A 144179-nucleotide genomic window follows, 5' to 3' on the forward strand; every position below is an offset into this window, starting at 1 on the left:
ACCATGCTACCAGCTTCACTCTGTCAGAAATAACCTAAACTCGCACCGTCTCTGCGATCTATAAAGCCTAATAAGCTACATACATAGAAAAGGTTCTAGAGGCGCATCTGCCCTAAAATAACTTGCCAAATAAATTCGTTGGCACTTCCAGTTTTAGATCGATTTTTTAACCAAATTAAGCCAAATTGATGCCACTGCTGCATATACTGCTTGAGTTGGCTCTTTGCCGCAGCAAAATATGGTAATTCTTAGTTAATTTGGATGGAATCAAGCACACACCTAATTCTAACTTGTTATTATAGTAACAGGATCATTCATTACTACTCCATTCGTGGAAGGTTTGTACGAATGAAGAACCTGCAAAGCTGAAAGAAGCATTTTACATATTGCAGTTAGGGAGGCAACACTTGATATTTGATGAAATCGGGCGGGTTTACAGAATGCGCTATCCTGAATTCTGGCCAATAAGCCTATAGGTTGAAACCTACGGAACTCTGTACCATGAAGGAGATGATGGCAAGAATTGTATATAGCTATTGTATATAGCAACTAATAAGAAGCGTCTGTAAAGAAGGAAGAGGAGGAGAAGGAGGAGAAGGAGAAGGAAATGCAGCGAGGTTAATCGGAAGCAGACACCTGTATTGTACTCTGCACTGTAGGAAGGGGGTGTGTGGATATTAAGGTGAAGATTAAATGGATGTCACAGGCCAGGAACATGAACACAGTATTGTATGAGGCAAAAGCAGAGCCTATCATGCAGGCCTGTGTTTCTTATGAAGCGAAGCAGTGCCTGTCAGGCCTTTACCGCCGACAATCACCGCGGCCAGAGGCCTATAGAATCTTGATTTCTGTCTGCTGGCGCCCATCTAGACGATCTAGCGCAGGGCTGAGAGACAGTCTTTGGGCACTGCATTGTGGGGAACGTACAAAGAATGTGGTCTATCGTCTAGTCGCGCCACAAGAGTTGCATTTAGCGCAATTATTCATATCTATCAAACATAAATAATAGTTGGTGAATGCTACACCAACTCGGAATAAAAATTATTAATGGGAAAAGTAAACAAAATCAGTATACTGTACTGAATGGTATGTTAAATGCAGAGGTAGGCAAGAAGCATGCTGTAACCGGGGAAAGAAAGTAAAATACAGTTTTCAAATTCCCCTTAAATTCAGGTTCATTAGGGTTTACGTTAAAGCAAAACGAATTGCACTTACATTGAAAAATACAATTCAGTGCATCAGGTGCAATCTAAATTTCCAGATATTTGAAGACCGATGACACCTAGTGCAATGTCTTGCTTTTCCATAAAACTCGGAGTTTGACATTCCTTACTTATGTGGAGTAACTAACATCCCCGCTACCAAGGTTTTTCCCAAGTCTGTGTGACAGTGTCTCAACCTGTCATTTTGTGCTATGTCCTTCTCTGTGTGTTCGTTCGTTGTTTGCGCTTTTTTATTTCATATGGCAGCCTGATGCTGGGGATAGGCGAATAAAGATGGTGCCGTCTCAAGACATCGACCTGTACAATGTTATGACACTGAGTGCAATGTCTGTTTTTTTTTCATAAAAACTGCAACGCGGCATTTTGGGTTAATGTGGAGTGCGTGATGCTTCCTCACTCCTTCCTAATACCTTTCAATAGTGATCACGTCATTGTTATAATCAATATCATGTTATTGTGCGGGGTAGTGAATAAAGTTCGCATCAGGTGCTGGAAAAGATGGTCATTAGAAAGCCGGTGAGAAAAAAAAATACTTATATATTGCTATGCTGCAGAATATCAGAAAAGTAGAGGTCAATTTGTAGAAGAGAAAATAAGTTATCTACATTATCTAAGAAAAGAAGTTTTACCTCGTTGAACAGTTCGGTGTAAAGGAAATCTGCAGGGAGGGAAGAGAAGTGAAATGAAGAGAATGCGGTGTCAACGAAACACAGCTTTTGTCCCAAGCGAAAACTAAGAGTGGGCTACGTTTTGCAGTTATTCTTTACATCTGCGTTTTCTTTTAGCTTTGCCCAACCAGCACTCTCTGGATAGGACGAGAACTGCATGTCAGGAAATCACTCCTTGCTAAAATGCCGTCGGAGCAATACGCCATCGCTACGGGCGAAAGTCAAACACAAAATGAAGGACTATGAAACGATGAAGGTAAGTCTTCATTTGCTGTATTGTTTTTTCAGTCTTGCAAACTGCCGGAAGTTGTCGGGAGCGCTCAACAATGAATGCCGGTGAAAAAAGAAAAGCTCGAATGGAAGGCTCTTCAAAACTTACAGGCATGCCACTTGCTCGGCACTCAGTACCTGGTCACGACAGAGAGGCTGACTAAGCGATAAGTAAATGCCTTTGGACGATAAAAGCTTAAGGCGCAGCAGGAAAATCAGGAAATTTTAAAGTGAGCTCCGAGGACTGCAGTAATGCGAATTCGTGGCAGTGAAACGTGCTTTTTTAATGGACCCTTGCTAGAAAGTGCGTGAACCTCCGTTCACATCAAACAGATGATTTTGCGCAGCGAACAAAAGCAAGGTGCAAATGTTATGCACCGGCACTTTAGGACATCTGCGGCCTGACAGACTCCTTTTTGCGTCTGCTTAAAAAAAAAGGGAGACCAAAATATTTATGACTGTCATAAGCAAATGAATCCTGAAGAAGATGTCGAAAGACTGCCGGCTCAAGGTGAGTTACAGCATACTCATGTTGTCACAGCTATTTGATGCGCTCAAATGCACGAGCTGGGCTTTACGCTTCAGTCGTGTGTATTTCCTTATTTTAAAAACGTATTTTGTACTCGTCGGAAAAAAGGGCACTCTTCATTCGCTGTAAGAGCAGTAGAATAAAAAAAGCAAGCAATCGTTGAAGAGAATGGCTGTGTGAGCTATGCTACACTTAGAATAACACACTGCAGCAGTCTGTGCGTGCTTTTCGAAGGGATGATCCCCACAACAACTGTTCATCGCGACATTTGTACGCATTCCCATGGCATCAGCATTAACGTAACATGAACCATATAGAATCCTCGCCACTTGTAGGCGTTTAAGTGGAACCATTGCGTTTTCATTTCATTTGCTTTTTAATTTTGTACTTGTTCTATAAGGGCAGAATTGGCAGGCACGAGCAATGTTGTTCCTATTGCGCTGACACAGGTGCACGCACAATCGTTTTGTGGACGCGATGTACCGTTCCACCACACAGAAACAATCGCTCACATAAAAAAAAAACACGGTTTTGCAAGCGGGCGTAAAAGTGGACAAAGCAGGCACGGGAAAGATTACTACAAACATTTGCTCAAACCTAACACAGTGCATTATCGAAAACTACACCCTTAACTCTTCAAAATGGTGAAATGCAGTGCTTTCAATTCGCTTCTCCCTAGTATTGTCGCAATCATTTGGCATCAGTTTGAGCATTTGTATCTCTGTTTACTTGACAAAGTTTCATTATCTTGCTGGGCGCACGAAGGAGCAAAAAAAAAAAAGCTGAAATGTGTGGGGGCCCACGCTACATATCTCTAGCGCCCGTGGCGCGCCGCGCTTCCAACGGCCGCACCACCTTCCCAAGGCTCCTTGCGCGCTGCCGGTTTCCCTCTCCCCGCTCGTTCGGGGATAACCGGTCCCGCGCGAGGGGTCTATAAAGGAAGGCTCGTGCCGCCGTCTGGCCTTCTTGGTTCCTGGCTCGTCACTCCCGCTTCTCCCCTGGCTCTCTCCACGAGCACGACCCGCAGCCACCCGGACGACGACCCCGGACGGCCTCGACGACCCCCGCGCGTAACGTGAGATAAAGAATGTTTGTTACACGGCCCACTGTGTGTTTTGTCGTGCGCATGCCTGTGGCAGAGGAATCGCCCACAACTGGCGCCCAACGTGGGGCTGAATTAGCACCCATGTGGACGATTTTTCTGCCAACGTGGCAGCGCACGGCAACACGACGGGCCGGTCCTTTGTGTGTTAGGTACGACGCCATTTTGAGTTTAGGGCTAGCGTGTGTGCATATGAGGCGGAGTGTAGTATAGTAGTGTTTGTACAGTGTTTTATTTTGTTTTCGGTTATGTGCGTGTTTGTTAGTGTCGGGCGGTTTGTGTTTTAATTTTTTTTTGTGCATATGTTAGTTTTATGAAGTGTTTAGCCTTTGTGACTAGCCTCTTGATGCGGGCTAGGTGGTAGTCGTGCGCGTTTAGGCTCCCGACCGGCCTTAGTTGTTGAGTGAAATGCCTCCGAGAAAAGACGTGCCAGATAGGGCCGCCGCTTCGGACGCCAGTGCGTCCGGAAGTGAGGTAAAGGACGCGGTAGAGTCTGTGCAGGTTACCGATGCGGCCGCCTTGATGAGGCAGATGAACGAGGTGTTGTCGGTGTTCGCCCTTCAGCTCGGTTCGGTGGCTAGCGCCAACCAAGCCACAGCTGCGGCGGCAGTCTCGCGTCCGCGGATAAATGTAGAGGTTCCCTCCTTTTCCGGTTACACGGACGTAAAGTCAGTCCACGAGTTCCTGCAAGAACTCGAGGATTATCAGACGGCACTGGGTTCCCCAGACGACGTGGTGCTAGCGCAGGTAATCCCCGTGGCACTTGTTGAGAGCGCGGCGCGGTGGAGACGCTGCCAGCCGGCCTTCCAGTCGATGGCAGACTTCACAGATCGCTTCCGCGCCGAGTTCTTGCCGCCCGATTACGAACGCCGGATGCTTGAGGAGCTAGCGTTGCGCACACAGCACCCAGAGGAGAGTCTCCTCGAATATGTACGCGCAATGCAGGAGCTCTACAAGAGGGCAGATCCCACGGCAACCGATCTTGAACAGGTCGCGCGCGTGATGAGGCAATGCCATCCGCGCTTCAAGCCGTATTTGCGGGGACGTGGTTTTGCAAACCTCGAGGCCCTAGCACAGGAAGCGAAGGTAGTACAGGCGGATTTACTCGCTGAATTGCGCTACCAGCCACCCCCCAGGCCAGCCGAATCGCTAGAGCCGCGATGCGCCTGGGCCGGAGGCCAGGACTCCGCGCCGCGCGCCAGGGGCGCAGACGTAATGACGATTGGGCAGGAAAGGCCAGCGGAAGGCTCCGATATTCCTCGCGCTCTTGACCCGTACGCGTTCGAGCAGCGGCGTCGAGCTGGGCTCGCCAGCGACGTCCGCACAGGCGCGGAGAGAGGGGAAAGACGTCCCCAACCGCTTCGTGGAACGCGGCATCCCCCGACCGCGCGGCAGGTGAACGATCGGCTTTGCTGGAATTGCAACCAGCCGGGCCACGTGGCACGAGAGTGTCAAGCAAGGCGTACGCAGGGAAACGCGGACCGCCGGCGGCCATAATTGGTGACACCAGCCTGTCGCCGTCGGCGGGAGAATTTCGTGGTAACCACGGCGGACAATGGGAAATGTACTCCCACGCCGCGTCACCGGGCGACCGCCCCGGGGGCGCAGAGGCTTTTGTCCCCCTTGCCTGTAGAGCGCAAGGAATGTTGTCGCGCTCGAGCCCTTTTATGCTAGTGCGGTTAGTTGGTCAAAGCTACTCGGCACTCGTTGACACGGGCTCAACTCTGTCATTGGTCGGTGATGATGTTTTCGAGGCCTGCCGTAGATGTAACATCCGTGTAAGGCCAGCAGAAACCCCTTTGAGCTTAGCAGCAGGGACAACAAAAGCAGAGGGAGCGGTGCGTCTGGTCCTGCGTTTTGACGGCAGGAAGCGGAGGCATCGTTTCGTCTATCTGCCCGGCTTAGCCATACCAGTTATTCTGGGAAGAGATTTTCTTTCGAGTGAAGGCATTGTGCTTGACATGGGGGAGAACGGCTATCGCTACAGCCCCTTCACCCCTCTCATTCCCTTTGTTAGCGCGCCCAAACAGGAATGCGTCGCTGAGCGAGCGAGCGTTCACGCTTTTGTGGCAGAGGGCTCCCCCGCGACACTAAATGGTAGCCCATTAGAAGCAATTATCGCGTCCTTCTCAGGAACCGGTAGTCAGCGCCGAAGGCTTGTGGAAACTTTACTCCCGTTTTCGGATTGCTTCACAGAGAAACCCGGCAGAACCGACTTGCTTCAGCACGAGATCGAAACGGGTGATGCGCGTCCTTTCAGATGTAACCCGCGGCCGTTAAGCGCGCATAAGAGACAGCTTCTCGACAGCGCCCTTGACGAGATGATAGATACCGGCGCGGTGAGACCCTCACAAAGTCCCTGGGCGTCCCCAGTGGTTCTAGGGCCAAAGAAAGATGGTTCGGTCAGGCTGTGTGTCGATTATCGAAAGCTCAACTCACTGACGCCTACGGTTGCGTACCCTTTCCAGTCGATCGAGGCTGTGATGTACGCGTTAGGGAACGCAAGGTTCTTCACAGTCCTGGATGCAAGCAGAGGGTACCTGCAGATTGAGGTGGCGGAAGGTGACATTCAGAAAACCGCATTCACCTGTCACCGCGGGCTCTTCGAATTTACTCGACTCCCGTTTGGTTTGTCTAATGCACCGAGCACGTTCATGCGATTGATGGACATCGTGCTGGGCGATGCAAGGTTCAACTACGCGATGGCGTACCTCGACGACGTCGTGATATTCTCACAGTCGTTCGAAGAGCATCTCATTCACTTGAATTCCGTTCTTGAAAGAATGAGACGTGCGGGTATAACGATCAACCCAAAGAAAGTGCAGTTGGCATCGAAGAGAGTGAACCTCTTGGGATTTGTGGTTGATGATGGCACTTTGAGACCGAACGATGACAAACTGCAGGCAATTTTGAACTACCCCTGCCCGACGGACGTGAAAAGCTTGCAGAGGTTTTTGGGAATGGTTGCCTTCTACAGACAATTCATCCCTAGTTGTTCAGAGCTCGCTAGGCCGTTGAACCAGCTGTTGCGAAAAGGCTCGAAGTGGGTCTGGGGCAAGGAACAGAACGACGCTTTTGTTGCCTTGGCTCGCGCGATAGCGAACACCGCTAGTTTGCGCCTCCCCGACCTGAACAAGCCGTTTGTCTTGCAGACAGATGCTAGTGATGCCGGTGTAGGAGCTGTTTTGTTGCAGGAACACGAGGGCAAGCTGCGCCCTGTCGCGTTCGCTAGCCGCACGCTCACATCAGCGGAGCGGAATTACTCCGTGACCGAAAAGGAATGCCTGGCGATAATGTTCGCATTGTCAAAGTTCGACATGTACCTAGACGGAGCGGTTTTCACCGTGCAGACAGATCACCAGGCACTTTCGTGGTTAAAGAGGCTGAAAAACCCCGCAGGCAGACTCGCGAGATGGGCGCTGACGTTGCAACGTTACGCGTACGCCATTGAGTACCGCCGGGGCAGCATGAATAAGGTGGCCGATGCGTTATCGCGCGCACCGTTGAAGGCTGGCAGAAGCGCAGAAGAGGCGCAGACCAGCATTACTGGAAGCGGCGTCGCCGCTAGTGGAGAGGAGGAGAGGGCGGACGCGAGTGTCGCGCCCTGCGTAGTTAAAGAGAGAAAGGAGGTGGACAGAGTTGCCGCGCTGTGCTGCGAGAGAGAGAAGGCGCAGCAGCTGGTGGCGGCGACTACTCGCCTGCCAAGAAGCGAGGCAGAGAGAAATCTGTCATGGGGAGTAGCGGTCAGTAGGGAAGAGCTAATTGAGGCCCAGAAAGCAGACGGTCTATGCCAGCGGGTGCTGAAAGAGCTAGCGAGTAGTGCAGCTTGCACCGGGAACGCTGAGGGCAAGTACGACGCGTATCTGCTGGGCGATGACGGCTTACTGCTCCGCTACATCCCCCAACTTGACGAGGAAGAGGCGATTGCATCCCCCTTCCGAGTCGTGGTCCCGAGGAAGTTGCGGAAACGATTCCTCCAGTACTTCCATGACTCAGCGCTGGCAGGCCATGGCAGCGGCAGTAAGACTTATGACAAGTTATGCCGTGTCGCGACCTGGCCAGGTATGAGAAAGGATGTGCTGGGTTACGCCCGTACATGTCCTGTTTGCCAGGTAGCCAAGCCTCGGGCGGGGAAACCCGCTGGCATGATGAAGCCGGTAGTTAGCAACTATCCGTGGCAAGTGGTCGCGTGCGATATCATGGGACCCCTCCCTCGCTCCGCGCGCGGACACCAATATATCCTGGTAATAACGGACCACTATTCCAAGTGGGTTGAGGTTTTCCCCCTTAGGAAGCTGGTGTCAGAACGGATTTGGGAGAAACTGTTGGAGACATTCACTCGTTTCGGTTTCCCTTCCGACTTGATTACAGACAATGCTTCGTATTTCACAAGCAAAGTCTTTGTTGATTCCTGTCGGGCGCTTCAAATCCGCCACAGGAAAACGAGTCCCTACCACGCTCAGAGCAACATAACCGAGAGAGTGAATCGGAATGTTAAGAGTATGCTGGTTGCGACGACCGAGCAGCACAGAGATTGGGACGCACGGCTGTCCGAACTGGCTTTCGCCACTAGAACAACCGTGAACAGGTCGGTGGGTATGACACCTGCTTACTTGAATTTTGGGAAAGAGATCGCTTTTCCGCTAGAGAACGCCCTACTTGACGCGGCGGGGCCCGCGCCCCCTCCGCTTACGCAGTACGCGGCAAAGCTTCGCGAGCGCCTTGAGGCAGCGCAGCGCGCGGCTCGTGAAAACCTCGATGTCGCGCGCATGGAGCAAGCGGATCAGTACAACAAAGGTCGTCGTCACGTCGTTTTCAACACGGGCGACTTGGTACTCAAAAGAACGCACCCGCTTAGTAACGCAGCGCGTGGTTTCGCCGCGTCGCTAGCGCACAAGTGGGTTGGACCGTTCGAAGTTACGGCACGGACTACGCCACTCACCTACCAGCTGCGGTTGTTGGCGAGCGGTGAAACCGCTGGTCCGGTGCACGTCGCAGACTTGAAAGCTTACCACCTTCGCAAGGACGATAACTGCGAAACGGTGGAAGCTCAAGGCGATTCAGCGATCTCTCCCCCGGGAAGGCGAGCACGTAGTGGCACGGTTTGCAACCGACGCTACAACCTGAGGACCAGGTAAAACCCGTGCTTCTCGTCTAACCCCTCTCTGCCCCTCACAGCATGCCACCCAGGCGGTATCCCGGCGCCCGGATCGAGGGCACCCACCAGGTGCACAAGCAACAGAGGCTGCGCCAGCGGCCTGGAACGAGTGGGCGCGGTGCCCATCGTCACCGGCCTACCGGCCCGGAGAAGCACTGGAGAAGCCCCCCCAGTGATTTGGGACACGGAAAGCGTTCGGGGGGCCCACCCCCAGGCCTGGAGCCGCAATCCAAGCGGCACAGGACTGTGCGGCACACCGCCACCTGGACCACGGTCGCCGACGGGGCGGCGGTCTCCTACTGCGCGGGGTCCAGGTGGCGAGACCAGGCCCGGCCTCTCCGCGGAGAGGCCGCGCAGTCGGTGCCCCTGCCGTTCCGGGGCCTTACCTTAGAGGACCGGGACAACGAGCCCCCGGCCCACTATACAGAAGAGGAGCGCGCAGGCCTGTGCGGTCTCTGCGGCACCCTGCTTGTGTGCCGCGCCGTCCACGAGGCCGGGGCGCTGCATAGGAGCCGTGCAGAGGCGGCGGAGCGGCTGCACCGGGCAGTGGTCGCAGCGACCGCTTTGGCAGCCGGACGGCCCGTCCAGAGGGGCAGCCCGGAGGAGGCAGCCTTACGCCTCCTTCAATCGAGCCGGCCTGAGCTGTTGTCTCCGGCGGCGGAGGCCATCATCGCCCAGGCGCGGGCAGGGTCCCCAGCGCCCCCTTCGGTCTCCACGGACGTCAGCCCGGACCCGGACGATTTGGATCGCCTGCTGGCGGACTCCGGGTCGGACGCTGAGGGGGGGGGAAGATGTGGGGGCCCACGCTACATATCTCTAGCGCCCGTGGCGCGCCGCGCTTCCAACGGCCGCACCACCTTCCCAAGGCTCCTTGCGCGCTGCCGGTTTCCCTCTCCCCGCTCGTTCGGGGATAACCGGTCCCGCGCGAGGGGTCTATAAAGGAAGGCTCGTGCCGCCGTCTGGCCTTCTTGGTTCCTGGCTCGTCACTCCCGCTTCTCCCCTGGCTCTCTCCACGAGCACGACCCGCAGCCACCCGGACGACGACCCCGGACGGCCTCGACGACCCCCGCGCGTAACGTGAGATAAAGAATGTTTGTTACACGGCCCACTGTGTGTTTTGTCGTGCGCATGCCTGTGGCAGAGGAATCGCCCACAAATGTTGCAGTCAAATTTATCACGGCGTTACAGTTTATCTAAAGTAATGCGCGAACTGACTGCTCCTGTCTCCCTGTTGCCACGATCATGTCACCGATTCACAGGAACAGGAAACGTGTACTTGTTGCAACATTTCATAGTGTGCTGTGCTTTGTTTATCATTTGTTTTCCTCACGAATTCACTATCGCTGTGCAAAGAGATAAGCGTGCTGAGGTTGCGGGAAATATTTGCTCGGAGTTGGCACCAACACACATATTACTTGTCCGAAAGCCGTCAATCTATGAAATTAAATGTATGTTGTATTTATCACTAAATCGATTGAGCGATAGGGCGGAGCTACAAAAAGCGATTTTGTGACAGCTCGCGTCCTGTAAACTATTAAATACAACAACATCTAATAGACGTGAGAAACTAATATACTTTCATCAAAGCCGTTCCTGCCGCCTGAGGAATCGCTTATATCCTATCAGCAGAACACGAAATCGAAGAATAAAAGGCAGTGGAAATAGACGATGTTACACGACTACCTATGGGGAGCAAACTATAGTAATATTATTACTCTATTAAAATAATATTCGGTACTATGTAATACTCTTGAACGGGAAGAGATGGAATAAAACAGCATATATAGCAGAGCGTAGGCATGAAATTATTTATTAGTAAGAAAAGACAAAGGAATCTTATGCGAAAATATAAAAAAATAAACATCGTGGAGCCGTTTTTTGAGGCGCCGCCATGATCATTGTCTCCCAAGATTGCATTCAGACCGCCATGAAAGATATTTTTTGGAACTTCGAAAAGTACAAATATTCGCTTTCAATTGATTACGACAGCTCCGAATACCAAGGCGGAAATGCAGATGTAAACAACCCAGAAACGGGTGTGGTGCCAGTGAAACTCCGCTATGTTATCACTAATAAATCTCACATTACATGTGCTCCGTCGGGGCGGCGAAGCGGTTACGGGGCTCGTCTACTGTGCCCTAGGATGCGGAATCAAATCCCGTCCTCGGCGCAGGTTTCCGAGTGAGCGAAAAGCAGGGCACCCGTCCGCTGTGCGATGTCAGTACAGGTTAGAGAACCCTAGGTGGTCGAAATTTCCGGAGTCCTCCACTACGGTGTCTCTCATAGCACGAGTCTCCTTGGGACGCTAAACCACTCAAAGGGAACCAAATCACATTATATTTAAGCGGCTACGTTCTTCCTTGCGTAATTTGAACCCCTGGTAGAAAGAATACGTTTGCGGCAATTTTGCGCACGGCCTTAAAATGCTGTTGAGGTAGAGATTAAGAAATTGTAATTTCTTCTGAAGAAAAGATGCTCAAACTATCGCCTATATTGTGATAAAATCCAAATTATTACGCTTCACAGGACAATCAGTGCTCTTACGCAAGCTTCGCGGCAGAAAGCCATCTCATAGATTTGAGTGTAAAATGTTTTGCTTTCCCGCTTCAAAATCAAGAATATTTTTTAACTTACACGTGCTATTAGCAAATATATCTCCACAAAACTAAGGTTTCGGCGTTTCCGTCATCATCCAGTCACACATTTTTCTCCAATATCGCTAGCCTCAACAAATTTCATGCTGCATACTAACGCGTGTGGGTGTTAAACCGTTTTTTTTGATCCGGTACCAGATAGTGTTTCCAGAGTTTCGCACCGTGGTGCACGGGTCTGAGGGTGTTTGAAGCTTTTCCTCTTTTTTGTTTTTCCAAACCTATTCCGGCCGACGTTACAGAGGACCTAACAGCGGCGAAAACGGAGGAGCGAAATTCTATTTCCGAAACTTCGTGTCTCCATACAAACTTACCAAAACCAAGTAACAACCGAAGGAAAAATAAAAAAAAAATTAATATGACCCCCGTGAACAGAACCAGCCGTCGTCGCTGTCTCTAAAATCGAAGTGAGAGCTTAGGCTACGGCTGATGCAGACCTAGAGCGCGGAGAAGGGGGAGGGGGGGGGGGGTGAGGGACGTGTCGTGGGACGGAGAATCTCCAGTCTTTAATTATATCACCGCGAGCGCTGACGCATGTATAAGAGCGCAGGAAAAAAAAAAAATATTCGATGAGCGGAGGCGGAGGCTGGCCACCAATGAATGGGAAGGCCGCAGGAAGAAGAGGGTGGCACCACAGGTCCGAAAGGGAAAAAAGGAACAGCGCAGTCGCGAAGGTGTAAAGAGGAGGAAAGCTGAACGCAAGCCAAGAGCAAACCGTTTCCAGCGAACGGAGGGATCCCTAAAAAAGGAAACAACGTCGCGTGCGAGAACTAGTCCGAGAAGAATTACAACACATATGCAGAAAACCAATTAATTGTGAAGTAAGATTCTGAAAAAGAAAAGTATAAAATAAGCGGTTCCAGAATGCATGCTTTTCTCCGAAATGAAGCATAGCTAGAGAATGGAATAAAGATAAAATGTTAGTGGCTAGAATAACGAAAACATAAGAGAAATGCTTATACCCCTTACATAAAGTGAACGATGAATAGGTATGAAGAGAAGAAGAATGTTTCTGGCCTTCTAGATGAAAGAGCTTCGTCCTTTAACGGACGTTTCACAAGGCGCAGTAATCCTTTAGAAAAGGCAGGTCGCATTATTCCTGCGAGTGCCTTCTATTGCTTTGCTTCGTTTCTTTTGTGCCCTCTAACTTCTTTCCTCTGGGATGCATCGTCTCATTGGCTGGTTCAAACAGTAACTCCTCTTCATTTTGGCGCATTTCATTCATCTGAGTATTTGTTGTTTCTCCATTTACTCCTCCCGCAAGCCTTCCTGCTACACACACCCTGCTCCATCTCCCGCTGACCCTTTTGCATTTATAATCTCCTTTCTACTATTCCACTCGTGGAATGTAGTCCCCTTGCCCGTAGGCAGCCTTATATTCCATCCACGCACGCACCATTTCCCACCCCTTCTTTCCCACCATCCCTTCAATGTCCCGCAGCCTCCGCCATTTTGAGCTAAAAGCTTTGCTATCTCCGAGTCCATACCCGAATGCTTGCCCCTTTGGATGCTGACGTTCTTGTTTTCTTATTGCGGGAAGAAGAGAACCGCACAGTGACGACGGCGAAATGAAAGGCGCGAGAGCGCCGCAAATCATCGCTGCGGGGTGTTTCCTGAAGCCAAGGGCAAAAACGAAAAGAAAGAAAAAAGTGTTGTCAGGACTCAGTAGGAAAGAATGGCGCTTCTTTCACACATGAGCGGCCGTTAACACGAGGGCAATGGTGCGTGAAATTGCAGCTTTCTTCCCTTATAAGGAAGTTAAAATGACTAAAGACAACATTTTCCTCTGCAGCCTCCTTAGGCAATAAGTGTTGTTCACACAATTCTCCCAATGCGCTTCTTAATTTTGACAACGCCGCTCTGCGTTTGCGTACCCTCTCGCTGCAGGCGCTTAAGCGTGTGAACTTTGTGCGCCTATGTATATTTCAAAGAGTTCAGCTAATCTTTTTAACGCCATGCTGCAGCAAACATTTCCACCTTTCGTAGGGCAAAATTAAGATCTTCGGCTTTGTCCACTTCGATAATCGACAGACTGCATTCGCTTCGAGAATACATTAATACTGTGAAAAGAACTAAATGCATTTTGTATTTTTTAGTGCCTTCCTTTCGGCTCCTACTCTGAAAAAAAAAACAACAGAAAGAAAACACATTTCCGTCAAGGTGTACGCAGCATGGCGTAGGGATAAAATTATATCGCTTACTGAAGCAGAAATATTGTTTGTCTGCATGATATTTACACTTGCATAATAAGGATGAACAGATAAGTGTTTGCCAGATGGGGATCTTGAATTTGTTGAGAAATATGTCTACATGTGGACCTTATATCGTCGCACCGAAAGTACATCACCACGACTTCCATTTGAAGAATATGTCTTTGATGTAGTCTCAGGCGTTTAACGTTATCGGGGAGGATGCGATGCGGTTATCCTTAACCTTGAACTATGTTCTTATATCGGCGCTCCTGCCTTCTTTATGTGTAGACCAAAATGACAAGTTGCCACCAAGAAACCTCAAACATGGCTGTGAAAGGCAGTGGTCATAAATAAATACGTAATCCCCTATTATCGTGTTTACTCAACAAAATGGTAGGGGTAACATTAAGAGATAGGAAACGTAGAGATTGGGTCAGAGAAATAACTCAATTTACTGACATTCTAGTGGAAATCAAGAAGAAGAATTGGGCATGAGCGGGACACGTAGTGCGAAGATAGAATAACCGATGGTCGCTTAGGATAACAAACTGTATTCCAAAGGATAGGAAGCGTAACAGGGGGCGGAAGAAAGTTAGGTGGGCGTATGAGGTTAAGAAGTTTGCAGAGGTCAAGTGGTTGCAGCCAGCACAGAACCAAGTTATTTGGAGAAATATGGGAGAGGCCTTCGCCCTGCAGTGGGTATAGTCAGGCTGATGATGATGATGATAGTGGCCCCAATTTTTTTTTCTTTGTATTTCACTGATGCTTTACCTAGAAATGCGCCCCTACGATCCGCCAACCTTAAAACGAGGGTAAAGCATTGCTGGCAGCGCAAAGATGGGAACATGACACAAACTACAAAAATGGGGAAGGGCGACAGGAAGGGGACATCGGGCGCCATCTAACGGTTGTGCCGAAAACTGCAGAGAGCTGCGAGCGGCTTTTTTTTCTCTCTCTTTCACTCTCATTTCCTCATTTCTTCTTTCTCGCTTTTGTTCTCTTCCCTGTTTGCTCCCGCTCTCTCTATCTCGCCCTTTCCCGAGCGGAGGGGAGCGCTCGGGGGAAGCTCTTTGCCTCCTGACCGGCCGCTCAGTGGGAGCAGTGCGGTGAAGCCATTCGCACGGTTCACACGCGCCACGCTAGTTCACCGTTTCATCGGAGTCTGCCGGAGCACTCTTGCCTTTGTTGCTCAGCGGCAAACGTTGCGGCTGTACCGTGTTTGCCATCCTTGCTCCCTCTTTCGACCACGGTCTCTTTTCGTCCTTTTTTTTTTCTTCATCCAAGCGGAAGTTATCGACGCTGAGAAGCCTCGCCCGAACTTCGAGAGTGACGACGCGTCGCCGCCGCCAATGCCGCCTCCGTGACGGCGACACTTGAAGCGATCTTGGCTTCATCGCTGCTGCCCGTCGTTGCCTTCTTTGCACTTCTGCGTGGTCTTCGCAGAAGCTCCGTTTCTCCTGTTCCGGTCTAGCAGGCAACGCGAAGCAGCGGGACAACTTCAAAGGGAAAGAGGGGCCCTTGTCACCGTGCCCTCGCACTCTCCTCTGCGCGTTCTGAGGAGGCGTCTCTTCATCTTTGCACGTCTACCCAGGAAGGAAAGGCGCCAAGAGGACCCCTTTCGTGAAACTCGCATTTCTGTGTACTGTACAGTGTGTTTGAGACCGGGAACTGACTAGGTGCTCTTGGCGGCGGAAGTGCAGAGCTGCTTTTCTGGAAGAACAACTTAACTTCCCCTGCGAGCAATTACCTTTTAAACCTGTGAAGTGTCTGTTGTGCAGTCGCAGTGATTGCAAGTTTATGCTTTAATCACCGGTGCTCTTCATCGCATTGGAACTATTTTCTTGAATGCCTTTCCGTTCTGTCACGCCTGGCTTTCTGCAGCTTGTTCTTGTGCTTCATGATGTGAGGACAGGGGAAGGAAAACGCCGAATTTCTTCGTCTCCCTTTGCTGCGCCTAACTGAAAACTCCTTTGGATAAATTCTCAAGCTGGTGTTTTCACAGATTGCTCCGAGGACAAATTTGCAGCACTAATATTCCCTAGCATATCCGGTGCAAAACTAAGACGGAGAAAAGGACTGCCTTCCTAATTTACAGTGGTGGCGGCATTTGCTGATAAGAAGGCAGCGATTCAATGGCAGAGTGATTGGCTATAACCGAAGGATTAAATAACTCTGGAAAAAAAACGCTTGGGCTGTTACCTTTGATCCTTATCTAATTTTGTGGTAGACGTGTTTGTGCAGTTGTTCCTTCGTCGTCGATGCGTTGGCTTGCAACGGACGCTGCAAGGAACGTGACAATGCGATAAGCGGGACGAAAGGATACACCTGGGGCTGAAGTTGATGCTTGTGACGAGATTGTTTCTAAAACAGTGAGAATTTGTACGTTCCACCGATTATAATAGAGCAAACGAAAGCAAAGGTAGGACTGCGGATCTCAGTGACTCCAACTAGGAGCGTGGCTATCCGTGGAGTACGCTAGGATTTGAAGGCCTTCTTGATTCCTCCAACTGGATACTCACAGAGGTAAGTGTGGACACTTATCTGTCATCTCTGATCTATAAAGTGTTAGCGTGTTGCTTTACGACCAATGTGAGCCCATCTTCTGACACTTTGCGCGAGGCATTTTCTAAAAGAAAGTTTCTAACAACACAGCTTCTTGAATGTTGAAAGATATCAACTAACAAGTCAATATTATCGCTTGATTGATAATAAGGACGCCAATTTTTGTCCTTAACAGGGTGAAAATACCACTCACCGAATTTCTATGACAGCCCTTAGCATCACTCTGGGCGTAGGCCAACGTTTAGAGGCAAGGTTTTGGCATGCGCCGGAACGTTAAACCATTCCACTTGCTAGAGACTTTCACAGTTGACACAAATATTATGAAGTTCGCAACAAAACTGAATTTGAATAAAAACAAATATTCGGAGATAGTTGTAAATACTTTGCTTGTAAATTTGCTTATGCAAAAATCGTGCAAATATATTTACAAACTAACTAGAAATAAAACGCTCTTTTGAATAAATCTGCAGTCAATATTCGAAGTGTGCATTGCTGAAGTATTACTATATTAAGGATGATTGCATCTAAATCGTAGCGCTTACAATTATTTTACCCTTATGGCATGAACCTAAACGAAAAATTATTTTCCGTTAAATAGCCGTTTATATTAATGAAATGTTGAACACGTAAATACGAGAGCAAATTTACTGGAGGAAATGCATTCCCAGAGTGAAGCAGTGTTAAAAAGTGTGATCAACTGTGTAAGTGTACAATTAAGCAGAAATTTAGTGTAGTAAGGCAGATATTGTTGGGGAAAGAGGTGTATTTGGTGAAGGCTCTTGCTGCCAATAAGCTGTGCGCACAGATGCACCAGACGCAGAACAGGAAGGAAACATCACGGAGACAACAGGAAACACGCAGGTGGAAGTTCACTCCATCTTCAGTACACTTTTTTCAGCAGTGCTGAAAAAAGTAAATGCAGCATCGACTTCTTACACTGTGATGATATACAGAATTCATGACGATAACAAAAATTGACGTCTCAAAGTGAGCAGTTGAATTTCGAGAAACCAAAAACGGCTAGAGTTTCGACATGTACGAGCGTACACCTGCGTACATTCTCAGATATACATATTGCTAGACAGAAGGAAGCTAGGAAGAAATGGCATGATGCTCTTTATTAATGAAATCAGTACACCACAGAGAAGCAGAAGCCCGAAATATGTTATTCTGAAAAACAAAAATCACAAATTTCCCTCTCTAAAAGAGCTATTGACATATTTTGAAAATCTGGGGTTTGCTACGCAGGGATACTTTATTGTCTAACGGCACCTTTAATATCAGTCACCTGACGTACCTCGCAGCACGTGAATGATACCTGGGCTGACTGGCCTGTGCAATCCTAACACATCGAAGTATCTGTATAATGTGTTAAGGTGTGGATATAAGAAGACGCATTTTTTTTTTAAATTTGATCAAGGTAGAATATCTTTGAAATAGGTGAAACATAGTATTCGGTGCATACTTAGTACCTTCTAATGTAGCCCTTCTGTTATTTTATCTTTCGTTAACGCATCAATTACCCCCAACTGAATCGCTGAGGGGCAACTTATTCCGATGTGAATAAAGCATTGAAAACAATTTTTATTCACTCGACTTTTAACAATTCAATCAACCCGCAATGAGATACTCTTTTTTGCAGTGCGCTCGCTTTCTGCTGGAAAGCGCACTTCACAGAAATGGTAAGAGAAGAAAAAGAGAAAGTTATTATATGGTGGTATATTTTCAGAACCCATTCTAGGAATTGTTATATTTGGAGCGGAACCAAAATAAAATTGAATTTTGTTTTTTCGAGGGAAAGAGTGAAATTACTTTATTATAAAATGCGTAGAGGTTCGAAACCCTAAAGTGATGCTCCTCTTCTTTTTGTTTCGACTGGAAAAATGCTGAGACAGATAATTATTAGCGACACAATATTCGTTTTTTAGCTTGCCTCAAAAATAACTGGGGTGCAGTCATTAGCTCCTTTATTGATTATTATGCAAAAGCATCTTAGTACGACAAATATTGAAACATACGCGGCACCATATTTAACCACCATCTGTTGCTAAAACTTCCGCATATCTGCCCCTCCTCTACCCTTTCACCGTTAGAACTATAACGAAGACCGCTTTTCGTTACTCTCACGTAACTTGATATTGCCAGCCTTCTTAAAGAGTGCAACTATGATGCTAAGGGCACGTGAACGTTTATAGTCGGGCTCTGAAGCGCCGCTGTTTGTACGACCTCTCATCGAATCGCAAGCGCATTGAGCTCGTAGCATATTTTGTCAATTGCAAAAGTTTCGTTTCAACTGATTTAGGCAACTGAAGGCTTGATGTTCGAAGCGTTGTAAAGAGGTTGTTCGAAATCCTTTTGATCATGAGGATGCATGCAGTTGAAGAATACCTGCGAAGTGCGGGAAAGTGATGCATCTTTTAGTCTGCAGGTGGCGGCTGTGCTCTAATACTACGGAGACTAATACTTAAATAGTTTGTTTATAAGGTTTTGTGTAGCACATTTAGTACAACATAATTTGGGAGAATATGCGTTTCTTTTTATTGCAAGTTTTGTAGTGGAATGTGCAATGTTGGTCACATTATTGCTTCTGTTTTGCGGTATTTTCTGTGTAGACCGCATCATTTGCCTAATTTATTGTGTACTAGAGGTTTGTTCTTATTTATGATGTTTCTCCCCTACAATAATGCCCCAGTGAGGGCGCTGTAGGTACTGTGTAAAAATAAATAAATACAGACTCCAAGGATATTAGTCTAGATACTTGCTATCAATCGGGGTCCATATTTTGTTGTTTTCCACTGTCTTTTGTCTCCAGTGCATAGTTTAGTGCGGCGGACTCTCTTCACGCTTAAACCTGTGTTCTCGCATTGCGGAGCAGTTTAACCGCCAATATTGTGTTTTTTTAATAGCTCCTCTTGTGTTTATTCACTTTGATTCTTTCTTATAAAGACCGAATTTCAGGTGAAAACATATCGAGGCTGAAATGTTTGTCCTTAAATCGTTATAGAACTCTTGTAAGGCACTGCTGTGAAGGTTCACGCTGTGTGCACTCCATACTGCAGTGGCTAAAGTATTGAAAGCTTTTAGCCTAAGAAAGCAGTGTGTAGAAATTGTTTTTCCTTAGCATATGGCAAAAACCCCTGATCTATTTTACTTTCATATCATAGACCGACAGACAACCTCGACGACTGGAATATGGTTTAGCTTTGTCTGTCGGTCCTATCAGACAGTTTCTGCTCAGTATGAAGTATGTAATCGTTTTTATTATTTACTGAAAGTAATTAGTAAAATATCAGCATTCAATGTTTTTCAGAAGATAATTTTCAGTTGATATTGCAGAATTTTCTTTTCCTTTCACTTCAATTCTCTGTAAACCCTGCAAAGCATTTCGTGATTTGCCCATTGGTACGCTGTCTGCCATTGCAACTGTGCAGACAAAGATAACTTAGTATTTTTAGCTATGCGCTCCCAAAAAAAGAAACATTACCATTGACGATCGATGCTATTGATGACCCAAAGTGTGCTTAAGCATTTATAGAAAGCTATAACATAGCACTTAGTCCGCTGGCATGCTCAGTTTCAAGGGAGTGCTAGGGCACATGTGCATATCGCATTTAAAAAACAAGATGGCGCCACGTACTATGTGGCAGCACATGCATCTACCACATAGGAACTAACAAGCGGGTGCGCTAGAGTTGTACGAAAGGAAATCGTTGTTGCAGTTCATCGATCGCGCAGTGGTACAAGCCTTTATTGCTCCCCACGAAATATGGAGCAGGTGCCGCTGACATGTTCAGGCCTAGGCAAGCGTGGTCATTGCTTGAGTCCATAAGTCATCATGTTAAACTCGCACCCCTACTCCGCTCTCTCGATTTAATACAGTATTCACCGAGCAACTTTCCGGATTCCTAGACATGAAATCTGATTGGCGACTAATATTTTGCACATAGCCTCCCGTCGATTCCCAAACTCTCGTGCTCTCTCTCTCTCTCTCGTTTGTCTCCGGAAAAAGAAGAGAGGCATTTTTCTTTTTATTCTTTAGCTTCATCATATCTTGCTATCAATGCCGGATATTTCCTGTGATAATAGGCTTTGAGCGGCTAACTCGCTGAAAAGCGCTCCAGACAACAAATCAAGTGGTCCAACGTATAACCCGTTAATATCAATAATGAATCATACATCCTCACAAGTTTACCTGTCCGCTATTTGTGCTCAAGCTTAAAGGAAATCATGTTGTTGAGATGTGCAGCGTTCTCCGAATTGTTTTCATTTTTGTGTGACGGAGAATATGACTAATGTATTTGCATGCTTTTTTCTTGCACATCAAACCTCTCTCCGCTTCAGCATTTTGCGCGCGGGCATATTGCTTTTTTTTTTTTTACTTCTTGCAACATAGATGAGTTGGTGCCGACAAGATCGTGTCATAAATGCTACGGAAGCACAGTTCTCCAACTTTACAGAGAGTACCTTCACGAAAAAAACACCAACCTGCTTACCTAAGTTGGCAAATGCAAAGTACCCGCGCTACTACTTCCAATTTCAATTCGCTTTCGCTTCGAGGCTAGGTCCACATTTATAGAGTTATCGCAAAGATAGCGAAAATCGATGAGTGTGAACCCCAATGGTAGCGCAATGTCAAAGTTTCTGAACGCATGACACACCTTAAAAGTAAACGCTATAAAGTGGTGCGTTGCGTATCCATCGCGCACGGCTGGAAGTTGAGGAACTCGACGCCACACAATGTGCAGCGTGAGAGAGTGGTCGTTTAACACATACGGTTATTGTATGCAGCGTTAGCATATTGCTCTTGTTCAGTCGAAAAATAGTCCAGTTGGTTTGTACTTATATATAAACCAGCGCATGAGAAAAACATACTAGCAAGAAGGAGGGACAACCGCTTAACTTACAACAAATTTTTGTTTAGGAGCGCGTCAGAATACCTATGGTGAAACGGCACAACAAGCACAATCAAGGTCGGATAAGATACGGACCCACAGGCACTCTTATTATTCACAGGTTACCTGCAATTTTGTAGCTTTTTGAAAAATAGCCCGAATTTCTTGATGAGCAAAGTTAACTTAAATGAACGAAGGTACGGCAAAGGGAAAACGTGAAGATTATGTTGCCGGCAAGCAAATAACGAGCAAGCGATACCATCCCCAATATCCTCGCGATGATGGTCCATAAAATTTATTATTGATTTGACGAACGCATAAACCTCTAGAATTTTAGACGTTGTCAGGGGAGTATTTGAACATTTGTTTTTCAGGTATTGCACACATCAAACATAAGGATCAATGTATCTACCAATTTGCATAGTGAGAGTTTTAATGTTTGCTCTCATATTCCACATATTGCCGCACAGCTTTTCGATGACAGGCTGAACTTTTGTATTGCCGCCGGGGAAACTAGAGAAGTTAAAATAACGGCCTGGGGGGCGAGTTGATGCATGATGGAATTGAACGGCGGCGCAACACGGAAACGGACACAGACAAGAAGGGGACACCACATGCGCATGTGGTGTCCCCTTCTTGTCTGTCCGTTTCCGTGTTGCGCCGCCGTTCAATTCCATTATAGAAGTCAAATTTTGCTAAGCAGTGGAAGCTTAAGCTATTCCCCTAAACACCTGAATAACATAGTTCTAAAGCTTTAAAAAGTTGGCTCAAAATTCAATGTCCAAGATATAAGATTCACAGCCGTGTGCATCCTACACTGATTCGGAGGAAGTGCCGTGACTTGATGTTGTATTCTATATATGGTTCACTCCAGCTGCAGCTTGAACCCAAATGGAGAGAAGCACCTCCATATAATTTGAGTCAGCAAAGTTCTCAAGTGATATTACGGCTTCACTGCAACCTCCTAGAGTCCGGTATACTTTTTCGTTTATTAGCGACACATTATATAATTGCTCCTGCCTCAAAAGTAATAAAATATAGACCAAAAGGTCGCCCGTTAACATGGCAGTTTAAGGTATACCCATTATTGTGATAAAGAAAAATCTAGTGCCACTAAAGGCAACCTTTTCCCACTTCTCTGGTATTCACGTTCACTACTATATTACCTGCCTGCTGATGACTAGAGAAAAAATTTTTTTTGAGGATGGCACCTTCATCGCACACCAAGTGCTGCCCATATGATTCCCTTCCATTGCTGTCAAAAAAGAAAAGCATTACGCCTTCACCTGGGGGCGAATCTTTATCTTCAATATGATCACTAAATGCAACTACTGGGAAACAAAGTGTACACGTATTATATGAAACTTTGATTTTGTCGGTAAAATAAAGATTGTTACACCGAAAGCAGTGAAAACAAAAGAAAAATTGCCTGTGTCTTAGTGCGCCTCGCTCGTTAGCCTGGTATTGCGGAATTGGCACCGCGCACATGATATCCGTACAATGAAAAAAATTTACTGCATGAATGGTGGCCCCACTACGACCATCCCTCAAGAAATGCATAGCTTTCCATTCTCTAAAGTTGCCGTGCTCGCCAGACAGCCCGTGAGAGGAGAGCGTGGTTTAGTCATCGATCATTTACCTTCACTCGCCTTCAATACCCTCTTGTTCTCCATTGCCTTTGATTATGGTTCAAGGGAAGCAGTTGTGAATAATCTATAAACACCCCCGAAATTTTTCTTTTTTTTCTTAGATTTAATCCGGAGTCATCAATTCTCCGTTAGCGCTATCCTAACTGGGATATACTCGTCTCGCATTCTCTCGCTTATACGTTATATAATTATGTTACGTTTCAGATGATCGTTCTTTCCATTCCTGCACACTGTCGATTCTTTACGGGGAGCACTTGGTGCTTGTCTCGGGCTATAAATTGTTTACTATCTAATAAGCATGCCAGAAAACTGGAACAGCCAACGTTTAAGATTCAGAGAGGGCATATCGAGATTTTGGAAAAAAATTTAATGCCAGTCATCTGTTTGCACAGCTTTGTCTTAGATGAATGGCATGAAACTGGGTTCCGAATATCATTTTTTTTTTCTCTTTTCGTATTCATTTTACCCTGCAGCGGGTTTTTTTACCAAGATACATCCCACCTGATTTAATGCAATAAAGTTCACAGTCGTATACATGAAATACTAAACATGCTTAGGCAATATCAGGATGTCTAATATATGCCAATATTCCAATATCGTGCTTCTTCAAAATTTTGAGCAGCCTATAGCGGCGAATTCGCTGCAGTTCTACTCATAGCGCGCGATGCTTGGATTTCAACAAAGCAGCACATCACCGCCACAGACCGCAAACAGCCAAGTGTTAGTAGGCCCTCTTCAGAGCCACGTGCCCAAGTATCCGCACGAGCATACGGAAACCAATTTATTCTGCACTTGAATGGGCACTTTACGAATTTCGAAACGTATGCCCCGCGCAGAACGCCGGCAGCTGATGCAAGAGCTGACTGGATGGCAGACTGCATTACCCAGCGCGCCACTCTTTAGGATCTTCCATAATCTCTCTGCAGAGCTTTTCGCATTCAGAAGAAGGTTTGAGAGGCACTAGCTTTGCTGGATTGCGACTCGAGATAAAAATATGCTCAATGACTACGGTGGGAAAAAAAATCCCATTTTTCAAAACTGTTATAGCCTCCGGTTAGTATCTTTTTTACCTTCAGCTTTGCGGCAGTGGGCTGAATTTTGTTTGCAGGTTTTTGTTCGCTTTAAATATGCCACGGAGTCGCAAGGCTAGATATCCCTTTCATTTATTTCTCGGTCGCATCAGCGATCCGCTATCTTGTGGTGTCCGGAAAATTCTATCCAGTCTTTATTCTCGAGGTATCGGAAATTACATCTCGCGAAATCGAGTTAGAACTGGAAAACGTCTCGGGCTTTGGAGAAGATGCATCATGCAAAAATGCAACATCCTTTCAGAAAGCTTTTGCGGCAACTGCGGCGCCTTAGCAGCAATTCAAAGTTCTCTTTGAGTTTCATGTTCCAAATATTTGTATTTTGAGCTTGCTTCAGTTCAGCTTGACAAGTAAGGAAATGAATTAGAAGGTGCGAAAACTTAGTGTGGTTGCTGTTGAGAAGAATTGAAGCTGAGCGTTTCAAGACGCGAAGCATATGACGTCATGAATTGTCCCCCATCTTCTGAGAAACATAGAATCTTCTAGACTCAGAAATGTAAATTTTTATTCGTAGTTTCGTAGTCAAAATAAGAAAGAAAACAGGGTTTTTCTGCTGGCCAATCTTCGCATGCAATGCAACGTTAGACGAAAGAAGAGTTTGAGTTTGCTTAACGAAAATGAAAACGCTTGCTTCAATAACTCGGGAATAAAGCGAGATGCATTTACATAAAATAGGGATGATTTTGAAAAATGACCTCATGCAACGCAGAGGTAATGATCCAGTCATTAATGCAAAGTGGTCTAATTACTGAGAGGAAACTAAATCTCCTACAGCAGAGTTAAATATTACTATTCTCTGATCCATTTGAGCACTAAGATGTAGCCTTCCTCGCCCATCTTCGTCGTAAAGAGTTCGCTAGCACGGTGAATATACAACGAAATAGACCCATAAAACAAGGATGGATAAAAGTGGCAGCCTGATAAGCTTACTAGGAACGAGACTACAGTATCCATGCTCTTTATATGCAAGTATTTTTTGCTTTCAACGAATACATTAGTGGACTAATAGGATGTGGAATCTAACTGACCTGGGGTTCCTTTTTGTTGGAAGGGGGGGGGGGGGGGGGGGGGAATTAATCTAGATACAGCGAAGAGCGCCCGTTTTATATTTAGTCTGGCATTGTCCCTTTTTGTACTTATTGTCTTTTTTTGAGGGTAGGGGTTAGCGGTCATTGTGCTCCGAACTACAGTGTTCATATTCAGGCATACCGAGAAATGTAATATCAAAATTTTTAATTGTGAAGGAGAGAACACGCTTAACAAAGGCCAAAATAGTGGTGAAGAAACTGGATAATATTGCAAAAGCTCAGAGATTAGGCTGAAAAGAAATCGGAAGTTTTTCCAAGAGGTTTTATCTTAAATGGGAGTTCCTACCGCCCCATGCACCAAAAAAAAAAATAGTACTTCTTAGACAGAAGTAAGTTTTTTGTGGAAATATTTTGCAAGCCCTTGTATCTAAAAATCGCGGGTCGCGTTTGTAGCGTTCTGCGGGAAAATTTATTCGCACACCTCAGGCAGCTTGCAGTGGGCCAGTACCATATGACAAGGGTTTTCTTAATCGGTGGGTTGTGTCAAGGCTCAAGGTCGTTTGAAACAGCTGAAAAGCTTTGTTTAAAAGAATGACTTTAAACGACGTTCTAAAGACGTACAAGACGTACTCTGTTTAACAGGGGCTATATATCTGTGTAGAGATGCATTTAAAATAGCGTGGTAGCTTGCTAAAGTTTTCAGATTAATATTTGTAAGACAATCAAGCATGTTTTAGTGTTTTGAAATAATAGAGGTAGTAATAATTAAAAATTTAAAGAACATACGAATATCAAAAATGCACATGACCTGTTACTAGGATCAGCAACCTTGATGAAAATTCTGTGAGGCAATAATTTCGCAAAAGTTTCTCAAACTCGTACAAATCGCCAAAATATAATCAAATCTCAGAAATTATAAATCACGGAATATATTATAAGAATTATTAAAGAATATTACACATTATGATCAATTATAAAATATATTTTACGATAATTATCCGAAGTAGCACACATTACGTGGCCCACGTGCCTCGGACCCGTATGGGAAAATTGGGCTTGGGCAACCACAATAACACCTATGAGGGCCCCCTTTGGGATAAAGCGAGCAAGCCCAAATTGGGCTTGCCCCTGCTTGTTAAATCTGGGCATCATATAGGCGTGGAAAGGGCTAACGGAGTACATATTCCCACATCTTGCCCTCAAGGGTCCCGCTTGGGGAAATTTAGGGCCGATGCAAAGAAAATTTGGGCTAGTGTAGAAAAAGCCTGGGCTAATCTAAATGGGGTTGCCCACTCAAAAGCCGAATAGGTCCCGCATGGGCCGCGGCGGGGCTAAATACGGGTATGCCCGCACATTGCCTACACGGGACCCTTGAGGGGTACTTGAGGGAAGGTCAGAGGAAAATGTGGGATTCATGCAGAAAATTTCTGGCCTGCCCTAAATAGGGCTGCCCACCAAAACCTTGATAATTTCCGCATGGCCGTTAGCGGGGCAGGAAAGTGCTCTTTCCCGCTTCTGCCCGCATCGGTCTCTTGCGGGGCAATTTAGTGCAGATCCGATGCAAATGTGGGCCTAAAGCAAATAGATGACGGGCTAGTTCAATTGGGGCTGCCCACGCAAAAGCCGTATAGGTCCCGCATGGTTTGCAGCCTACTGAAAAGCGAGCACGCCCCCACGCGGCGTACACGGGTATTTCTTGGGGTACTTGCGGGAAAATGCAACATATAATCGTAGTCCATGCGGAAAAAATAAGATCAGCTCAATTGGGGCGGCCCATGAAAGGCCGCAGTGGGCCCCAAATTGGCCGTAGGCGGGCTTACCGCCCTGAAACGTCTCCCCCCTATCTTTAAGGCACCATTTTATTTATGTAAATGATGTTATACCAGTTTCTAGTTGCCTCTTCTTGAGGTTTTACGTAACTGTCCTAAGCATATTCATGCCATGAATAAAGACTATCTATTTTTATTCTGAAAACTACATTAGTTATGCAGTATTGACAGAAAATATGCAACAATAACTGTATCGCTTTACGAGTACGTACTGAACGACCTCCAAATGCTTCCTTTGGCATTACTATTCTACACACACCACCGAAATATTCAGACCAACATTTTGGGGGTGATGTAGGCTAGCCCACATTATTGCAGTGTTGGGAATAATTTCTCTCATGTTACTGAGTGTCGCATACAATGCCAAAAAATTGTGCTGAATGTTTCACACTTGCTTATTGGAACGAGGGCAGCCCCGAAAAGGCCAGATTAAACCCATGAGGGCAGAACGTGGGTCAGCGCGAAACGGACTGGCCTCCGCAAATCCCGCGCTTGTAGAATTCATGTATTGGAGGGATTAATCTGCTTAAAAATTAAAACCTCGATCAATGGGACAGCACTGCCTGCAAAAACGTGGGACCCATTCATGATTTTGGTGTGCTGCCCACATTCGTCTACCTGGACTGAATGCGGGCAGACCTATTTGGGCTGCCCACACGGATACAGATTGGGACCAATCGCGGCAAAATTGGGCAGCCCACGCGGGGCCCCTCCGGGTATGCGTTGAAAATCCTGCATGGGGCCCGTATGGGCTGCCCCCACGGGCCCAACGCGGGTCTCCACGTCATAGCCCACTTTGTGCTACTTGGGATGGCACCGTATTAGATTTTATGCAGTTTGCATGAGATATAAGTGAGGAAATTATCTGAGGTTTTCGCATCAAAAAACGTTTTTATATACGGAAGGCAAGCCGCATACTGGAATCATTTACGTTCTTAAGTCGTGCCCTCAACGGCGCAGGTTGAGTGTTGCCAAAGTTTTAGCTTTTGTTTTTACCCCTTCAGTTTTGAGTAACAGCATGAGAAAATGCTTTAGACTAGGCAGTTTGCAACATAAGCACATGACCGCGTTGGTTGGATATCGTTGAAATGCCGAGTGTATACTCTAAAGCCAGACTGCTACTTACGACGATGACCTTACCACATTCCTACTAAGGGACCAAATGACTGTTAGTGTTCTCAACACTTAATGTTTTGCAGTAGAAAACCACGCCAACAAAGAGATAAGACTTGCTCTCTTAAGCACATGATGAAATAGCCTACTGCTGCAGTTGCTTTAGTACACTGTAATGAGCAGGTGGGCTGCCTTTTTTGTGACCAGTACTATAAACGCGTTAAATTAATATGTTCAGAATTCGATTCGGCATACAACGATGTATGTTAAATGTAGACAAAATACCCTTGTGGACACTTGGTGAGAACCTTAAGGCTTGGTGAAAGCATGCAGCCGACAGTGTGCCCAGTGGCAGCGTTTACAATTGTGAACATTGCTATTGTCACTCAGAGCTACGTTAGGAGGCCGTGATGGGTCCTGTCGTGGAAACCAAAATGTGTGTACCTCGTTGCTAAAACTCTCTCAGTGATCTCGAGCGCTGATGCCGTGCTGCATCTTTAGCACTAGCTTTTGCATGCTTGTAAGTGCTACAATACGGTATTGATACATCGTTATACGAGATACACAAGTGATTCAAAACAAAATGTCCCGAAGTTATTCTGTGATGCGTAGAAAATACAACCGCTAAATGAGCATAGCTTCCCAGTCGGAAAAAACTACAGAAACTTTTCTGTTGTTACGACAGAATTTCTACGCGCTTTTTTGACGGGAGACCTGTTGTGACAACAGAACGCTCTGTAGTTACATCAGAGCTTTCTGTAGTTACAACAAAAAATGCTGCAGAAATACAGACAACAGAAATATATACTACAGGAAAACTACAGAACTACAAAAAAATTTGACGTTTACGACAGAACTACAGAATATTTTGTCGTATTTTTGACATGGTTCTGTAGTTTTTTTCGACTGGATTTTTACTATGTATTTTACTGGGGCAACAAAAACAACAACTAAATATTATACAAAATTCTGTGCTATGTGCCTATAAGCGCATAGCGGAACTAAACTATCCAGGACAGAGAAAGAGTAGCAATGTATTTTAACGTTCCGCTCCTCAGTAAAGTTAACCTGTTCTTTGTGACTCTTCCCAGATAATATTTATTTATGCATTAAACTTAAACCTGCGTTAATAATGTTTAAAATGTGATGCATTTTGGGAAACGCGCAAGCTTGAAAACGCATGATTGCATGAGATCGTCACCTACTAACTTCATTAGTTTACTGTGCCTGCATTTGGCAGGAAATTAGTAACATTGCCCCGCGCGGAAGCGTTGAAAAGTACTTGTATTCTTTGCCGACACGTGTCGTCAACATGGCTATCCTCTGTGCATCCACGAGCAAAGACAGACTGAATTGTAGCTGTGTTGCACAATGACCACGGTGCAGCAAAGTATGAAGAAATACCTTACTGCAGATCCTATAAAATAAATCAAATGTAAACTTCCGTTGTAGGTATTGAATCACATTACCTGAAACTCGGTGTGTTCCTAATTATTCCCCTGCTGCTTCAATTTTGAGCATTTGACAATGAGGTTTCCGCTCTCTTTACAAGACTACTAAATTATCAATTTATTACAACTGACATCCTCTTGCTTATAAACTTTTTTCCCCACACTGAGTAGGACACTGAATAAGTGTGGTCCGGAAGACTGCTTTATTCTAAATTTACGAGGCGACGTCCGAAGACCCTCCAGCGTGACGGCCTGTCTTGCTTTATTCACGAGCTTGCTTGGTGCTACGGCATTGAAATGACCGGGGAGACACTGGAACTGATTCGCCGTCAGCTCCTGCGAAATCTTCCTGTGATTAGGAAGCGCCAGTGGGTGCCCGAAATTTCCAGCCTAAGGGCGACGTCGTCGCCAGCGAAGAACGCGCACGGTGACATCGTTAAATATGTAGTGACGTGCAGCCTGGCCGAGGTTCGCACATGCGCACTCGGACGGAGAGAGAGCACAGATAAATGAGTCGGTTGGCACAGAATAACTTGATTTTTTTTTTGTTTTGCTGGGCGCGTACGGAAGATTTGGTGCCGGCACCACAATGGTGACAACTAACGCAGACACGCTGAAATGTCAGGTAATAAATCTGAATTAACTTGCAGGAACTGTAGGTGGAAATTCTTCACAGTTGCGTTATTAAGTTATGGCTCTATAATTTGTCGTCGCTCGCGCATTTCTCGGAGAAACTTTGTTGGCAATATTAGGAAAGTCAGGAAATGGAACGAATTTACACTTCGCTCATCGAAGTGCATGTGTCGCAAACTGCCCATTTCTTTCAAAAGATTTAAGCATCAAAGAGGGCTTCCTCACGATATTGAACAACCAATAGACAAATTGGCATACGTGGAAAAGAAAAAAAACATAAATGTTTCAGGAGTTTCTTTACAGAATAAATGATGAAACGTTCCCATTGATAATAAGGATGACAGTAATCTGTATTATATTTGTATTTCCTTACTTCTTCAAAAAATTTAAAGCATCAAAGAGGGCCCGCCACGAAATTGAATAACCGATAGACAAATTGACATAGGTGGAAAAGAGGAAATCATGGAATCTTTGAGGAGTTTCTTTAGAAAACGAAATGATGAAACGTTCTCATTAATAATACGGAAGGCCGTAATCTGTAATATTTTTGTATCTGCTTACTTTCTCTTCAAAAGGTTAAAGCATGAAAGAGGGCCTCGCAACAGAATTGAATAACTGATATACGTGGAAAAGAGAAAAACATTAAAATTTTCAGGAGTTTCTTTACAAAAGGAAGGGATGAAACGCTCCTATTGATAATAAAAAAAGACTGTAATCTGTAATATAATTGAATGTGCTTACTCTCTCTAGTGCTCACTTTCCTGTACTTGTGCGAGTAAAAAAGCTGGAGCTGGAGTTTCTTTGATGAGAGTTCGCCAAATTATATCTTAAGAGCAAAGTCTGGGAAAGACGTTACACAGACGTTGCTGGGTGCATTACGGTTTCATTTACATAATGATGTTATCAAAGCCTTGGCACGCTCTCGCACATTAGCATATTTGCGATGAAGTCACACGCTCCCGGGGCGTATCGGAAGCTTTTTTTAGAACGCACAAACTCGCCCTTAGACTAATGAATCTTCGGTTGGTACCAAAATATAGAAAAATAAGGAACTGTCGCGGCTGGTAAAAAAAACATAATTGAATATCCTGGTGAACATAAAAATTCGTCATATGGCGCTAAGGGTAACATAAAACGTTGAAATTCAATTGCAGCCAGTGTGAAATACTACCTAATAAGGGCAGTCGGGTTCATTAATCTAGCTGAGCTTGACATTAACGCGACGATGAATTCGGTCGTAAGCTGCCTGACATTAGAGAATATTAACGCATGCAAGAGTAATTTCGAGAATGAAATAAAAATTTAAAAGCAAATCGGATGGACACCGGAAACCGGGAGGGAGATAAAATGCCCTTTCATTAATCTCCGGGGTGCAATAAGCGTTTCCTCATTACCTGAGTGAGTCGCTAATGAACGTGTGATTTTGCCGCGTGATCTTTACCGGGGCAGCTGCCGTCGCCGTTAAGCTCTTGTCGAAGCGAAGCAGCTGAAGTGTATTAGAATCTATAAGAGCTTAAGCGAGAAAGTACCCTCTGATTGAAATACGCTTCATTTATTGGCAATAATGAAACACTGACCTTCTCTCATTTATTTTGAAATGTTTAGTCCCTTCATTTCGCATACCAGCCAGTCAATCTAGACAAAGTATATGTTTAGTAATCGTTAATCTTAAGGAGTTTGAAGAACACTTTTGTACTGCGTCACTGCAAAGGAATCCTTTATGTACAGTTCTCAGTAATTGTTTCTCGAAGGAAAGTGCTCACCCGTTTGCGTCATAATAAAAGACAGCCCCAGTGTGTCGTCAGAACCATACCTCAAGTAAAGGCAAGGGCTGAGCTGTCATGGACAAGGCCAAGAGAAACTAGATTTTTGGACGATGCGCCGTTCTAAGAGACGCGACTAAATAAAAATGTTTATGTGAATAATAGTTTACAGCACCTGGGGATCAAGAAACGCTGCCTAGTTTTGCCCCTAGGTTTTTTATTGACCCTAAAGGATCATTAACCGAAAGAAAGAAATTGTTTTGACTAAATTATAATGAAGACTGAAATGTTTTTCAAGTGAGTCTCAAGGATTAGTGCCTTTCATATGTATTCCTTATCTGCCCCACTAAATTTACGATATTCATAATTTTTCCACAATATGCTTCTGGACTACCTGAATCTGAGCTTCAGGTAGAACGAAAGGAAGAAGATGGTTTGCACGGTATAAAAAAGAACAGAACAGGGTAAATGGGGTACGCCTCAGGTCGCAGATGAGCCAACGTTTCGACAAGTGGACAAGTGTCTTCGTCTGGACATAGCGATCATCACTGGCAGGGGTTTAAATACGCTTTTGCTTCCGAAGAAGAAAAGCTAGGGAGGGGAAAGTGGGTGCGAAAGAGAGGGGAGGAGAGGATGGGTGAGAAGAAAGTGGGTCATAAAGTTGAAAAAAAAAGCATCTTGAGTATGTACTTATCAGCCATGGAACCAGGGATTCTGTAGCCTGCAAAAGAAGTAAAAGCGGCAGTACCAGGAAAAACTACAATGCCGGTTAGGTGATTAATCACAACTAAAGACGGTTTGGTGAAGATACACCTTCAAAGGGAGGCTATGCAAAGGGCCCTGATAAGGCATATATCTAGGGGGACAATTCTTAAAAGGAGGGGGTAGGGCGGGGAGTACATAGTCACAGGATAATAACCGTATAGTGAAAAATAATAATAACCTTATGTATGTATCTCAACCTGGAACCGGAGATCCTGTGGCCTACAAAAGAAGTAAAAATGGCAGTACCAGGAAAAAAAAAATCACAGTACCCGGTAGATGATTAGTCACCACTTAGGCGGGTTTGGTGCAGATACACCATACAAAGGGAGGGTTTGCGAAGGGCCCTGATAAGGCATATATCTAAGGGGGACAATTCTTAAAACTTTCTGCAAAGGGGGGGAAATACAAAGTCACAGGATAATAAGCGCACAGGGAACCACAACTGACATGAGAAAAAAAAAAATGTTTGAGGACAAATTCAAGCAACAAGTGATAAGGAGGAAATGTGTTTGAGGAACGTGTAGGGTTATGCTATTGCGGAAGGGAATAGGGTGTACATGCGTTGTGAATAAACTGTACAATTAGGGCTATGTGAGATTGTTTTCCCGAATAGTTATGATGGAGAGGGAAAATACCTAAGGGATTCTAACGCTCCCTTAGATATATTTATTCCTGCTGGTTCCAATGTTCTAAATTTATGAATTAGGTACGCCTCTCTATATTTTCTGTCCCTTGAGCTAGTTATCTGAGCTAGTTATATCAGAGGTGAATCTGCACTCTAACAGAAAAGCACACTTCCTCTGGAGCAGTTCACATGGTTCTTAATTGAAGAAGTAGTGAATCATTTTGTGTTGCTTATTTCGAAGAAGTCTGTTTCTGTTTTTATTTCTGCTCGGTGTCATAGACTTCTGTCGGTTTTGTAATTCAGAGATTTGTTCTGCGCACCCAGCATACCTTTCCTGTGCTGCTTTCAAGGGGTGACAAAACGAATTTTATTCGTCATTTTCGTGCTATTGCAAAATTATTTATCCGCAATTAGAACATTTTCTCGGACGGAGAGCAATTTATGGGTTCTTCTCGCATTCAACAAGCCTTTCGGCAGAAATCGAGAAACTTGGATGGTTTAAGTGCGTCATGGTTAGAGACGGTGCAAAAGTACATTTGAATTGAAGGGAAGCAGTTGAAGGTACCCGTATAGTGATTAAAACCAACCGCTTGATTAGTTCAAGATCAGTCAAAACGAATAAAGCTCTATACCATCGTACGAATCGCAAGGCTCGATACTTCATCCTCAACTCGTAATTAGCGATGTTCAACAACTCGCTCGTGCGTGCATAAGTTACATCAGGCCACTGGAAAATGCTATCCCGAAAAGCAAATATAAACGAAGGAGAGCTAAAGTGTGAATAAATTATAATCTTCCGATGATGCATAAAATCATGTGAGGGCGTCCGCTAAAAGAGCCAGTAAAAATCACCTCAGTGAGCACCTATTCTTCATAAATGATGTTTTTGGCTTTGCATAAGATAGCCCTAAGAGAGAACAATAACAAAATCCCCGTAACTATACATGCTATATGCCATGATTATAGCTACCATAGCATTATAATGAGAAGCACAGGTGGATGCATGTTTTTCTGTTTCATAATAAAGTGAAAAATTTAATATATGCGCAACCATAAGCACAGCTTTGCACAGCATTCCTCCGGGCTTTTTAAAGAACAATCCAGGGAAACCAAATGGCTGCATTTCCTGAGGACCGAAATGAGCAGTTAAATACCTTATTGAAAGGAAAACTGACTTGCTCGTTTGCATTCCTAAAACGAGCAACCCAAGGTGATAAAATTTCTGGATAAAAGGCAGAGCAAAATAACTATTTGCCTAAGGTCAACTGCAGTATATTGAGATTGTTGAACGAAATGAAGGTGTCGACATTTGCGCACGCAGCTCTTGAGAGCTGTATAGTACTGATATTTTTCTTTTTTCCAGCATTTTTTTGGAGAAATAACATACAAATAAAATAATAAAATAGAAACTAAGATACCACTGGGTGCAGATTTATTTATCCTTGATTGCTCAGACGTAAACGCCATAAACCATGGCAGATAATGAACATCCTCTATATTTGACTTCTGCATGGCAGTCTCATGGTTATATGTTGTTTTTTTTTTTTGTCGGGTGTTCTTAAAATACTTCAGACGAGTCATCATCGAGCGGGAGCATCGAGCTCAAAGGTCTTCTCCCTCGGCGTACACACGTTTCCCAACTGCTCTGATCAGCAGCTTCAAATTTTCTTCTCGAAATCAGGGACGCGAACATTCGTGCCATCTGCTCCCGCCCATAGCGACCTAAACCGCGTCCCTGTCGGCACTACATCAGAGAATTCCCCCTCTCAATTCGAAAAATAAACTAAAAACGAAAGATGGGCCTCGGACTTCGCAATTGATCTCGTCTCGTCTCGGAAGGGCCGCCAGATGGAAAAGTCATAAATACGTTTCGGCTTTCCCTTTCCGCTGCCGCTGCACTGAGGCGTGCCGATTTTCCAGCTCTCTCTCTCTCTCTCTCTCTCTCTATATATATATATATATATATGCCTTCTGACTTCTCATGCGGCGTACTTCTTACTTTGAAATATATATATATATATATATATATATATATATATATATATATATATATATATATATATATATATATATTTGTATATATATATATATACTACACACACACATGAAAGTTGCGCAGAGAAGCGAGAATGATCACTGCAGGTTGGCAAACATCCATACGAAACGTGGGACGTCGACTGCTGCCAATGCGTTTTCTGCTGGTGGATGATTTTCTTGCACTTGTGTGCCTTTTGGTGAGGCGTGCTGCTTGTATTGATTAATACGGGTTTACTTATTCATAGCAATTATTGGTTGCTCGTGGTGGATATCGCTGCCAGTTTTTATGAACTAGTCTGTGCACGTCCATGGCAGCAATATCTGAGCGAACTAGTGTAATTAGCCTACTATAAGTTAATATGCACGAGCAGTAGCATGCAATCTCCTCTGCTGACGTGCGCTGCAAGTTAAAGGTCTTTATTCTTTCCTTGTCGTTACGCTCCAAAATTCTGCAGGGGGACAAGTTCTGTCGGAGCTGTGGTTATTTCAAACCAGAATTTCTCTGCAACAACCACGAATGCTCAGAAATTGGAGGAAAACGAGATTCTGGTTCTGTGAAGGAAATTATGTGCAATTATCCCTGCGCCTTTCCTTGTGAGACAGGTTGCGGGAGGTCCTACCCTAGACGCAAAAATGAAATTGACAGAAAAAGTTGTTTGTTTACACAATGTCGGAGAAGGGGAGTGCCGACTTCACAACCCCTAAAAGGGCGATGTAATAGAATCTACAGATATATTTCAATGCAGACGCATCAGCACAGAATCGTTCTCTGATGTCACTGCGTTGCTGTTGCCTATCCACTGGACTTCCAGCTCTTGTTTCACGATCTGTGCTGGTAACGTGTTAGTCCAGTTACCTTGCTCATGCGTTGCCTACCAAATGATGCATTTGCCCAAATCTTCCGATAAACCGGTAGGGCAAAGGTCTCTCCCATATTTACCCAATTAACCCGGTTCTGTGCTAGCTGCATCCCCTTGACCCTTGCGAACTTCTTAACCTCATCCACCCCCCTCACGTTTTGCCGCCCCCTACTACGCTTTCCTTCCCTTGGAATCCAGTTTGTTACCCTAAGCGACCATCGGTTATCCTCTCTTCGCACTACATGTCCTGCCCATGCCCATTTCGTCTTAAATTCCACTACAATGTCGGTAACTTTATGGCTATTTTATCAGCCTCCATATTCAAGGCTTTCGGACAGTGCCTTTCGCTTGCATGGTGACACCGGCTCTCATCGGTAACACAAAAGGCTAGCAAAAATGATATTTTTAAGCTTTTAGTAAAACTTCAAATGGAATGGCAGTGCGTTTTCTCAGTTGAAACTGCAGTATATGCAGTTTCATTTGGACAAATAAAACTAGATTCATTCATTCATCGTATTCTTTTGATATCAGCATATCATCCTTAAAATCACAGTCCAACCTATCTACCCTTGCTCATCGTCGCTACATTGCTAGTTTATGTTTGTTTCACAAGTTTTTTTACTCCGAGCTACGACAGGAACCTTACATCTGCGCACCCCCACCATGTATCTCCCTCCGCACCGGTCATCAGCAGCAAGTGTTCCGACATCGCGCCCGCACCACTACATTTTCTTCATCATTCTTCCCCCGGACTGCCAACGACTGGAACGGCCTTCCCCGAGAACTTGCTGCTATCACATGTCCATCTTTATTTCTTGAACAAATCACACGTGTACTTGCGCAGTGAAAATCTTGTATTGTTATAACTTACTTACGCATATATGTTACCAATTCTGTTTTTCATTTCTGTGCGCCCCGCCCCTTATGTAATACCCTCTAATGAGGGTCTTTAAGGTATTAAAGTGATGGTGATGGTGATGGTCAGGTATTGTGCCTGGATTTTTGGAGACTGGTCTGAATGCTGTGGCGGCATATTTAAGCAATGTGTAACCAATTGGGCTGGCATTAATGCTTGCGAAAAGCTGCTGGTAATGAAAATGATAACTCTTCTTTCTAGTCCCGCTTCACTGTGCGGCAAAATACTCGCTTGTCAAGCAGAATTAGGTTTTAAGGCATGCCAATTAACCTATCAGACCAGAAAGACCGCCTCAAAAGCAATCAATGGTTTGAAGTTGGGAATTTTATGTAATATTGTGTACTGTGTGCAATGCGTGTCTTGTACGTTGCAGTTGCAATTTTTATAGTTCAAATCTCTGAGCCATTGAACTTTGGTGTTTACGGCGGCAAGCAGCAGTGCCCCTCCGGCTGAAGCAGTTTTCTTGGGGGGCTAACTGACGTATAAAGCGACCTCAAATTTATGCTTCTCGGTGGTACTGAAAGCACTTAAACATCCGCGGTACCTCCGTGTGACTGAGTAGCTGTAGGAGCTCAGCTTTTAGACGTGACGTAACTCTTCTTCCACCGACGTCGAAGTGTGTGTAATATACCCTAGTCCAGAGCAAGATCAGCAATGCATTTTGCCCAGACCGGCCTAGGATGACGTGAATGTGAACAGGAATTAGTACACGAAGGTTTGGTTTGGTTTATGACATGTAACGTCCCAAAGCGACTTAGGATATGAGAGATGCCGTAGGGGGGGCTCCGGAAATTTCGACCACCGCAGGCTCTTTAACATGCACTGAAAACGCACACCACACAGGCGCCTTGCTTTTTACTTCCATCGAAAAGTGGCCGCTGCAGCCGGCATTCGATTCTGCATCCTTGGGAACAACAGCAGAGTGCCGTAACCACAGCAGCACCACGGCTGGTAGACAAAGGAGTGGACACATTTGCTTCATTAAAGTGTTCAACAAATTGACTTATGTCACCGTGGGTCGTCAGACAAGACTGTTTAAATCCCCCCGTTGGTATTCCCAGTAAAGCATGCCGTTTCGGTGATATCTTTCACTTCGCTACCAGACCGGACAAATTAACTTCTAGCCTGAAAAACAGCTTCCAGGACCTAATGCTTTGGCAGCAAGGAAGAATTTCTGTTTACTCGCCTAACTAAGCAGGCCTGCAGAGAAGCAGCAGCAGAAAACTCGCATCAGAGAGAATAATTTTGCGTATGCAAATTTGGCTACGCTTGCCTTCCCGATAGGGGAGAAAACCTGGGCCAGGGGGCGCTGCGCCGCTCTGTGCGTCAGCGCCCTCCATGGAGATCCCGTCAAAACCTACGCGCAGTGCGGCCGCGTCGTCTGCTCCCCGCCGCATAGAAAAGCATGCTGTCGTCTGCTCCGCGCTGCTCTCCAGCACGTGTTTGCGCGCGCGCGCTCGGTTGTTTCTCTCCTCCTCCGGCCGCATTCTGGCCGCCGTCGCGCTCCAACAAAGGGGGCAAGAAAAAAAAACTGGAATAAAAAAGTGACGGCGCGCTTTTTCGCAAAACTCGTGAAAGTGTTTTTCTCTCCTCTCTTTCGTGTTAAAACGATGGTCGTCGGTTTTTTTTTTTTTTTTAGGTATCTCGTACTGCTCGTATCTCGCACCTCTGTTTGTAACTGGCGGTGCCGCAGCAGCCATCGCAGAACTAAGTCGGCCTCAAGAAACAGATATATGTCATTAATGCCATCACTCGGCGCTTATAAAGGGAAAACACATACGTTAATCGTCCTATCCTCATACGCGATCCTGCTTCGGGAGCTCAAAACTGCGCATTCGCTAGAGGAGATAACTGAACTAGAGATTGCACAGCGTAGCTGTGGAATTAAGAAGACAAAGGTTTACTTGGAGAGATGTCCCCGCCTGCATGAAAAGTCGTCAGGCATTTCCTCGCTCTTCGTCTCACGGAAAGAGGAAACAGCCGAAAGAATGGCATGCCTCGACTTCTCGTCAGTGATCCAGGTCGTTAAGAAACCTCTCATCGTTAAAGGTAGATAAGTCATTGATTTCGGATGGCAGCGCCACAGCAGCGAACTCCCCCTGACCGCTGTCAGCAGGAACCAAATGGTAAGGCGGCATGCTTTGTGCCTTTGTAGGGAACGCGTCCTAAACGCGCCGAAAGCAGGCACCACGGCTCCGGCAGCATCGCCTAAAACGTCTGTCCCCAAAGAGTTGAATAGGCCCCTTTCAAGTGAGCAGTCACAAATGGAAAGGAAGCTCCCCAACCAGCGCCCGGAGCACTCGTCGCTGTGTACACGCGTATCAATTCTCAACGAGAAGGCTGGACCCTTCATTCTCTGAACAACATGGAAGAGACATCAAGAGGTGCCGCCTCAAGTCCTTCAAAATACCTGTCGCTTGCCTCTGCCTTCGAGTACCGAATTCGCGTTTGTTTTTTTGTTTTTTTTTTTTTGTCTGAGCCTGCCAACAGGCTCTCTTTGAAAACAATGTCCGCGGCGAACAATTAATCATAATTTCTCACATTCGAAAGCACCGATAAAAAGCGTGCCTCCAGCCAGCCTCTATGTCAGCCGGGGCACAGAAAAAAGCAAAAATAAGAAACACCACTGGCAAAGAGCGCCGGCTTTGCGCGCACAGACGCACGACCATCCCCCCTCGTCCCACTCTCCTTCTCCCGTTCCGCTTGCACGTGCGGCTGCCTGTAGCACGCGCTTCCGAGCGAGCGGGCTGCGCAGACTCCGCAGACAGCCGCGCGCAGCGCGGGCGCGGATGCGCGTAGGTTTTGTAGTTCCTCTCCGCTCCGCTGGAAACCGAGCGCTGGCGTCGCGGAGCAAACTCCAGCTTCGGTTCCCTATACCAAAGAAAAAATGCGCACGTTGCTGGAGACATTTTCAAGACCTTTCGACTCCTCAGATTGCTCCGAGCGTAAGGAAAATAAAATACTGCCGAAAGAGCCAGAAGTCTTGGAAATGCAAGCTGCGATCAGCGTAGGTACATGAATACACATTAGGCGACATTCCGCTCTCCTGTACATTTGTGCGTTGTTCTGTTTATAGCAATATATGCTTTGCACTGCCGTCTTCATTTGGTAACTGCAGTCGGAAATATTCGCACTGAAAAGAAAATGAAATCATCTCTAAAAATGAAGACCTTGATACAGTTGTACAGAAATTTGCAGCCCATATTTCGCGCAAAACTGTGCCATTTTGTTCTCCTTGCTGCCGAATGCGCTGAGTCTCCACATAATATTTGAAAATAATGCTTTTATATCTGTACAGGTTACCTGCAGATTAGCTCCAAATTTAGTGGGAGTTGTTTTCACAGTGCCAGAAAGGCAATCAACAAATATGTTCTTTATAATGAAATAAAACAGTGCAAGGAACGGGACGAAACACTAAGGAAAAGAAACACTGACACGGGCGCTTTCTTTTCCTTCAAGTTTCGTGTTGTTCCTTGCTCTGTTTTATTTCATTATGCAGTACCAACTAGCCCGGCATCTTGCATTTCTGAAATATGTTCTTTAGATTACCTTTTACATAGCTTAAAACACAAAACTCATTGCATTACAAAAACTCAATAGGAGCTCTTAATGACAAATATCATGTCCAAAAAAAAAATGATCCTAAGGTCATATTGTCACTGGATGCATTTCATGCTCAGAATTCAATAACAGCTGTGGAGCGCGCCGCTTCTCGATCATACCACGCACGGCTTAGTTTAAAGTATATATCTTGCACTCGACTGTCTTCCTCCGTTATGGGCTACCAAGTATGTATTTGCCTATGGTCATATCAAGTCAAATAGTACGTTTTGAAGGCATATAATGACCATAAACTGAGGATGCCTCCCATGTGCCAATGAATAAGAGAATGCTTGTTTCTCTACTTCGGGAATGATGTCGCCCCGTACTCTTTTCCCGCCAAGGCGCTGCACTTTTCACCAGTCTGAGTAGCAGTGAGAGCCACGCCTAGAAGATCCAGAATCCCGCCGGTTCCGTCCAAGTCGTATATGGCGATGAGTCACGGCCGCCGCAGAACAAGTCGATACTGCGGAAGGCAAAGAAGCAAGATAAGGCCGGAGTCATTGAGTGTTAGTGTTTGTTATTTTGCTTCTCTTCACGCTAAAGACTCTCCTCCAAGTCCTGCACTCCCTACAGAAAAGAAAGTATATATAAATAAGGAAACGCAAACAATGTGCACAAGAAATCACTGCGAAAAAAGCCTCCTCAAACTTGCCTAAGTCTTCCCGACAACAACCACTCCCTGAAATTGACTCAAAACTCAAGTAGGAAAGTATCATTGCTCAAGCACAAAATAGGCAATAAACAGGTAAAAAATGAATGAACAATGATCCTTTCATGGGAAGGCGACTCGTAGTTTCAGTCGCCGAAACTGCGATCATCAAGACGACCTCAGTGCGTGCATTAGGGGGCGTCTCGCTCCCTTTTGTCTTTTTCCTTTCCCCTGCATCGCCGCCGGCCTCCTTTTTTCTCTCTTTGCTTCCCAACGTGTGCGCATACATGGCGGAGATGACAGTGTGGGAGTTGTTTACTGAGCGAGGCTAGCGGCAGTTTCTGTTTGTATTTTTTCTGGCGGAGACGTTAAATGGCATTGAGGGGAAAGCGGCCCGAAAGCTTCGTTTGAGGCACGGATTCTTAAAGATAAGGATCATAACGCTGTTCGAAATGGTAACGGAAGAAATGCGGACGTCATTGCTACTATTCGATAGAAGAAGTAAGCAAAACAAAGGAAATGTGCTTATTGAACATTTTGCCAGGACGGAGTTAAAAACAGTGTACGAGTTGAAGGGGAATAAAATAATCCATCTCCTGTGAAGAAATTAATTTGTGCAATTTCTTGAAAACTAAATAATTTGTGTTCATATTTCCACCTATAGAGTTTTTGACATCTTCCCATCTCCATACCACTTACAAAATAGACAATGTCACGAATATTGTATTCTAATAAACGATGGCATCATGGGCTTGACTCTTCATGAGAATTTTTGTTTGTTTAATAGAAGTGGAGGGATAGTTTAATATCCTGTGTCAAAGCTTTCTCTCTAACAGAAACTTACTATTTGAAGAAGGAAAAAGTTCAAAAAAACATACATTTGAATAACTAGCAGCATTTTTGGCATTAGTGTAGGAACCTGGCCACTGTACCGTTCTAGTGGTGCATCTAACTAGGTCATCGAATTGGTTTCAGTAGCCTAAATACATACTATTCAATCCATAATAGCTCGTCAAAATAGCACATAAAGCACACGCTACTCCGGACAGCGTAGGAATGTCATTAACAAATGAAGGCTAGATATATAATATACCCAGCTACTGCGTAATCTTTCTTCTACGGTCACAACAGCGTACAACTCACATCACTCAATTTTGAGCATAGCTAAATTTGAGGACAAAGCTACAAGTCGGTATCATTCGAGTGATGTTTATTCGACATTCTTAGCTGCTTGAAGGAACACCTTATTATAAAAGAAGGATACGAATGCCGTAAATTTCCAGACAATGTGAATGAAGCTCTCCACATATCCGTTGCCTCGGGCGCGGCGGATGGACCGCCTGGAGGAAACTGGCTCTTATGTTTTTTGTCCCTAGGCTTAGTGTGTAGGGTCTCACACTCCGCTCGCAAGTTTCTGGCAAAAACGCGTTCAAATTGTTTAAAAGAATTTATGCCTTCGATGCAATGCATAACATCTGCCCTATACGTACAGCGCTCTAATAGGGCTCGAATTCCTTTCGTTTACCAATTTCTTCTATATGGAAGTTTTTATTTTTTTTTATTTCCTTGGAGAAATTGATCGAAAAATTGTTCTGGAAGCATGATCAGCGAAATTTATTGTTTTTCTGCTCCTTGAGAGTGAAATGCTTTTGAGTGCTACCGTTTACGACAGGTTAAGCCAAGAATTAATACTTATTATTTTATTATTTTCTTGAAACACGTTGGGCATTGGCGCAGCCGAAGCAGTACCAACACTCTGCGCTACTCAAGCGCGAGTGATTTATGCTGTATCGAAGGTCACCCCGGAGGAGAAAACTTCGTTTGTGGTGGCAGTGTATGCAGGGAACAACGATAGGAGTAACCCGTAGGGGCGCTGCCATGCGACTACCCTCTGAAGCCCTTTCCGACATGATATGCGCTGCTGCTCCAAAAGATGGCGCGCTACTTGGGTGCGAGCTCGGTTTGAAGCGGGACACTCTTCCATTACACTCATCCATCCTTCCGCATTTCTCAGCCACTTGCCGCTTGCGCGCGCATCGAGGCTGCTTCTTTCCTGTTCGAGGAACTAGCGAGCATCAAATGAGATTCATAGGGTTTATTGAGGTTGGAGGTCAAACGAGGCACACACGTTATTGATTGGTGGACATGTATTGTGCAATCGAGGTTTACTGAAAAGACCAGCACTAAAAATAGGGTTTCTTGTCTATAATCATATAGCTGGTAACATGGCTCAATTCTATAGCATTGATGAGAGAGCGAGTGGCAGGTGTCGTAATAAAACCTAATAAGTTTTTCAGGCGTACGTGCCTACATGTTGCCACGACCACGTAATCGAAAGCTTTTATGCAATGGGGAAAGTAAAAACGCAGTATACTGTACAGATGGGCAACTTGAATGCTATACCAGGCAAAAAGCAGCCTGAAGACCAGTTAGTGTGGGAATATACCATAACAGGGGGCAGTTATTAGTTTAGTTGGTATAGCCTAATAATTCAAGAATCTTGAATACCTTCTTCAGCAAACGAAAGAACCAGAAGTGTACATGAAAAGAGGGACACTAAAAAGAAAGAAGACCTTATGCTGTGTTCTCACATTGCCATGGCGCACGATTCTGTGGTGATCGGAAAAGTGCGATGAAGTAACCACAGGATGGTAATGTCTAAAATCAGTCTAGGCGTGAAAAACCCTCGGCAGTCATGCAGAAAATGCAAAATAATGGTGTAAACGAGCCACATGTGAAAGTACTGGAAAATATCTATAGTGGCTGTACAGCAACCATAGTTATGCATGAAGAAAGTAACAAAATGCCCGTAAAGAAAGGTGTTAGTCAAGGAGACAACATCTCCCCAGTATTATTCACAGCTTCCTTAGAGGAATGTGTCCAAAGACCTGAATTGGGAGCATAAGGAATAAGGGCTGTTGCAGAAATCTCAGTAATCGGAGATTCGCGGATTACATTATCATGCTAAGAACTCTGAGACGAACAGCGAAATTTGATTGAACACCTAGATAGGAAACGCAGTAAGGTGTGCCTAAACATCAATATGCAGAAGACTAAGGAATAGCGGTGTACAATAGGTAGCGGACCACTTGAAGTTTTTGGCGACTATTTCTATTTTGGATGCCGCAAACTCAGACCATGACACAAATGATTAGGAGAATAATATTAGGATAGAGCGCATATGGCAAGAACTCGCAGAATATGACAAGCAGCTTGCCTTTATCGCTGAAGGAGAAAGTATATAACAGTTTTATGTTAGTTACCTGTAGTGACCTATTGGACAGAAACGTGAAGGCTTAAGAAAACGGCTCTACTTACATTGAGGACACCGCAGAGAGATATGGAACGTAAAATGGTAGGTGTAACGTTAAGTAATAGGAGGCATGCAGAAGGGATGAGAGAAATAACTCTTGTTAATGGCACTGTAGTCAAAACCAAGAAAATATTAGCATAGCGACGGCATGTAATCCGAAGAGAGGATAACCGATTATTATTATTTGATGATGGGGGACCGGATTACTTAGAGGAATATGGAAGAGGCCCTTGCCTGCAGTGGGTATATTCCATGTGATCATGATGAGGATGAGAACAAATATGATACTCCTACTGAATTGAATGCACTAAGAAAAATGGCAGCATGAGAAAGTGTTGAACCACACACTAATGAGAAAAAAAAATAATGTAACCTTAGCAAATAGTCAATACGTTTGAGTGAAAATCTTATTTCTTTTGTTTAACCTCCTTTCTATATTTCCGCCCAAGCAGCGTGCAAGCAGATAATCGTTTTTTTTTCGTAGAGCATAGAGCAACATAGCAATCACATCTTGCAGTAATATTGTTTTGCAACTTTATATCTATACATCTATGAATGCGTAAAGCAGGTGATGTTTCCAAATCAATAAAATATTCACGGTCAGTGCAACTGGAAGTAAAATTTAAAACCAACCATCTACAGCGCTTGCCTGTGTCTGCTCCATCATGTCCTTGATACATTTGCAAGGGAAATGGAAAGGTTGAATCGCCACAAATATACAGAATGGACGCCCCGCCTAAAGAATCCAGAAAAAAAGTTATCGACAGTAAACGAAACGGTCGGATAATATTCAATATGTGCACAGTTGCTGTCCAGGCGAAATAGAAGTTTAGAAGTTATTTCGTTTTAATTTGGGAACACTTGTTCAGACGTAGGCCCGAACACATAGAAATTGAGTTGCTATCTTAGAATGACACTTTTCTGTTCCTCAGCATGAAACCTTACTATAACTGCTTCTAAACGGTAATTTTTGATTATAATAACCACACCAAACATCAAAGAGGAGTATTTTACCTAAACCTCATTCAACGAAAGTATCATCACTCATGTTGCTGTATGTAAAGCGGCTGGAAAATTAAAAAAAAAAAGAAACTTGTACGAAAAATCAATTTTGTTTTTCATAACAAACCGAGGCTACATACTGACAGAGTTGCGTTCAGCATTATATGGCAATTTGAATATAAAATGTATTTCATTTTTTTCCTAGTCATTCAAGTATTATTGAGAACAATTTTATCACCCATTATAACGTTACAGTGTAACTAAAGCTTCAGTGCCAAAATTTAAAAAAGAAAAACGTCTTTTAAGATTGCTAATTATATTTTGATATCGAGACTGCTCTCGAGCTAGTCCTGGTTTTGAAACACTACTGCTGTCACGTAACCTACTCGTCAAGGGCGCGGTAACTGTTAGCCAGGCGTAATGTTTTTCAGCTGAAATTGATCAAAAATATAGGGTTTTATTGTTATGTGCTGGAGCAGGTATTGAAAATGAAGCAATAATAAAACGTTGGTCATAATGATAAAACAAAATCGTGAATAGAAGTGCTTTTATAGGCTGCCAATATGCCAGATTAAGTGACATTCCGATAGAATTTCCTGATAATCTCACAGTCGCCTCTTATTTTTACCTCAGTACGCGCCGGACCAAGGTTTTGGTGTCTGTCAATCGAGCCACTCGCAATAACCCAGCAGCCGTTCTTTTACGAACATTAAGACGACTCCTCCAAACGCCGAGAGGTTTAAGGGCGGGTGTCAGTGGCGATGGCGTCTTCACAAAGAACATGGACTTTATGAAGCCCTTTCTGCGGCGTGTGAAACTGGTAAAAATGGGTGCGCTGAAAAGCTTGATGCCGGGGATTTATGCTTTCCGTCCTCCTGCATTTCGGCCGCAGTATTGTTCTTCTTAGTGAAAGAATTCAACGAAGTATAATTGGGAAGTTTCCACCTAATTGACGTTGCACAGAAAGAAGATTCGAGAAATTTTCCTGGTGAATGTGACTAATGCGTTTCAACGTTTAAAGTGCGTCTAAAAACGTTGTGCATTGGGCTGGTTCTCAATGCCCGGTGTTAAGGGCAGCCTTTTGTTAACTCAATGTTTTCACAAGTTGTTTGACAAAATTGCGCCGAAACGAAGCGGGGAAGTGATGGAAACACACGTCTTGTCCTCAACGTTAGCGCTATGGCCATCCTCATTGTACAATAATATGACAACTGAAGCATCATGGATGACCATTTTATTGAAAGTGGTATACCGGATATAGTACAGGATATAGCATTATTATAAGATATAGCAGATACCGTTGGAGTAGCATCTGGAGAAAGACCACTTGACTTGACACATTCTTAAAGGCGCTATCAAATTGTGCACATCTAATTCAAACAAAATTGCGAGCAAATTAGACCTTCAGGTAATTACACCACATCCAACGCATCCAGGAAATGATACATTAAACACCATCAATCATTTTTACTAAATTAAAAAAAAAAGAAGCTATGGGCTCTGCCACTTTTTATTGGCATGTCTAGTAAGTACCTGTAGACCTAACGTTTGTTCCGAAACTGGGAATGACTCTATTATGCTTCAAGTTATGAACAAACCTTCCGCAACCCTTGTGGCCGACCTTTTGTGCTTTGAGCTGTGTCGCAGGCCCACACACTCCTCCTCTATAGTGAACCGCAGTTTTTGTGAAGAAGCAATGCCACGGCGTTGTTCTGATTACAGCGAAGGCTTCGTCCTCATAAAGCTTGTAAATACGTCATATATTGGCCGCATTGACAATCAACGAAAGATGGATGAATTCAGACATTCGAACTACATACATTACGAATGAGCTTGCCGAAACAGTGCCATAAGCTCACGAACAGGCAGCAGGCATAACAAGCTCTAAGGCACAAGCAGGTAACAAACTCTTCTCCAGCGGTGCACCTGGGAGCATATCTACATGCCGTACACACAAAAAGAAGGACCGCACTGCAGTTTTTTTATCTATCAGCGACGGGGTAAAAAGCGCTGGTAGAAGAAACCTCCTAGTGATGTTTATAAAATAACTCTGCACAGAGGAGGAAGAGGAACTGGCACTGCCAAGGGGAAAAATAAATCAAAAGAGCATAGCCTTCCTCGATATGAACATATGTGCCACGCGTTTTTCCAAAGGCATCTGTTTCGGTGTGTCTTCTGTTCAGACGTGCCTGTCCGATCAAGCTGCTCTTTTTGCTTTGGAAGTAAGTGTTGCTGCCAGACTGCTCTCTTGCGTCTGCCTCCTCCTCTGGTGGTGTCTTGTTACTAACGCGGCTTGCAGCGCAAGCGTGTCTTCCTCGTGAAGTGAATTCAGCCAGGCACCGGCTACTCGCGTGTGCACTTCCTTGTTGGCTGCTTTCAGCTTCTTTGTATCTGTAGTTGTCCCTTTGTTCTTACGTATCGATAACTCGCTGCCGAATCTTGCCCAGCATCCCCGGGGGTATAAACATTGCATGGTGTAGCAACGACGTGCGTCTGCATGCTACGTGAATGGATCGCGGCTTTAGCCTGCCCTTGAAGTGCTCGTTAAACTTTATGTTTTCAATTCGGACCAAGGCTTTGTGAAGCGACGTTTCTTTTTTCGCAGAAACAATGACTTTTTTTGAAATGCCAAGCAAAGTAAGTGTTATCATTCTACTTCGCTGGTACAGTCACAGCTTTTAGGACTTTGCATTTATGGTTACATTTGGTGCTTCTTTAACTTAGCGAAGCGTTTCAACCGGGGTCGGGTTCAAGACGAATAGAACCTAGCCGCTTCGGTCACTGTCAGTTTCCAGTGAACCCTGAAAGTGTTTCAGAAAAAAACGTAAGGTGCAGTATAGGAGGTTTACCTCTCTAGGTATAAGGATTTCACTCGTGCAAGTGATAAGAGGGTATCTATATACGTTGAAGAAAAAAGTGATGACATGTGAAATTTGAAATTACTATGCTGGGAATTAATAACATTTGCATCTCACCTGCCTGTATGGAATCGGACGGAACCACATGCTTCATCCTGAAAATGTTTTTTTTTTTTAATAAAAGATGTATAAGAAAATATAAAGGCGGTTGTTCATATGTTGATAGCTCACTACCATTTCTCGAGCATTATGTTTCTTCGTTGTAAAATGAAACTTTATGAATATAGGGTATTTATTGGTGGGCTCTATGAATAATATGGCCAATGTTTTATAATACATTCTAGAAGAGGACTTCAAATGGTTTACAGTACACAGGATAGAATTATGTGTTCAAGTGACTCATCATCCAAGCATAAATGTTTGCCTGAGTATGCACCTATATAACAAAAATTTATAGTTGTGTGTACAGGGAGAAAATGGTTATAGTGCGAAATGAAAATTCGTCATAAACAGGGTTCCAGTACTGTGATAAAAAGATTTTAAAAACATGCATCGCCGCAACTAGATGTTCAGTGAGTTACGTTAGGATTGTCAAAGCTGAAGTGTACGTAGTGTTGAATTTATTTTTCCCGAATTTTAAAAGTTACTGCTCATAGTATATTGCATCGACACAGTCGATGAAGGTCGTAGTTGCTTGTGAACGGAATATTATAACTTGTTGAAGTTAGTAGGCGGTCCAGAGTGTGGCATTTTTTGCTGAATCTATACTTTCTTCACTTCCACCTGATTTGCATTGATTTTAAATCGATAGTTTATTCCGTATCCGAACCAAAACGAAGCTTATTGACTGTAACAATGTGGAAGGCAAAAGTGAAAGCTTATTCTGAACAAAAATGGCTAACCAAAAGTTGCAATGAGCTCAAAATGTGAAAGGCCTTTATAAATGCTTGTATAGTTATCAAAACTAGGGTACGTGTGGGCCGCAAAGTTCTGAAATAGTTCTAAATAAAATAAAGTTCCTTCCAGATTCTGCCTTTCACCCATCATGTTTAAGATGCGCATGACTGCTATTATTCATGTGTTCAGCATTTAACTTTCCTGAACCTTCGTGCACGGATTTGAAACCGTAGCAGTACTGCTACGTTAAACTTATCCTTGAAGGAACGATACGAAGTATTTCCTGCTATAAAACGCTATGATTCGACACACGCCAGTCGTAATAGTTATGTTTTAGTTTGGCGCTTAGTGAGCTGCGGCTTAGATTGAGGGCCCCTTCCACAACAGTACTATGTCGTCAGAATGCGTAACTTGAGCCCACTAATTAAGGGAATCGGGAAGGTTTACTGAGGTCAAGTAACTCAAACCTTGCGTCTTTTTAGCGGGCCCACTGTCAGTAGTCGCAAATAGGCTGGCCCCCAAGGCATACACTCGAAAGAAATACTGGGCGCTTACTGAGGTGCTGCTCAGAATAGGGCCCCTTCCGCAACAGTACGATGTCGCCAGAATGCGTAACTTGAGCCCACTAATTAAGCGAATCGGGAAGGTTTACTTAGGTCTAGTAACTCACACCTTGCTTCTTTTTACCGGGTTCAGTGTCAGTGGTCGTCAAATAGACTGGCCCCCAAGGCATAGACTCGAAAGGAATACCCAGACTTGCGTCATTATGACTAGGCTGACTGTCTTGTAAATGCTCCGTCGAGCGTACAAGAGCTCTCCAAGTAGAGATCATAACACGCTCTTTAGAGACAAGAGAAAAACATAAAGGAAAGGCAGCCTCACAAAAAGGGAAAGCTGTCTGGATTCCTAAGGATGGGAACCAGTTATCTAAGCAGGAAACAAAAAATGTGGAAGTGCAGCCGAAATGACCTGCTCTTGAAACAATACAGGCACCGATATGCTCTGTTTCAAACGAGTTCGAAAGGGGGGGGGGGGGGGGGGGGGGCTATTAAGTGGCGAAGTAAGGCTCTGGCAAAAAACAATGAATAGAGAGGACTGAGGAAAGTGATGAGATCCGGGTGGACGCTCAACTTTGTGGCTTCGTAATTTATCTTGCGCCAGCGCGTGTGTTTACTTCCGTTCAGGTTTTCCCACAGGTACGCAGTATAGAAAAAAGCAATACCGACCGCCTCTCGCGAAACAAAACCCAGAGCATCCTGGCGTGCCGGAAAGGAGCTTACCATCGTCAAGACCGCTTAACACAAAACTCAATTATTTCAGGTGGGTTCGAGGGTTCTCGAAAAAAAGACACATAGGTTCCATGGAGGCGCGTGGCTTGCTTTCAGAGATTATTGACCGCGCGCCAAAAATAAATTATGTTGCGTCCCTTTTCAGCAAATGAAGCGAATCGCAAACAGCTTTCACTAAATGATACTTGGGGTTATTATATACAAAAACAAGCTAGAAGCATTTTGCGGTTCGTGAAAAGGCACAAGTGAATTCGATAACTAGAGGAAGAAGTTAGTTCAGCTTGTATATCATTGTGAGAGGTGGTGAAAAGACAGTCTAAAGTTCGAGTGATCTGCGAGGAAATGTAATCAAGTAATGTAAAACGCTTAGAAATATAAACTTATAGCTTGCCAAGTACTCATGAAAGCAGTTATAAAACTTCGCGTATAGACAACTTTTGAAAAAACAGTATGAGAACAAAATTGATCTAACTAAGAACAGCTTAATGTCAGGAGGCTCCGTGAATAAGCCCCGCTTCGAGCAAATTTATTTTTGCAATCATAGATAACAGGAACATTCAACACAAAATTTTCTTTCCGATCTAAAATTTTTAACTTGACCGTCACTATAAAAGCTTAGCTAATTAAAATCACACAACTAAGTACCGGCCAAAATGCTAATATTAGAAATATTTATGGTGTCTGTTTTCGTAATCAGTGCGCCTTGAAGAAGCAATACTAATATATTTAACAATCGCAAAAAGTGGTTTCAATGCAACGCCGACCAGGAAAATCCCTCCATCGTTGAGAAAACAGTCTTTCGTGAACCACGGGTTCCGTCTTTACCTCCCCGCCTGTTTAAAACTGTGGGATCAGGATTTTCCGGAACGACACCGAAAGGGCGGGGTGCTGCTTAGGGATCAGTTAAGGCAGAAAAAAATTAAGCTCGGAGAGTAACCGATCTGCGTGACTTCATCCAAGGTAAACTAAATCATCAAAAAGTCATTGTCGGAGTATTTTTCGCAAAGATGGAGCTCACAGACACACAAAATCCACTGAGGAGAATACAGCACCGAATATTTGTGGTGGACATTTGAAGCGAGACATTCCCGATGGGTGATCCTCGCGTCAAGGAAAGGACAAAAGCAAATGGAAGCTTAATGCTGGGTATCGGAGAGCAGGAAGACACTGCGCTTCTAGTGCATAAATAATTAGAAAAAAAAACACAGGATGTACTGGCAGTAAAAAAGCGTTCGCGAGCAGAAGACCTTAACGAAGTTAATGACACACGGCGGAAAGAAAAGTAAGCTTATTGCTATGTTGGTTGGTTTGTGGGGTTTAACGTCCCAAAGCAACTCAGGCTATGAGAGACGCCGTAGTGGAGGACTCCGGAAATTTCGACCACCTGGGGTTCTTTAACGTGCACTGACATCGCACAGCACACGGACGCCTTGCTTTTCGCCTCCACCGAAAAGCTGCCGCCGAGGCCGGGATTCGATCCCGCGTCCTTGGGAACAGTAGTCGAGCGTCGTAACCACTGTAAAGTTGTAGTTTCTTCTATGCAATACTTGGGATGCACCTTACACCACACCTAACTTTGATGATGATGGCTTGATTATATTGGCGCAACGACATCTTGGACCAAGGAGCGCCAAACAAAACTGCATCTAACTTTATGGTGCACCGAATTTGTGATTGTGCATTTTACCTTTTCTTCTTTCTGAACGGAAGACCTGGAGACCAGACTGGCAATATTTTTAACCTATGCTGTAATACCACGGTCTTTGATAGCGTCTATACGAAATACCCATTCAGGAAGAAAGATATAATATGGTTACATATTTTGTTACTGTACAGCTCCGCTTCTCTTGTCATCAGCACACTGATGACAGAAAGGCTTCAGAAGGCTAACTTCAGAAAGGCTAACTCGCATCAGCCATTGCTTTAATCGCGGTTATACAGTGGTGGCTCGCTTCGGCTGGGAAGAGAATATTCGATCAGGCAAAGCTGGTATTAGTATGGCTTTATATTCAAAATTTTGTTTATAAAAAAATATCGCAACTCATAAAGCGGGCAGCAATGCTTACAAATATATTTAGACCCTGTAACTAGGCCTCTAATTAAACCTCATTTGGAATTGTAACCTACCCTAACATAGCTACCTGAGGAAAAATCAAATTTTTTCTTGCCGTGCTTACTTTAGTGTTTTACACGTTAAAGCTACTCGGGGAATGTCATACGCCACACTGTAGCAATCCACATGTTTCGGCTGCCTGGGATTCTTTAAAACGTATAGACAAATGCCTTTTTAGTGCATTTTCGCAATAATCAAAAATTTTACATGGTGTGATTGATGTTTGACTTCTGCCATAGCACTCGAACAAGCAGGAAGCAGGGTACTATGCAACACCAACTTGCCCCTCAAGCTGTTATTTTCAGGAAGCTGTACTTACTAAAACAAAAGAAGCGGTTAAGACGTAAAGCGTAGATATGTGCATGTGTCCTTTTCTGAGCCCTAGGGAATGCTTCCCTGTTTCTTCTGTCCTGAAGTGCCTGCCCGGTAGAGTTGCCTCTTCTTGCTGTCGATGAGAGCATTCCTGCCAGCGTGCTCCCCAGTGTCTGTGCCCTTCCCTCTGGCGTCTTGTTTCAGACGTGCCCTGGAGCGCAATACATCTTCTAACGCCAGTAAAAATCGCAACTTGGTTTCTACCACTGCTTTGTACTGTTTTAGTTTTGGCGCATTCGTTATTTCGCTGAAGATTTTTTTTTTTTCTGTTTCTCTACCTGACTTACTGTCCAAACGACTCCAGCACCCCTGAGGGAGTTTAGTTCTGCCGGGTGTGGAGATGAGGTGTGACTGCAGTGTACGTGAATGGATTGCTGCACAGGCGGCCCTTTTAGATTCTTTTTTTTTTCTTCATTTGCTACCTGAAACATGTGGAGAATACCATTTCGTGCCCCTTTTCCTTTTCTTAAACGGAAAGAAAGAGGTGCGCTAAGATAAAAAAAATTTAAAAACTGTTTCACGCTCCGCCCTCGAGGGAGACACATAGAGTCACCCGAATTCTCCAGTGATCGTGGAATTCGATGCCCCTTTAACTTTGCGTCGCTTGTGGGCTTCGGCAGACTACTCACTTGTCTTCAAGCTGGAACAAGATTTTTTTTATCTTTACAATGTTGCGCTTACATCCCTTAAAAATCCAGTTCTGCTTAACCCAGCCGCTCTAGCGCAGGAGAAACAACTTCACTTTATTGCTTTCTCTTCAAGTCACTTGAAACCTGTGTACATCATAAATCAAAACACGCTCAAAAACAGATCTTGGCATTTTTGAGCTCAAAGTAAGAAGGTTCTGAAGTCAGTCCTCTGAATGTACTTGCCTTCTACAGTTAAATGATCTGCGTACTTGGACGTCATATATGCATATACTATGTATATGTATGTATCACGCCCTCCATATGTTTTTATATATCCCACACTTAGGCACGAACTCTAAGACGACTCTTTTTACATGTCGAGTCCTCGTAATGCAGCATTTGCAATTTTTATTTGGCACCTGTAATTTTAAACAAATCACAGCACGAACAAAATTATTCGAGGCTTTTGCAACGCGCGCTCGAGAAAATAACGCAATGTAATACAAAATGTACTTTATGAAATGCAATTCATGCAGCACAAAAATAACCAGCTCATGATTAACTTTTGCAATGAAAAAGTTTTCATATTTCTGCTGCCCAAAGATAAAATCTAGGGCTGTACTGGAAGAGACAGTTTTCTTGCTTATCAACAATGTTTTCCTGTTTAATTCGAAAGCTCCGCCTCAAAATTAACGAATGCCCGTTCGGCGGAGCTGAGAGATATGGCAGAAAAAAATATTAAACTTAATATTTTCATATGGTTGTCTCCTTTTCTCAACTGCATACCGCGACTGGAAACACTAACGTCGTGGACACGACAAATGATTAGATATAAACTCTATATGTAGCTTGATGAGCATAGCAACTGCCGCGCCGTCTAAGTCACGAGCAGAAAATGTCACTAACTATGATGCAGATCTTCCTAAACTATGACCGAGAGTGCTAAAAAAGCTTTAAGTAGAACGAAATCCATAAGTGTACTAAATACATTATGTAACACCTACCTCAGATACTAAAAACAATTTTTGCCTGTAGCAGCGCTGCTGATGGAAGCGCCCCGATAAGTATAGCAGCGTCTTTGGGTGTGTGATTTTAGGTATTAAACGCATTTTGAAAACGATCAACCAAGACAAAAGAAAGAAGCGGCTGTAATTTATTGAAAGAGAAAAATTATAGGCTGTACTGGATTAACCTTCACACAAATCCCCGTCTGTATGATGCTGTGGCATAGTCATAAAATGTAGTATATTTTACTTCACGCTGTAAACAGGTGCTATGTGAATGGCAACGAAAAGACTCAATATGGCGCCATGATTCGCTGAAACCTAACATTTTTTGATAAATTGAATGCATATGTTCCCGGTTAATTAACGTGTTGCTCACTCGCTAGTGTGACCAGGTTGTGAGATATATCAAGTATGCCGATATTCGGTATATTCCAGAATGCGCTGGTTATAAAAGCCGATAATTTAATTTTTTTTCTTCCTTCTTAGATATTAGAATTTTATGTTAATGTCCTTTGCTTTTTTGTAAGTTTGTGCTTAGAGTTTCCCATTATGATTTGATGAATCATATTCCTCGCTAACTTGAAAAGGCGACAAGCTGATTCTTTGCTGCAAGGAGAGGTCAGAAAAACAGGACAAGTATCCGATAAAATTATTTCACCAAACGTTATTAATAACTCGGAATGTGTACCTGCCTGCTTGCTCTAAAGAGCTGTAAGGAAGGCTGCTGTTAATGAGAATACTGGTCATAAAAAATGTTTCCAGGCGCCTGCTTCGAAAAAGGATTGTCTTTTTCAGTTTTTAACTCGCGTCAGCTTATATTTTTACTCGCATGGAAATTATTTGCGTTGAAGGGGATTTTTTTTTTCTTTCTTTCATAGCAGGTCATTCCGTTCGATTAACACTGCTTTCTCAGCGCTTTGGCATAATGGCATTGATATGCATACTTCCAAAACGCAAGTTTGATGAATCTGGACAGAGAGATTAATGAATAGAACTTCGTTTGCCAGATTGAAACCTCTATTATTTTCAGGAAAATATGCTTGTTTGGCTTTGCCCTGCTTCCAAACCAGAGTTTTCAAGGAGACAGTGCGGCAGTGAAGCGTCTAAAGAAGCGTAACTTCCACCTACACACACAAAAAGCAATGTACGATAGTGTACCAGGAACGGGACAAGACACCTACGCAACCATATGTGAAAGAAGTCACAATCATCATCCTTCAGTTCTCGAGTTTCCAACATTCCTCCGTCCAGTTGTGCGACAAGCTACCAAGGATAATAATTCCACACAATAAGTATAGCGTATTTCATTGCTTCGCCATTTATCTCGGTCAGAAAAGTCAAAGCAAAGTAAGGCCGTAAGAAACATTGCACACCGAAGCAAAAGATGAGCGAGCAGGTTTAGACAAAAACTAATGGGAATGATTCTAGGTTTAAAAAGAAACAGTTATGGTTTAGACACGGCCAAGAAACGCGTAATAATTAAGAGCGGTAATATATTAGGGACCTGACACAAGCTCAACGTTTCGGTTAGGCCATTTTGTAAGGCAACCACGCTTCAGCTCCGTTCTTTTCTTCCATACTCTACCGGAACACGGCAGCGTGCAAAATGACGCTGGTGGTCTCCAAAAAGAAAGGCGAATTTTCGCGTGCTGACATCTAATTTCGGTGGCTGTACGACATAATCTTACAGAGGAAAAACTAAGCCTGATGGATTAACGCCGCTTCTTTTTTTCTTTATTGAGCACTAGCCTAGTTTCTCCGGTAAAAAAAGTGGTGGCTGTAGAAATGATACATGTGAATTACTTTGGAAAGAACGTTCTAAGCCTTTAAGGCTAGTGATAATGCGTTTAGGAAGAATTCTTTCTTTAACCTTACCATACAAGAGCGCAACGTTGCTTTTAGGTTTGTGATCAATGAGTCAAAACAATGGAGCAAAATTGTTTCTCTGGGCTCTTGTTTTCACAACTGTAAGTGATCATTAAAAAACAAATTGCCTCAAGAAATGTGGGGGCAGACAATACCGTAGGTAGCCAGTACCTTATAAAATTTCCCCAGGTCTACTCCGACAAGGAATTTTGCCGGTGAACGTTTCATCTCGTGGCATGGGTGGTGGCTGTCAAACGTTCTGTCACAACTGTTCTTACGCGTTGCATCATTTCCATGACATAAAGCTTAGGCCACCTGTTGGCATTAAAGGGCGCCGCGCGTGCAAATCAGACAACATAAACGTGCTTACACAAGGTAACCAATTTCAAGCTCCAAAACGCTAAACAATTTTACTTAAATGTTTACGGCTCAGAAGCCAGTTGATTATTGTTTGCTTAACGCATAAGCGAAGAATTCGCGCAAAAACATCGAGTACGTTTTACAGTAATGTCTATGCATTAGGGAGGCCAAAGTCGCTGCAGCAGTTAGTCTGAATGCTCTCAGGAAAGAAATCGATGTCACCAGAGGTCAAGAACAGGAACACTTCCGTTCGGCCAAATGGTGATGTTTGCTGTGCGGCATTTCGCTCGCTGTAGAGACTTATATGTATCAGTTCTTTGCTCACTGCATTAATGAAACCCAGTAGAAACCAAGAAGCATTGCAAACGCACCGTGAGAAGTAAAGAAACCGCAAAAATATGCGGCATTTTTCCGCAGTGAAACTATTCTGGAAAATGAAACTGAAGATCCAAGCTGGAATTAATAACTTAAAGTACCCAATTCGAAAAGGATGTGATAAGTTGTGCAGAGGCTTAGAAGAGATTAGTGATATTGAATTAGAGCACCGGGGTGGCCTTAAGGCATGCAGAAAGGTAGTCGCACATACCCTCCTTGCGACTGCTCGATTGCTGCCCGACATTACGGACCCCCTCGGTATTTTACACTGAAAAAGGTAATTTCTCGGTGACGTGTGAGTCCTTGCATATTCTTACGGTGCTTCGCTATGTTACGTAGGAGTAGGTAATTTCTGATATTTTGTAGAGAACAGCGTGCGCATTCTGCCTTAGTGTTTAAAATCAGAAAAAAAAATGTTATTCTTTTCTTAGAAACTCTTCGTGATATATAAATAAAGGGCAAAGCAGTATTTATTACAAATATATAATAGTTGAGGCATCAGTCGCGCAGGCCTAAAAGGTTTCCGTACTGGTCCTTGTTCATATCCACGCTGATTTGAGAATTTTTCAGATGCTTGGTAATGTTGTTAGTAGTTTCCTATTGAAAAAATTGCTTGCTTTGCAAAGAAAATGAAGGTTGTCTAGAAGTCGCTGTAAATTTTTCTTTTTTCAAATGCGGAATTGCGTTTTAACATTACGCTAAGAAGCAATCATTCAAACAAATGACTACAAAAGCAGCGCTCATGGGTCATCGGAGTGTATGGCATGTCGAGGCTACATGACGTCGGTGACTTCGCAGGTGTCCTGCCGTTTGGTAAGTCGCGGTTGGTCGCCGGTGAGTGTGGCGTCACAAAAGCGCGTGACATGACTGAGGTGGCAGGTGGCAGGCCCGAGCACTATATGGTCAGTGTACTTATCTTCAGAGCACTTGACTGACCGCCGGTGCGCTGCTCACGTAATGCGGTCAAACCTGGTAACAGTTGGTCGGAATGGTCAAAACCTAGAAGTGCTGAAAAAGCAGTGGACAAAACGACATAGGGCACATAGCACGAACTTGACAGTAACATGTGCTACCAGGGTTGCTTCTAGTGACGTCTAATTACCCATTTAAGTTCATTTAAGCGGCCCCTAATTTATGACTTGAGCCTTCGAACGGTTCAAGCCATGTACCGTCGCGTGGCTGATGTCCGTACAAGGCAACCCAATGAAGAGGGTTTTGAGAAAGAGCATGAGGAAACGAGGAGGAAATAGAACGGCTCAACATCTCGGACTAAAGGGCTCCCTGACAGCGATAAGAGAATGGAAAGAAAAGAACATGCTTTAGCACCTGTCAACGCACCAGCCAGGAAAAAACACGAATAAAAAGATAAGAGAATTCATGGATAAAAGGCACATATCGACACTCCGCATCAAAACGCCTAAATAAATAACCAAGACAAGGATGAAAGTTTTTATCTGAACGAAAACCTAACAATACAATTTAGAAAGACACAGCTTAGTTATTACACTTGTCGAGAGGGCCAGCTGGGGCTGTTTAGTCGTCGCATGGTAAAGACCATGCACCCTTTGTTGCACAGGCCTAAAACCATCAAATAATAGTTTATATTAACAACTAGCAGCGGTGATATTAAACGGCGTTTTTCTAATTAAGCTGACTCTTTTTATCTCACCTCTACGCCAGGCACATGCGGCACTGTGAAACGTAAAAGATTCAATAACCTTCTCCCCCCCCCCCCCCCCCCTGAGGTACATGACTCAAGAAATTCGGCCCAAGCCGCAAACACATGAACGAAACACTGGCGGCAATTCAGTATACTATATGCAGTCCACAAATAACATTAACGTGAACACAAAGAGACCTCGCCCACAGTAAGGGGGGTCGCCAACTTTAAAAGCCACCTTTGATCTGAAGGATGGAAAACTTGGCGAGTTGATTTGCATATAAATAAGACCCAGTTTAACAGCGGGAAAACAACGACAAAAAAGAGGCAGGTGAAAAAACACAGCGTTGACTGCCAAGTCAATTAACAGCGGGAAAACAACGACAAAATAGAGGCAGGTGAGAAAACGCAGCGTTGACTGCGAAGTCAATTTTTATTCACAGCATGCCCTTTTATGCAACAGAATAAACAGAAAAACACAAAGTATGCGGCGAGAACTCGTGGAAGCAAGGGATTAAACAGATTGCAGTATGTGATTAAAGTTTTTCTTACCCACATGGGGAGTGCGTGTAATGCAGGCGAAAAATCGAAAAACAATTGTTCTTGGTGGACACCTACTTCCTTTCTTAACAAGTTGTGTTGCTTTAATTTTTACTGTTACTTTTATTTAACGTTTATTAACTAGGCGTCGAAAAATCTATCGCATCGTGTTTTCATTCTCAAACGCTGCAATCTTTAGTCCAATGCAGTTTACCTGAACTCAGCAAATTCTAAAATATAGGAGTAAATAGCATAATTATCCATCAAAGTGTAGCTTTGGCAGTCCGAGAAAAGCTACACAGCTTTTTATGTTTTATTTATCCACAACGTCATCTGGAATTATAGTGGGAGATTATAATGCACGATGTGCAAAAAGAGATATTATGGCGTAGGCTTCGACATCCACGGAACGAATCAGCATCGTATTACGAAACAATGACAAAGCAGAAAGACACGTATCCTCGCAACACCACAGTATTGAAATGATCTCTGCAAGATAGAAAAGAAAACATCATTAGACAAAATGAAAGGAGTGTTTGAAGGAAATTTCTTCCAATCGCGTATTCATGCGAACTTTGAAGTTGCAAAAATCATTCTTCGCTAATGCACGATAATAGAACGTGTATAATATGTAGAGTGATGGCACAAACGTTTTCTGCAATTCATGAATTTGGCTTGAAATTGTAAATTACAGCCCGGTTTTCAAACATGCACGGTGCTCATTACACAACCTGCGCCCTTTTCACCGTCATTTTGAGGCGTGAATACACTCCAGTGGTATCTGAAAAGTATATATCTACTGTTTCGTAGGAGCTTTTTGTATGCTCTTTAAACGTGTACTCTTAACAAAATTGTCGGTTGATGAAGTCTGCGGGTGATGTTCTCTTACTGGCTATAAATGTCTTGCTTATTTTTGGGAGCATTATTTTAAGAATAAAAGCGGATTTCCCCGTCTGTTATTGCACTCTGATCAGCAGGACCTCCTATAGCCGTCATGATTTGTTTTCCAATTCCTTGTTAAAATCTTCGGATATTGGTTATTAGGCACTTTCTCCGGTCAGCGTCAGCGTAGAGCTGATGCCCAACGATCACAGCAACTTTCGAGAACGATTTTTCCGGGTTCCGGCCTAAAGGCAGGGGTATATTTGAGATTAGAAATAAGGCAGCGAGCTCTTGGGCGATTATCACTAGGTGCACACGGCAAAATGACGAACAATACTGTACATGGTGATATGGGAAGGGCATCTTTCGAAGCGCGGGAAGCTAAGAGTAAAATACTATATATAGAACGCCAGGGGAAAATGGACAATAACAAATGGGAAGCTTAAGTATTTAAATACCTGTACTAAAAACGTTTACTCAAAATGGAGGAAAAGAACACAATTGCGGAGTAGAGCATTAAATGGCAGGTAAAAACACTGAGGATAAAAATTTTATAATTCGTACGGAAAGCAGCAAAGTGTATAAATAAATTGAAACAGAAAAAGGTAGATCAGGAAGAAATCTTTCTTTTATAACTCAATAGACAGTGGAATACTTATTGAAGCTAGATCAGGGTGGCATAGAACTGGAAGCTAGGAATGAAACTTGACTGAGAAGGTGACACATGTGCAGTGTGGGATAAATCCGTATAAACAGCTGAACATCTTATACTCGAATGCAATGGTATTCATCCGAATCTCGATGCAGGCGAGGTCATTCTTCCTGAGACCTTAGAGTTTAGAGGCAAAAGCGGTTAAAAAAGCACATGGAATATATGCGACTGAAAAGCAGAAAGATGACGTAAGTGTAGGATAAAATTTCAAGTTCTAAATGACGAAACAGTTTAGGGGTTCATAATAGCATTCTAAATAGGGGAAAAAGAAAAAACGTCGAACACGGTGAAAACTGCAAGCACCCCGTTTCAAAGTGGACGCACTTATATTCCATACGTCCATACACCCTTCCTTCAACCACTCCGTCCGTCCATCCCCATCCATCTACCTAACTATTCACTTACATACGTACGTACATACATACATACATACATACATACATGCATACATACATACATACATACATACATACATACATACATACATACATACATACATACATACATACATACATACATACATACATACATACATACATACATACATACATACATACATACATACATACATACATACATACATACATACATACATACATACATACATACATACACACACACATACATACATACATACATACATACATACATACATACATACATACATACATACATACATACATACATACATACATACATACATACATACATACATACATACATACATACATACATACATACATACATACATACATACATACATACATACATACATACATACATACATACATACATACATACATACATACATACATACATACATACATACATACATACATACATACATACATACATACAAGTCACCAGGTCTTGCTTATATGGAGTTCGAAGTATGGCTTATTTGGCAGAAAGCACGAAAATGAGTTTTACACTCGAAGGATGACAGCAGCTGGAATTTTGTAGGCATGCCTACAAAATTCCAGCGAAAGGACGCCGAAATCGGTATATGCATATACCGATTTCGGCGTCCTTTCGCTCCTATACCTCATTTTTAGGGCTCTAAGTTTATCATGTTTAGGACCAAACGCCTTGCACTTAGCAAACTGATGCTCCAATAGTGCTATCTTTAACAGTGCCAAGATTTCGCTTCATGGCATCGAGTGTACCAGATCATGGTGGCATGGTAAAACTGTATAGTTATTCACTAAAAATGAATATTAAACGAAGGATAGTTCAGGCTGAATAATTGTATCCTATATATGCAACGTACGTGCTCCCATTTTCTCTAAGAGAACGTGAGAAACCTTGTGCTTCAACGAAACCAAATAGAGGACATATTTTCCTTGAATGATTCTCAGTAATAGGTAGTGTAGACACAAAACATTCCCGTAATAGAAAGATATTGAAAATATAGCCGATACCGTCCTGTAATACTCTTAGGATATGAGGAAGTATTTCGTTTAATCGAACAAAACCTAGTAATGAAGCGAATTGATATACCAAATATTGAAAAGACATACCACAGAAAAACTGAATATTACGAAGCTTGCCATTCAGTGGTAAGGGTCTCTCGCCCATTCATTTTTATTCGCAATTATTCCAAGTTTTATTACCATATATAAGAAAAAAATGCAGTGAAGTTATTCCGGGATTCTATAAACGGCACTATAAAAACACATGCGTAATGCGTATGCCATATGGCTACCCCTAAAAATATAAGAGCTGCTTTGATAAAAAGGCTTGAAGACGAGTAAAGGGGTGGAAAGAATAACGACGAATGTTGAAACCGAATATAAGCGAAATAGCAACTGCATAAAAGATAATTTGTATGTTCGCAGGAGGAGATAAACAGCATAAACACAACCAATTTGAGCATACTTATCTACGCGAAGCGCCAAAGCAAAATTTCATATGAATATGTTTTCTGCCTGCTGCCTATGCAAAGAAACGTCCGTGTTCTAGCGACTGGAAGTACGAGCTACATAAGCAGAAAAGTCGCAAAGAATGCGCGAGAAATATTTCCTAAGTCACCGGGCTCTTTCGTTGCACTTTGTGCGGTATATGCAGTGAATTCCGTTCTGTTTGATCTCATGATCCAGCTGGACTGCGTTATTCCCTGCTTTCCATTTCTTTGGCGACGGAGGAACAAGTTGCACTGACAGGCTAAGCTCGGCCTGTCTAGTGATGAGGCGCAACTGAAGGAGTTTCTTGCTTTTGCAACGGGAGCAGCTTCTCTTCGCTACCTCTCGTGGCGCCGCACTGTGGGCTTAAGCTTCAGTGGACGATTCAGGTTTAGCTCTGGTTTCTTCACTTCGAGAAGGTATCTGGTATCGTCGTTTGAATAGAAAAGCCCTCAACTAGTTGGTTCCCTTGAACTAGCTAGCTAGCAGCTATTGCATTTCATTGCGAAAAAAATCATTACGAGCAACGAGAAACATTCAAGGCATAATAAAAAACAAAAACGCTTATCATTTAGGAATGAAACATTTTCCATCTTCGTAAGCTACGGTTTAACGACATGTATAAGATGCCAATTTTAACACTTTTATTCAGCTGGTTCTCTTCCCACAGAAGCGCTGTTTATTGCTTCCTATAACCTCATTACTAAGCTCCACTTAGCCAATGTGACAACACACATACACATACACACGCACACACACGCTAGCGCTGCGTCGCAATTATTCAACAACGGAACAGAAACGGACCGGTTTCCGGGCAAATCCAGGTATGTTTCTTTAGGAGTTTGCGAATCCCGAACACTTTTTGGTTATGTAAAAGGGCATACAAGGTAATCAGCAGGCACGCTCACATAAACAGTAATTAGGGTTAGATGAAGGTGCATTTTTGCTCCCTTACTCACATGTACGAAGAAGCACGCACTCTTGCACACGAGGGCGCGCACGCACGTACACACACACACACACACACACACACACACACACACACACACACACACACACACACACACACGCACGCACGCACGCACACACACACACACACGCGCACTCACGCACAAGCACACGTGCGCGCGCACACACACAGACCCACACACACACACTCACGCACACACATACATACACGCGCGAGTGCACGCACACACACACGCGCATGCACGCGCTGCGTCGCAATTACTCAACAACGCATCAGAGAAGGACCGGTTTCCGGGCAAATCCAGGTATGTTTATTTAGGAGTTTGTGAATCCCGAGCACTTCCTGGTTATGTAAAAGGGTATAAAAAGTAATCAGCAGGCACGCTCACATCAACACGATTTAGGGTTAGCTGAACGTGCATTTTTAATCTCAACGCTTACTCACGTGCACGCAGAAGCATGCACTCCTGCACACGAGGGCGCGCACGCACGTACACGCGGACGCACGCACAAATACACACACAGACGCAGCACGCGCTGCGTGGCAATTACTCAGCAACGGAACAGAGAAGGACCGGTTTCCGGGCAAATCCGGGTATGCTTCTTTAGGAGTTTGTGAATCCCGAACACTTCGCGGGTGTGTAAAAGAGCATACAAAGTGATCAGCAGGCACGCTCACATCAACAGGAGTTAGGGTTAGCTGGAAGTGCATTTTCACTCTCTACGCTTACTCACGTGTACGCAGAAGCACGCAATCCTGCACACGAGGGCGCGCACGTACAAGCACACACACACACACACACACACACACACACACACACACACACACACACACACACACACACACACACACACACACACACACACACACACACACACACACACACACACACACACACACACACACACACACACACACACACACACACACACACACACACACACACACACACACACACACACACACACACACACACACACACACACACACACACACACACACACACACACACACACATTGTTTCCAATTCTCAGCACCGAATAGCATTGTAATCGAATCAGCGACACAAGACAAGCTTCGCAGCAGCGCATTGTCACAATACTTTCTGATGAATACCCAAGAACGAATTTAGCACGGCGGAATTGAAGCATTCACTGCGCAAATTTCCACAAAATTGAACATCAGAAGACGCAAACTCCTGAACTCAATAGAGGGATGCAATCCAGTATGCCTAGGAGACTATAGTTTGACATGATCTGAGCAGCAACCGACAGTACTTTAGTACGCACTGATGATATAGGTGGTAGTGGCCAGGAACTACCCCGGTCTGGTGAGGTAACGTTTTGCTCAAATTATGCTTTGTTGACTTTATTTCCAATGATGAACGCCTGATTCGTAATTGTCGTTAACATGACCATTTTGGCTCAATTAACGCAACGCTGAATTATGGCAGCTCAAAGGTATATATCGCCGTTCTCTAGCAAGCAAGGCCTAAAAACTGCTCTTCAAGCCATCATTTATAATCGATCGCCGTTAATAGTATGAACAAATTTCTAATTATTACAAGTATTGTAGAGGGCAGTGAAGAGTCATGGGGACGGGCAAAATCAGGAAGCTGGCGAAGATAACAAAGCGACAGCTTGCTCGTGGAATGATATTTGGAGAGATATGAAGGGGCATTCATTTACAAGATAAGGTTATAGTAACGCACAAGGACAATACTAAAAAGATTCACTTATTTGCAAATATAAAAACGGGCTATTGTAGGCAACGCATTAGCTTTAACTGAGATATACTTGTTCAACAAATAAAACGAACCACAATCCTCGAGCACAGTTTAAACAATGCTTCAGTGTGAGCAGCACGCGTATCTTTAACTATAGTAACTACAATTGCCGTCTTAAAATGTTTACAAGGAATGAAAACAGCCCGAAAAGACAACAAGAAAAGGACAAAGTGCATTGTATCTATGTTCCGCATTTACACTATTTAGACTTGAATACTACGAGGTACAATGATCTATCGACAGAGAATAAAATACGCAGTCTAGAGCTCGAGTCACACTTTTAACAAGAGCTGTAGAGGTTTTAGAATTCAACGAGTTTAATGAGAACGAATGCATACAATTTGTAGGTAAAGCATGAAATTCATTTTGTACTAGCAATTGAACTGACTATGTAATCGTTGAGTTAATTTACTTAGAGGTTGACTTCTCCGTAGAGCCCTGCACCACGCTGGAACGACCACGATGAAGTCATTTACAGCGGCGGTACGTTTCATTCAAAGAAATTGTTGTTTGAAATTAGAACACCAAACCACTGGATATATACAGCTTATGGAGAGTTGCTTGGTAACAACGAACGTTTGAGAAAAGCATGTGGGCGAAGCGAGCAAAAATCTTAAAATTCGACGCCATTTACGTCGTTACGAGTTTTTCTACACTCCTCTGGTGTATTTAGGAGAAGACGTGGATTACGTACTGTGATCACACTCTTCTTCCGAATGCTAGCGCAATACAAGTTCGCACACTTTATCTAAACCCTTCGTGCATTCAAATCTTTGCATATCGTTCAAATCTAAAAACACCACTTCAGCTTCCCAAAAAGTTCCAAGGACTGAAAACAAATTTCCGGGCCGATCAGAATGGCCCTGAAACCTAATGACACTTGAAAAGAACAAAATGATCTTTGATGTCAATTGAAGCTAGCTTTGTGAAAAACTTATCCTCAACGTTCCTCTGTGGCTAACAACGTTAGTACTGCATCCAGTGCGCACGTCTTCTGTCAGGTTACCAGAACACTTGCCCAACCATGCACCCTCTTTCCTCCCACTTCTCCCTTTTTTCCTCCATAGTACACCTGTCTTGAGGAAGCAGCGGCACGTTGGTACTCTGATGATAGGATCACAAAAACGCGGTAATATGGATTTAAACTTAACGCACTACTCTGCTCTGGCAACGGCACTTGTCATGAATGTGTAAAGAGAGGACCAGGAGAGTACGAGCATATGCATGTTCACGCTTTTCTCTTCTTGTTATCTCCTACGCGGTCTAAGAGCCCCTTGAAGTTGTTTCCGAAGAAACAACAAATACACTGCTGTTTTGAGGGCTTTCAGTACGCACTCACAAATGTCTAAAATTAGTGTTCTGAAGGGAATTCGAAGACAACACAGCGGCAAAGGCGTAGCGGCAGTGCCCAGAAAATCAACAAAGCCCGAATACAAACCGCGGACATACATTCGAGTCTTGTGGTGCACCTCAGAAAGCATGTGTCAGTTTTTTACAGCTCTTAGGCCCCATTTCTAACTAAGCTTCCTTTTCTCTCTCTTGAACAAGACGTCTTTCGAAAAATTCGGTGTCGCTTTTTCGCCTGCTGGCAGTGTCTAGGTTTGGACGTGGTCCAAAGCGGTATCTGTTTTTAGCAGGTAACATTACTCAATGCTGAACAAAAAAACGCCTACATTCATTCTGCTCCATTCTTAACTTGGTTCATTTTCTATCGTGCTTTTTTTTTTTTTTTTCGCTATCATTCTGTTCAAAAACCCAAATATTACCGCAAAGAGGCGCAAACCGGTTCTTTTGCTGAAATTATGCTTTTTTACCGGAGATGCAAGTAAATTGCGGTTTCTCGCCTTGTTTTGGTCTTTTCAATTCGCTAAAGGCTACGCAACGCGCTATTTTGCTTTCGTGTTTATTTTCCTGTTTTTTTTTTTTTCACCAGTTTCTGAGCAAGAAAAAAATAGTCAAGACGACTTTCTCACTAAACGCCTAGCGAACTAGAATAGATTCTTGCTGTTGCTCCTGTGGTCATGCAATTTTACACAAACTTCACCATGCCTCTGTTGTGTCTTTATGGCAAGAATTCACTTTTGTTCTCGGCGGAGAAAGTCGCCACCACTCTCCACATTTTCTTTCTTTCTTTCTTGTTGTAAATTTATGCTCCCTACTGAGCGTGCGTTTCCGCGCATGGGGCTGACTCGCACTACTTGACTTCATCTGCATGGAGTGTAGGGAGTGGCACTTTTTCTTAGTTCTGAAAGAAAGCAAATATAGTTCTTTCCTTGAAAGAAAAGTTACCACGCTATCATCAAACCACCGCAGTTGGCTTTAAGTTGTGAATGTTTTCCATGTTTATGAAGGAATAATAGGGTTGCTGATTCATATTACAGAGTACAATCAAAAAACCTTAATGTGTTGATCTGGCTATTCATGTTCATATACTGCGTTTTTTTAGGATTTTTATTGACACTCTGAGAATGCACTTCGTAGTCATGGTTTATGCCTGGGCTAATATACGTTTAAGCAATACGCATTCAACTGGTAGTCATTGTATTTACACACTATACAACGAAGGCACAACAAAAATAAGCAACTTGCGATTGGGTCTGTTGATAACTCCAATTCTATAATAATACGTTACACTTTAACGTGGAGCAGGAGATGCTGCTTAATATTTTTCTTTGTGACTGGAAATACACAGGTGAAAAGCCGAACACAAAGTTTCACGTCACTACAACTTTTAGGTAGCATTTTTTTAACGTTTCGTAATAACGAAATTATTAAGAAAACGACTGGAATTCTACACGAAAACATCTTGTTACAGCGACACAAGAAGCACGTGTTTGGGACAGGGTTCCATATCCTTTTTGTTTTGAAAGAAAGCTTCTCGCGCCATCTTTTGGTCGTCACTTGGGATAAGTGGGGATGACTATAATTTGCGCGAGGTTTTGAGCAAGGATATCTCTTTTAGGTCTCACTATACGGTTTATTAGCTCCGCCAAGTTTCTTGTAATTCTCCTGTTATGTTGTGAATATTTTGTTAGCTTTGTTGCCCTTCCTGTAATGTTGCCACAGAGCGATCTATACGCATGCGATGAAAAGAATAATACTTGTTTGACGTTTTCTGAACGTCCAAATACATGTTTTACTGACACAAATTTTATATTTTCTTGCTTTATTTGAGAAACCACGCATTTCGCCCTATCTTTGCTGTCTTGAAATGATATCTCAGTTTTCATACCTTTAAAATAAAGAATTGATATTTTTTTGCTAATTTGCAGAGAGTTGGCTAGGCTTTGTCATTGGCAGCAAAATTGAGAAATGAAATGAAAGTATGCGTAAATTTACCTGTAAAGATCTGCATATAGTTGTAAACGAGATAGGTTGTATGCTGACGTGAGCTTCAAGCAGCAAACACTGTTTATTAGTGAACCAATACATATATCAATGATTCTCTGAAATAAGAAGCTTCGCCGGGGTGGCGAAGTGGTTACGGGGCTCGACTACTCTTCCCAAGGATGCGGAATCGGATCCTGGCCTCAGCGGCCGCTTTTCGGTGGGGGCGAAAAGCAAAGCACCCGTGTGCTGCGCGATGTCAGCGCACGTTGAAGAACCCCAGGTAGTCGAAATTTCTGGAGTCATCCACTACGGCGTCTCCCGTAGCCTGGGACGTTAAACCCACCAAACCAAATCTAAAATAAAAAAAAAAAATCCCCAGAGCGCTACCAAAAGCTAAGGAATTATTTGCTGGCATAAAGAATTCTTCTGCTAAGCTCTTTTTTCCTACCAAGTTCACGATCTGGTCACTGGTGGCTTTTGGCAGTTTCAACCAACAGCATCTTCAAGACATGTGCTGAAAATAAACCAAACGCGATTTTTCCGATACAAGTTTGCAATGACAAGGTTGTCCATCATAGGCACATGCATTATAATAATATTTAATTTCCGCATATATAGGACTCTAAAAAGCTCATGTCGTTATTCTTCTACTTGGTTAGGTTACTGTTCAGAACGAGGTTTACGGAAATGAAGTGCAGAATCAGGAGTATCTAGACAACAAAGAAATAACCCAGGCTGGAACAGAGACAGGGCTGCACGGCCTGCAAATAAGAGGTTAAGGCCTAACAGGTTTTTGCTTGTTACGCGAGGACTGCACAGTTTCCTTGTCCAGGTGGGAGAAACAAGAAAGGACAGGAAGGTCGATAACAAAGGAAACCTGCTCAGCTGTCCGGATACCTTAAGGTGGGCAACCACTTACCTCAGAGACAAAGAGTAAGAGAGAAAATAGCGCCAAAAATCAGAAGCAAGCGAGGGAAGACAACGGTCGGTAGGCACTGATGAAAACAAATGGGAAAGTTTCAGCAGTAAAAGGGCGCAATGAGATCTTCATTCTCTGCCAGGAAGTGAGGTGAAATTCCGGCGGCAACCCATGTAACTGCTTTATCTTGTTTGCCTTGTTTTTCTCCTCACCGATACGCGACTGATGGAAAACAGCGACGGAAGTCTCGAGAGATAGACTCCATATGACTCCTGGATGCTGGAAAGATGTTATAGCATAGGAACGAGGTAGTATTTATTGCATGCCTTCAGTTGCTCTTGCGATAGTGCTCCTAAGAGATACAAATGACTTTGGAGGTAATGCGTACGCAGAAGTGCGTGAGGTTGGTAGCTGTGAGTGCAGTATGGCTCTATGAAAAGCAGGGTAACGGGAGTTTGTCCGGGACTTGCCCTCACCTGGTGCCGGAAATAAAATGAAATGAAAGATGTCATTTGTTGTGCCCTCCCACGCAGAAATATATGTATGCTGAAATAAAGTGCTATCAAGGAGGAGATGGAGACTCTTACCGAAATACATGGGGGGACAGATGTTTTTCCAAATTACAATTCAAGTGTTTAAAATGAGCGCTTTAAGCTCGGCACCTAGCCAGGGGCGAGAACTACAATTTTACAATAAAGCGATTTCTTCGAAAACGGCAGAAAAATGACAGAATATAGATTTTCAGCTTTTGCGGGATATAAGAACTTAAAAGCAACAGCTTGAAGTAAACTTGCATTCTTTTCCTGCTAATATTAGCGTTAGGGTGCATAATCCAAGGCTGCATTTTGTTTTTGGTCCTCTATAGCTGCTTTCCCTCCCAAAGATATTTCCCACCAAAGATATTGGAATCTTCAGGGCCAGACTTTTGTTCCCTGGTTTCCTTTAATTAGATTCTTCTGTACTTTTTTTCTTGTTATCGGGAACTTCTAAGGAGGGGGTACAATGAGGACAGTTCGCTCTTTTGTCCGTGTCCTGCAGCGCTCTTCGCTTGACAGCAGCACACAGCACTGCCAATGGCGCCTTCTTTAGAAGCAGCGTCTTTGTTGTGCTATGGCGTTGTCATGGCAACGCCAGCAGTGCAGCTATTCTTTTCGAGACCGCAAAACCATGCAGCGAGCAACAAGCACTCATGGGCGTTTTTAAGACTATCTTTAACCTTGATGGAAGGTTCATTATTTTAACTGCCAGGAAGTATAAGGAAAGGAAAAGTCCTTTTTGCATGGAGTAAATATAAAAGAGCGCCGTCTTCACCTCGATTGGCCACGTTTGTCACTATCACCACTTATTTGTTTTATTTAGTTTCAAACTTCATACATCTTTGTATTTCATTCCTGCAATTTTGGTATATTTTCTTCGTACAATTTTATGGAGCGGCATCTTTGGCAGATGGAGGGCTAGTCCCACTTTTGAGCCATCTAGAGCTAGGTGAATGTTGAAGGAAAATACTCTAGCCATAAATTTGTCTGATAATTTCAGGAACGTTCCACCATATTAAACAAAATGGTGCATTTACTTCATTTCCATATATATTAACTTGAAATCACTAAAGCTTTTGTCTGGGCGTGGGTACCAACGTAACTTATGGCATAACGATATTAATCCAGCACAATAGCTACGAGATCGCAGAATACGAGAACAGTCTTTCACTGTCCAGATAATTTGCAAGGCACTTCATTGTGCCACACGTATTGCCCAAATATCAACCTCTGAGAATATGATTGCTACATAAGCACATCAGGCGGTTAGAATAATGTAATTCTTAACCAATGCTACCCTATTCTCAGCTTTCAGCGAGGTGTCCTTGAAACCTCCTTCAAAGAATAGCTAGCATTAGACTCTGGGACAATTGATTTCAAACACAAGCAGAGGGAAGTAGCTCAGCTTCGCTGCCGATGGTATTAGACAACCAGGCCATCTCGATAGCAGGTTTCTATGTATACGTACTAAGATTCCAGTCTTTTACGATGCGCTGGAGTGAAAATCTCAGAGGAGAATGTTTTAGGCGAAATCTTTTATTATTTTAGGCGCAAAAATATCAGACTAAACATTTTTATTGAGCAAAAGCCGAGGTAGTTAGGCTCATTTTTAACTAACAAAATAATAGATAAAAGTAACACCCAAGGCATGTTCATGTATAGTAGTACATAATAAAGAACACAATATGTACTTCTTTTTGTCCTGCTGTCTGCGCTAAAACTTTAGAAGCGCTGCACAGTGACATCATATAGAACTTCCGGAAGGAAGAGTATTTTTTTTTTGTCAAAGTACTTTAAGGCCTTCATGCATAACTAATGCATTATAAAAAAGAGCAAGACTGCCTTTCTATGGGAAATAGTGGGCGCCAAAAGATAATAGAAGGCTTTCTAGAACAAGCAATGTCTCGTTGACCGTCAAATAATATTTGTTCTAGAGCCCGGGGAACTATTGAAATATACGAAATAAGAATAAGTCTTTTTATATCCCGTCCACTGTTGTCTGCGTTACATAAACTGGGCATTTAATAAAATCAAGAATATGGTTCCATACAGTTATTATAAAAGCGATTGGTCTCATGTTATTTCAATAGATTAATGATATTGAAAATGATGCCAGGCTTAATGCTACTTAGGCGTGTGCTTTATACTTTGGAAATAATTAACGCTTTTTTCGAGACAGAGGTTAGAAAAGAAGCTTGGACACGTACGATACATAATTAGCCTGCGTTCTTGGTTTGGATTGTTCGACTGGTTTCTTTTAGACATATAGGTTTATTCACTGATGATTGTTGACAGCACTTCCTTAAAATAGAGATTGCAATCATCTGCGATTGCAGGAAGCTTATTTATTTGTACAACTACCTACCGGTTTTGTAGAAATTGTACTGCAATCGTATATAAAACGCTTTTAAATAGAGGCTCGAAAAAAAGGTGTAGTTCCCACGAATGACAAAAAAAAAAAAAGAAAGTTCTGAGTGAGGCACAAAATTCAAAAATTCCTCGTTCCAATTGAAATCAAAAGCCTTGCTTTTGGTTGCTTTTAGTCACGTGCGCCTACCACAGCGACGAGTAATTCAACAGCATGAATTCGTTGTGTTGAAAAACAGCAGGGTGGAGAAGGAATACAGTTTACTTCAGTGAACACATTTTTATTGAAGAAAGCAGGCTGGCTTGATATTATATTTTGCCAGCTCTACAAAAGCGTCGACACCATTCTCCATTTTCCACAGAACTGGTTTGGTTTGTGCGGTTTAACGTCCCAAAGCGGCTCAGGCTATACGGGACGCCGTAGTGGAGGACTCCGGAAATTTCGCCCACCTGGGGTACTTCAACGTCCACTGACAACGCACAGCACACGGGCGCCTTGCTTTTTGCCAAATACAGAAAAGTACTACAGAACTATAGAAAAAATTGATGTTTACTACAGAACTGCAGAATATCTTGTCTCATTTTGAAACTGTTCTGCAGTTTTTTTCAACTGGAAAATTATAAAATATTCCTCAAGTATTGAGAAATAATATGATATATAGGTTTAACATGTTGAAGTGTCTCAGTATTGTGGGATGGATATGCTGCGGAGTAATTTGACCATACGAGTATGCATGTATATTTTACAGTACGTGGACACCTTTTGAGTTTCACTTCGATCGATACGCTGCTGCAGCGGAGGATTTACATGCCAGTGTTCCGACTTAGCAGCCGAGCTCGTAATGACTGATCCACCGCGGTCAGTATCCGTTCTGTGAAGTTTGACTCGTGCTAAAGATATTCCTCCTGAAGACATATATACCTATATACCTCGCCAGGGGCGCTAATCTATGTCAATACACCAGCAACTTACGCCATAATGTCAACGCTTGTCTTTAATGAGTCCCATAGCCAGACAACTATTGAAACCTGATAAAATTCCACGTCAAATTACTTATTCTATTTCGGCATTACGAGAGTGGCACTTTGCCTCTGTATTTTGAGCATGCTGATTTTGACGTGTTCAATAAACAAACTGTGCCGGTTTCTTTTAACAGAAAACTTCGTTAGTAGACGTAACAATTGGGAAAGGTAGCGAAAGCAATAACGTGCGAAAGCGGTAGTCGAAGGTCATTTTTTTCGAAAAACGTGACAGCTTCATTGGCAACGTCCCAGGAATCTGATAGATTACAATTCGATGGCAGCCTAATCGAATTGAGTCAAAGGAAAAATCAGACATTGCTTTATATCTTCATTTACGCCTGCCTGCCTTCTTTACAGCGTTTTTCAGGTGTCCAAAGAGAAGACGTGACAGATATGGCACCTGTCCTTTCCTACAAATCAATTTACATTTTTTCCCTCATCAAACAAATACAGCAAAGCGTTTCCCTCATGCAGTAAGTCGTCATGCAGCGCTCCATAGCAGAAGCCCTAGCCATATTGACAGCCACAAACAAAGGGATGCAGCATCGATCCGATTTCGATTCCGTGGAAGTCACTTACTGCTTTGAGTGACTCGTAATCAGAGTAAATCGATGCGGTGGAGAAGGAGAATAGCGGTGTCTCCCGATCGTTGAAACCTGTTCATCTTTGTTTATTTGAACAGAAACTTTGTCCTCCCTTCATGACAGCCAGTGAATGCATGAGATGAAAAGAGCAATGAACCAACACAGAAGCACACTCCTGCATATATATTTGTGTGTGAAGAAGCAAAAAACAATATGATAAAAAAGAGCATAGAGCTTGCAGCGAAACAGTACTATGGAAGCTAAAATACCGGGTGTGGTATGGGGGGACAATCATATATCAACATAAAGACGTCTCTGGAAGGAGGCGGCTTTAAAATTATAGTCGGAGAACTGTCAAAATGTAATTATTGTAATAAAAGGCAGACAGAAGCGTTACGTTAGTGGGAACAAAGTGGGAAAACGAGCATGCAATTATTACCTCTAAACGCTGATGAAGACCGAAATAAAATACAAAAGAGAAGCTTAATGAAGAGTGAACAGAGTATTATTATTTGGAAGCAGCGATTTGCAAAGAAAAACGGTAGGTATTATTTATATAAATGTTTAAGGCACTCTTGATTTCGTCGCTTTCAGGCATCGCCTGACTTCGTAATGAATGACAACTTAATAAACACTCGTTGTGTACTGAATACGAAGCAAATGGGATGTGTGCCGAGATGTGAAAAACTGTTGATTTGGAGTAAAATGGAGGTTAGAAGCATAAAATGGTTTTAGTCCTGACTGTCGGGACGTAGGTGACGTCGAGCCAGCGTCAAGGACAAAAATCCGGTTATCAATTTTTTGTTTTACTCGGGCGCGCCGAACGAGATTTAACGAGACGAGTTCTCCGCTCTCTAACGCTTCTTTCCTCGTCATATATGACGCCACGGTGCCAATCGCCGGCTATTGAGGCGGGAGCCGATCGAAGCGGCATCAAGCGGCATGAATGCAGTCTAATTCGAAGCGGCATCAAGCGGCATGAATGCAGTCTAATTCTGCCTAGAATAATCATACAAAAAGACACGACAGACGTTAGGCCATAAATCTGAAGTAACCACAGATACCATGTGCCTGTGAACCTGCGAAGCGAGCAAATCATGCAATGCGTAAAATACAAATAGTGAATAAGCTAGAGCTGCCAAAAGGAAAGCATGTGAGTGATGATCTGGTTCTCAAATTCCACCAGGTAACTACCGGTTTTCTAAATGAATTAAAAACCAGGTGCGTTGTATTCTGAGTATAATTGTTGGAGTTGGGCAAATGATCTTAGACAATTCTCTTCTGAACTTGCTCGGTCATTAGCGACGTTCAAACACAAATAAATAACAACTAGACCACATGTAACATACAAAGCGCGCATAACGCCCATACTGTCAAAGGAGTATGAAAATTTGGTAGAACTATTGCAAAGGACTAGGTAAATAACATTTAAAGGTTAAAATAAGAGGTTGAAAATACAATATTGATGTCCGGCAAGCCCAGCTTCTTCCCATTTCTGGGAGCTAGCATTTGTGTACATTGACCTGCTGGTTAGCCAGCCACCTCCACCAGTAAATTTATACTGAGGCTTCGTCCTGCCCCCAGGAAACTATTTGCGTTCGATTATTGGGACGATTTCTTTCCATAGTTTCTCCATCCATAATCAGGATTAGAAGAAAATACTATGGTTTGCCAGACCCTGTTTCAGGTAAGGATGTGAACAAAGGCAAAAGAGAAAAAGACAGGGCAGGAGAAAATATGTAATCATCGTGCATTATTATGTAGTTTAATGCATGTTCGTTTGAAAATTTTACCTATTTAATAACAGTTATTGGTTGCAAGAAAAATGAGTTGATCTGCTGGTAAAGAATAGAAACAGCAACCAATTGCCTGTATAGATGCTATTCCTTTTTATATTCCGTGCCTGTAATTTGTTAAGACTAATTTACGTATGGACTTTGAAAGTAATGGACGGAGGGAAAATTAACTATTCTACAGGTGATAAATTGTTGCAGCAGAAGGTATCCTCTTCATCCACATATTGCTTGATTTTATTGGTTGTTGGATATCTAAAGGTTTTTGGCATGAGACTATGAACCTCATGTAAATCATCGCATGCTGCGTTACTTTAAGTTTGTCCGTGTATTTGCTCTACCTTCTTGTATACAATGCAGAACTAACTAGACTCAGGAAATTCACTTTCTATGCCAGTTCGCTATCCTTTTCTGCTGATGATTTAATATATTTATCTATTTATTGAAACACACTGCTGGCCTTGCATTTTAGGCCATATCAGGAATGTAGTATTTATTATATTATGTTCTGTCGTCTTCTGCTCTCTACACTAAAATTATCTCCATTTACCGAACCTTCGCATCTCTCTAAATACACATTTGTATTTAGAGAGAGGCCTTGTGGTAGATCATCCGCCTCGCATTCGGCAGGTACCGGGTTCGATCCCTGGTGCCGCCGGTTACCCACCGGTTTTTAGGTGGGTACAAGCTTTCCTCCGGCCTGGTGCTCGGCTCTTCTGGGGTGAAATGCTTGGGAAAAGGGGTCACGGCCCAAATGGTTGCGCCGATATAACAGTGATTCGTTCCGCCATCGGACAACAATAAGTCCGCCTTGCACGGCAACAGCCCATTATGTGGCCCTTTTTTTACACATACAAAAAAAAAAATGGAACACTAAGAACAAGGGCTCTCCCTCCAAAAGTAGTTATCACAGCTCCATTGTCTTCACTGCAAAGGTCTAATGGTGGCTTTCCAAAAAGGAGGGATGAAAATTTCTACACCACTTCTTTTTAAAAAAATATTTATAAATATCGCAACGCCTTAGAAGGCGGCATGGAAGGACATGAAAGGCAACATTTTCCAGTCTTTACGCCACCATATTACTCAACTAAATACTCTGCTTGCAGAATTGTATTGATATATGCGCCCGTACATAAGTAGTATAATTATTACGCTTGGAATTTGTGTCCCAAGTCTCACTTTTGTGAAATAGACGGTGTTCTGAGAAGACGTTCGGAGCTAAAGGTAAGCTGCGGCAGTAATGTCCAATAATGCAAAAGTATATCTCATCTATAAGGCAGTTCAAATATAGTAAAGGTTAAATAATTTTCGGCGTGGCTTTCGGCCTTAATATGATGACTTCTCCACATGAAGGCTAAACGCAGATTTTTCACACGAAAATACCGAAGGTCCGCTAAAATGGGTGGTAAACTTAGTTGATAACGGAATGGCCGACACTAGCCTATGCTTTGCAAGTCCTGTTCTGCACTTTATATCCTCTGCGAGGAGTACGCAATGCGTTTCACTGATTCAAAATACGTTTTTTGCGATGCGCACCAACACGTTCATAGTTAGAAAATTTGTTTTTGTGCTAACTTGTTCGAATGAACTTTCACATTAACGAAACCGAATAATTGTGGTGAGTGCATGCTCTCTGCTAAGTTGCTTACTATAAATGTTTGGCCGAAACTTTGTCTGGTTAGGCCTTTGGATTAAATTAATCATGGTCACTGATCAAGTATGAAAAGTTGTATTGCGCGTGAAATAATAATATTCAAGTCATTTTACTAGTTCGCAGTATTTTAAGTGAAGAACATGAGTTCCTTTTTATCCGATTATACCATGCGATATATGTTTCCTAAACTTGCACTCTGCCCTGGCGACGACGAAAAGTGAGAAGGCACAGGTTGTCAACCTGGGCCTCCAAGATAAGCGTTCGTCAAAAAACGAATAGATTGCTTGGTACCAAAGACTGAAACTGTCACTGCTGAGGTTTATTTGAATAAAATACAGAACATGTGTGGGTTAGATTAGGATCGTTTAAGTTTGGAAACAATTTTATTGCGTTATACTGCATAAGTATAGCAGTATGATTTTAAATGTTACTCTAAGCTCACACCACACCTTTTCTTTTATGTATGCATGAATGGGCTCGACACCAATTGCCATTATTTATTGTGGTTGCAAAATGTAAAGAAAACCTGAAAATGGAATTTATTCACTCGCACCCAAATTAAGAAAACGCGTGTATAATATGACGCCTGACTTAATTTTTGAACCATGCGAGATGATAGAATAAGCAAAGAATGCATTTAACATGGAGCGTTTTCTCGTCATGAGGGTAAAAAAAATAGCAGACAAAGCCTTTTTGCTAAAACAAAGTTGATGGAACATTTATCGACCTGCGTCAGCTCTCTTATAACGGTAGTAAAAGTAGTAAGCTATGCTTTGAATAGAATTGCCACTCAAAAAGTAAGCGCCTTTCTTGACGGCTGTCAAGAACTTGCGGGAGTGTCATCCCTAAAGCTTTTCAGATCGTCTTAGTGTTTTGAGTAGGGCTTTCTTTTTCATTTCGGTGGGCGTCGAGCCAAACCTTTCAAGCTGTCAGTCCAACCTGTCGCTGTTCAGCAAGCAGCTTCATTCTGGAAACATACAGAGGAAACTGACAAGAGAGGGCGGAGGGTGTGTTTTACCGAACGCTGAGAATTTAGTGAAATACTTTTGGCTGTTGTCTTCTACACGGGAAGAGATGTCGGCATAAACGTTTGGAGAACGGTCATTTACCCTGTTTCTGCCCCCCAACGAAGCGAGTTCAGCAGATTGGGGAAAAGCAGTTTATCAAAAAAATCCATCAGTGAACGGTTCGTTCATGTTCAGGTGGGGCGTCTGCTCTGTATTCGTCTAATGAATTCTTGCGGGAAGAATGTTTCCAGAGCTCGCGTTTAATGAATAAATCAATGCTGTTATCAATTTTAGAAAAGCGTTCCTCCGCAAAAGGACACACATGCTAAAAATTATATGTGGTTTAAAAAATCGTAAAAACTATGCTATTGCTATTCTTTCACTTTGGTAATGAGAAGCGGTCAGAGATAATAGATTCAAGAAGCACATTGGTAAACACTACAGAAACGGCAATAGAGAAATGCGAAAGCCTGATCATAGCTGCTGCGCACTGTAAATTGCGCACCTCTTGTATAGTTTTGCCTAGCAACACCAGAGCTGTTGCCGCGCAGTTGGCTGGCTGACTGAAACCCTTTATTGAGAGATAAGAGAGGGGGTAGTGTGGGTGGCGTTCCTAGCCAGGGACGCCAGTGAATGCCGCTGCTATTCTTGTGCGTGTCACGAGGGCACTTTGGGCCTCGAGTCCGGAGCTGGATAGGGCAGTCTTTCACCTCTCAACGGTTGGCACTGCGTTTGGGCGCATCAGGTGGATTGTTTGGACAGATCCATACCATGGGATGCAGGCCGCTCCTCAAAGCGACAGTAAGAATGCTATAAACGAATATCGCCAAATAAAGTTTTTCACCACCAATATCGCACGTGGCATGTTAGTCACCCCCATATTCTCATTCCACCATCCGAAATTCTAATCAAAATAGCTGTTTACTCCACTTTGTGGAGCAATCGGAAAATCCAGAAGCCTAAATTATTCAGCAACGTTTTTCTAATTTAAAAAGACAATTTATAAAGCAATAGCGACTAAATTTCACGCCTTTCTACCAATGTCTTCCTGGGGTGTTCAGATTGGTCATGATGGAGCGGGAATATTTGTTAACTTGCAGAATAGAAAAAGGGGGTGCTCTGCCGCTTTTTGCGGGGGGGGGGGGGGGGGGGGGGGGGGGGGGGGGGGGGGGGGGGGGGGGGGGCTGGCCTGGGACCGAATTTTTATCTGTTGTAGGCCTTCATTGCACACGCCACCGCTGGTGGTGGACGACGGCTGTTGTTGCGGCGCGCGTCTTTCTTTCCCTCTTGCTTTTCTTTCTTGTCTATATCCTCTTCTATCTGCACGAGGCAGTGGAGGCGGCTCAGCTACAGAGCCAGTAGCAGGCCCGTGCATTTTCTTTTCCTTCTTCCTACAGCCACAACAACAACAACAACAACAACAATAGAAAAGTCAACGTTTACGGATGCTTCTATATGCAATCCGACTTAAATAATTAGGCAAAGTAAGGATGCGATTCAGATTATTTATTCAGATACCTGTGTCAGTGGCGACATTTCATCTTATTTCCTTTTTTCCAGGGATATTTTTTCTTTTCAACCGCATTATGACCTTATTGTTATAGAAAATGAGTTTTCTTGAGCAGGACCCCAGGTAAAAGGGATGTCTTTCTTAAGGCGGTCGTTGAGGGGATGGGCGAGTGCAGCAAAATTTTTGTTGAAACATCAGAAATAGGAGCACAAGCTGATAAAGCTTCGCACATCCGTAGAAGACCGAGACAGAGGGAAGTCCTTGACAGCCTGAAGTTTAGCAGGATCTGGACGGACACCAGAAACATCGACAAGATGCCCGAGAATTGTAAGTTGGCGGCGTCCGAATTGGCATTTCGACGATTTGAGCTACTACCCGGCTCTACGGAAGACGGAAAGAATGCTCGTCCGTCTTTCGAAGTGCTCGGAAAATGTGGAGGAAACATTCTACAATGTCGTCGAGTTAACACAGGCATGTAGTCCATTTAAAGCCTCGAAGCAAGGAGTCCATCATTCCGTGTGTCCCCGGTACTTGGTTCTGGACGTATGTACTACGCGCGCCGAAGCTGCAACCCAGATGAGTGGCGAACACCTGACAACAGGCCTATGTGCTTTAACTGCTCCCGAGTCGGTCACAACTCTCGACACTGCCGAACTCGTCCCCCATCGACCTTTCGCCGCTACTCGGATTATGTCTATTCCTGCCGATCTTCATCACCCTCTGAACAGCAATTCTCAACCTCTGACACACAGACTCTACCCACGAACCGTTCGTCGCCGCCCTACCGCCGTCGTTCTCCATCGCCCCGATCTCACCGCCCGTCATCTCCTGAGCCGTATGCTCAATGTCGTTCGGAAAACTAATGGCCGCAGAGTCTGGAGGTGTCGCAGCTCGGACGACCCGACCTGAAAACCATCCCATTCTCCAGGTCCGAAGGAACATGCTTAGCGTCGACGTAGATGGGATCACTGTTACAGCTCTGACCCACACGGGAGCGAATGTCTCCGTTATGATTTCCCTTCTCCGCCATCGCTTAAGGAAAGTGCTCACTCCTGCCCCCTCAGCTGTCATCCGTGCCGCTAATGGTGGAACTTCTGCTGTCGTTAGAATGTGCACAGCTCGTGTATCAGTCGCCGTCCGTCATACTTCTGTTCTCTTCACTGTCCTTGAAGACTGCCCTCATGACCTAATCTTCGGTCTTGACTTTCTCTCTGAACATTTTGCCTTCATCGATTGCGCCACAAGTGTTGTTCAGCTCGCTCTACCTTTTCAGGAGGAGCCGCCGGATCCATTTGTGCACCGCCTACGTACTGTCAATTTTCCCCGCCTGGACCCCGAAGCCGTCACTTATGTATTGTTCTTGTCCTTCCCACCAGTCTCGGAAGGCCAGTACATCATTACTCCAGCCCTTGATGTACATACCTCTCGCACGGAACATTTCCATTGCTCATACAGTGGTCCTTATGTCTGCCAATCAAGTATTCCTTCCGGTCCTCAACTTCGCATCGCACGTTCAGACTCTTCTCCAAAGCATGTCGTTAGCTACGCTGCGCCCTGCTTCTCAATACATTGTATCAGCAGTTACAGGTTGTGTACCCTCCTCAGCGAACTGCCGTGTGTCATTTGTCACACCATCTGACGAATACACAACGATGATTGCTCCTGACCTTTCACCAGCACAACACTCACAATCTCGGATGTCTTCTTTCCTCATTTCGCGACATCTTTGACAACCATCCTTTGGCTCGGACCTCTGTGGTTACGCATCGCATAAACACCGGTGACGCCGCTCCCATTCACAGACATCTGTATACAGTGTCCAGTACAGAACGCAACATCACTCCCCCGCCGGGGTGGCGCATTGGTTACGGCGCTCGACTACTGTTCCCAAGGACGCGGGATCGAATCCCTGCCTCTGCGGCCGCTTTTCGATGGAGGCGAAAAGCAAGGCGCCGGTGTGCTGTGCAATGTCAGTGCACGTTAAAGAACCCCAGGTGGTCGAAATTTCCGGAGTCCTGCACTACGGTGCCTCTAATAGCCTGAGTCGCTTTGGGACGTTAAACCCCACAAACCAAACCAAACCAAACATCACTCAGCTGGAGGTGGACAAGATGCTCATTAAAGACATCATAGAACCCTCGTCGAGCCCATGGGCCTCACCAGTTGTCCTTGTTAAAAGGAAGGATGGGAGTTAGCGCTTTGCGTTGATCACCCCGCACCTCCACCAATAATGTAACGCAGATACACGGATGTATTTACAGATATTTACAAAGGGGTAGCTGCCCAGACGAACAACTTCATGTCAGCGGCGCCCAGCACGATTCATACACACTTCGTCGTTCTCCACCTTCGACAGGTGAACGCAGCACTTTGTCATCGTCGTCCCTTTACAATATTAAAAAAAAAAAACCGTTTTGAACTAGTTTAAACAAATTCAAACTGGATTATAGGAAGGAAGGACACAGTATCGTTCACCTCTTTCCGTAGAATGAACCGTTTCATGAGAGAAGGGAAGAAGGTGGTAATGGACATGGGAAAGAAATAAATAGCTTTGGTAAAGAGGGCCGCAGTGGTGACTCAGGACTTATGACGCCTGGCTACTAAATAGGAGTACCCGGGTTCAATCCCGATTGACGGCGGTTCCGTATGAATGCAGGCTAAATGGGGAGACGACCAGATATGATGCGATGCCAATAATAATAATAATAATAATAATAATAATAATAATAATAATAATAATAATAATAATAATAATAATAATAATAATAATAATAATAATAATAATAATAATAATAATAATAATAATAATAATAATAATAATAATAATTTGTTCAGAGGAAAGGTAAGGCGCAGTATTTGCCATACTTCTTTGTGAAACTTCCTCTGGTAGTCAAAATAACAACGAAGCCTTTTTCTAGTCATGTGTAAACTATTACATCATTCAACCACGGCTACGCTGAAGCCGTGGCGCTCGTTGTGTCCGGATCGCCTCCGCTGCCTATTAGCCGTTCCAACGAATCGCAACTGTTCTATACAATTTAACGAAAGCATTTGTCATGGATGGTTCATGCGAGATGCCTCCTACACAGTCTCCGTCTCAGACGCTGCGAAGACAACAAGCCTAATCCGATGATCCAGTGTACATAGATCGCCGAGAGGCTGCCAGACAGGGTGGAAGAGTGGGCGGCGAGCGAAGCGTGCCGCCGAGAGCTCGGAATAACGTGAAGCCCATCTCGTCAAAAGCCGCAATGACGATGCCAAACACCGCCGAAAAGGAGCCGAAACAGTTGCCTTGCCGCAGTCATCCCCATCAAGCAACAACAAAGTTTAGCCAAGCCAGGCTCAACTTCCAACTTTTCGCTTTAGTTACTTAGGCCTAGCGGGGTTAAACCTTTCCTTCATTTTCCATGCTCACCTTTCAACAAAGGTGCTGTAGAGGATCTTCCAGAACTCTTCGTAGCAATTTAAACAGAAAACAAAAACCACCTCGCAGCTGTTTCGTGTCCTTTTACCGACTACTGAAAAGCAAAGACAGGTTTTCCGCGCGTATGCAAAAAAATATTTAAGTAAAGAGAGAACAATCGTTTCCTACAAAAGAAGAGTACAGCGGAAATTGCGTGGCTTTCAAATGTACAACGGGCCTTCGCGCGGTACGTGTTTCTTTTTTTCTTCTCTTCGTATCCCTTAGTGTCATTGTTCTGCCTTTTCGTGCCTCTTTACGCCTCTCTTTCCTTTCCTGTCGGTGTCTCGTTTCTCACATGACGAAGACAGTACTTCGGCTTGCTCTTACAGCAAACGCAACCCAGTGCTTTTCCCCAACTTCGTTCCTATGTCGGCTTTATAATCTTTGAAATTCTTTTGTTTGGAGTCGCGAAAGCAGTTGCCGAGTGCTCTCCATCCCCTTGAGGAACCCAAAGTTCGCCTGGTGCGCAAATAATGTATAAAATCCCGCCAGTGGAATGAATATATGTGTTGGGCTGCACTTGAAAGTTGACTTATGAATAGCCCTTTTTTTTCATTTATATATGAATTTCTGAACATTAGTACATTTTAATTTGTTGCCGTTTTGGTTGCACTGAATCAATAAGTGTTATAAACAAGAAATATAAGCAGAGGCTTTGCGTTCACACCTTCGGAAAAAAAACAGGGCACTCCCCAATCTCTCAAGTGATCGTGAAAGGATCCTGCCTTTAGCTTCTTGGCTACAGCTCCTCTTTCTTCAATTTGAAATGACTATTTTCGGCGCCTCTTTCTCTCTTTCGCCGTACACCGTTTCGACCTGCTAACTAAAGAAAGCGTTAAATCCAGCTCAGGCAACTGAAATACTGCGACTTGAACAGTTCAAGCCCAAAGGTTATAAATTGGGTCGATAACGTAAAGTATTTTGACAGAAAACAAGCGGGCGCTGTGGTATTGATGTAACGATAGTGTTAATCGTGGACTCGGTATCTCTTTCGAAACTTTATGTGGTGCGTATCAATGACGGGGTTAACGGTTTCCAAAAAATTACAAGTGTTCAACGCTGCTGAACCAAATATTGAGCGAAAGCATCAGCTGCGGGTGACCGAGCGTTCTTCTTCTTCTCTTTTTGTTCTTCCTCAGCCCACATATAAAGCTCTGCTTTAACCAACCCATATGAACCTGCCTTAGTGGCCTATAGGGGTAAGGTTAATGGCAGTGTCCTAGCAGGCTGATTCTGACATAACCGTCCCACGTGAAACGAGAGACCCAAGTTGACAGCTCCTGCCAGCCCGTGTGTCACGTGGGGAGTGACGTCACAGCGTCACGTGGATAAAACGTAACTGCGGCCGGGTTACGCGAAGGCTTAAAAGTGCGAGTAGTACGGCTTTCGCACAAAAAATGAAGGCCCTTGTCACTTTATATTTTACGATATATATTAGAATATGTAGGCGCAGTTTGTGAATTACTGCGCCCACTGCACGTGGGCCTAAATCCTTCTTATTGTCTTGAAATTATAACTGTGCTGTCCTACCCTTACTCCTCGGTGAGATTTTGGGTCACTGTAACTTAAGAGGAGGTAATATCAATGTGTATTTGTTACATTTATACCGCATAATTAGATAGGTGGGGAACAACACGAACGGAAGCTGCTCTATTTTACTGACGTGTAGACCTGTGAGAAAATGTAAACATAATTTGTAAAGAAATTTGCCTTCTGTTTTGAGAATGAACGTGCACGTGACAATGCTTTTCTAGAAACCATATATATATAACTTCTCCGGTGGTACGTCGACGATTATTGGCAGCTCGTGAGCATTCCTTCCATACACTATGCCATACCTTGATGTCTTGGGCGTAACTCTGTGCGCGTTGCCTAATTATTGTTTTCATTCTCGTAGCCGCAAACAGCTGCTAGAGGGCATGCAACATTACATATCAGCATTGTCATCTACAAAAAGGCCTGAAAGTGATGAGCTGTCGGAAGCTTTGGGCATCGTTTAGCAATATTTTGCTAACAAGCCATCTAATATCTCATTGTTACCGAGATTTGAGTAAAAACAAAACGTTTCCCCAAACATGCTTCATCTCTCCACCAGCTCATTTATTTCCGTCGTACAACATGTTATTGTTTCTCGCTTATAGTTCCTGCAGTTTTTCCTTCGAGGCTTGCATTAAAAAGTAATAAAGCCCCAACCAGCCCCGCCGCGAGTGTTAATCAGATTTCCGTCCCCAAATATTTTCCTCCCAAAGTAGGTGTTGCCTACTTATACAATAGAGAATAGGTTAGGGAGGACAAATTTCTTCTCCTTGAGAGTTAATAACGACGTGCGGACCTCGTTTTCTGCCTTGTTTTTATTGTCTTAGGCATAATAGTTCGCAAAGAGGCTAGGTGGCAAGAATCCTGGTAAAAGGGTTTCTTTAACAGATTAATGTTCCGAAATGGATCCAAATAACAGGCCACAGCGCCGGGGAAGCAACAACTGACATGCTCATATGTTGAAGTACGCCAAGCTTAAAATCTGTTTTTGTCGCGGTATCAAATAATATCAAATAAAATATCTATTCGTCGCGCAAAACAACTGATTGATTTATAGGAAGGGAAAGGCGCAGCAACTCTCACTTGTTCTCTACGGACACCTCAACCGCGCCGTAAGGGATGAGAGGAAGGTGGAGTGAAAGTGGAAAGAGAGAAAGAAGAGCTGTAGTGGAGGGCTACGGAATAATTTCGACTACGCGCAACGTTCCTATAAGTCCACGCGCTGCCTCCCGCAACCTCCCGATAACTTCTCTCGTCATTTCTCCGACCGCAAAGCTTCTTCCATGACAGCCAAGAACTGTTAGTGGAGTGTTTCTTGAACGAATACGTGAAAAACATTTAAAAAAAAAATGTCTGTAATTGTGCGTACGTGTCTTGCTCGAAATCTTTGACTAAATCTATCGAAAAGGTTAAACAGCTGATGAGCTGCGCTCAAACTTAGCATCAGGAAGTAAAATAATCGTCGGCAATTTTTTTCCTTCTCCCTACAGCTACAACAACCGTCGGAACGCAGCTTCCAGAATTTGAATTCAGATCCGGAAACCCTGTAAATTAATCAGCCATTTAATTGTACAAACTCGGCTGAACAGCGCGTTGCCTTATCTTTAAACTAATTATCTATAAGATGAAGGCATTGAGTAAAAACAGGAACTCAAAATTCGCCCGCACAAATGTAGTCATAAACTTCAACCGCATTTCGCAAACTGGTCTAGATGAGAAAACAATTCAGCGGAGACAGAGAACAAAGATGCAACTGATTACATAAATGACCATTATTGATTAAATGCGCGCCATATTTCTTAGACAGTTCGTTTAATGATTGTTTAGGTTAGCATGTTTGTTTCTGCAGAATGGCGCTCTTAGCAATATGCGTGTCTTGTTTCATAGCATACTATAATAAGTCACTGTAATCGTAGTGTAATTACACGAATTGATGTTTTATTTTGCAAGAGTGCAATTTACTTACTCCATCTGATGTATTATCTTTTCGTTCCCGCTTTTATGTTCATGCATTATTTTCGCTATTTCGTATCTCCCGCGTTTCGCAATGGAGCGCATTGCACATACGGTCCTGACGGGCGGGTTATTGCGGTGGATTTGTTCTCAGAGGGGCGGAAGACTCGATTCGTGAACGTGTACGCTCCGGTTACAAGGGCACTCACCAACGACTTCTCTAAATCCATCTCACCCTTCTTCCTGGATTCCACCCCTCACGTTTTGTTGGGAGATTTTAGCTGCGTCCTAGACTCGGAGCGGGACATTAGAGGACCAGGTCAGGGCTCATCCTGCTACCTCGCAAAAGAGCTACGAAAACTCGTGCGCCAGGTCCACCTCTCGGATGCGTGGATGGAACTTCATGGAGACGAATTTGTTGCCACTCGCACGAGCAGACGTAGCTCTAGCCGTATAGACAGAGTCTACGTCTCCCCTTCTCTGACGCCCCTCCTGGTCTCCTGCGAGGTGTTAATTCTCCCGCAAGATATGTCAAAGCTGAGTGACCACGTACCTGTCATGGCCACATTGAGGTGTTCAGCAGGCCGCCCGACGCGCCCGAATCTGTGGCGTATGGACGCATCGTTAATGCTGGATGCCAAGAGCGTCAGCGACATTTGGGCGGAGGTGTCGAACTCTATTGCTGACATTAACCAGCTGTCACCCGAGGGGTGGGACAACCTGATGACGGAATGGCGGGCAATTCTCGTGCGGGCAGGAAATGAGAAAAGTGCACGGCGTACCGCTGCACTGAACGATGTACTAAGAAGGATGAAGATAATTCAAAGTGCCGACGAGTTAACGTTCGCCATGCGAGAATACCTGGACATCTTGAGAACCAGATATCATCGCATTCTGCAAGATGGGTATCAGGATACACAAAACAGGGATGTGTCGCTCACAACTTAGTGCTCGGCTGATTTCATGCACAGCCGAAGCACGCGCAGGCACGATGACCGAACGGCGCGGGTGAAGAGGGTAGACGTGGGCGAGGGCACAATGTCTGAGGATCCGGCCGTGATCGCGCAAGTCTTTCGTGAACCCTTTGCAGCGCGATTTACGCCGGCCCTCCGAAATGAAGCCGACGGAGAGACAGGTATTGCCCCCTTCTGTGACAACTTACCGGCTCTACCCGAAGCCGAGGGTGCGGCACTCAGTGCCCCAGCGTCACGTACACAAGTGTTTGAAGCCTTACGAGACATGACACACTCATCCGCGCCTGGTACGGACGGCATTATGGCGGCCTTCTACTGAAAGTTCTTTGACGTTCTTGGCAGCCTGATAACTACTTTGGTAAAAATGGTCATCAGGGATGGACGGACACCTGCCTCCTTCTCAGCAGGACGTATCATCTTGATCCCCAAAGAAGGAACATCGCCGTCATCTCCAGAGGCATGGAGACCGATAACGTTATTGAACAGTGATTACAAGTTGATTACTTCCCTGCTCGCCAAGCGCCTCCGGCCTTTTTTGGCAAATTTAATCTGCCCCTACAAATCGTCGGCGGTACCGGGACGCTCCGTATTTGCCGCGCTCACGTTCACCCGAGACGCGTTCGCATATGCACAGGAGAAAAGAGGGAGCGGAGTATTCGTTTCGCTGGATCAGGCTAAGGCTTTCGATAGGGTCGAACACCCGTACTTATACCAAGTCCTAAGGTGCTATAAGAGCCCCGAAGAAGTCATAGGGACCATAAAGCTCCTCTATGAAGATGTGTCGTGTGACTTGATATTGATTGAGAGGCGGTCCCCAATTTCGCTGTCACCCGGCGGTGTGCGGCAGGGTTGCCCACTGTCACCAGCACTGTTTGTCCTGTCGCTGGACCCACTGCTGCGGCGCGTCGTCAGCGAGCGTCGCATCCGCGGCTTTCCGGGGATAGGACAGGACGAGGTGAAGATAATGGCCTACGCAGACGATATCTCCCTGTTTGTGCGTGACGGACAAAGCCTGCAGAGTTTCCTGACAGTCTTCAGGGAATATGCATCGCTCTCGGGAACAAAACTAAATGTGGAAAAAAGTCGCGCCCTCCGCTTTGGCAGTTTCCAGGAGGCGCTCCTAGAACCGATCCCCTTGGTGGAAGCTGTTAGGGTACTGGGAGTCCTCTTTCAAGAAGGAAGCGTATCCCCAGCCACATGGACCCTGGCTATCGACAAAGCCAACAGGGTATTCTCAAACGCTGCGCGTTTTGGCTTGTCAACGGCGACCAAAATCGCAGTTATTGAGAACAGCGCGCTTGCCTTCGCGCTCTACGTAGCAAGGGTGGCAGTGATGCCAAGGCGCATGGCAGGGAGACTCTCCTCCCTAGTAGGCACCTTCCTCTGGGGAGGACAGACGGCCCTAGTGGCGCGACATCTTGTGCAACTTCCCCGTAATAGGGGAGGCCTCGGTATACCATGTGTCCAAACGGCTGCGCGGACTGTGCTGACCAAGCTAGTCGTGAGCCTTTTGGACAAAGCAGATTACCCAGAACGGCCCCTACTCTTATACTGGCTGAGCACTGCGAGGAGGGCCTTCACTTCTCAAAGACATTTGGGACCGCGAGCGGAAACGCCGCACCCCTTCTACCAAGCGGCCGCCAGGTTCCAGGAAACCCTTAATGTAGAGCTGCCAGACGTAAACGTAGAGGAGGTGCCGCCAACAGAAATAAGTGCCCTCATGGCGTGCGCTCGCCTCAGCGCAGAAGAGGCGGAGCGAACCGATTCTAGGAGATGGAGAACATGGGCCACGAGCACAATGCCAGATCAAGTCAAAGACTTGAGTGGCGACGGCGGTGAGGCGTGCTCCCGACTCGGGATCGTCTCTACCGATGGGGGGTTGTCCCCTACAGTCAGTTCCCGCAGTGCGGAGCACCGGAGATAGGGGATCATTTTGCTTTTGAGTGTCGAGTATCAAGGGTTATGTGGCACCTAGTCGACCGTATGTTTTCGGTGCGGGGAAAACAACCGCGGGGTGCATTTGAGCGGCTTGTCGTGGCATGTACCTTTTTCGTTCTCTGGAAGCGCCGCTGCCTGGCGGAAGCACGCAGGCAGCCGGCACGAGCAATGCACCCGGCGCTGCAGAGTCTGTGCCTCCTGCTCTGGGAATACCCGTCAGAGCGGCTTGAAGTAGAAGGGGGGGGCGCGGTTTCTGCAGCGCTGGCACACACGGTTCTTTGTTGTGAGACCAAATGGGCTAACCATGCCGACATTGTTGTATTGATGCCCCAAGTAGTGTGCACTGGATCATAACATGTATGCATGCACATCCCCCCCCTTTTTTTTCTTTCCCCTTCTAGTGCATTGGGATGGAGAGATTTAGGTTGTACTCCCTTTATTATTGTATCTTTTGTATCCCTTTTTGTACCAATTGATATAAATTGTATGAAAGGGCAAGCAGACTCTGATATGGGGATAAGACTGTTAATGTAAAGTGATTTACAACATCTGTATTGTATCGGCGTATTATTCTGTATCCTTTACATAAGTGTATGTATTGATGGGTCCACATTGTCAATGTATTGGGCTTTTATGAGTTTAGAAGTCAATCAACTTCTCTTTGTGTGTATATTACAACAGATCCGGGAATCAAGCAAGACCGATCGCGGAGGGCATTTTTGCGTTGTTCAAAAGTTTAAGCCACGGAGACGCTCAATGTTCGACTGAAGATTACACGCGAAAGCGAGCAACGTTATTTCATTTTGCGTGAATAAAAACGCTGTTAAAATGCGCATTACATAATTTCAATTTTTTATTAGTATTTCAGCGAGGATATTTTTTGTTTCAGTTATACTTGTAGGTGTGAAAGGAACACATCTCAGTCTTTCGTTGGACGCCTATACATAATGTTAAAAGGAAATCAAAGGCGTAGTATCAATCTCATTTCTAAGGACGCCTACACAAGGTTATTAGGACCCTGAAGTTGCATCCCGAATAGTCGATCTAACATTCTAGAAATCGGCCACCTATCTGCAACTAGATGCCCGACGGCTGTGCCGGAGTACCCGGCTTCGACCCCGACCGTCAGCGGCTGCGTTTCGATGGAGGTGAAAAGGAGAGGCGTTCGTGTGGTGTACGGTATCAGAGCACGTTAAAGATCCCCAGGCGGTCGAAATTACGCTAGAGTCCTCCACTGCGGCACGCCTTTCTGTCTTTCCACTTTCACTCCCACCTTCCTCTCTTCCTTGACGCACCACCACCTTGAAGTTCGTCTAGGTGGTGTTGCTTGACGGTTGTTGTTGTTGTGCCCCGCCGGGGTGGTGCAGTGGTAAGACGCCCGACTATTGTGCCGGAGTAGCCGGTATCGAACCCGACCTCGTCGGCTGCATTTCGGTGGAGGCGAAACGAAGTGGCGTCCGTGTGCCGTGTGATGTCAGCGCACGTTAAAGATCCCCAGGTGGTCGAAATTACTCCGTAGCCCTCCACTACGGCTCCTCTTTCTCTTTCCACTTTCATTCCCACCTTCCTCCCTTCCCTTTAGGCGCGGTTGAGGTGTACACAGAAAACAAGTGAGACAGTTACCGTGCCTTTCCCTTCTTATAAATCAATCAATCAATCAACCAATCAATTAGAGGTCGTTGTTGTTGTGGCTTTAGGAAGAATGAAAAGAAAATACACGGGCCTGTTATTGGCTCTGTAGCTGAGTCACCTCTTTGTTGGAGCCCAAATCTGTATAGTGTTCTATACTTTACATTGCAGCCAATTGCTACTTCCGACACTACGTAAATCTGCCGAGACTGCGTAAATGCTTTAAGCAGTGCCTCTTCTTGTTCGCCTCTCTCAGAACGCTTCCAAACGACTAGGTTGAATCGAAGTACCACCAAAATTCAATGAGTTTCGAGTAAATATTAAATAATCTTAGGCTATTTAGTTTGCTGTCCAGCTTTGGATGTTCGCGTCTCACGTGTCTCTCTTCCAGAGATGAATTAGCTTTGGTTAAAAATTCTATCACAGGGAAAATTCATCACAGAGCATCATTGTGCTTTTTAAAAAACTCAGATGGCTTGATATTTACTGTTTTCTTAAGGCAGCCGATTTCGCCAAGACTACCGGCGACGCTATGTGATAAATGTCTCTACTTCAAGCCTTCATCGAGAGACTGCGCCCACATACGAAACAAAAACGGTGGTACGTTAACGATTGTTAAATCGGCTCGATTAAGTGTCGGCGTGGCAGAACCTATTTTGTTTTATTTTCATAGCTTTGAGAGCTGAAACGCTTGCGTCTAGTATTCTGAAAACTACTGCAAATTGAGATTTGCCGTAATTCTTTTGCGGAATAACGCGCCTGAAATCCAAGAAAAATAAATATTACATATTACGTCAATGCTTTGAAAGCTCTGCAGCTGTGTAGTACCAAAGCTAGCTGCTTTAAAGGTCTTCTTTGCGAGAGCAGTTTCCCCAACATAGGAGTACCATCGACTTGAAGACTAAAATTGCACTCGATCCCGTTGGGCAAAATTGTGAGTTGCAATGCTAGCATAATGCTGTATTCAAGTGCATTTTTGTGCTTAACTCAGCAGTTTCTGTGGAACCTGGCAGGACTGCGGCAACTTCAAATTTAGAATGCCAAAGAAAATATGATAGACTGTATTGCCCAATCTGAAATTGCTTGATTTGAAATTATAGAAGCAAAAAATGTCACAAAGGGCTCCGCCTATGCAGTAAACACCCGCCATAAACATCCGCCGCGTTGACAGCCACGCACTTTGATGCCCAAGGTCGGAGGGGATACTCTTTCGAAGTAGCATACGACGATGGCTCACGATATTCTCGGAACGAATCAATATAGCTGGAGAGCGGTGCGAGCAATACCATCGTTTGTTGCCACAATATTTCTTCATCGTCGCTTTCGTTTTCACTGGAGTAGCTGTTTTTCCTTCCACAGCTCCACTCAGAAAATGGCAGAAAGGAAACAGCAAGGGTTAGGGCTTGAAAACTTTCTAACCATAATTATTCTGGCCAGCAGATATTGTAAGGTCTTCCACGCTGAAGCCTCTCGTAGAATCGAACTGAAAAGAAAAGAAAAATATGCTATTCGTCAGGGTAAGAAGAAACCATTCGGAAGGACGGAAGTTGTGGTAAATACAAGCAGAGCGGACATGGCTGCCATCTCCCAATAAACTCATTGCAATTATCTCAGTGAATATAGAGGGCGTCAAGACACTTGCCTATTACCAGGAGCTCACATTGGAAGTTAATTTTCGAGGCTTGGGCCGCTCTTTATTCCTTGTCTTACACGTTAAAAGATTTAGAACAAGTTGTGAGCCCTAATAGAAATGAGATGTTAATTCCCTGCCGTTAAGCCAAACTTGGTAACCAAAATGGCGAAATAGAACTACAGTCGCTGTTGTGTCACTTTGGTGAGAAAAGAATAGGGAAATAAAATATTGTTACATTTTTTTTTATAATAAACCGGACATGGCTCTCAGGATAAATAAGCACGTAATGTAATAAAATGTGCTATTTAGCAAGGCTACAAAATGAAACAGTGTTAAAATTATGTTCATTGGTCTAAAATTGTTTATGCTCACGTGTGTTCCTAAAATCTCAGGACGTTTACAAATTTCTCCCAATGCTGGCGAATAAAAAACTCGTCTTGTTCATGAGGCTAACCGAAGAGGCCTTCTACACTCAAGCTCTGAGCCTCTTAATCGCGTCTTGATTCAGGTTTTGATTTTCATGTTTTACAATACGATGACTGTGCATCCCTCTTCAGGTCCCCACCCGCAAGCAATGTATTCAACATACCGACTTGCATGCATTTCGCTCTTTTCCTCCTCTGCCCCCTTCACGTCCCTGGAGGAGGGGACTAATTCCCCTCTCCAGGCTGTACTTCGTTCGCTACTCGCGCGGAGAGCGCTGCATATCCCATTTCTGACCCCGACCTCTATCTCATCAGGGTATGGAAGTGTTGCAAAAAGCTTCTCCGAACAGCCAAACTGCAACCCCCCAACCTCCAATACTTGCTGACCTCCGTTTCAAATTTTCGAGACGATATTGTGGCATATTGTGCTACGCTTGTGGAATCTCGATGGAATACCCTATGCAACAATACAGACAAGGCGCCCCCCCTCCCCGGTAGGCCGAAACCAAGTTTCGAACCTCGCAGCCGGCAAAGTTGGTTCATGTTTGTCTAGCAAAGGTACTTTTTTTTAGCCTCATATGCAGTGCCCCCTTTGAGCCACAGCTGCAGCAGTGCGGGAGGTGGTTAGTTCGTAACCCGCCGCCGGACACCCACCGGCTCTCACAGGGGAGTGAGCTTGGAAGAGACTCCGCAAACCCCGCTGCGCTCCTTCTGGGGAAAAAAAGTTGCACAGGCGTGCAAAGTGTTTCGTTTACTATTAGGTACGATATTTAGCTTTTAAGTTAAGTTACCGGTATTAGCAGACTAGTTTATGCACCACAGGAATTGTGTCTGTTGCTTACAGCAGACTTGAGATGCATCCGTTTGTAGTGTGTCCCAATTCCATTGCCACCGCTGGCCATCGAGGCACTCTAATGCCTTGGCTTTTGCAACCAAGCGGTCTCCATGGTTTTACCTCTCCCAATCGATCATTAAAAAACCTTCTTTCTTCCACTCTTTCCATTCCCCCCCCCCCTTTTTTTTTCACCATAGATTACCACTACGCTAAAAAGGCAGAATTAAGTAGTAAGCTATAAAGGAGGGTTGTAAAACTATTGATTTTGTGGGAATGTGTGAAAACTTTGTTCAACGCAGACTGCAGATGTCGTTACGATTGAAGAGAAAACTGTCAAATAGTATTCTAGAACATATTTTATGTACTTTGGCGCTGCCATTATATTAGTTTATTTCCCTTACGTCCATAAATTTTTCATGAATGGCTTGGTCAAATACGATGTGGGCAGATGTCCACCTCTCATTGGCGGAACAAGAGCTTAATTTTACAGATATTCAGTAGGGGGATCAAATGGCTTCTTTTTTTCAGTTATCTTTGTGACTGTAGATTTCTTTTTCAGTCAATAAACTTGCTGGTACTAGGCAAGGAGACTGCGAGGCCAGTAATACTACGAACAAATGTGGAGGCATGGCTCTGCGTTCCACAATTAAAAGTCCAGTTTTCAGTGTCCTGGCCGCCACAGGAGCAACAAATTGCCTAAACCAATCTAAAAAAACGCAGAAAAATTTACGTGGAAAACGGGAACCTAAACAACTGAAGACGTTTTTTCCCTCTGTCCTGTGGAAAGCAATCTACGCGGAATTATTCAACGAATCTCATTTCCTTCGCGGCCAAGTTCTGTTCGTTGTTTACCGTAAATCAGAGGTCCCTTCTGGCCTGGAATACAGTCTGTGAGAGAAGGTCGGTTTGTAGAAGACGAAGGCAGGGAGTGAGTTCATGCAGGCGTAGAAGGCTAGAGTTTCATTATTGGTGCGTTAAAGGAGCCCGGTTAGCCGAAAGTTTCCGCAGTCATCTCCTATAGTGTGTCTTGCTCACTTCCCTCTTTCATCTCGTCTCTCGCAGAACGGCGAACGTGTCCACCTAAGAATGAAACATTTGCAATATTGCTTTTTTTTTTCTTCTTGAACCGCATTTTCTGTTTTCTTTTTATTTCCCCCTTACTGCAGCAGTGAGATTGAGCAAAATATCTTCAAGCGAGGGGAGATAGCAGTGCTACCCGCTCGAATACATTAGCACGAAGGTAGTGAGGGTGCATGGGATGACAGCTAGCATCGCAAGAAAAACGCTGAAAGACTTATTTTTTGCGAAGATTGTTTTGGCACATATCAGGCGATGCCATAAGCGGCTATACAGAGCGCCTTTGTGTCTGTCAAATGGGGTCTTTAACCTCTTCAATTACTGGCAGTAACCTATCTCAATTGTTTCAAGCTCAACATAGATAATCTTTCCCACTTCTGTTTACCTTCTTCTAACTTGCCGATACTAGAAAATCAATACATATTTATAGCAGAAAGAAGCCTAAAACGTATGCCACATGCGTTTGTATTGCAAGAAATTGTACAAACTATTAGTTCATAAACAATATGAAGAAAATTGATGGTGCACTTTGACCTTCGAGCACATTTTCACCTTTCACATCGCTTTGTCTTGCGACAAGTTTCGCAAACGACGTCATTACAAGTTTAGCGTTGAACGAAACGGTCAGGCCATTACATGAATCGATCCAAATTCCTCGCATGTCCCTGCGCTCTCCAGAAAGTGGTAAGTGGCGTTAGGGAGCCAAACTATGTGGATGCACTCCAGTGGAATCTGAGGCATGTCTCTGTCATGTTGGACCGGGCTCTTTATGACCGAATTTGCAGAATGGCCAGAAGAAAAAAAGAGCTATAGCTTAATAAAATAGCCATATTACTAGCTTGCATAAAAGCTGGAAGGCTGGTTTTGAGCCGTGCTTGAGTTATATTTACGAACTCTACGGCTAAGAATAGGAGCCGTAGGCTACACAAAGACTGCAGCCTCCTTTACGAATTTTTTGGCGAATTTTTCATTGACATTCGTAAATGTTTTCAGCTTCGGTCTGGTGAATGAAAGCTACGATAGCAGAAACCTTAGGAAGTCACTGGACCCAGTTTCAATAAAAAAATTTTATAAATGACTACATAATGTCGTAGTCTTGTTCCAGGGTGTATAAAGTGGTTTTCTTTGGTTTCTGTCTGTGACAGACCGCTGCAACATGGTCGTTACCATTGTCTAGCACTCCTTTTCCGGACTGATTTCTACACAAAGGCGGTGTTCAGCTGCACTTTGTTAGCGTGGAGCGTCCAGCTTGTATAAAGAAGCGGTAGTATTACTTAAATATTGAATGAAGTGGTGATACATAGTCGAAGCAAACAAACTGATCAATATACTGTGCAGTGGGAAAAGTAGTTTCTTTTTGGCTATTACTTATAGAGAAAAATACTTGTTATTATTTAATTGACTCAAGTAGGTGGCTGAAGCAATCTTGGAAACCATGCTGCGTTCGAAGTTATCGCGCGACAAGACGCCGCTGCTATGGAGGCCAATTGTAGTCATTGCGGGCCACTTTTAACAGTGGAGTAACTTGAACGATAGGTGCAGCGGATCGTCTTGAAAGCGAAGCCTAAACATCAGTTGTTACGTAGGCCGTTCCGCCATAGGGTCTGCATGTCGACATTTTCAAGGGAACACAAACTGTAAGCATTGTCTTTACAGAACGGTAAAAGAAAAAAGGGGATTTATCTGGAAAGAATATCAACGTCACAATGCCTGAGGCCGGAGTGATTAAAGGAAGGTATGCTGTACCCCAACTGGTCTAGCGCGTAGGGAGCCGAAAGGCTTGGGTGGCAACTCACTAAGGAGAGATGTGCCCAGAAGAAAAGAGAAACAAAACAGCCTACTAATTAAAGCAAACCTCCTCTGCAGTGGTGAGCTACCGAAATCTCGAGCTCTGTAACCATTCAAATTAGTCCGAACTAAAAGTTTTAAATTAAAGTATTTCAAAAAATCTAGGCATGGTAAATTTTTATTGATGATAAAAGCGGCATTACGCCAGCTTTCCGAAAAAAAAAAAAAAACTTTTGGAACGTTGATAAATAAAAAAATAGCTACAAAAGATGTATGGTTGTTTGCTGAATTGTGCCAGTAAAAAACTGAATACACGCAGAAAGAAAATGAATCAGGCACCGAGATAGAACAGTTCAGAAGGCAGAAAAAGAATGCGTACATTCAGCAGACCTTTATCTGCATGTCTCATGAGCATAGTCGTGTGTACGTGCTAGCCGAGTCAACAAAAACTTGTTTGTGAAAAAACATTTCCTCAGTGTTGCGCTGCTCCAAATTCTGGAGAGGTGTAAAAATTCGCCGTGGCGCGCATTTACCTTTCTTCCTTCCATTTATACAAACTTCCTGTATTCGCCCCACGTGCGGTTGACGCATTTGACAAATATGGACATCAAAATATGTGTTCAGTGAGTGTGGTTTTGTGTAGCATACCAAACGCGGTACAGTTCATGCTGCCTCATGATTCAGAATACGTTATGCTGTCTTCAGCTTTGCCCTGGTGGCAAGAGATAGCAGCGACATGAGAGAGGAAAGCTTCAGTTCTTGAAACGAAAGGTTACGAATAAGCAGTTATTTACCTTTTACTGAGCTCAGTCAGGGAGTTACAACACTTGTGCTTCTTTCAAGTGCATGTGCGTCTGGAACTTGTCAGCTAATGGTAGTATTTTGAATGTTTGAGAGAACGCAAGCAGCTTGGTAATGATCAAAAGAGCGAGCAGACTTTTAAAGCGACAACTCTATTATGTTCTATACTGTATAAAAGAGAATAAAATGCAGCCATTTCAATTTTGTGCTGGTATTTTCAAATACTTTGTCATGCCTGATACCTTTTTCCTTTATTTTTTTCCAACGTGACACACTCGGTTTGATCATTTTGATTTTGACCATCATGACCTTTTCAAGACGGACGCTTTTACTGAACAAAAAGAGTTGAATGAAATGCTTTTTGTCACGTCCTAAATGTGACAAAACTAGAACGCAGAACAGCTTAGACTCGGCTGAATTTATTCTTCTCATCGTTCCCTATTTTGGTCACAGCCAAACATTTTACTGCCGCAGGTTGGTTAGGCACGGTCGAGGACTTTGGGCGCAAGAGACTATGAGGAGAAGGAACTTGAAGCAAAGTATTCGGGTAATTGCTTAAATATATTTTGCTAGGAGACGCTTAAGTAAATAAGGCTCGCACTGAGGGTTTACCGGTGATAGCAATAGCAAAAATCAGTATAATGCCTATATGTACCAAGCAGCTTCCTTCTCCACCACGACCCGAAATACATTTAAGTGACGTATCGAAGGCACCTAAGCTCCCAGCTCCGTCCCTACGGTTGACGTCTCTCCTACACCTTTTTCCTTCAAGCTGTCTTAGAAAGATTCTCTAGATGACACTACGACACGACAATGCTCCCAGACAGTAAAACCACTTAGCTTCCGAAATTCTACCTTATTGTTTCGGATAGGACCCATACAGGGCAGTAGCTGAAATTAGCCGATCCTTCATGCACTGGACACATTAGGATGACTGTGCAAGCTCGTTTACACTGCACACAGGAACGGCCAGCTAAGTATCGGTGTTCACGCATACAGGTGGTTTTGTTGTCAATCTAAAGTATGCCATTACGAAGAATAGCTTCCTGGGCGATGCTTCCACATCGTAAGCTGATGCATGAAGGCCTCCATTTTGTTGTCAATGCCTTTGCTATAGAGTCAAAAACACGTTTGGCCTCGTTATCCTAATGAGGTATGGGAAAAAGATATTAGGACGGAGGAGGCAGCACTGAGAGCACAAAGCAATGAGCAAAAATACATGGGCTAGGTACCTGCAGTGTCCCGTCACTCGTGGCGGCTCCACGAAGGCATGTGTTTTAGTGCTTCGTCCCTTCTTAAGCCCCTGTCTGATGGAGCTGACGCTTCTTGTTATCGATAAGGGTTTCATACCCCAAGGCTTCCCTGATCATCCCTCCTTCCGTGTTGGGGTCGTGTTCTTGACGTGGAAATAAGTTTTCCTCGGTCTGAAGCTAACGTAACTCGACGTCGACCCCTTGTTTGCTCAGGTTTTCTTAGCTAGTTCCTTTAAATTTCGTTGCGTCAATTTTTTTCCCTCTCTGTTTACTCCTCTTCACTCTGCGGGATCGACTCCAGCCCGCCTAAGGGAATTGAGCTATGCCTGGTGCGGAAACGAAACGCGGCTGCGAGCTACGTGAACGGATTACTACGTCAGGCTGTCCTTTTCCTTTGTTATTTTCGTTTCACGCTAAGCCTGCCGAGCCCCATCTAGCTTTCTTTTCCCTCCCACAGGAAAAGTACGTCAACTTAGAGATAGAAAATACGATTTCCTGTTCTGCCCTCTGGGGAACACCACGGACTCTTGTGAACCCTCTGCCGATCGTGAAATTCGATGCTCTTTTAACTACGCGTTGCCTGCTGGCTTTGGGTGACAACTCGCTGGCGTTCCTCTCGAAGACAGCGTTCCTCCACTCTATCGCTGACGGTAAACTGATGGTGCCTAGGACGAGCACAGGTTTCAGCGGAGTTGGTTCAAATCCATTTTACTTGAGCGATACGGCACACTGTAATATTAACTTCTCATATATAAAACCAGAAAAGCAAATAATTAGTAATAATTATTATCGGCAAAAAAGAACCGAACGAAACAATGAAACCGCAGGTGTTTTTTTGTGCCTAAATATAAATATTTGATACGTTTACGACGTAATAAAGACCTCATTAAGTGCCATATATTTACACAAAATACACAAAGAAACAAATTCTGGCACAAAGATTGGCAGTTTTGATGAAGTGATCAAAATGTTTCGGATGTTGTGATTGCACACAACGTTTGCTTCTCTATGAGAACTGTGTGACGTCACTTATAACGACATCAAGAAATATTACGGCTGATGCGAATGCTCGAAATTTTTTTCTCGTTGATTATAATATTTGCGCTAAGCACAAATTGCCTCAGTCTTCGTAGCCGGCACACCGCCCCTGCCTTTGGTGCCAGAACAGTAGACGAACACCCAAGGCTAGTCGAAAAAAAAAAATGAATGCAAACCAAATAAACTTTCGTGCATCGTCGGGTGGTGCATGAATGGTATGTGACTAATACAACCAGACACTTGTGAAGAGGTATTTTCCTAGACCTATAATGGCAAAATCCTCTCTCGCTGCGGAGGCTACTGTCTATCCTAGCGCCCAAACACTACATACGCTTTCCTCGAGATATGTGAGCGCCCAGCCCTGTAGTGAACCGGCACGTTGCACACTGCCACCCAGCGAATCTTCAGACTCGTGGTTTTGTGGTTTGCCGAGGCAAGACTTGGCTTTAAAAAGGGTTCACACTTTTGAGTATGCATCGTCAGTAGTACAATCGCTCTCTACTCCGGCAAAGAAGGAATTTTTGTTTTGGGCAATTTGTTACTTCGGCACTGACAGCAGAAAAGAAAAGAGATATGTTTGGTCGAGAATTCTAGAGTACGAGTAATAGTATATCAAAATAAGGAAGTATAAGTCTTTACCCTCACTGAAACTTGAACAAGGAACTGAAGAAGGGTCGAAAACTGCGTTGCTATTATTATGCCTTACTTGTATTTACATCGCAGTGATGGTACCAATACATGCCATAGCTAACACGACAACCCATAAGGTTAAGTACCTGAAGCATTTTCGACGAAAATAAAGCTTTCTCCAAGCTGTTATCGCCCATATGCAAATTTCCCAAGGACACGTTTTTTTTTCTTTCCTTACTTCCTGGCTGCAATGGCATTCAACGCTTCTTCCTGCATTTTATTCAAGGCTACAGTAAGTATTAATGATTGCGTTCTGAATATGCAAATGTGTTCACCCTACCGAAACTTGCCCGTCCATACAGCTGTGACTACGCTGTACGGACGAAAAGCGACTACGCAGGGCGAGGGAGGGGAAGACGCGAATTAGAAAGAATTCTCAGTTCTTGAATAGACGCAGTGTCTATAGGCAGTACCTTGACGGAGACGTTGAACGGTAGCAGTGCAGATATATGTATACAAATTCTACATTCAGCTTCGGATTCTGGACAGGATAGGGGAGAAATATAGAAGACGGATGAGTATTTTATTTGACTGAGGAAAGTATTGGATGGACCAGAGCTTAGCTGGAAGACTAGAAAATGGGCGCGCAGAATTGTGAGGAAAAATACGCTTCTTTTACTCTATTTCATATGGAAAATAGCTGAGAGGGCTGTGCAAGTTAAAGGGGTGCTTGATACGAGCGTATTATATGTTATATAATAAGTGCAGCGGTGGCGTAGCGGTAGAACATCCGCCTCGCATGCAAGAGGACCGGGGTTCAAATCCCGGTGGCGCGCAATTCTCCACCGGATAAAAAAAAAATGGCGTGTCGATGGAATTGCATAAACAGGTTTGGGATGCGACCTGATGCCGGTGAACACCTCCGGCAACGCACTCCCTCACCAGAACAGGAGTTGGCCACCCTGGTGCAGTAATTGGCCGCAACCTCCTATGATAAGCTCCATAAAACCCCGGCCCTCAGTCACCAGCGGCTGCGGAACAACTGACCACGGCGGCGGTCAGACCTGTGACGCAGCAGGGGGTGCTAAGAAAGCCTGGCTCCGCTGGACAGGCCGCCATTGGAAACTGACCCTGGCAACGTTTAATGCTAGAACCCTAGCTAGTGAAGCTAGTTTAGCAGTGCTCTTACAGGAACTAGAAGGTATGAAATGGGATGTCATGGGGCTTAGTGAGGTTAGGAGGCCGAATTAGGCATATACTGTACTGAAGGATGGGCATGTACTGTGTTATCGAGGCTTACCAGAGAGGCGACAACTAGGAGTAGGTTTCCTTGTCAATAAGTATATAGCGGGTAATATAGATGAATTCTACAGTATTAATGAGAGGGTTGCAGGCATCGTAATTAGGCTTAATAAGCGGTATAAACTGAAGGTTGCACAGGCCTATGCACCTACATGTAGTTATGATGACCAGGCAGTTGAAAGCTTCTATGAAGATGTAGAATCGGCAATGCGAAAAGTAAAGACGCAGTTTACTGTACTAATGGGCGATTTCAATGCCAAGGTAGGGAAAAAACAGGCAGGAGACAAGGCAGTAGGTGACTATGGCATTGGTTCTAGGAATAGCAGGGGAGAGTTACTAGTTGAGTTTGCAGAGCGCAATAACTTACGAATCATGAATATCTTCTTCAGCAAACGGAAGAGCCGGAAATGGACATGGAAAAGTCCTAACGGAGAGACTAAAAATGAAATCGACTTCATAATGTGTTCAACCCCCGCCATTATGCAAGATGTAGAGGTAATCGGGAAAGTGCGATGCAGTGACCACAGGATGGTGAGGTCCAGAATTAGCCTAAATCTGAAGAAAGAACGCAACAGATTAGTAAGAAAGAAACCCATCAACGAATTAGCGGTGAGGGGGAGGGCGGAAGAGTTCAGGATCTCGCTACAGAATAGGTTTTCAGCTCTAACTGAGGATGGCGACGTTACCCTAGAGGCAAGGAACAATAATTTCAGAGATATCATTACTGAGTGCGCGGTAGAAGTAGGCGGTAGGATAGTTAGAGAGGATACCGGCAAGCTGTCTAAGGAGACGAAAGATTTGATTAAGAAACGCCAGAATATGAAAGCTTCCAATCCAACAGACCAGATCGAATTGGCCGAGATATCAAAGCTAATCAATAAGCGCAAGGTGGCCGATATAAGGAAGTATAACATGGAGAAAATTGAGCATGCTGTAAAGAACGGGGGAAGCCTTAAAGCGGTAAAGAAGAAATTGGGCATAGGCAAAAACCAGATGTATGCAATAAGGGATAAGGCGGGCAACGTCATCACTAATATGGAAAAGATAGTCAAAGTAGCCGAGGAGTTCTATACAGATCTCTACAGTAGCCAAAGTAGTCAGGACCGTAATGAGATTGGCGGTAGGGAAAAACAGTCAGACGTTCCACCAGTGACGAAGGACGAGGTCAAGAAAGCACTAGAAACTATGAAAAGGAGGAAATCAGCTGGAGGGGATCAGATAACTACAGATTTGCTGAAGGACGGGGGGGATATCGTGCTAGAAAAACTGGCCGCCCTGTATACGCAGTGCCTGGTGTCATCGACGGTACCGGAACCATGGAAGAATGCAAACATTATCCTCATTCACAAGAAAGGGGACTCTAAGGACCTTAAAAATTACAGACCAATCAGCTTACTATCTGTTACGTATAAGGTATTTACTAAGGTAATCGCTAATAGAATCAGGACAACCTTAGACTGCAATCAAGCAAAGGATCAAGCAGGGTTTCGGAAACGGTACTCTACTATCGATCATATCCATACCATCAATCAGGTGATAGAAAAATGCTCGGAATATAACCAACCCTTATACATAGCATTCATTGATTACGAAAAAGCATTTGACTCAGTTGAAACCTCGGCGGTGATGCAGGCATTGCGAAATCAGGGGGTAGACGAGCCGTACGTGAAAGTGCTAGAAGATATATATAGTGGCTGCACAACTACCATAGTTCTGCATAAAGAAAGTAACAAAATTCCTATAAAGAAAGGTGTTAGGCAAGGAGACACAATCTCCCCAGTACTATTCACAGCTTGTTTAGAGGAAGTATTCAGAGGCTTGGAATGGGAGTAGTTAGGGATAAGGGTAGACGGAGAATACCTCAGTAATCTGCGATTTGCTGATGACATTGCCTTGCTAAGCAACTCGGGGGATGAACTGCAAATAATGATTGATGACCTAGACAGGAAAAGTAGAAAGGTAGGCTTGAAAATCAATATGCAGAAGACTAAGGTAATGTTCAACAGCCTCGGGAAGGAACAGCAGTTTACATTAGGTAGCGAAATACTGGAAGTAGTAGGCGAATATGCCTACTTAGGACAGGTAGTAACCGCAGATCCGGACCACGAAAAGGAAATAACAAGAAGAATACGATTGGGATGGAGCGCATTTGGCAAGCACTCGCAGATTATGACTAGCAGCTTACCGGTATCGCTCAAGAGGAAAGTATACAACAGTTGCATCTTGCCTGTACTCACCTATGGGGGTGAAACGTGGAGGCTAACCAAGAGAGTTATACTTAAGTTGAGGACAACCCAGAGGGCTATGGAACGAAAAATGGTAGGGGTAACATTAAGAGATAGAAAGCGTGCAGAGTGGGTCAGAGAAATAACTCAAGTTACCGACATTCTAGTAGAAATTAAGAAGAAGAAATGGACATGGGCAGGACATGTAGTGCGAAGAGAGGATAACCGATGGTCGCTGAGGGTAACAAACTGGATTCCAAGGGAAGGAAAGCGTAGCAGGGGGCGGCAGAAAGTTAGGTGGGCGGATGAGATTAAGAAGTTCGCAGCGGTCAAGTGGATGCAACTAGCACAGAACCGGGTTAAGTGGAGAAATATGGGAGAGGCCTTCGCCCTGCAGTGGGTATAATCAGGCTGTTGATGATGATGATGATGATATGTTATTAACTTTTCGTTTTACGTGCTGGTTAGCGTGAGTCAAAAGCAGCGGCCTCTACTTACTCGACACACGCTGCTGAGAGCAAGAACTCGCAGCTACACTTGAAGGTGAGGCCTCAAATCATCAGAGCGCGTCTGCATGACACATAGAATGTACACATTTACCGCCGTCTAAAAGCGATCTCATCATCTTCAGGACTTTGGACAGGTACCCTAGACTGAAAAAAAATTTGTACAGAAAACTAGCCTGCCCTGTTCTGCATTACAGAGCGGGTACTCAGCATGGCTTTGAGCACACACTCTTCACCGTGGGACGTATCTTTAATAGATGCTTATAATCTACTTGCTCTTTCAGTGGAATAAAATAAATCATGCGAAACTTTTGTCCGCCAGAACAAAAGGGAATTAAATAGTAATTACATTTTTTTCCTGAAGTAATTATTTATTTTCTTTATTTCTTAATCAGTAGTTAGTAATTTATTCATATTATATTTGCTCAGTTTTTGGAAAGTAACCAGCAATATAGTTTCATTTCTGTTCAAAATACTTCTGCCATCTATATCAAGGACAGAAAAGGTGGTTGCTAAACTGGATCTAGCACAGGGTAAGTGGGCCAGCAGTGATAACTGGTTAAGTCGTAAGAGGCTCCCGTCTTCTTTAATCGAAGCTCGCCATATTTCCTTGTCCAGATCTTAAACAAAAATCATGAACTAAGGCGAGCTGCACTACATTGAGAAAATATTGAGGTACCGAGGTTCCTTAAGCCGGCTACAAATTATTTCAAGCAGAAAGAAAAACACGAGTCTATAAAGCCGAACTTACAAGACGACGAGAGAGGAAAGGCGGCGGTAGGCTCTAATCACAACGAATGGGAAGGTGTCATCGATAAAATGGCGCAGTACGGCTGTAAAGCACCGAAGAAAAGAAGAGACAACAAAAGTATTCACAACCACCGAAAAGAGGATGTAAAAAAGGGGGACCTTAACGTTGACGTTATGTGATTACCTGTGGCTGCCCCGGGCTACTTCCTATTTTTTTTTTCATTTAGCCAACGGCACGTAGTGGATAGCAGAGTAAGGCCGGACGTCTCTGTTTTGCTACAGGAACGAGCAGACTCACACGTCCCACTAAACACATCAGCAGCGCAACGAAAATTTAGTACACAGGTGATAGATGCTGGAGCTAACGCAGCGCTTTTGAAGATAAAGAATATGTCACTTGAAAGCGCATATTAATTGTAGTCTTGCTTCGCGAAGAAACAGCGTTGGGTGCAGATTCATAACTCAACATCGCCACCAAGATTTATCAACGAAGGAAAAAAAATCAACTTCATGCAAGAAACCGGAAGTAATGGGTTAGAAAAAAAAAAGGGCCTCGTGCAAAAACTAGTGTAACTGCTTAAAGGTAGCAACTTGAAGAAAGAGAAAGAGTAAAATTTATTATATAGTAATGAACCAGGTGGGTCACCCAGAAGGAACCAGGAATGCAATGGAAATTACAGCTATATGGTGGCCCCTTAGCTATGGAGATTTTGTCTTCACCAGACATCGTTTTCGGCTGCTATAAATCCCTTTACGTAAATACTAATTCGTGTGTGTGTGTGTGTGTGTGTGTGTGTGTGTGTGTGTGTGTGTGTGTGTGTGTGTGTGTGTGTGTGTGTGTGTGTGTGTGTGTGTGTGTGTGTGTGTGTGTGTGTGTGTGTGTGTGTGTGTGTGTGTGTGTGTGTGTGTGTGTGTGTGTGTGTGTGTGTGTGTGTGTGTGTGTGTGTGTGTGTGTGTGTGTGTGTGTGTGTGTGTGTTCGTTTTGTATGCATATGTATCAAGACATGGCATGCGAAGTCTTGACAGTAAACGGGGTAGAGGATTTATAAGGAAAGAGGATGTGCATGAATAGGGAATCCGGCATACGGGTGCCATTAACGCTGTCCCACTATTCACCTAATGGCAGAACATAGTTTAACTCTATTTTTTCAGGCAATCATCTATGGCGGCTGCCGTTATTTTGCGCAAGGAGTAGTGCAATGTTTTGTGTAATATAAGCCAATACCAGGAACTAAGTAGTGGTATTTTTTCGCTATTACTGACGTGTCAATGAAAAATATTTTTTTTGAAAAATCAGCGATCAAAAATGTTGAACGGCAGAAAGTGGACAGTTCCATCTGAGAGAAGCCTTACCGACAATGCCACTCGTGGGTTTGCTCAACCTGCAGCACTCCAACAAAGAAAACGTGCGTCACTCGAAGCGTAAAGTGCTTCCCCGAATCTCCATCATAAGCGCGCCTTCCACCACAATGCACCTCACGCTGCTGATTATGCAAGAGCATCCACCCAAATCTGCATAAGAAAACTGGCGTCGGCGTTGCTTTATTCGGAGTCGGGAGTGAAAAATCAGTTTGGTGCTGGCAGGCGGTCGCTGGTAGCTGACATGGCCGCGCAGTGATTGGGAATAAGAGGGTCGCCGGACGTTACGTTTGGCAGGAGCTGTTAATTTGGTTCTGTCCTTCCATATCGGACGATGATATCAGGATCAACCATCCAGGACCCTTGCAATATAGTTAGACAAGCTATCCTTAGGCCACGCTGGTACGTTCATACGATTAAAGCAGAACCTAATATGTTGGATGGTAGCCAGCGCTATTGTGTCATACATACCCTTAAAGACTGAGGTTTAGTGACCCATAACAATTTTGTTGCGGAAGCAACACTACGTTGTTCGCGGAGCCATTTAGCGGAGTGCCTGATGATCCAAGCTGCGTATGCGCAAGGAGCTAGTGACCCTACACGGAGAACAGCTGGCGAGCCGGGTAGGAGCCACGTCGGTGACTCAGAGGTGCCGCCGCCGCCGCGCCAGCTGCGCATACGGCAGGAGGGAGTGACATCACACGGTGCACAGCTGGCGCGCCGGGGCCACTGCCCACTCCTCCGCGGCGCAGTGACTCAGAGGTGCCAGAGGTCCCACAGCTGTCGCGTTCACCGCAAATGCTGCCTCCGCAAATCTACTCGAGATGGCCACAGGTCAAACCAAAGCCAATTTTTTGCTGAAAGTTTAAAGTTGATCAGTTGCTCTTACGAGCTGACATTCATTACTTTATTTTTACACTCAGCCATCAATGATGGGAATCGTCTACCGAGAGAAACAGCTGAGATTACAGACCACGAAAAGTTCACTGGGCCACCTGAGGATTTCAGAGCGTCTGGGACATTTACCAACGTGTGCATTTTATTTTTTTCGTGTCTTCAACTTTATTCTATGTCCGGCTTAGTGGGTAGTGTTTGTGAGCCGATATGTGATGTTTGGCCTTCACTTTACTTGTGTTTTTTTTCAGTTCTTATGCATACACACAAATTCTGTGGCGCTCGGGTTTTATAACATGGTTTTTTACCGATTATTTTACCTTTGTGTGTCCTACGTCAATATGAAATGCTTTCGTTGGGTCCTTAGGCTAAATATTTGAAAAGAAACGAAACAGAATATCTTAAGCAGGGACCCGGTGACTGCGGACTATTCTGCGTGCTGGATAGTTTGAAAAAAAGGTTTCATTATTTATCTTTGAAAACTATTCCCATTTCCCAGGGTTTATGGAGTACGACGGCGCTATTCATTGGCCAGCAAATAGATGTCGTGGTACAAAGTCCCCAAGGCAACTATTTCAGCTCAAAGAAAAAGTGCTGTCGCGGGACAGTCGACCGGCCATCTTTGAGTCCCTGTAGGCTTCAAACGGTCTGTTCAATACTTGACAGCGGGAACATGGAACGGGCGGTGAAACCCTGGGACTAAGAAAAGGAAAGGAAAGCCTCGATCCTAGACGGAACCTTATCCCCGAGGGCTCAAGGAAGCAAGAAATGTTAACAGAAGAGAGAGCTGTCCTCCTGACGGTACAAATAGTGCAGCCACGAAGAAAGCCACTGAAGGGACAGCTGTATCGATTTCGGAGCGTGCACTACCCAAATAAAACATCTAAGATAGGCTTATTTCCAAGACAAAAAAAAAAAAAAACAGGTCAGCACTGTCCATCGTACTGCCGAGTTAACATTTCTACTAGCGAAAGAAAAGCCTCACTAAATAAATGTGGCGGATAAGAAAAAACAACGTTCTGCTTTAGAACATAGTTCATTGCTGGCGAAGCGGGACAATAGAGCGAGGCACAAACTTAAAAAGTGTATATAAATTTAAATTCAAATCTAAGACGTCTTTGTGTCACACAGAGGTGTTTCGATTGGATGTCGTATTTTCTTTGGATCTTTCTATGCTATAGAGGTATGAAGGAACCTTTGGCGTGGATCCGTTTTGTTAGTGTTCTTTGTGCTATTTTTATATTCGATTCGTGAGGAGTATTCGTTAGCGTTAATGTATGAATGTTTATGCTGGTCTTTAGATGGGAATTTATGGTAGCTCGATAGGCAGAACAAATTCTGGTCTGGCAGTTCTGGAACAAATTCTGGAACGACAGTTTAATATTGAGGCTATTCTCATGATGAACGAAAATCTTCACACGGTGAGATAAAATATGCCAGTTTAACCTATAGTTTTATTCATCCTTGACTATTGTTTGAACCATTGTTGAATATTAAAAGTTTAAAACGCAAAAACAATTAAATTAACAACGCTACCTTCTATAAAAATTATTATTTTCACTCCTTGTTCCTCTAAATTACGTGCTCTTTTCAGAGTCGAATTTAATGTCTAGGTGATCTAAGTGCAGCAACTGGTAAAACCAACCACCTATTTGATAATTGCACATTTCTGCTAGCGGTTTCAGAACGAGTTCGTTCCTTTGGTGCTGGTGGAAAGCGCGTGGAAACGTGTCGGTAACCGCCGTCTGTAACCATTGGTTGCGAACATGTAACTAAACATATTTCAGGTATGACAGCACCCTGTTCAAAAGCGCGGCAAACCACAATTGTCTTGCTTTTGATTTTCTAAATTTATTGAATTAGTATTTGGTTGTATACACATCAAGCACTTGGGGCATGGCCGTATTCAAGCACAGAGCCTACATAGAGTGTTCAGTTCTCTGCCAGTTAGTTCCATGTTTGCAGGTATGCTGAAAGCAAAAATGACCTTCTTTTACGCATACTCATATGAAATACTTGAATCATAGTTCTCGAACCTGAAGTCAGCATTTGAAAAACACTGGTAATAGAAGGAATAAAAAGTCCAAATCACCCCCATCCCTGAAAAACGTGAATAAAACAAATGTTTTATTAACCATTTGTAGACTTCCAGGTGGGCTCAAACTGAATTGCACCCTAGGGATAATTAAAGTGTTTCACTGGCTAAACTTTGAGACCCTGATTCCCTGATTCACTGCATATATTTACCTGCATACACACACACACACACACACACACACACACACACACACACACACACACACACACACACATATATATATATATATATATATATATATATATATATATATATATAAATATATAATAACGGAAGATGGTCACGGGGAAAAACACTTTAATACTGACGTTTCGACCGGGGTCCGGCCTTCGTCGGAGTAAAAAAATCTCAAGTTGGGAAGAGGCTTTTAAGCCAGCATCTGTAAAGAAATATGACCACTAATAGAGCATAGAACACACTTGGATATTTTTATACAACCATAAATAATAATAAAAGCCAGAATCCATCAAGAAACATTATTTGTAATAGAGCACAAAACACACTTAGAAAATTAGATACAATAAGTAATGATAATGAAGGTATAAACGAAAAACTAGAAAGATGGCAAAGGTGAACACATATGTCAAAAGCCAAGTAGTCTGCGCGGTAAGAAGGAAAGCGTACCAGGACTTTCGCTTAAACTGCGGAGATAGTAAAAAATTTATATATATGACTCACGGGTTTCTCTGTTGTCATGATGTGTCCTAAAACATGACTGCAAAATGGTTACTTTTATTTTGTAGAATCAGTGGTCGGGAATTCTGACGTGTTTGGAAAGTGGAAGGTTGGGGAGAAATGTGCAATGAGCTTTATGGTTGTTGAAGCTTAAACGGAAGGAAGTTTCAGTTTGCCCTATGTATTACATACTGCACACTCAGCACTCCAACAGATAGATACCGTTTCAAGTATCGCAAAAGAAGGTACCATTTATTTTATTCTGATACTTAGCGGCGGTGCTAGTCGCTGTTACTGAGGTGGTCATCTGTGCACAGACTTTACACATCGGCTTATTACACAGACGGGAGCTTTCCGAGATGTGTGAAAGTTTAGAAGAAGTTGGCATGTCACATAAAATTTTTGATCACCTATGGACTAGCCTGGGCGAATCAGGGAATAACACTTTAGGTCGTTCACTTTGTCCGATGATGTTGTGATTCTTGCGAAGGATGCCAGTGACATTAGAAATAGAAGCTGGATGCATTAGTATCAAGCTTGTTTATCGGACTGGGAATTGGGGCGAGTGATGGGTTCAAGATTGCTCTTCGGTCAAGCTGATCCGCACGTTAAAATGCGTCGTCAATTAGTGAAGCGGGGTACTTATGTTCAATTAGTGCTTCTTTCAGGGTCAAACAGTTACGGTTGAAATCAGACGGAGCGGAGCAGATTCGTTTCTAGCGGAGTGCTTGGCCGCAAGGAATACTCGCCTTGCAATGTTTTACGTGGCTGCTATGGAAGTGAATGTACAGGTGTCTATCTCTGGGTTTCCTGTAAAGCGTCGTAACTAGCTTACCATCTTGTAAGAGCACAGTGACATCTAGAAAGTTAATACGATCAGATTAGTAAGCGTGCGACAACGATATCGGCCTGTGTTCGTTATTAAAAGCAGCAATGAAAGAGAAAAGTTCTGCCTCACCATGCTCCCATATGAAGATTATCTCGTAAATATAACGTTTATAATAAAAAGGCTTGAGTGAGCGCTCGCACAAGAATTTGTTTTCTAATACACCCGTGACGATGTTTGCATAGTTAGTCCCAATTTTTGTGCCCATCGACGAACAGCTGCTTTGAAAGTAATAGTCGTTATTAAATTCAAAATTGTTCAGCTCAATAAATAATTTCAGGAAAGCAGCAAGGGTTAAGGCATCGACACGACTGTTAGCGCATGACGATTCATAGATGTGCTGTACGGATTGGATACCATCTTCGTGGGGTATGTTTGTGTATAGCGAACACACGTCTAAAGTAACGAGGAAAGAACCGCATAGGATATGAAGATCAGCAATGTCGCGCAAAAAGTGTTTGCTGTCTTTTATGTAAGAGGAAAAAGTGAAAGAAATATGGCTGATCAGAGAATCGCTAAAGCGAGAAAGATTCTCTGTTACAGTTCCTATGCATGAGATAATTGGTCGTCCTGGGACGCCAGGCTTGTGCACCTTCGGCAATAGATAGAATCTGCCTGGAATCGGGCTTAGTGGAAGAATGGAGTGCTTGTCGTTATTAGTGATTCTATTTTCTTTGCACAGGTTGCAATGCCTTATTTGTTTATCAAACAGAACTGATCAGTGGGTTCATTTGTCACTTTTTTAAAGAACAAGGAATCGGCCAACTGTCTGTGAGCCTCCACGATGTTGTCAAGAGTGTTCATGAGGACGATCGCACAACCTTTATCGGCGGGCTTGATGACTAAATCGCTGTTCGCCAATTTCTTAATCGCGTTGCTTTCTTTAGCTGAAATATTCCGTGCTTCGCATAGGGTAATCCATAGGCGATCAAAAAATTTACGTAACATGCTGACTTCTAAACTTTCACACATCTCGGAAGGCTGCCGCCCGGGTAATAAGCCAAGTAACAGCGACTAGCACCGCCTCTAAGTATCTGATTAAAATAAATGGTGCCTTCTGTTGCGACACTTGAAACGTAATCTATCTGTTGAAGTGCTCAGTGTGCAATAAGCAATACATAGAGCAAACATAAACTTCCTTCCGTTTAAGCTTCAACAACTATAAAGCTCATTGCACATCTCTCCCCAACCTTTCGCTTTTCAAACACGTCAGCATTCCCGGCCACTCATTCGACCAAATCAGAGTAACCATTTTGCAGTCAGGTTTTAGCAAGCACCATGACAGAGTCACTCGTGAGTGATATCTAATATATAAATCAGATACCATCTACGCAGATTTAAACGAAAGTTTTCATGCGCTTTCCTCTTTGTCGCGTTGACTACTTGGCTTTTGACATGTGTGTTCACCTTTGCCATCTTTCTAGTTTTTCGTTTATACCTTCATTATCATTACTGATTGTATCTAATTATCTAAGTGTGTTTTCTGCTCGGTCAAGAATCATATTTGTTGATGGATTCTAGCTTTTATTATCCTTTCTGATTGTATAAAAATAGCCAAGGGCGTTCTGTGCTATGTTACGTGTCATATTTCTTGATAGATGTTGGCTTAAAAGCCTGTTCCCAACTTCAGATTTGTTCACTCAGAAGAAGTCCGCATCCCGGCCGAAACGTCAGTAATAAAGTCTTTTTCGCCGTGACCATCTTCAGTTATTTGCTTACCCTGGATCCAACGCCTTTTCACTTCGGATATATATATGGGGCAGCCTAGCATATAGGGCGCGCCAATTGCTGTGAATAAAGTTTACGACTCTCGCTGTTTCTGATTTTTTTTCCAGAATTATTATGGCAAATAATGAATATATTCAAGGAATTCGAATTTTCCATTCGAGATATTTTTTGCTGCTCATTGCAAAGATTTATTTGTATGCATTACAAATATTTCCTTGTAGTTTTGTCCCTTGAAGTCTATTAGAGCATAAGAAGTTCGACTTCACCCAAAACACTCCTTATAGCAATTCTTATTCGGGGGAACATAAACCATAGGTTCTACTTTTTTCATTTCATTGTTGCACGGAGAGGATACGGAAATAGCCTGCTATGATGGTTGTGTAGTCGTCACATTTTAGCCATAAACCACTTGATGAGCAGCAAGAACTAAATTTAGTTGGTTTTTATAGTAAAACGGATGATGAGAGGGACTTAATAAACAAATGCTTCCCGTTATGACCCGTGAAGGAAGTATATGTAATTAGAAAATAATTATTCCAACTGATTATAAGGAGACTATGGCATCCATTTATTTCTCGGGCAAAAGCACTGTAATGGTTCTACTTACGTTTAAGTGCTTGTATTTCTTCTGTGCAAAGCCTATCCATGTAAAAACGATTGAAGGAGGAAGCCTAAACATATAATTGGAATGGCGGGGGAGCTTTAAAGGAAGCAAAGTCTGTTGGAAAGATGTGGATGTAAGAATTATGGTTGCGCACACCTCTTACTCTAGATTTAAATAATAGACTTAGAAGAATATTTTTTTAAATGTCGACCAATGCTCATTTCTAGCAAAAATTGTTCAGCACTGAAACTAATATTTATTCCGTGCCTATTAAACCAAGAATAAAGAGCAATCATTGAACACAAATTTAAACGGCATATTTGAATATTCAATTCTAGGATAACCTGACTTCTCTCGGTGAGCAAGAAACGCATCAGAATACCGTGAAAGTAAGCAGCGCTGCTGTGTTCGCTTTTTCTTTTCAGCAAGAAATAGGAAGGCCACTTCAAAACTTGTATACAGTTAACATATCTTGCGTATGAAAAAAAATGTGAGGGAATGTTCAACCTGCCATTCGGTATTAAACATGCGCAATGCAATGTTTTCTACAACGTTATTGAATCTTTGTGAAACAATTGCCTCCCAAGTAACTAGAAAAGGGCGCGACAGATTTAGATAATATTTTCGAAATGAATTTAAAACCCGCCGACAACGATATAAAAACGTAGGTGCAAAGCGCTGATATTATAATATTTTATTTTTATCAGGAAAACACGGCGGCTTCATGCCGCATAGCACTGCACAAAATCTCAAGAAGCTTTCGTTCTGTCTAAACTTAAAGCGCAATCTCTTCAGCACACCAAAAAATACAAATTTGCCGGTTCGTTTGCAACAAACTTTCTTACTTCCTAGCTGGTTCCCTCACCCTACTACTACGCTCTGTCATCTCTCCCCCATGCACAACCTCGTTTACACACTCACTATATAAAATAAGAATTAAGACCCTTCATACGCGCTTATTTTCTTGTAACTCTATAGGTGCATCCCCTTCCAAGAAATCCCGACAGCTTTTAAACCAGCAGAGCTGAATAGTGAGGATGGTATATATCAGCGAATACCTGGTGAAAGCAATTAACAAGACACAAAAAAAAAACACACTGCTACAAAGCTAGCACATCGCGTAAGCAAGAAATCAAATAATAAAATATTCACCGTAAACAAAATACAACAGAGTACTTATAGGCTCCACCTAGAGGGTACAATGCAGTAGCTCCTGCTGGTTCGTTCTAATTTGGCGCATTAGTTATATACTTATTTAGCATAGCACTACTGCTTAGCGCTACCGTCTTCTTTTACCTCGCACCCTCACTTGTCTCGTGCTAATTGGCCCCTGCCTGCCTGATGCGTCGGCATATGATGAGCACGTGGTACCGTCTGGCGCCTTCAGAGTAACCTGCGCAAGTGTAGTGAGAGCACGCTATAAATAATTGGTAGCGGTAAAGAACAGTGGCATGCTAGAAATCTCGAACAACGTCTACTTGTTAGAAACTGCTTCGAGTGAAGTACAACGCGTCGCACGTACAAAGCCCTCGCTTCGACCCTAGGTCTACAGCGGTCGTTGCGCTGCATTTGTGATCGCACCATACAGCATTTAATCCTAGCACATTGATAGAAAATCTACGTCATACTTTGAGATCTTTTCGTGCTGACGGGTGCATTTAGTGCTTAGAAGAAACATATTATTGGCCATCTTGATGAATCGCTACGATAATCGAAATAATTTTTCCCATGGAAATGTCTTTTGGTGCACTGAATACAGGGAGCCTGTTTGGAGTTTCCTATGTATCATTAACGTCGCTTAGTAGCTCATGAAACACTCACTCCGGCTAGAGGCGAGAAGGGATCGCAGAATAATCGCCGAAGGTCAAAGCTGCTCTATTCCGTGCGCAAATGGTAGGTGGCAGTAAACGTGTTTCATATGGTCGCATCTCGCATGGTCGTACGAAGTAAGTGGCGGCGCTGCAGAGTTCTTGCTCCGCACAATTACGGCAGATCACTTTCTTCTCCATTCGTACACTGCTTTTCATAGCGTAAAAGATTAGATTTTTCGCCCTTCGCAGCGTGCATAAGATAATCTACCCTTTGTTCGCTCTTAAGACTTCTGCAAATGGGTAGTGATAGCGTTCTGCAAGGTACATCTTTTTCAACTGGCTTTTTAATATCTTTATTTTCAAACACGTCAGTAAAGCCGATCAAATGGCGTTATGGTTTAATTATTGATGCTGTAGGAGAACGGCTCATAGCGAAGCTGGCCAGTAGCCACGGCGCTCAGATCGCCCCGCTATGTCAATTTCTTACAAAGCAAGTTTTTAAACCATATATAAAGAGGTAATAGAAATGAAACAGGAAACAGAAAATCCTGTACTCTATTGACAATAGCAGTTGCACTTCGACATCTCTTTTGCTCCATCCTACCATAAGATTACTCACTAGAAAACTAGGCGACGCTCTGTGCGACACATATATAGACTCCCCTCGAGCCGCTAGGTTTCTTTTATGGTGCACTGAAAGAAATTTGCAGTTTCGATTTATTGCAAGCTTGAATTGACTTGTTCCTTAATAGATAAGTACGTTTTAACGGTTCATTTTGCCTGTATGTCAATGCATTCAAAGGACAGTGCTCTGCTTGACCTATCCTTACATGGTTTCTGGTTCACAACCAGAGGAACTACAGACTGCGGCATGTTGTGGTTTCGAATCCATCTGCAAATACATGATTGTTGTTTTAACTCAGCGATATAAATTTCGTATTATTATAGCATCATTTAAGATGTTCGGAGAGCTGGAATTGGCATTACAGGCCTTTTAGCTATTTTTATTGTACGTGTGAGGTCCTCTTTATATTGAACGTTGTTGAATATTTTACAATTCAGTGCAAAGCCTTGCGGATGTGACATCATCAGACATTTGGCAAATTATGTTCTTTCGCTCTCTTCCAACGTCTCATGACCGAAGATATTCTTAGAAACAGAACCCTTGGCGCTTTTGTTTCGAAATGTCGCGTAGGCGGAGATATTTTCAGAAAACCATGTAAACGCGACAAAAACAAAACAAGGCAACCTTCATGTGCTGCGCCATACGTTTCGTTCTCCAATCGATAACATGCTTCAAACAGAGCGTGGCGACCACTTTTACGTCATAATCCTCTTTGAATTTTTTTTCGTGGGTGAGTCGGAGACGGTAACGAGAATGGGAAGTAAAATTACTATGCAAAAAAGAAAGACGAAAATGGTTGTAAGGAAGGAGCTGCATTAAGGGCCTGCCTTTGAAACTTCGAGGGTAGCAGCTTCTTTCCGCTGAGTGGGCTTAGGGTTTTCAAGCCGAGTGTGGCAGCTTAAGGGGCTTAGGGACTTGCAAATCGCCAGCTTTTGAATGTAGCTAGATTTATAGCGCCCTTTTTCACGCCGCGCCTGTTCTTTTTTTTTTTTTTTTCTCATCGTAGACATTGAAGCACTTCAGCTGAGGAAGAGCGAAAACGTAAGGGTTCTGACGGCATGACTCTAAGGACACAAACCGTTGCTCTTTTTTGACCCAATTTTTCTGTAAAATAGAGGCGTACCCTAACGATGACTGCGGACAGAAATGGATATTATATGCCGAGATCCTATTTTCACGTGAAAGAATTGCGTATGGCGTTAGGAGGGTAATTATTTAGAACTACTTTGTTCAGAAAGATGGGAATGTGCAATACCGAGGCATCACTGTCGACCACGCTTTCTCCCATACAGATTTTAAATGCCATACCCGTTGAATTTTCGGCGGAGTACACACCTCAGTGTTTGCTAAACCACTTATATAGCGTGTAAATCAGTAAGAACAAAATTATATCTCCCTTTATTTATCAGAGCTGGTCGTAATGCATGCTAATATATAATATCTATCTCTCTCTCTCTCTCTCTCTCTCTATATATATATATATATATATATATATATATATATATATATATATAAATGCAAATACCCTTCTTTCCTTTCCCTTTTAAACAGGAATAAATATTGACGAAACTTTGCGTTCTTATCAGTCAATCAGGTAACGATGGGTGAAAAAAAAAGATAAGGATATGAGGAACAACAATTCTGAAAGCTGCCGTTGGATTTCCTTGCTCTGTTGCAATAATTATGCAGCAGAGCACTCGTGCTACTTTGCATGGCGCTGGTTTTGACAGCCCTTACGTCATGGCTTTGGGTTAAATAATTTATAAAAGCTATATTTAATTGTGCTAATAGCTTTCGCCGGTGCTTGCCGCCATCTTCACGCCATAACTCCTGACATTGCTTATTGAGTAATCGGAAGAACTGTAGCGAAACAAGATCGCCTCGGGATCCTTTCACAATACTCCGTGTATTACGCTGCCGGAAAGAGCTTTTAAATCAAGTGAGCCCAGCGTAGCAACAAGATCTGGAACAAGGAACCAGCTGGAGAAACAAATAGTAAGCAAGACCACTTTCTAAAATGCTACGATTTCGACATGTCTGTACGCAATCGCATTTTGCGGGTAGTGTCTGCTCGCCGCTGAAAACGAGATCACTTAGGTCCTCCCGACTGCTCTGCCCGTAGTTGTATAGAGTGTCATTATCAATGCAGCCTGCGTCACGCTCGGCACAAAAGCTCATGGTCTGTTCCGTTGTATAGTTGATGCGTGGTTCTAAATTTGATAAGCTTGAGGAGCAGCTAACATCAGCAATTCGTTTATATTCTATGTGCAATGCCCGCTTTCGCACGTAACGTCGTCTAGTTTTCATGAATTTCTTTTAGAGAATTGTGCGTTTTTCTTGCTGCTGGATTGAATGGAAATGAAGTTATCCTCACTCGGCCTCAATGTTCTGGCCTGAGTCCAGAAAACGTGCGCAGTTCTTCCATTGTAATAACGTGATTCAAGGCCAAAGGTTCGCACCATCAGTAATTAATATAATAGCCGACACTGCACTCTCCTAGAAGGCAAGCTCTAAATGAACCAAGTATTGGTGAAGTGTGATTGTGGTTCCCACAGTAAGATGGCATTTGCGCGGGCAGACGCATTACTTTGATTGTAAAAGAATTGCTTAAGAACGCCGATCGAGTAAAGTCACGAAGGACGCTTGAAACACCCTTTCCACAGCTTTTTTATAGCCTCAAATGTTTTCCAGTTTCGATATGTTTTTTAAAGAGAAACTTAAAGGCTTTCATCAAACGCACTCAAAAAACGGCGTGGTCATAATGTGAGAAAAGTGGATGTTGGGCTTGTCTCTGTGTAGCAGGCAGATGGGGTAACGAAGTTCAGTTCAGGCGTTCAGTCGTGTCCGACTCTTCGTGACCCTAAGGACCATGTCACGCCACGCTTTCCGGTCTCTCACTATCTTCTTAACATCACATAGCTTCATCTGCAATGCCTCGAGAATGCCATCTAATCATCGCGTTCGCTGCCTACCCCTTCTCCGGCAACCCTCAACCTTTCCCAACATCAAATCTTTCTCCAGCGACTCCTCTCTTCTCATCAGATGACCAAAGTAGCTGAGCTTTAACTTTAGAATTTGACCCTCCAATGAGCAGAGGGGGTAACGAAACAGCTTTGATTTGTGCACGTATTGGCAGCACGGTACGTTTGGGTCTAGCAGCTTGATTTTTGTATAAGAGAATTCGATGTTTTTGGATAATTGTCAAAACTATAATGATCAACTTCTTGCATGTTCTAAAAAGCAAGGCGTTAAAGGTTTTAATGAATATATATTATCTTTTATACCGTTCATAATGTTAATAAAAGTATTGCAAAAGGGCATACACTCCTACATGTAAGCTTCAATAACCACATATTTCGCAAAATTCGCCTAATCATGCGCACAGATAGCTTCATTCTTATGAATGACGTATTGCAGCACATGTCCTCTGCAAAGGTAGGTTGCTGGCGTTGCATAATTTGCTTTCAGATATACAGGGTTGGCCCTGGAAGTCCCCGCCGTGTGCTTAACAATAAAGAGAACAAAGGCATTTTTTTGTTTATTTCTGAAATACAAATACCATAACCGTGCTCTTATGCTAAACTGACCAAGCACAACGTCTGCATTATTCTGTATTCGCTAGAAGTTTTGACCTATCGTCGTTTCAAAATTGTGCTCATGAAACACGCAAAAATATGCGCAATAATGCACCTTCCGGCTGCTTTGCAGATAAAAAGAATATACAGAAGCGAGTGCCTTTTTGAAAGGAATTGGTGATGAGCACCAAGTTGCTGAACTCGCAGATAACTGACTTTCAAAGAGTAGAGTTGAGGATTCAATGAGAATCGATGAGTAGCCGAAATACGAAACTAATAAAATGAAGAAATTATGTCAAAGAACTAAAACAAGTCTTTGTATTTCCTCTGCAAATAAAAGCAATTTTTGAATACAGGATTCAAGATGAGCGTCCTGCCCTAAACAGGCTTTAAATGTTAATTCAGAATTTCACCGATAACAAAGCAAACGTCTGAGCACTTTTGCGCACATTTCCTTGCTTTGAAAATTCGGTGCTCTCAAACTGTACTCTCTGCATTTGAATAGCTGCGCCCACTTTGAAAGTATGGTAAACGCCCCACCTATGCACGTCCGTCTGAGTGAAGCGTAGGCTTATTCAAATTCTGAAAAAAAAAAAATGTCCTTACCAAACGTTTCTTTGATACCGGTACATTTTGAATTCACGCATCGTTTGTAGTCGTAGCTCAACATAAACTATTATCATTTAGATCTTTCTTGTCTGAAAGTTGAATATATTTTTTCTCTTGATTACTTAAACGTCAAAATGTCGAAATAGGTTTCAAAGAGGCCGCTCATTGAAGAACTCCGTGCCATATATCACAACCAATTGATTCCGTGCAACAAATTTCGTAATCTTTGAATTGGCAACACAATAATTACTACTTATGCTGCTTAGCGTCCTTGTAATGAAAATAAATTCGCTTTTTGAAGTCAGTTTTATACTCTGGTAGCAATCTATTTCAGTACTTCTCCAGACAAATATTGCAGTCAGACATAACTGTGACGATATAAAGTGGGTGACAAAGCTGCCACAAATTTTAAATCCTCTAGACTTAAAGCGACAATGGGAGAGATTTGGAGGCGCCGAGAGCGCACCCAAACACCCTGCATTTACATAGACTCGTGCTTCATGCTATACAGTTCCCATTTCTTCAAGAAGTCACAACGAAAAGTTTTGTTCAGTTGGCTTGCACATTGCTGCTTCAGAATTGCAACAATGGCATGTGCAACATCAATACGTTTATCTTCCGCAGTATACATCTATTTATAGGTATATTTCGGTGCTGAATTGTGTTTACAAGGTAGGGTGCCACGAATTTCACAGAAAGAAGCAAAGATTAGGTCAAGGCGAATATTTGTACGGATACTAGAGCAGCCATAAATAAAGCAAAGCGCATCAGCCCATTGTCACTGATGCTTCGGATGAAACATGATGCTATAATATTTATATATTTTCAACACGCTGATCACAGTGAAGGCCAAAAGTCCAGTGGTAAGAAAAAATGTCAATGAAGCCCATTCCACTCTGAGATACTTCTCAGAAGAAATAGGTTTCTTGTACGGTTAGTGCATGTAATGAACGGTGTTAGACCTAAAAGTTAGAAAGGAATAAGCGATGACGTCACTGCTTTTCCAGCATTATTTGTAGTGGGTAACTGATTGCCTAACTTATATTGATTTCGTATCATATATTTATAGTTTTTTAGGTACTTGCTGCCTTTTAAGCATGAAATACCGTTACGAAAATGGAAATATTGATACAAGAGACGCAGAGATACAGAATTCTTTTTCAGGCCTACAGTACTCTAGCCATAAATACGATAGTTTAAAGTGTTGATTTGTGCTCTTGAGATCGAATATTTGCATATGAGCACCAAGGGATATTGCGTAATGCGAAATTGTAGGAATTTTGTACACGGAGTAATGCGGATGTACTCGTGAAGATGTAAAGGGCGCACATGTGTGTGTAAAAGCAAGTTACAGGCAGAAAATCACTTTTTTTATGTGAAACAACTCTTCAGCAAGCTTGAGGCCTACGTTTAATACATTTAGAAAGCACGTTCTCAGAAGCACGTTCTCAGTTTTCTCAGAATGAATGAATAGAGCACGGTGCTCCAGATAAGCGATCGTCGCTTGTTAATATTCTCCGAAGTTTTATACATAACTGAAAAAAAAAAACCTTTAATATTCTCTGAAGTTTTTAAGCATACATAACTGAAGAAAAAACCTTGAGCTAGCATCTGATTGTTATAGCTTTAGGTACTCAATAATAGAGGAGGGTGAAAAGTAAAAATTAACGCGGTAATTTTATATTCATATATCAAATGCTTTGCGGTTTCTGTGCTTATATGTCGGCGGTATTTTTGTAAATTTTTACAATATGCGTGTACTTGCCTGTTTAATCCCATGAGTGTCACCGTAGGCGAAAGGTTTGTCCCCTTATAGCGCAGTTTCAGTGCTGGTATGACAGCATTGAGCAAGCTTCGTAAATGCCACTGTCGTGAAACTGAAAATCTTTTCCAATACTATTTGCTTGGACACAGTGCCTAACTTGACTGAGGAAGAAATACTGCAGGAGCACGCAGAGAAGCACATTTTGTTCTTCGTATTTTTTTTTTCGTCTTGTAGATGATCCTATATCGTTCTAAGTTTTTGAGCGATTGAGTTTAAAATTGTCTCAGGTTTTTCTCTTCTGTCAGCAAAATGCTTTCTGCAACGGTCTTTATGTTTCATTTTCTTTACAGAATGATCAAAGACTGAGGAAAAAGTTTTTGTATCATGCATTATTGCATTAGTAATGCATTACCGATGCATTATGCGTTGGGAACGCAATACAGTGATGCTTATGTCAGGTGTAGTTGGGAGGGCATCAAAAGAAAACCAGCAAGTATAAATAGATGATCCCAATAAATCACAGTAAAAACGTAAAAATAGTCCGTATAGGCCTTTATTATCCTCGCGTCGCCACGGAAGTTGGTATTCAACGGCTGCTGCCTAAATGCCAACTGGCCTCCTTTCCTGACGACGTGCCTCAAAAGCCTTCGTAGTGCATTGTAATGAAGCTCACTTCCTCCGTTCTCCGTTCCCTGCCGAGCCACTGTTGTTTTCAGCCTCTCTCTCTCTCTCTCTCTCTCTCTCTCTCTCTACGTGCGTCGTTAGTGTCGGGGACAACACGTCAGAGATTGAGGAGAAAAGGGAACTGAAGGGGGCCCCTCCAACTTGCAACGAGTCCCGGTGTCCGATTCTGAGGGTACGTCGGGCTCTTTCGTCTAAACTCCACCGCACCCGTCTCTCCATCTAATGCTTTATCCTCCAGAACAGACGTCAGTCAGATAACCATACATACTCTGTCTCTCTCTTTCCTCCTTCCTCTCGGTCTCTCTTTCCTTCTCACAAGCACCATACACACAACAAAGTTAGGCGGCTCATTTTCTGCTCATGTCATCATTCTGTAACGGCAAAACACTCAACACACAAATGGCGCCTCGCGGCGCAATTAGAAAACGGCGCGTCGGCGCTTCGCGATGGAGCCACACGGGCCGCACCGCCGTCAGCGCTTTTCAAGAGCGCACGCGGACCGTCCCTTAATTAAGTTAGACTCGCATTCACTTTTCCTCTCCCGGTCTCTGTTCACCCATTTCGCTGAAAGCGCAGTAGCTCTTGCCCGGGCCGCATTCTCTACTCCATTCCTCTCCCTTAGCTCTCCTGCCGTGTCCCCTCCACTACTGCGCATGTGAGCGCTCGTTTCCTGGCGTGCCAAAGTCCGACTTCTCCATTCCATGGCAAATATTGCTGACTTTGAGCACCAAATTTCTCCTTTTCTCGGATGCCTCTCAACCATATCTTTGTCGAGGACCTACGCGGATGATGGCATACGATGTGCAGATTTCACTGGTTCCGCCTCTTTCCTGGAAAGCATTCCTGCAAGAGAAGCTTGAATTCCGACGGCTCTTTGCTGAGTGAACCTTTCTGAAAATAGCTCTTTGCCCTGAAATTAACGCAGCTAATTGTTAGGAACCGAAATCTTTGAGAGAAAGTGAGGAAAAGGCGTCCATAAGCAAGTTAAGATGGACATTGTGGTTAGAGGTCTGTTTCAGTGATATATGCACATAAGCACGCACAGATGAGTTTTAAAGGGTATTGATCAACCCTGTGTCCTTAAGAAAAGTTAGTAAGGCCTTGGTAGCTCACGCAGCAGACGATCCGTCGCACCAAGGACCCAGGACATGTTCAAGGCGCAAGGTTGTGTCTTTAGGTAAGCTTAAATTATTGCGCAGTGTCCTGCGATGTGCAGTAAACCGTTGACAGGAGGTTACCAAATGTTCAACATTTTCACACACATCACATGTAGAGCACAGAGGCCTGCTCGCTATACCTATTTTATGTAGGAAGTAGTTTGTGTATGACACATTCAAGCGGATTCTGTGTAGACAGTTTCGATGCCACCTGTTCAAATTGTGAGGAATTCGAAAGACGCAAGTGGGATCTATTCGGTGTAGAGGTCGATATTGATGGTTCGGGTCACACCACAAAGAGCGTTGCAATCGCCATGATTCAGTTGCTACAAGTCTTGCTGCATCTCTTCGTGATAATGGTATTGAAATTGTCCTTGTGGAATCTTTAAGTTCTTTTGCAGCGGCGTCTACGAGGTCGTTGCCCGCGATGCCGCAGTGAGCAGGTAACCACGGTAGCACAATTCTCCGACACCGATTCTCTTTTCTTCTCATTTATTTGCCCTTCCCCTCCCACACTCTGTCACCCTCATCCCTCAACCCTCATCAGGAGTAGCATGCTAGGCTTACCACCAGGCAGACATCTCTCGTTGCCAGTAAAATATATATATATCTCTCTCTCAGTGATATATGCTGTATTTGACCTGATTTATGAGGAATATCGGGGCTATTACATGCCTGGAGCTTGTCACACCTACTGCAGACTGTGGCTGTCAAATAGCGCGGTGGTACCAGGGCTTCATTTAAGGATGGTATTGCCATTTAATACAGAGGGATAAACTAGGTAGTCAGTGGTACACTGCAGTCTGAATCACAACGACTAATTCAAAAACAGCTATTGCGTTTTGGTTATTGTCACAGATTTTCCTATTGGTCTCTGTAAAGTGCTGACTCTCAGGTCTGCAAGAGGTCACCTGAACCAGTGTTCTGCTAGAACAAAATTTTAAACATTATTACGCGCATTATTGTCAGCAGACCGAGCGACGAAAGAAGGCACGCGCTGAAGTCGGTACATGCATCAACGACGATTTAATCAGTTCCGGTTAATTCTCTGCGTTTATTTAAAAACTGTGCCGGCATAAAATTGCGGTCTGCTTTCAATGTACAGTCGCTATTTTTGTATTTACAGGGCTATACAACACAATGTGTAAATTCAACTGCAAGCATTGCGAGCACCACATTTTTTTGTTGTGAGAAAAGAAGTTGCGGAAATAAATGTCATATCTTGTGATTTTTACTATGGTCCCTTATCTCATATAGCTTGCTTTCCAGAAATATATATGTATACGTTGAGCAATCAACCTACCAATCCTTTCTGCTGAACTACATTGTCTACTAAATGCCCTGATTTTGAATGCAAAGTTGCGCTATCACGGTCTGTCCAGTGTGACAACGAGCACATTTCCCTCACTGTAGTTGCAAAATTGCAGTTATTTGGCGTTTGCTGGGGCCTTGTGCACTCTAGAAAAATAATATAGGTTTTTCAACAGTGAGCTATATCGTATTCTTCGTTGTAACATAGTTGCGGAATATTGCATGCGGCGCTTGAAGTGCTTAAGACTAAGCTACAGTAACTAAAGTCATTTGACTCTCGGTGCAGCATTGCCGCAAAGAAAGCCATCGCTTATTGTGTTGTCATTGAGGGTTATTGTTATATGTCACTCACCTCCAGCTGACAGTCTTCTTTCGTTGAAAGGAAGAAATCGCAAAAAGAGCTCCGATCCAGCGCCCTGCATCATAACCCTAGTGCAAGTTTCGCAGAAGCATCTAACCGAAGCCTCCCTTTCACCTGTGGTTATTCTAATTCACATAAATCGAACAAGCGACATACTTTTGCTGACAAGGCAATGTCATCCAGTGCCACAAGGTGAACTGTAGTTACGATGCAGTGAACAGTTAGTTTTTTTAGTTATATGGAGATGTACACAAAGGATTATGTCATAAAGCTAAGAAAGGAGCATTGTGTACTATATCAAAATGCAGCAGTATTTAAAACTCAACCTTATTTTACAAACGAATCATTATCCTAATTTTCGCTTTGGCGTTCAGTGGACTCAAGAAAACAAAGGAATGATGCAGTACTAACTGAAAACGATACACTGAAAAAAGGTCGCATTATTGTTGTAATTATGACACGAGGAAGAGCAAATGCTTATGGTGACTAAAGAAGGGGGTCTTGTGAGGCTACCCTGATAGTTATGAAGCACATTACACAGATGGGAAAATCACGTGAATAAACACAGATACAATTGTAAAGATACACAGTACACTTCCGTCGCCCAGTGGAATTATGCTAGGGAAACTAATGCGTGTTACACTGAACCGAAGCTTGCACCTCGTAAAACACACCACTGACGCCTTCACTCGGTTTCTAATCTAATCCACGTTCAGTAATATTTTGGACTTGAAATGACTATACCTAGAAGTATACACATTGCAGTTCCTCATAATCGAATGATAAAAAAATGTTGCGTCCAATCAACGTTTGGATAAATGTGTTTTCAGGGGACATTTAGAGTGGAGTTAACAATATGAAAAATATTCAGAAGAGGATGGCGATCGCACCTATGTTTCTTATTTTGTCCAATCATTGCTTGTTCCAGCTTTAATAATCCTGAATTTCAATAAATAGAGTACATATTTCCAAGAGTTCCCGCTCTTTGAAGGTGAAAAATAAGAGCGGGGATCTGCTGCGGGAACATTTCTTTCATTCTTTTTTTTAGGAATGTTAAAACTCCATAAGCGCTGGGAGGAAGTCCTTTCTTCTTTCCGCGGAGTTCTGCCTTCCCAGAAACTTTTTCTTTGCGGCTGCGAGAATCAATACCGCTGCCCTCGTTAAACAAAGCCGTCGCACCCTTTTATTCCAAAAGCGCTGTCGGGCTCTGAGGATGCAAGATATTGATTGGAAAGCATGGCGGAACAATGAGTGTCAGGCGCAAAATTTCAATGTGTGCCTAGGACTGCTGTCTTCATTCACCCGTTCTCTTTTTTCTTGATTTTTCTACATGCAATATCAAAATGACGAGGAAATGAACAACGCAAACATTCAATTGTTTACTGCAGCGCTGAATGCTGGAGCTATGATGATATTGTGCAGTTTATAGTGTTTGATTCCGGTTTGTTTTTACTATTTGGGGTGCAATTTATATTCACGCTCTAACTTTACGTGACTGCGACACAAGCTCGTTGGCAAAAAGAATTACTACTATTGTACCCAGAACTACGCAGCACCAACTCGCCACTGAGGCTATTATTTTATGTTACTACCATTGTTATGTGGCTCCACAGCGTCATATCATACAGTGCAAGATGAAAAGAAAAAACGACTTGCAATGACCTGTACAGACAGGATAGTTAAATATCACTGTGAGCGTTTTACTGATGACTATGAATAGATGTGGACTCATCACCAGAAGCTATAGGTACGAATACTTTGAAGAAACAGGTTAGGGTTTTCAGCTTCAGAGGAAGAAGAAATTTCCGCTTATGATCGTCAAAAGCAGTCAACTAGCCAAACTGGCATCCCTTATTCGAACAGTCTCTTCTGACTACTTCTTATCCTGAATATTGTCTCCATATTAAAGCACAAATCCAAATATTTTGTCCTACATGCGACAAATTTAAAATGAAAGAATTGACAATAAATGGCAAAATATAGTTTCCTTTTCAAAATATGTGTTTCCTCGGTGTTTTCACTATGTAGAGTTTTCTTATAATGCTTCACTACACATGAAAACAAGAAGTCGATAAGTTTGAAAGTCTGATAAAAAAATGCACTTGCACGCTCAGGCTTCTTTCTTTACCTGAGAACCACGCGAGTGAAAAACAAAATACGCATCAATATAATGCGCTAAAAATTAGGAAGGCATAAATTTCCCTCTTCAGTTTATGTTAAGCCTTAATACCTTTCAAACTAATAATAAATTTCTCCACATTTTGAGCTGAAAGAGTTAAAACAAAATCTGAGACAATTTTTCATCATGGCGAAAAGGCGCCTCTTTGAGTAGCCTCTTCCAGCAGATCCTGGCACAAAAGCGTTATGAAGACGCACGCATTTGATAACAAGAATTGTTTTAGCACCGTCAGTGCTTTTGTAATCTACGAAAATATCAGAGAAATCTTGCCGCTCCATATGAGTTTAGCTTGATGGTCATCTTTTGTTTCTAACAGTTTTCATTAGGGTCATCATTTTATGATGAAATTGGGCTGCGTTTATTCAGAAGCATCCTATCGTATTAGCAGCTGTTTTTTTAGACGTTACCCAGTTTTTAAAGAAGCATTAGCTATTTAAAGCAGGCTGAAGTTTTTTTCAGGTATATAAGACCTATTCACAGATCGCAATACACGCGTAAGTTTTTTAGCGCGACAGCCTCAGCGCAGAAAATTCTGAAATGCTTTGTTTGGCTAGCGATTATGTTCCGTGAGGAGGCTTCCTTGAAGCTGATCACTTAGGAACTATGAAGTAAACAATCTCTACAAGCGGCTGTAGTTATGTTTGTTTATTTGTCATGAATGAGGCACCTATGATGTTCCTGATGTAATACTTGGAACGATGAACTAAAATTCATATATGCATGAGAACATGCCGAAAACAATATTTACGGAGCTGCGAGCGCTTTTGTCCTAAACCAAATTAATATTACCTTTCGCTTCTCACAAAACGTACGTTGTGGAAGAAATGTCGAAAGTTATAAGAAAATAGGAACATGTGATTCATATATTGAAAAATAAGCAGGGGTTGTAAAGACGTTCTGCAACTCAGTATTGCGGATAATGTGACGAGGTGAAGAAAGTGATCAGCAAGTCAGCAATACAAATTTAGTAGAAGGCAGCATAGGAGGAAGTATAATTGGAAGTCAAAGGTAACCCTTACAAAAATGCATGTAGGGTTTCTATAGAAATTCGAAAGCGTTGTGTCAATACACGCTGTTGAAAGTCTGTCGATAATCGGCAACATCTTGGGTGATGCAGTGTTGACCTCTTGTTGAGCGCTTATGAAATAGTGGCCCATGTGTTTCTTAAGAGCGCTTTTGGAATTCGCGCAACTGAAATTCTGTTGATTTCAGGCTCAAATGCTTCAGAAACTCTGCAAGTGACGCTTTTTGATTTTCTGCTACCTTTCCACTCCTGAACAACAGAAAATAGTACACGACCATCGGTTTGCCAGGAGCAAAAGTAGTACAGTACATCTCCTAGCTGCGATAAGTCACCACATTCTATGTTCTGTCCGACCAATCAACAATCCTGTCTGATCAGTGCTGGTTAATGAAAAGCATAGTGAGGCATAAAAGAACAAAACAGATCTTGATCTTTTAAGCCCCATTATACTTACTCACTCATTAACCTACACTAAACTGACTAAATTGTTGATTGGTCGAGCAGAACATAGAATGTGTTGACTGACCGCAGCAAGGATATGTGCTGTGCTACATTTGCATTAATGTAAACCACCTCGTGCCTGCTCCTGGCTAACCGTTGACCACGCAGCATTTTCTGTTAATCCGCAGCGGAAAGGGAACACAGAATAAAAAATGCGCGTTAATGAGAAAGAAAAAATATGCATCTTGGTGAACCCATAGCATGAGCTGGGTTGTTTATTTGCTTTATTTCAATTCATGTGCAAGGTATGACGCCAGGCTGTTCTTTGCGTAAAACGCTGATACGTCCGGGAACTCCTCGCATGTGATGCTGAAATAAACAATATAAATCATAATTAAGTTGCGGTATATACTAACCTAAAAATAGAGCAAAGGCATTTGTGCGCTGCTCCACGTCATAGCTCAAGAAATTTCTTGTCTAAAATGAGTTGTCACTGTCTTTCACTGCTTAGACGGCATCGACCGCCGCCTCCACAGCTCGGCAGCATTACCACATCGTTCATTTCTCCCTGATAAACAATATATGCTGCCGTCAAAGATCCCATTGTGAATATAAATAGCAAAGCGCAGGTCACAAGCATTACTACCCAGAAAACTTGAAGCAAAATTACCAACTATAGGCACTAAAATGAGTGGAAACAAAAAAAAAAAAACACTGCAAAAATGGCGGAGCTGCACAGATTCAATAATCCACAATGTGTGACAGAGGCATATTATGATCTCGATAATGTGTCCGTCTCAGCGCGAGTAGCGTATCGAAAGAGTACAGCACTGTGCCGAACAATCAGTCAAAAACGATCACCGGTTAAAAAAAAGAAAGAAAATGTCGTCATTCCAGCTGGCGTTCCATCGGCCCCGGCGTCCGCGTAGAGACAAGCCTCGTTCTCTCTCTCTCTCTCTCTCCCCCTCCTTTTTTTTTCCGACGAGGCTGGTTTGTCTGCTAGAAATATTTACATGCGGGCTTCACCTTGTAGCACACACTGTACAAGACTGGCACAAACACGAATAGGAAAAAGTAAAACACTCACCAAAGTGCAGACGCTCCCTCTGCCCGCGCCGGCTTTTCGCCTAGAATCCAAAACGCCTGCGACTGTTGAACTTCTTAAACACGTCCTCCTTGCGCAGAAGCTGCCGCCCAAGAGCGGAGTCCTCCGAAGACTTAAATTCGTACGTTCGCGCTCCAATTTGAACAAAACGATCTTCGTGATAATCACCAGCGAAAAACCTACATACGGTGCTTCGTTCACAGTGCAAGATGCGACCACGGTGGCGGGAAAACGCCAACTGAACTGGCACATCGCCGCACTCAACGTACCCGCGTCTGCGTGCAAAGAAAACGGGGCTCAAAAGAACAGCTTCGGTGAAAAGCCGCCACCCCCGCTGCGCGACTGCTGAAGCCAAGGTCATCTCCGTGAAAACAAACCGCGGTGAAGGCAGAGAGCGGAGACCAAGCGGGAGCAACCCCTCCTCCCTCCCCCTTTTTTCCCCCCAGCCGACAGGATGCGACCCTCGACCTCTCCGGACATGCTGGCGCCGTTCGCGGGGCACGGGGGAAGTGGGATGCGGACAGGAGCAAGGCGGCGGCCGAATGCTTCTTTGAAAAGAAGAGTCCCCGTTAGAAGACGCATGCAATCTTGTTTTTTTCTTCTTTTTTTTTTTTCATACGCGAATGTTTTTGCTATGCGTGTTAACTCTATAGTATGCGTGGGATCAATCCGTGATTATTAGAACCCCTCAATGTTTAAGGTGACTTTATTTTAGCATGGTGTCCACTAAGAAAGGAAGGAAAAGAAAAAAATAACAGTAAAATTCTCCAAAGACATACAGCGGTGGGGGATTCCAATACAGACTGCACCTCATTTTGCGGCAAAAAGCTACGGGCAAAAATACCTATGCTTGGGCAGAATGTCAGACCCTGAAGCATATATATAGTGAACTTTGGAACTGGTTTAAAAAAGCTCTGTCCTGACCTACATGGTAGGTTCAATCTAGGATCCTGTTTGTTAGTATGATGACTCACTGAACTTGTTTTATGATAAATATAAAATATGTCCTACCACTAAAGTTACCTTCTGCGACATACAGAAGCTGATCCATTACGGATTCTGATTGACATTCAACGATGTATTTGCATTATTAGTGGAGGCTTTGCCATCATGAAGTTTTTAGGGCATATTTTCACTGTGTTGCGAAGCTTGAGCTAAGTGTGCAACGTTAATATGTACTTTTATATAACATGAACGAGCACGCAACTGCATGCTGCTCTTTTATTTCCCTTTGCAGAATGTGGCCAATAGTTGATTACAAGTGAGACCAAAAATTCATAACGAAATTGTCACATCATGCTCTTATCATTTGTGCCTAAAACTACTTAAAAACATGGGTCAGCATGAACAGTACACGCTAATTGTTCGTGAACGTTGAAAACTGACAACAAAAAGCACATAGAAAAAATTGCACAAAAAGTCTATTGGGTAGAACACAATGAAAATTCTGTTGGCCCTGTAAAGATTGCATTCAGCTGGGGTTGAATGTCTATCGAAATTCAGTAAATTCAAAAGGCGGTCAATAGTCCAACAATAGAGTTTCAAAACTCATTTTTGTAAGGGAAAGCAAAGGTAAAGACACACCTAACACTGCTCATGTGTATGAATGCGATTGCTTTTTAGTAGATGCGGGTGAAATGCTTTCGAAAGAAATTTTTGTTATATTTAAATTCTTTCTCATCGTATTTTATTCGGTGCGTGCGGGCTTCACGCACCGTCTGAACGTCATACAAGCCAAAACCCTAAATGTATAGCATCCTGTTAGCAGTACGTATATAGTTGGTTCGGACACGTCGGAAATTTACAGCTTGGGTCGCAAATGCATGTCACATGCAAATGTCACAAGGAGCTAAACCAGTGTCAAATATATACAAGAAAACGATAAGTATAGAATTGTCGGAAGTAGATGGACTTGGATGAACCCGAGCGATGCATCTTTGATGCTCTTGTTGTCTTGTGCGTCATAGATCCAGCCGCTTGATGACTTCAATGAAATACATTCTATTTTTCTTATTGTGGATCATTCGATCTCTTCTTTTAAGCGATCTCATGCACACAATAGAGCGAGGGGCTTTTCGCGTAATTTGAGTAGTAATGCTTCCGCTTGAAACAGGTAAACTCCACCTGGCGCTTCAAACTGCTTCACGTCTTGACTTCGGTCCTGTAAATCATTTTTGGTTTACCTTTGTAACAAAGTCTTTCACCAGGGGCTCATTTTCAGACGTTCTGGAAAGTACAAGCGGCCAATTAGTGGGCAATATATTTACTCAGCGCCTAACATTATTTGCAACTTTCATTTGATTTCAACATTTGATGTCTTGTATGGCTCATTTCTTGTTTCCAACTTGCTTCTAATGTACGATTAACGCGGGTAAATCAAACACAGGCTAAGGAAAGAAGAAACGCCTGATAATGTATACGTCTTTCAACAAACAAAGCAAGGCAAACTAAGCGGGCCTTGAAAGCTTGTCCACGTGGAAATTTCCCAGGCACTAGCGAGGTAAAAATGCACAAAGCCCTTATTAGGGCGCCACCAGATCTCAGGCAATGCAAATTTCTCTTCTTGCTTCTGCTGATGACAGCTTCAGTGATAAGCGGTCTTTGACAGGAGGCTGTCAGTGGCTTCTCTGCGCTGCCGGGCGGAGGTGGTGAGGGGAGAAAAATGGGAAAGTTTCCAAAACACTGAAGCTGCTTATGCAGTGCACGCAGCGTGTTCTGCCGGGGTGTAAGGCTGGATGCCAAAAGATTCGCGTAGTGCCCTTCGAAACGCCCTTGCTGCCACAATAGTTTCCTTCCCAGTAAAGAAAAAAAGAAAATAAGCAAAGAAGCGGCAGTAGTGGACGTCCCTAAAATATTCTGGCTCAAGGACTCAAAGGAGCAAGAGTCAAGAGAAGACACGCGCACTTTGAACCGAATGCAGTAAGGCAAGATAAATGCACTGCTCTCTTTCACGTGCCACGCCAAGGAAAGCTTCTTGTTTTTTGTGTGGAACACGCAAATTCGCAGATATTTGAAATAAATAACTCTTCAACCAGAACTGGAGATGCCAACGTATTGGATTTTCAAATACCAACTTGTTTAATGTTACTGCTGCCTTCCCCTGCCTTTGTTGATATAGCGCAGTTGGAGTAACGAAAACGAACAGCGCACACTTTTTATTCAACGCGGCTTTGGAACAATAAAATTAGGTTTCATAAAACGCTAACTACGTTCACAATATCCAAGAAGTTATGTATTAGGGAGCCATATTTAAGACTACTTATTTTGGTTAGCAGCCAATATAATCAGATAAGAAAATTTCCAGTAATCACCTGATCACTGCGCGCCTACAACAGTGCTGTACTCAAGTCAATGGGATCGGTCGTTTTGTCGACAGTAGAAGCAGTTATCCTAATTAAAATATTTGGTTTATTTTCTCTGTCAACGTACACATCAAGATCACCCTATCTATGCCTACTGCGAGACAGGTGCGTTCTCATGCGTCTGCCATATTAATCTGCTTCGATGTCTCCTGAGACAAAAGTACTCCTGCTGATTTTTCAATCCCATCACGCCGACTGATATTCAGCTGCTTCCTGCTATAACTGTACTTGCCAGAAACCAATTCAGTTAAACAAAGAAATGGCGTCCGCACTTTTGTAGCAGAGAAGCCATCTGTATTTGCAGAATGACGGCGATGGATGAAGACGATGAAGCAGGCATCTAGGACCTGAGCGCGATAGCTGGCGCTTAGGTCCACCTTGGGCACAATCACAGGTCTGTGTTTACCGCAATGCAAAATTTTTTACTGGACTCAAATCGTTTGCCTTGCTAAATATTTAAACATCACTTGTTCTACAATTATAGTGTCAATCTCCCGTGAGTGTTACCACTTTTCATTTCATATTTCACTTATTTACCGTTTTGTTTTCTTTCCTCTATCCCTCAAATCATCTTTTTTTTTATGCAAGTATATTACAAAAATAAAAGTTATTCTTTGCTATCCAATTCTTGGCCGATCCCCCTCTGTGGGTATGTGCCATAAGTTATTTGGACAACAACAACAACAACAGCTGGCGGTAGGTTCGAACGCTCGATCTGCTCTTGCGTTCCCGGTACTTTTACATTTTCGAGGGTCCAGATGTCGGGTAGCTCCAGGACCAACGATTATCTGTCCTTCGTTTCACGTGCGAAAGCATTTATTTTGACGAGGGGTACCTGGCACTATTTTTGTGACCCTGTCTTCTTTCGTTCGGTCTATTAAAGTTACACCTATCATTTTATATCTACATTTCACTGTGCTGTCCGGAATTTAACATTCTACCCTTTCCTTTAGCCCCTACGTTGCTGTCCCCCCGGTGAATGGCGGTAATTACAGCTGTTCTACACTTTCTTCATGAATGATTCTGGAAAACCATCATTCGTGAACCTTTAGTACTGTTCAAATGCTGTACGCTAGAGTAATATTAGCCTAGTTATTTCACTCCCGGAGTATGGACATGGGACGACCGCCTTTATCCAAGAATGCGCATTAACTGGATAATGCTGGAGGCTGCGTTGTCCCGGAAATGCGATGTTGTCGGTATAGTGATGATACATGTTGCAGTTGGCAGCTGACATGACCGCACAAAATGTGTTCTGTGGCGGCATGCGATTAGTTGAGAGTGAAAGGATGGTTAAATATTGATTAGCATGATATTTCATATTACAGTCGTAAGGACAACGGACAAGGAAGAAACCGGGCTTCGCTCTCCATCGTGTTAGTTTCATTCTTATTGTCCTTTCGTGCGGTTGTAATAGGCATTCTCAGACCACGATGCTCCACAGGGCAGCAAACTAGGGTGGTTTCTTTGAAAGTGAAGTCGCTTAGACCAGGACTATTCGATCGTTAAGGAGATATGCTGCTCCAACTCTCTGGATGCCTTCTCATGCGGCTTGGTGATAGTGAGACTTTATGTCGTTTTCTGATGGACTTTGACGTTGTTTGGTAGCTGACAAGTTAAAATTATCATCATGATTAAGAAGATAGAGGCCCAAGTTAGGACAATACGCAAAACAACATCAAATTGCGTGTACTCAACCGAAGGCTTCTAGATAAATATCTTCTTTCATAAACTAAAAGGATACTTTATGCGTCGCCCAATTTTTCGACCTAATTAATTTTCTAAAGAATTATTTTTGTATCCACCTTACTCTCAGCTTATGCTGCTCTCTATCATGCTTTGTAGTTCGGCTTCTGAAAATACTTATCAAGGCGATAAGATGAAATATCTAAAATTACACTCACATTATGTATTAGTTTTGCCGTCTTAGCATGAAAGCTCTTGTCCATCACAAAATACTTGTTTTCGGAAGTGTAGAAGAAAATGGAGACCATGAATCTAGCAGGGGGAAGTTGATAGGTTACCTGACTGTGCACTGACTAGTCGCAAGAAGATAAAAGCTTCCGATAAGGTGAGAATATTTGAGGTGGGGTAAGATGAGAAAACTAAATGGGAACTGTCCTTTCCGACGCACTTCCACGCCTAGTCAGAACAGCTACTCCTAGGTCACGGTCATACCTGTGATTTAGGTCCAAGTTCACTGAGCTGCGTTCGACGGCTTGGCTAAAGCGAGATTTTATAACTTTGCCGCCTTGCTTTGATATAATGCAATAGCTTCTGAATGAAATTATAATGACAGCACACATGTAAGACGCTAACAGACGCCCTTGATGAAGTTCTAAGGAGCTGTTATTCATTCTGCAAATGCGGACGTTAGACGACTGTATCAGTTCAGTTCAGTTCAGGCGTTCAGTCGTGTCCGACTCTTCGTGACCCTATGGACCATGTCACGCCACGTTTTCCGGTCTCTCACTATCTTCTTAACATCACATAGCTTCATCTGCAATGCCTCGAGAATGCCATCTAACCATCGCGTTCGCTGCCTACCCCTTCTCCGGCGACCCTCAACCTTTCCCAACATCAAATCTTTCTCCAGCGACTCCTCTCTTCTCATCAGATGACCAAAGTAGCTGAGCTTTAACTTTAGAATTTGACCCTCCAATGAGCAGTCAGGGTTTATGGTCGACAATATCGACTGATTTGATCTTCTGGCAGTCCAAGGAACTCTTAAGGGTCTTCGCCAGCACCACAATTCAAACGCGTCAATTCTTCGGCGGTCAGCCTTTTTCACAGTCCAACTCTCGCATCCATACATCACAACTGGAAAGACCATAGCACGGGTTATACGGATCTTGGTTGACAGACTAATGTCTCTGCTCTTTACTAGGCGGTCAAGGCTAACCATTGCTCTCTTTCCCAGAAGCAGGCGTCTCCTAATTTCATGGCTGCAGTCTCCTTCCGAGGTAATCTTGACGCCCAAGAACAGAAAATCTGTCACAGCTTCCACTTCTTGTCCATTGATGCTCCAGGACTTGATAGGGCAAGACGCCATGATCTTCGTCTTTTTAATGTTCAGTTTAAGCCCAAACTTCTCACTCTCTTCTTGTACGCGCATCAGAAGTCTCTTGAGTTCCACTTCACTTTCTGCCATTAAAGTGGTATCATCCGCATATCTAAGGTTGTTGATACGTTTTCCAGCAATCTTCACTCCAGCTGAAGACTCGTCCAGACCGGCCTTCCTCATGATGCACTCTGCATATAGGTTAAATAAGCAGGGCGACAGTATGCAGCCTTGCCTCACCCCTTTCTCAATCGGAAACCAATCAGTAAGACCATGACCAGTTCTGACTGTGGCCTCTTGCCCTTCATAAAGGTTCCTGAGGAGACAGATGAGGTGAATTGGAACTCCCATCTCTTGGAGAGCTTGCCACAATCTGCTGTGATCTACGCAGTCAAACGCTTTTGCCTAATCAATAAAGCAGAAGTAAATGGGTTTCTGGAACTCTCTTGCTTTTTCCATGATCCAGCGAAATCAAATCGTACAAAAAATAGAAATCCAAATATAATGTATGAAGAATCACGTGATAATGCGAGAGGCACTCCAGCTGCCACTCATGTGGCATATGGCAATGTTTAGAAGTAGTTAGAGAAACAAGATGAATGCACAATGCAACGAGTGAACAAGAGGGTTAGAAAAGTAAGCGCCTGTCTGAAGGCAAGCACAAAGCAACTGCCCTTCTTGGCCTGTACAATCCCAACAAAAGACAAAAGAGCGCAAAACACCTCGTTTAGAAATAGGACATCAAAGGCTCATGCTCCTCTTAAGACACCACACCCAAACTGCGCTACCAACTTGAACGGCGCAATGAAGCGTGAACATCAAACTCTGCTCGAAACTGCTGTGACGTGCTGTTCGTTATGAAGAACACCCCTGAATTAGCCAAACGTTTTTCTATGCCGACAAGGAGAAAAGTTTTGATATTTAGGGCAATCTCTGACAACCATAAGGCTGTAGGAGTTCGCGGAGCGCTCAGAAGTTGAAAGAAAATGCTACCCAGTCGGAAAAAACTACAGAAAATTTTCTGATGTTACGACAGAATTTCTGTGCGGTTTTTGACGGGAAACCTGTTGTGACAACAGAACACTCTGTAGTAACATCAGAAATTTCTGTAGTTACGACAGAAAAGTACTACAGAACTACAGACAACAGAAATATACTACAGAAAAACTACAGAACTACAGAAAAGTACTACAGAACTACAGAAAAATCTGATGGTTACGACAGAACTACAGGATATTTTGTCGTATTTTTGACGAAGTTCTGTAGTTTTTTTCGACTGGGTATAGCAACCGTTTGCCCTTCTGCTCTATGTGCACACAAATTTGAGAAGCGAGCCGGGAAGGGAGGCAGGCCAGGAGAAGCCTTGTCGGCTGCGCAGATTACTCACCCCGTCGCAGATGGGGAAGACGCAGGGAGCGAAGGGAGAAAAGGCGGCGGCGGGTAGTCGGGAGAAGAGAAATAACAAAATACGGGGAAGGGAGCAGAGTGGAGGCGGGCGTACTCTGGCACCTCAACAGGGAGTACACGGAGCACAAGGCCACTTGGGGGCGTTGAAAAGCTGGCCAAGGTGCTCCGGCTGGGGCCAGAGGGTGTACGAGAGGAAGAGCGGCGTAGACGGCAAAATTTTGCTTTTGCCGCAGCCACCGCTCCAGCTCGGAGAGCTTCCTCGGTGGCTGTTGGCCGATGGGGAAGCAGATCGATTAGCGCCACGCGCCTCGAGGGATGGGTCAGTTGGGCAAAGGAGGAGACGGTGCGTTCCTCTAGAAGACGACAGGAAAGTGCAAGAGCGCAGAGCTCGGATGACACGGACATAGCGAGATGAGGGAAAGACTGTCGATGAAAAGCGTGGCAGAACGTGAAAGGGTGCTTCGCGAAAACTGCTCCAAGCCTTTTTAGAGGGTGTACAGACACGTGGAGCGCTGATAAAGACTCAAACTCTAGAGGTCTCCTATTTGTTCTAAAGGACCTTTGGTGCGAGGGCGTTTGTTTTGAGCGGCAGTTTGGAAAAGAAAATCAATAGTTTTCAAATTCGTCGGAGTTCCTGAAAAACTGCATCCTTCAATCATAAAAATTTTTTCTGTTTGATAAGTTGAAGTGTGTGCAGTGTATTATGGCTGTTTAGTGTGGTCAAAACATCTTTATATAAATTTATGTTGACTGAGTACATTGATATACCCGTCGTCGATATTTCATTCATGTTTATTCTCAAAGGCAGAAGCGGGGACATCGAGTGGGCGTAAACGCGCAAACTGCCATATTTTGTTTTAAAGGAAAAATAATTGAATAACAAAAATATAAGTCTAGAATAGTATATTAATAATAATAGAATAATGGAAGAATAATATAGAATACTTTCTGCATTACTGAATAGTACTAATCGGTTGACTGTAACACATTCCTCAAAAAAACGCTGTGCCACGGAGAACCTGGCAGTCTTTGTAGATATTGCATTTTTATCCGGCGCTTAAGCTCCCTCAGTTCGCTACACTCTGTCCTCGGATATGAATGAAAATGAGTGGTGCTATTCGTTAAGACTGTGCCACGCCTTTATACTTGCATTTAAGTTTGCGCCTCCCATGTCATTTCGTTCCACCTACCTAGCTTAGCACAATTTCGGATAGATACGGGAATTACACGCAGTGTTACAAAACGAAGGCAGCCACCTTTGGAAGCAGTGACAAGCATTGCAATTATTAGTTCTCTGGCGCACAATGAACGCAGGCAAAAAAATGCACGAGCTGGAGCTCATTCGGGAATTCGATTTCCTTTGAGTGCTGATGAGTGAATGGCCAATTAAGACACTGTCGGAGAGATGACCAGGTTTGAGAAGCTGATGATGAACTTGCACCACGATTACTTCCAGTGCAATCACCTATTTTCGATGAAGAGGGTAGCAGTAAATGCCACGCCCCTCCTGCTTCGATTTTTATTAAAGGAAAGAATAACTATAGTAAGCGAGGGCCATACCACACACAGAATGCAGATTGACCATGTATTTAAAGAATTTTAAATATTTCGCAGTATAACTGAATTCACTGTGCCTGTTAGACAATAAATACATGATATGTATATTGCACGTAAACAGTTGTAGGTATACACATATATCGTATGGATGCATAAATACATGGCCGATATTGGCGGATCAAAATTGATCAGTTCCTTGTTTTAGATTTAAGGCAGATGGTATATTTCAAACTTGATGGCAGTCAATATCAGATATAAACATGTATTATATTTTTCATGTTTCCATTGCTGTCCGAAAACCTGAACGTCAAAAATAAGTCTGGAAGGTCGTTTGGATGGATTTAGCGTGTTGAACATTTACGATGTGACGTTGCGGTGCGTGTTATGCACCAGAGATCGAGAGAACCACTTTTATGCCATACATTACACAGTAGGCATCTGCGTTCGCGTCAACTGTCAACAAGAAAGCGCGCGACGCCACTTCGCCACTTTTGACAATACTCATTCTGGAATAGACAACAGATCGATGTTTAAAATGAGCATAATCAACGTTCGAAATTTTGAGAAGGGTGTCTAATCAAAAATAGAAAGACAGCGCTCACCGTTGATGCTGAAGGCCTTTTTCCGCGATTTAATCTGATCCGTAGAAAAGATAAATATAAAAATAGGAATGAAAATACTGATAAGATAATTTTATAATTATTCGTATAAATATTGAGTTACTTCACGCTTGCAATATCCACTTTGTCGTACAACATACCCGAACAGAGAGCGAAATCATATCGGAATTCTCGCGCCGGGGTGGCGAAGTGGTTACAGCGCTCGACTACTGTTCCCAAGGGCTCGGGATCGAATCCCGGCCTCAGCGGCAGCTTTTAGCTTTCGGCGGGAATCAAGGCTCCCGTGTGCAGTGCGATATCAGTGTACGTTAAGAAACCCCAGGTGGTCGAAATTTACGGAGTCCTCCACTACGGCGTCTCTCATAGCCTGAGCCGCTTTGGAATGTTAAACCCTACAAACCGAACCGGACCCAACCATTCTGGAATTCTTAATTGAGTACCCAAGAAGCAAATGTAGAGCCACAAATCTTTATAACGCGGCAAGAGTCCTTAGAATTATGTGTAAATCAATCTTTCCGAAGCGATTCGTTTCTCAGAGGCTGCCCAGAAATAAAGTAATGTATAATCCCAACAAAAGAGAACGAATCGTGCTATTACTTTGTGTTTATTCTCAAGTGTTGCTTACTTGAGACTGACAGCTGCCGTTTGCGCAGGCTGGCTATGCACGCCTTTTTTTTTTTTTTCACAGAGAAATGTAGCTCCTTCATGTTTGTTAGAAAATGCTTGACTGAAATTTTTACAAAAACGCGTGCTTCGTTTAATTAAGCCACGTCCACTTTATTCTCGGCGAATGCAACTTCGTTTTATAATGGTCACCAGCTTGAATTTAAGCGCTAGATAACACTGCACTCTTCGTAGCTATGTTCCTTAAAAGGAATATGATACGTAGAATTCTGAGCAAGATTTCGTCTGAAAGCAGCTGTAAATTTTTGCCGCACACTATCACCACGGCGCTGGTACGTCTCCAACATGCAGCTCCGTAATTATTATTTTTGCTCAAATATTTAGGGGTATCAATTCTTGTCGTCGCCGCGGAGTAGAAAATCACATCTGTAATTAATCAGTTGTGCTATTAACCTCGCTTTTATTATCTGCAAACCGGTTCTTGCCCACTTCAGCTTAAGCCACCGGGAAAAGATCCTGGCGCAAAAAAATTAACACACGCTAAAGAGAGAGACAAGGGGACAACGGACAGACGCCAAGGTCTTTTCCCAGTTTTTAAAAGATGCTACACCAACTAGACCGGCAACATGCTTTATTAAGCCACTGTTCCAAAGAATTCATTGGGTCAGATATTTCCAATCTAACCGCAGAGACCGAAAATGATTTATTTCGTTACCTGCCTCACAACAAGCTCTAATACCTTCACGTAATTGAACAGCTCCGCTATGATCAGTTCAATGTTTTTTTTTTTTTATCGAACGTATTAATATGGCTCACCCTGCCTGCTTCAAAACAGATGCCACCACATTCCCTATAGGCTTCTGGCGGGAGGCCGTTTCTCATTACGGGGATAATTGATTCGGCGGGCAGTCATTAAGTTAGCGGAAACAAAGGGAGATGGGAAAACTTCAGGAAGTAGAAAGAAGGGGTAGGGAGAGAGAGTAGTGGTTCGATGCTGAGCACCCGCTGATAGTACGCGTAAATTTATAAACGCGTGACATTTATAATTTTCCAAATTCCCTCCTTGGCCGTGACCTTCTACTCATATCAATAAAGGCACGTTCAATTTTTTCCCCCACATACTCATGAAAGCGGTGGACGTCTTGATGCGAGAAATTCTCGCCCGTTGAGGCCTGTGTTATAGGAAGTAATCAGGGATGACTCTGCGAGAGCACTGTCCGTACGTTTGTAAGGTACTCTTCGAAAGGAACTTGTTCACGGGAACGGCCCCCTGCAAGCCTGCTTGGCGTTCAAAGAAAATGATGAGGTTTTGTGGCTTATTATTGATTTGGAACTGCTAAAACAAAAATGAGAAGTTTTTGTTTGTAGGAAGTGGGCGCAGCTCTTTTTCATCGTTTTTTTTTCTTTTCTTCTTTTTATTCATTGCTTTCGGCAAAAGCTGCGAACATCTCGGAAGGACGGTAACGCCTTGTAGCAGGAAATGCGGTAGCTTAAAATTTCGGTCGTACTCAAACTTTTTCAAGCTAGGAAGACAAATGTTTTGTTTTTTACCCGTGTCTTGCAGCGGTCTTACGGCAGCCCTGAAAGTGAAAAGACCCTAAAAACCTAACGTATCTTTCCTGACTCCAAATAGACCTACAGTTTAAAACTTCCTATAAGCTAGACTCTACAGAAAGGAAAGGGAACCAAGTGAATTTAAGATTATTGGTTAAGGCTGCACCCGTTTGTTATCACAGATTTCGGAAGGGAAGACATCATTTGAAAACTAGCTTCCTGATTCCTTCTGGTATTGACTAGAACTCCTTGGTCAGCTAAATGTTTTAGCTTACGCTTTTGGGCGTCATTGATCGCGAGTGCTCTTGGGAATTCTCGCGCTTTACAACGCACAGCTACAGTAAATATAGTTATCTCAAGTCTAGCCAAGTCACAAATGAACCGGTATGATTCTCTCAGTAGAACCTACCGTTGTCTACTAAGGACTACGTTTTGGGGGAAATACTAACGTTAAAATATCTTCGAAGAAAAGGCGACAAGAATAGAAGGTGATAGAGAACGAGCGCATACATTTTCACGGGAATGCTATGGTCGCAAGATTATTCACTGCTGGTTCCTTGAAAAAGAAGCAAATGTGTTAAAATTGGCCCATTTATTAGGTAATTTTACGTATATACAGGGAAAGTAATTATCAGATATACTATGAGTTGTTAAATATGGTCAGTCAGTAGGGTTTCATTCTGTCAACGTAGACGTCAGCCTGTCTACAACCGCCACAAAACCTTTCGTACTTGACATTGCCTTCTTTTCTTTAGATATACTTGAGTTTTATTTAATAAATCGATTTAACGATACGTAGTCGAAGTCAAGATAAGTGATGGGCATGGTGAAGAATG

The sequence above is a fragment of the Amblyomma maculatum genome, chromosome 10 (genome assembly GCF_055883805.1).
Source record: "Amblyomma maculatum isolate TAMU_Amacu chromosome 10, ASM5588380v1, whole genome shotgun sequence".
NCBI classification, from domain to species: domain Eukaryota; kingdom Metazoa; phylum Arthropoda; class Arachnida; order Ixodida; family Ixodidae; genus Amblyomma; species Amblyomma maculatum.